We start from the raw sequence: 104,819 nt of genomic DNA, 5'->3' as shown, positions 1-104,819 counted from the left end.
TTCTACATGGTTTTAATATGAAATCAACATATCTGATGGTGCAAACCACTTATATCTTAAAAGAGCTTCACAAGAAAAGCTGCTGACAGCTGACAATTTTGTTGTAGCCTGCAAAACTGAAGAAACATTCCTGTACTGCTCGTGTAACCTTTGTTTATTAGAATGATTAATACTGATGAATCGCTTTAGCAGTGAAAAATTCCAAAGTGGTGTACAGTAGGGCTCTGCTAGTACAGCGGGTTAGGGACCAGGCCCCTGCCGTAAAGTGGGGCCCCATAGACTATAATGGGCTGCGTCGCACAAAAATGACATCAAAATGACGCGCGATGGAAAAAACCCACCGTATTAGCAGAACAAGCGCTGTAAGAGCGGGGCCTTTCCCTAATTGAAAACCGGCGCATGAACAAAGCGCCGTAAAGCGGAACGCCATAAAGCGGGGCCCTACTGTACAAAAGAATTAAAAGCATACATGACATAATAAAACAATGTAAAATCAGCATAAAATATAATTCCACAGTTTTACAGTGGCCCGTAATATATCTTTCAGGAAGGAAATATAATAGCGCAGAGGTGGGGAACCTTTCTCAGTTCAAGGACCCCATTACCTTCTGGGCAATCTTCCAGGGGCCATATGCAAGGGGTGGGCAGGGCAATGAATAGAAACGCTACCTTTGTACAGCAGGCTAGTTCTTACACCTCTCTTTATCCTCCATTTAGGCAAGCCAGCGTCTTTATTACTGTCTAAGGACACATTCCAGCCAGGCAAAGACACTCAGAGAAGCTGTGAAGCAAGGCCTGTGAGAGTGTGGCCTGGAGGAAGAGGCTGTGGCTTGGGAGGGGTTGTGGCCTGGGGAGAGTCCCAGGGGCCAGAAAGAGAAGCATGGAGGGAGGGCCACATTTGGCCCTTGAGCCTGAGGATTCCCACCTGTGATATAGTGTATGTATCCTGTACTGAAAATGATCTGATGAACACAAGATTTTTTTAGGGTGTGCCAAAAGCATCAAATCGTTGGCACATGCCTTATCTTCACGGGTAGAGTGTTCCACGTGACAGGTGCCACCACACTAAAAGGCCCTACTCTAAATAGTTGAAGACAGATTCTAGGAAAATGCAGCACTACTGGGAGGGTTTTGTTGTTGGAGCACAAAGTTTGTTTGTTTTTCTTTTTCTGTATTTTTATCTGGTCCTTGTTTGATGTGGGTTTTTTACATTATATTATGTTCTTATGTTAGTATACTTTGTACTTTTGATATCTGCCACCTTGAGTGGTCCTATCTGAATTACAAAGGTCCCAGTGATATGGGGCAGAAAAATGTCCAGTGATTTATTTTTCCATTGAAAACTTTCTTTCTTTCTTTCTTTCTTTCTTTTCTTTCTTTCTTTCTTTCTTTCTTTCTTTCTTTCTTTCTTTCTTTCTTTCGTAGCAATAAATGGATGCCAATTGCAAATAAATATTAGGCAAGATGGGCAAGGATTTTAGCTTTGTTTACTAAATACAAGTAAAAAGAACATGCTAAATTAGATTTTAGGGCATCAGAAAAATTTCCAGTGCAAATTACCCTAATTTTTCTATTCACTTTTTTTCTGGAAAACCTACATCGCTGCAAAGGCAGGATTGAAGTATCTTAAAAAATATCATATCATATATTTGCTGTCTTACAAAGGGCTTAGAATGAGGGTGAAAAATGGCACACATTTTTGATGTCAAGTCTTCCACAAATAAAAGAATAAACAGAGGGTGGCTAGCATCCAAATGGGCAATCAAAAAGAGAAGGTCAAAGACCAAGATGCTGAAGAGTGGGAACTTTTATTTTTGATAAAACCCAACGCATTTCAGCCTTATCTACAGGCCTTCATCAGGGGATAATAGCTTGTAAGATTAAAAGACGAGCAAATCTCTTTCTGTACTGTACCAATATCAAATATTATTCCCTGATGAAGTCTTCCACAAAGCCTATCACATACTGAATAGAGTAGTTTAGCATCACTACATCCTGCATAAGAGGGTCACACTTTGTATGAAACGTTTGCACAGCATTACTTTCACCTCTGTAATCAACCTTTGTTGACAAGGGGGTAAAGTTTCAGTCTTCCTAGGCTAATTCATACATACCCAATTGCTCAAAGCATCCTTCGTTTCTTGACTGGTATCATGGAGTACCCCAAAGCAGGATGTGTAAATAAATTCTATTTTGATTTCTCCTCCATTGTTCCCATTGTTTTGGAATCTCACTGTCATCCCTGATGCTACTAGATAGTTGGGAGAACTCACACAGATTCCTCACCTTTTTGTAATTAAATACATTAGTCCAACTTCAGCAACTTCCGTACTGTGTAGTACTTGCCTCTAGATTTATTTAAGCTCCTTATTTTCCACACACTTTGGTGCATTCTGCGAAACTAAAGACAACTTGCTATGAAATTGAATTTTTAAAAAATATGATTTTTTTTCTAATTTAGCTTCTCTGATCATGTTTTCCAATTCCTTTCCAATTACACATGTCTCCATGCTCTTGATTTCCACTTTTCCCCCCACTGAGCGCTGCTAACTGCAGCCTGTCAGTATGTTTCTCCTGGAGAAACGGGAAGAATGGCAAACTTATATCTGTATCTGCAGCGTTAAATTAACTTCGTAGAGCCTGAGAAGGAAAAGAAAGGTGTTTTTTATCGAGGTGAGCCTAACTCATATATAGGTAATAATTGCATTAGTGCACCAGAGCTGTAAGAAGGGCCTATCCAGTCCAGAATTCTGTTCTCGCAGAGTCCAGCCAGATGCCTATGGGGAGATTACAAGCAAGACATGAGTGCAATAACACTCTTCTGCTAGTGATCCCCAACAGGTAGTATTCAAAGTCCAGACCATTGGTTCATCCATTTCAGTATTGTCAGCTCTGACTGACAGAGCTTTCCAGGGTTTCAGCAGGGACCTTTTCCCAGCCCCGTCTGGAGATACCAGAGACTGAGCCTAGAACCTTTTCTATGTAAGACAGATGCTCTACCACTGAGCTATGGTCCTCCTCTCCCCCACCCCCAAATAGAAGCTGCCTCATCCCAAGCTGGACCTAGCTCAGTAGTCTACTGAGATTGGCAGCAGCTGTCCAGCGTTTCATACTGCGGATGCTCCCAGCCATACCTGGAAATACTAGGAACTGAACTTGGGAACTGGATAGGTATTTCCCACATTAAATATGTAACGTGTGTAGGGCAGACTCATGTCGTTAAATATACAGTTGTGATGCTGGGATACCACGGCCAATCAGACCTCTCAAGCATGTCTCCCCAAATGTTTAGGAATGCCTGCCTGCAGGCTTTTCTGTTTACTGCAGAAAAAGCTGGTGTGTCTGTAACAAACACTTTTTGCATGATATGTGCACAAATTACAAAATGGCTTTTAGATCTTGGCATACGAAAGCTTGTTCAGTCACTAAATCACTGACTGTTCTGCTTAAGATTTTCCCATTTGTAAAATGTAAATATTAATGTTTGGTCTCATAGAATCAGGATGTACAGGATTGCGAAGCATTTTATCACACAAGCTACAACAGAAATGTTCTGTATTATTATCGGCCTGGATTACTAAAGCTATTTTCACACGGGTACCATCCCCCTGATGAAACTGTCACTGCAGTTCATTTACTTGATCATGAAATGAGTGACAGGAAGAATTCTAAGCATCGTCCAAGAATCTGCAAATATCAAAGGGACTTTATGAACAACTATAGAATTCAACATGCCTACGTATGCCTTCTTAAATAGCATCCTTCACATTGTAAAAAGAAAAACAGGGGGAGTGGGAACTGGGGCAGTTAATTCTTAATGGAACTAAACATGATTGGAAGGTGCTATAGCTCAGTGGTAAAGCACATGCTTTGTATATATAAGGACAAGTTGAATCCCCAGCACATCCAGCTACTGCTTTATCACGAGTCAGACCATGGGCTTATGTGGCTCAGTGCTGTCTAGAGATCCCCTCCAGCACCAAGATCTCAAGCAGACAGCAGTGCTGGATGCTACAGACAGTCAGGATAGGCAGAACTTAGCTACACGGACCAATGGTTTGACTTGCTGTAAGGCAATTGCCTAGATTCTGTGGAAGTCATGTTTAAGTTGAGCTTGAGAACAGTATCAGATATCCATGGACACAACTTTAAAACAATGTCATGACAAACGGATGAAGAACACAAAGATCACCTTTAAAAACAGCTAGTGGAACGAATGGCATTTGAAATCAGTCGAAAGCCTTGGCTGAGTGTAAACACCTTAGTTGCCAGAGCAAAGCATTTCCATTAGCCACACCTGGAGGGGGAACGGGTTGATCTGCCCATCAGGTGCAAAAGCTATTTGAAGCTGAATTAACAAACAAACAAACAAGCACTCAAGTGGCTCCCACCAGGTTTTACAGTAAGGGTAGAAACACACTAACTGTTCTGCTGGTGCCAGTGCCTCTCTACCTCTCTCTTCTGAAAACCGGGGCACCCGACTCTAGTCAAGCCCCATCTTTTTTTTTGTAAAACCTAGTGGGAGCCTCTTGAGTGTATTTTAACACAACTGATCAGCAGATAAACCCATTTTAGATGCTTGCTAAAACATTCTTGTTTAGCCAAGCTTTCTCTGAAGTGTGACCAACTTTTGCATTATTGGTTTCTTTGATGGCTCAGCTGTTTTAATGTTTTTTAAAAAATTATTGTCTTGTGCAATTTTATTGTTCATCACTGAGAACATTCATTCTGAGTGAGCTGTGTGCAAATTTACTAAATAAAATGTGTTCAGTCTGGGAGGGGAGATGGAATACCACAAACAGAAAATGGTGTAATAAAGACTGACACCCACAGCATCCCTGAAAACCTAGCTACAGGCCACCAGTCAGGGATTGTTCTGGCAAGAATGGCCACATACTGCCCCCACACAGTGGAGATCCATTTTTTCATTCAAGTGGCTTGCAAGTGGAAGCCTCTCTACCATGTGCAAGCCCTGACATTTGGATTGAGGTGACAGTGGTTCAGATTTAAAAAGGGGAGCGAATACAGCCTTGCAAATGCATTCACACAAGTCATTAGCCTTGCGCCCCCTGCACACATGTGCGCACTTCAATAAACCCCATTGTGCTACCTCTTGCATTGCCGCATCAGTGTACTTGCCTACCTGCTATCACCCAAGATGGCGGGGGGGGGCATGTTGATGCAGCAATGCAACAGATGGCACAACTGGGCATATTTAAGCGCACACTGGCTGTGCATGCATGCAGCAGTGATGTTGCCTAGGACAGCAGATCTCCCGCTCTGTGATCTGCACCACCATCTGGGGGCAATATGCTATCACACCCTGAGATCCAATGCTGGTGGGGATCATGGAGTGGGAGCCCCACCCTTGCAGCCCCAGCCACAAGGGTCCCCGGCCAGTGCCTGACCTGGCCACCTGCAGGTGTTGGTTGTGACGATCAGAGTTCAAGGACACATTCCAGCCAGGCAAAAACACTCAAGTAGGATGCAAAGCAGAGCTGATGAGGGGTGTGGGCTGAGGAGAGGGGGAGGTGCCTGTGGAGAGGGGTGTGGCTAGGGAAGGGTTGTGGCCTGGGGAGAGGCTCAAGGACCAAAAAAGAAGCCTAAAGGACCAGATTTGACATCTGGGCCTGAGGTTCCCCACCCCTGTTCTGCACCATGCATCCAGACTGTGATTTTATTTTATTTTATTTTAATTAACAAAATTTACATACCACTTGATTGTAGGAAACCTCTAAGCAGTTTCCTTTTGCAAGGCAAAAGTGCTCATAACCAGCAGTTATAATGGCATGGAGTGGAATGCCTGGCCTTTGGCAGCAGAAAGCCTATCTTTGTGTGGGAGACACTGCTTCCTGCTCTTTGAGGGGAACAGTGATTAGTGCAATATAGTTCGTGTATTCACATACAGAAAAGGTGGTTGGGGAGAAAAATGGGGAAAGTGTTAGCACAGTGCTCAAGACCCCATGTGTGCTATGCCTTGAAGCCAGGCCATTTTGTGTGAAGCGCTCCGTTTGTGTGCCTTTTCTCCCTGTTTCCCCATTAGGGTTGCCAGGTCAGAAGCATCTCAAACCCCGAGATTTCAGGGGCAGGCCCTAGTGATCTCACAGGGGACAGGCCCTAGTGATGCCATTAAGCATGATACATTGATTGACCACAGTTGCTTGGAGCATACCACTCAACAACAAAAATTCTCTGACTGGAAATTAAGATAGAAATCTTCACGAAATGAGGGTGTTTCCAGGTCCAGGTGAAGTGATGGGATCATTCCTTCTCACCTGCTTAGAGAGCCTGGGTAAGGAACATTTAATCTTGCCTACTTGCTTCTGGCAAGAAGGGATTAAGTGCCCTCAGGCCAGGCCAGTCACCAAACGGCCATTGTAGGAAGAAAGCCTAGTGTTGTGGAGATGTTAGATGGGAGCACTCAGGAGTAAAGATGGATGCCCCTGAAGGCTGCAGTTCTCAACATACTTACTAAGGGACTAAGTCCCATATTACTCAACAGGACTTACCTCTGAGTAGATATTATTAGGATTGTGTTGTTGGTAAGGCTAGGGATCCTCTGCAATGATATCCATATCAAAACAGGGTTGGCAATACCCTGCCTGGCAGGGCCGGTTCTAAAGGGCAGCCAGGTGGGGCACTGGCCCGATGGCCCCTGGAGCTACAGTGGGGCCCTCAGCCGCCCCTCCACTCCCCTTCCGTGATCTGTGCCCCCCCCCACCCCACACCCCCACTTACCTGTCTGCTGTCTTTTACCATTGCCCTTAACAAAGATGGTGGCCGCGGTTTCCCTAAGGTACTGAAGCCCCTGCCGCCATCTTAGTTGATGACAGAGTTGCGCTTGCGCAGCAAGCACATGTGCCATCAACAAAGATGGCGGCGGAGGCGTCATCCCCATAGGGAAACCGCGGCCGCCATCTTCATTAAGGACAATGGTAAAAGACAGCAGACAGGTATGTGGAGGGGCATGGGGGCACGTGCATGCGTGCGCAAGTGCGCACACACACTCCGGGGCCCAGGGCAAGCTGATGTCCAAGGGCCCCGGCATTCCTGGAGCTGGCCCTGCTGCCTGGAATGCCCTGCCTAACATGGCTGCTCCAAACTTCTTTACAGATTTGACCCTTCACTGCAGAGAGAGGTTTGAGAAATGAGTAAGAGTTAAGAAGATTCTCTCCTCTTTCTTGCCTACTCTGTGGGCTGCTATAAACTCACTTTGACAGCCAACCCAATTCCAGTGAGTAATAATTGACAGAGAAAAAACATGCATGATTTGGTCTACCTTCACAGGCAGTAGATTGGAAACAACAGCAATTGAAGCGACACTACCCAGTACGTGAATTCTCTTTTACCACTGTTGGGCAAGAAAGAAACCATCATGTAAATAACAAGGTGCATCATCAGTGGGTTTAAGGGGGTTGCGCTGACCACATGGAACCACTATTGTTGCTACTATGGGTGTAAGGGGTAAGATCAGAGGTAAATGAAATGCAAATAGAAAAAGAAAAGACAGTGATGCTTTCCTAAATGCAATACAATACCAACCACAACAAAATTCCTATGAGTAAAACAGAAAACTCAGCATCCTACAACGAGTCAGGGTTCCTAACCAAAACTAAAAAAATCCAGGCAGCTAGGCAGCCAAGGTCACAGAAATCCCCATGCAGCACAACCTGACCTGGGGGCTGCAGTTAGTGCAGAATGCTGACATGATTGCTGATATGAGTGAGACCCTATCAGCAGATAACACCTCTGCTCTGAAATCTGCAATGGTTGCCAATTTGCTACCAGGCCAAGTTCAAGGTGTGCTTTCCATGTTATAGGTTCCACATAGTACTTGTTCTGCTCTTGTAAGAAATCAATCCTTTAGTGTGGCAGTACCTACACTTTGGAACTCCCCGCCTGTTTACATTAGACAGGCTTTTCATTGTACTGATATTGGCACCCGCTAAAAACATTTTTGTTTAGGCAAGCCTACTCGGGCATTTAGAAGCAATCTTATCTGTTTTTAACTCATTGTTGGTTTTATTATTTTGAATGGTTTTCAATACCTGTCTGTACCTGCTTTTGCCAATAATTTTATTGCTTTAATTCCTTCTATAAACTGCTTTGAGGTTTTTTACAATAAAGCGGTATATAAATGTTGTAAATAAAACACATAAATAAATTTCAGAGTCACTGTGGCCCTCAGGTCTCTTTCCTCTTGTACGCACAAAGGAATCTGCCTTATACCAAGTCACGCCATTTGATACCATCTAGCTCAGTACTGCTGACATGGACTAGCATTGGATCTTAAGGATTCCAGGCAACAGTCTCTTCCAGCTATTTAATTTTGGACCTTTGCATTCAAAGCATGTGCTACAGCCCTATTAGTATCTTTTAAAATTGTTCTTTTCAATTCACTAATGAATTCACAGCACACTACGGCAGATCCACACCATGCATTTAAAGCACATTCAACATACATTTGAAGCACATTAATCCCCCCACAGAATCATGGGAACTGTAGTTTGTTAAGGGTGGTGGGAACTATAACTGTGAAGGGGAGACTACATTTCCCAGGATTCTCTGGGGGAAGTCATGTGCTTTAAATTCAAGTTGGATATGCTTTAAATGTATTATGTGGATCTGCATTACTTCATAAACTTTCCCTGCATATAAATCATTTTAATTAAATTTTAAAATGGAAATCAGCTGCAAAGTTTACAGCACAATCCTAACCATGTCTACTCAAAAGTAAGTCCTACCTCTCAGGTATGTGGAATTAACATTGCAGCTTTACTCCCAGAAAAGCAAGTATTGGATTAAAGCTTCATATTGGGAAGGTTTTCAAAACATTGCCCTCTTCAACAGCCCAGGAAAATTTAAACTTGTTTGACTTCTACACACAACCGAAAAAAAGATTGGGAAGGTTTTCAAAACAGGTTATGAATAAGACAAATAAACTGTCCTCTTCAACAGTCCAGTGAAATTTAAACTTGTTTGACTCCCAAAGTTGAAAAATATAACACCGAAGCATGTACACTTTTTAAAACTTCTATTCAAAAATTAATTGAATGATATAATATGCCAACTTTGCAAGTAATTAAAAAAACCTGTGTGCACACTTTTATTATCATTATAACAAAAATTGTTTACGGTGTATGTCCTCCAAGATTCTGCTGTGATCTCCTGTTGTAGTGCAATCCTATGCAGGCTTTCTCAGAAGCAAGTCTCAATCCTGTACAGAGAAAGTACTCTTTATGCTTCTGAAAGCTATATTTACTGAATTCCTGATGTGAGACAAGCAGGAAAAGGAAACTGTTCTCAGAACTTGAAATGGGGTTTAGGTATTGCCTAGGGGTCAACAAATCACAACCCTGACTTCACTTATTGGCTAAAAACCTGAAAGGGCAGAGATTAGAGCAACCGGTGCTAACAGAAGTTATGGAGGGGGGTGGCTGCCAGTTTGGTTTGTATCTTTTGAACCAGACCACTTAGAAACTGTTTTTTTAATGAGAGCTAAGAGTCCAAAGATTAAGGTGACTTACCTGGAGAGGACCCCAAAAACCGGAGTCTCCAGATGAAAACCAGAGACCTGGCAATCCTATTCTCCATCACCAACATTTTCCTTTGCAAGCTCTGCACAAGAGATATAGCCCTGCACTGTACCCTGTCACCTGAGTTATGGTCTCCATGTGTGGGCTTTAGGTATTGGTGACGGTGGTATGTTGTGACTGGAGGATGAGTTGCATCATATTCTATGCTCTGTCATGGTAATGTGCATGGGTTGGTCATCAGCACTGACTATTCTTAATGCCTTCCCTCTCCCATTGAAGTTAATGGGAGGGAAAGTTCTCATATCACAACTGGGGCTAGTGCAAAATTATGCTGTGGATTCAAGGGATACAGGATATACAGTGTAAATGTACTCCTCCTAAGTGCCACTCATTTCAGTTGTTCCACGGATATATCTTCGCTGATGGAATGGCTTTGTAAATTCAGTACTGAAAATTCAAAATTGAATATTTCTTTGCTAGCACCAAGGCTTTACTTAAAGACATTGCCACACTTTTTTCCTTCTTGAACATTCATCCTGAGGAAACATTCTGTATAGCCTACATTGTGAATATTTACTGGGCCTCACAGAAGTATTACTTTACTCATCCTATGTTTTTTGTTATATTCAGCCATCAAACACTACTTGATTTGGATTGATATTGTAGTGGGTCTGGGTTCATTGACAGATCTTTCCCACTAGAGGGTACCCAGACTGCAATGTTAGCAGAACACTATTAAACAAGCATACTTGCTCCCTTAGAAGTCTATCCTCATCCATCACCACAGAGGTAATCCATGCCCCTAAATTTTGCTCTCTTCCTTATGGTTTCTCTACTACTTTGAGCATCTGCCATTCTGCTGACTGATCCACATCTCAGGTATTCACATGCAACAGTATCCTTTTTATCTGTTTGATGAAGCATGGTTGTCACCCACTTTCTGAGTAGCACCTTCACACCATCCTGCCCTTCAATATTACATGTTTATATATTATTATTACATTTATATTCCACCTTTCCTCCAAGGAGCTCAGTGTGGAGTACAAACAAGGTGCTTCCCCTACAAATTTTATCCTCACAACAACTCTGTGAGGTAGGTGAGGCTGAGAGACAGTGACTGGCCCAAGGTCACCCAGTGAGCTTCAAGGCTGAGCAGGTTAGCCTCTATCTCTATTATGCTCTTCTCTTGTAAACAGAGAAAGTGGAAGTGATCTCTAGAGAATGTGAACAACAGTAGCAAACAAATTTGCTGCTACAATACGGAAGGTTTCATTCCAGAGAACTGAAGTCACCTGAGAAAATATGAAGATAAAGCAAATAGGTTGATTTGCCTCTATCCCAACAACCCTACCCTAAGGTATTAAAGCAGGCACCCAAGGACTTGCACATGCTGAATGGTGTTGTTTTGTTTTCATCAGGTAGCAGACTTCCATGCCTCACCAAAAACCAGAGCTTGGAAGATTACTTTAAAAAAGTAAATAAATTACAGTTACAATTACATGGCCCAAAAGTAGTAATTTCTGTTACAATTACATTTGCTCTGAAAGTAACTGATTACTTTTTCTCAAAAGTAATAACTACAATTACATTTCAGTTTCTTTAAAAAAAATGCCTACAAGGTGCTGCCTTGGCTGCTGCACATCTAAGTAGACTAAAACAACATTAAAAAATAAACACACCATACAGCAGTAGTAGAATAATTCTTTTTATCCATAAGATAGCAATGGTGGTCTCTCCGCTGGTAAGGGAGGTGGGGAGGGAGGCAGAGGCCACTACTCAGATCTTTGCATGTCAAACCTAATGCAAACCACCACCACCCCGCTCAGCCAGCAAGCACAATCTCTCTCTCTTAACCACCTCCCAGACCCTGCCCTGCCACCAACTAAGGGACACGCACCTAAGCAAACATTTTCCCCTGAGATGCAAAAAAGTTAAAATACTGCAAATGCAGCAGAGTAATCAGAAAGGGTGGCGGAGGCCAATTTGTGCGCCAAGTGCAAACACAGTATTCACACATACACATATACACACACACACATGTTGTCATCTTTCACCTCCACAGTTCTTTATCTCCATCCTGCTGCTGCCTCCTTCTCCTTTATCCATGTTCTTGCCCCCTGGCTCCTTTCTCCCTCCCCTCCATTCTTCTCTATCACCATCCATTTTTAAAAAAACAATTGTTTTCTCTACTCCATCTTGTCTCACTCTCCACCTCCTCCCTCGTCGCCTCCTACCCACCCACAGAGCATGAGGGAAGAGCGATGCTGCACAGAAGCCCAGTTTGAGGCACATGATTTTCATCCACAAATCAGAGGAGCAGATTTCCCCTCCTTCCCCCCCCCAAGTAATGCCCAAAGGGAGGGCCGGCTCCAGGAATGCCGAGGCCCTGGCCGCCCTTTAGAACCGGCCCTGCCCAAAGGTAATGCTGGAAACATTAAAATTACTCCACAAAAGTAATAAAATTACTCCTAGTTCTATTACAATCAAAATGTAAAGGAATTATCCACTCGTTCCTCAAAAAAGTAATAAATTACAAGTAATTTGTTACTTGTAACGAATTACTTCCAAGCTCTGCCAAAAACTCCATTTGAAACTCTCCTCTGTTTCCAAAGCTATTTGTGGTATTGCAAGGGGGCTGCTGCTGTTTGCAGACCTCAGTCTCCCCCACCCTGGTCCCCTGAGCACCTAGAAATAATTACACTTTGTAACTAGGCTTTGATTTTTAATAGAGGCAGCCATGGTTGTTGCTTGTTGACATTTACATCTGGAGGCAATTAGGCCCTTCTGTCACCAACTGGCACTTCTCAAATGACCTCATCTTCATTTGCAGAGCATGATGACTAACTGCTTGTATTGCTTCATGGACAAGTATTGTTTCTTACCAGCTTCCGCTTGTTTTCCTGGCATCTGAAGTTTCATTTATCTCCTGTTTCACTGGAGATAGCTTTAAGAGTATTACAGGCAATAAGACAGGGGCCCCAAAAATATTTTTTTGGGAAAGACCCTGTGTATGGTTATGTTCAGTGCCTGACCAGTCAACATATTTGGTAGTGAGAGGGAATTTTTCCTAGGTTAGATTTGCTCAGTGACCTTGGAGAAGAGGTGGTTGCCTTGTAATATGTGGCTTGGCTTGCTTGCTTGAGTCACCTCTTTGCCTCTCTGCCCCAGTTATGTGGTGCCAACAGACAAGGTAATTAGGGGAAATGGGGAATAATGATTCTATGAACCTAATTATCTGTTTTGGGATGGGTCAGTGGACCAACCCACCACTGGGAATTGGGAAGCATATTAGCTACTAGAAAAGTTAACTCTGTTCTTACTAGGGCTAGGTTGAAGAGCTGCTTCATTTCTGGCAATTTTTCAAGGGGCCTGGCCTTTTTGGTATCTTTTTTCACGCGTGGGGCACTGCAGAGAAGGTGCTTTGCCAACACACATTTCTTTCTGAGGGTGTCCCTGAAGAGAGCTTACCCCTTGGATGTAGCATTCTAGCAGTGGCAACAGGGCTTCAGGGCTTTCAGAGTACTGAGTGGCTACAGTTGCTGTATCATCAAACTACGGCTCTTCTTGTTAGCTTTCTGCATCAGGTTTTATAATTCTGTTTTAAGAGGCTGCCCTTCTGCTGCTTCATGTTTATTTACACCCTCTGTACTGGCGGCTGTGTCTCCATTGTACCTCTGTGGCACCAGCACTAAAGGCCTGGATTATGGGAGTTGTTCTGAAAGGGGGCTGCTCTGGCATGTGGATGACCCTGGCCCACTGAACACTTCACTTGATTAAATGGCCTTTTGAAAACTGCACACACACTCCCAAACACTACACACACTCACACACACAGATGGAGCTGTGTATTGGTCTCTCAGAGTTACAGTAATGGTCAGACTTAAAAACACCACCATTGAATGTAAGCCGTTTTGATTTATTGACTTTTCTTACCTACATGCAACATTTCAGTTGTAGGCATTGTTAACAACAGTACCTTGCAGCTGCATCGTACTCTCTCCTCACTCACACACACCCATGATCTCTGAGCTTTATAAATATTAATGACTTAAACATACAGTTGTTTATTGATTGCTGCTGCCCTTCATTGAGCCAGGTACAGTTTTTTCATGCATCATTGTAGCATTAGGATACAAATGCTATCATTTAACAAAAGCAGATTAATAGGTTATGTATGACCTCCCACATAAACTTTTTACATGCCCACGTAAATATTCCTTTGGGCATAGGGCAAGGTGGAAACTGAAGTATGAAGAAGAAAAATAACTACCCTGTGTCAGTTCCAATTGTGAAAAGAAAACCTCCCAAAAGTTCTTAAAGGATAAGATCTCAACTCAAGTAGGTAAACATAATCCATTACTTTAAACAACTTCCAGAGGAGTAGCCCTGTTAGTCTGTTGCACGAAAAACAACAAGTCTAGCAGTGGCACTTTAAAGACTAATAGATTTGTAGGCTAGCATAACCTTTCATGGGCCACATTCACAGCATACAGTTATTCCACTATTATTCTATTTTAAACAGTCATGGCTTCCCCCAAATAATCCTGGGGAATGTAGTTTGTGAAGGATGGTGAGAGTTGTTAGGAGACTCCCTATTGCCTTCACAGAGCCACAATACCCAGAGTTATCTGGGAAGAGGGACTCACTGTTAAACCACTGTGGAAACTGTAGTTCTCTGAGGGGAACAGAGGTGTCCTAACAGCTCTCCGCACCTTTCACAAACTTCCCAGGATTCTTTGGGGGAAGGAAGCCATGACTATTTAAAGTGGAATAATGGTGGAATAAATGTATGGTATGAATGTGGTCATGGACAACAGAACACTTTATCAGGTGATGTGGGTTTCTTTACACCGTGGATGTGGAATCTGTGGCCCTCCATATGTTGCTGGACTCCAACTGGCAGCAGCCCCAGCCAGCATGGCCAATAGTCAGGGATGGTGGGAGTTGCAGTCCAACAATTTCTGGAGGATTCCCTATAGGACTCCCTATCCCTGGTTTACACCCTCAATTTGCTCAAATAAGGATAGAAACATACTCATTGTTGGCTGGTTTCAATGTATCTCCACCTCTCTGTTTTGAAAACGGGGGCACACAATGCTAGTCAAACCCTGTCCCTTTATACTGTAAAACCTGGTGGGAGCAGCCTGAGTGCATTTTTAAAATTTAGCTTCAAAAAGATTTTGCAACTGATCACCAGATCAACCATTCCCACTCCAGGTGTGGCTGAAGGAAACGCTTTGATCTGGTGACTGGTGGATTCACAGCCTGAATCTAATAGTTTTTGAGGTGCCACTAGAGCCTTTATTGCCCTAACTTGAAAGGCTCTTGTGGCTTTGAAAGAAGAGAAAGCAGGAACAGATTAATAAAAACTTTCCAAATGCATCCAACAGTCATTACAAAGAAGAGTAGTATCAGGTACGTCATAACACTGAAAGACATACCAAAAAAATAGATAACTTTTATAGTTATCTTTCTTTTTTTTTTTTTTTTTTCAATAATTTTTATTCAGATTTTCATAAAACATACAAGACAAAATCATAAAACATTCAAAGACAAAAAAAAACAAAATCAAAAAATAGTTAAACAAAAAGAAAAAAAGAAAAAAAAAAACAAAAATAAAAAATAAAGAGTAAAATATTGACTTCCCATTTGTCAAAGATCAAATCAGTTATAAGTCTATAATATATAGCAATCCTGTCTCTTAAGTCATATTATAAAATCACTTTCCTCCAGTAGTTATCTTACTTAATCATCAAATCTCATAAACATTACTTTATTCTTTCCACAAAAAGTCAAAGAGAGGTTTCAATTCTTTAAGAAATATATCTATCAATTTTTTTTTCCAGATAAGCATATCGATTAATCCATCTCATTACTAATTATGATAATCTTATTGTCATAACCATAGTCAAAATAAACATTTCAATTAATCCATCACATCAGAATCTGTTAGGTTCAGTAATTTCAGTAGCCATTGTTCTATTATCTCTATTAGTTCCATTTTCCATCTTCCATCTTCAGTAGTCTTGTTAAGTCCAGTAATTTCAATATCCAATCTTCCATTATCAGTATTCCATAATAATCTTGCTGTCAAAGCCATAGTCATATAGTAAGAGTCTGATGGGAATTACCTCTATCCCAAATATTTTCTTGCCATCCATTCTGAATAGGTTGCTGAAATACTGCTGTAAAATCATGTCTCTGTTCTTTTTTTCAAAATACACTGGGTCATCTCTTAAAAGTTTTTCCATTGTCACATGGCTGCAGTTAATTCCATAGATTTTCTCTATATTGGGCTCCATCACATCATTCCAGTCCAGAAGATAATCCATGCCATTGATAACTTTATCTCTAGAATCTTCATTAATTTCTTCAGAGATAACATTGAGTTCCAAACAATAGATTTTATTTCTAAAGTCCATAGACTCCAAATCTTGTTCCTGTTCCACGTTTGTTCCAATCTCCGGGATCTCCTCTCTCACAGGGACCCCTATTCCAGTCTCCAGGGTCTCCTCTCTCACAGGGACCCCTGTTCCAATCTCCGGGGTCTCCTCTCTCACAGGGACCCCTTCCAGGGTCACCTCTCTCACAGGGACCCTTATATCTTTAATCTCCTGCTTCATTTTACTCAATTCAATTTTCGTTATCTCAATCTCATCCATTATTTTCTGAAACATAGTTATTTCCAGATTCTCAGCCACTTTCTTAATTGCCATTTTAAAAGAAAAATATAGGAAAACCACTTCTTATTTCAGCAACAATTGGGTTAATACTCCAAACTTGGTGACATCACAGTATAAACAGAGCAGACAGCCTTATCTCTCCAATAGTTAAGTAAACAAAATGCAGTTCCCAGGATCGAAACAATTAATGGCAATCGTCAAGAAACAGATTCGTCAAAATAAAATAGACCAAAAAGAGAGTAGTCTCAAAACAGTATAATATTTTTCAAAATAAAAATCTGGAATAGAAATCCCTCTTCTGTGTGTATCTTTAGAATGCAAATCCAGGACAGCTTTTTGCAACAAAAACAGAGATAAGCTATTAATTAGTGCGTAGCAGAGAGAAGTTACGGCTCCCCAGTGAGATGTCAAAAACCGATCAATCTGGCAAATCTCTTTTAAACAGCAACAATTTAAGTCAAGTAAAAGAAAAATATAGAAAGAAGGGTGCTTGCCTGTTAGTGCGTTCTCTCTTAGAAGATAAGATGAACGTTCGCTTTAACAGATAGAGCTTGCTGTTGAAAATCCGTCCCACCTTCGTCGGCTGGACCTCGTCCCATAAATTAATGAGATCTGGTCGTCCCAACAAAAATAGGCTTTGAGGTTAATCTCTTCGTTTCTCCCTACCCGGGAGAAGTTTAATCAGTCAAAAAAAAAAGAAAAAACTGACTGATATATCTGAATAAGCTTCTTTTGAGGCAGGAGCCCGTCTCAAAAGCAGGCACAGGCTAAGTCACCCTTCCCGGAAGTCCAGTTATCTTTCCACAAACATTCAGCAATCCGGGTCTGATGGGCTTTGTTAAGGAAAGAGTTCCACAACATTTTCTTTTTCTTTAATCATAAGAATTTGTAAACACACAGCAGACTTTGGTATGGGCAAGTCTTATGTTCTAGACAGACAAGATGGAAGTTAATTTGGTTAGTGTTTATTTTCATTCATTCATTCATTCATTAACACTCATTTTTGCATCTCTCCACATTGTTCTACACTACATTTGGAGATGGCAGATCCCAACTTTGCTTATTTTTAGTAGACAGTCTTGTAGGATCTCCCCCCCCCATTTAACTTACACACACACACAAAGGAGAGAGAGATGTAGGATGTAAGTGAGGGCAGAATAAAGCCCCTAATCTTAATTATTCATTCTGCAGTATTATAAATGACTAAAGATTACTTCCAATGTTGGTATAATCTTATAGTGTGCAGATGTGGCTCTCTTTGGTATATGCCATCTTTACTGAACTCACAATTTCCATAATGCTGTCACATTCTGCATGGAAGCAGATTTACAGATAGGTAATCCATGTAAGGTATTTTAAAGACAGCTTATTAAAGGATTGAGGCCTGCTGTTAAATTACATATGCTTTCAATTGCTATGAGGAGCAAACAGTATCAAGAAGTACAATAATTTAGCTACAGCTGGAGAAAGGCCTATTTAAAGTTTCGATGACTGATCCTTTAAACTTTTTCTTTAAAGTTCTTTTCTGCTTTATATCTATCCCTGTGTCATGTGGGGTTCTCTTTTATATTGCAGAATTTCACTAGAAGGTCTAAAGTGAGTGCATGTTCAGCAACTGAAATTTGGTCTTCAGACTGATGCACGGAATTTACAAAATGATTTGAGGCTTCCAGTCTCCATACTTGGTGGCATTATCTAAACACCTGACAGCAACGACTAAGTCTTTGCATTTTCAGTATTGCTAATTATAAATGGCTCAAATCCACGTTCAGTGCTTATACCACCGCCTTCTTCAGTAAAGTGAGCTGTGATTATCCCGTTTTGTACATGAAGTTGTTTGAGCATATTGGATAGTGCCCCCATCTGTCTCTGAAAACACAAGACAATGTGTCACTTAACATGCCTTCTGCTTTCATTTACCCCCCCCCCCCACTTTAAAATGGCTCAAGATTTTCATTCAGTTTTGTTTCTTTTGTCTGGTAAAAAGTACATGGAAGAATGTGTTTGCATATATATATTAAAAGCTCTAATGTTGGAATTTGATGTCAAGACCAATTTGGATCACCAGAATTACAAAACACAGTGCTGCAGAGGTGCTACATTATACAGACACAAAGCGTGTATAGAGCTAAAAGGAGGCTGTGAAGTCACTTCATAAAGGGAGCCTAGCCACGTGTTTGCATGTGAGCGTCACTACAATCTGGAAAAAAGAAGAAGAAAAGATAGAAAAGCAAACACTATTATATCCTGTATCCTTGAGCGATTATTGGAATTGGATTTCAGAGCTTTAGACTGAATGACTATTTGAGTCTGTGTCAAATTTTTAGCTTAGTAGTTTCTATAAAATATGTTTTCCCTAATGCTGTTAATGATGCTGCCCAAGCTAGACTTCTTTCATTTGTTGTTTTGTATTTCTGTTAGCAGGCATATGGTTTTTATATTGTATATGTATGTGTGTACATAAAAATATATATATCTTACGACGCAAGCATTTTCAGACCTATGAGAGACAGGAATGCTAAAATCACCGTGTTAAGATATCCACAATATAATTTGCTGTTCTAATTTCTGTAACATAGTTTTACTGAAAAATATACCTATTCTCAGACAATTAAATTTCTTTAAATCTTTATACACAAATTTTGCTTTCCTTTAAAGTACAATCAAATTTTCCTATACTTTCCTTACTTTCACATTAATATGTCATATTGCTTCCTTTTAATAAATGTAAGGTAATATATTTTCATTTTGAAATATTTACAGTGTAAATTAACAAAATGATGTTTCTATCCTTTTCTAATAAATCTCCTTTTGCATAAAGGCTACCAGTTGTGTACCGAGCCCAATTCAAGGTGTTGGTGTTAACCTTTAAAGCCCTATACGGTGTCGGTCCAGTTTATCTAAAGGAGCGCCTCCAGCATCACCAAATATGCTGCCTGACGAGATCTGCCTCACAAGACCTTCTCTCGGTCCCACCAGTTAAGACAGCTAGGCTGGTGCAGACCAGAGAGAGGGCATTCTCAGTTGTGGCCCCCACCCTCTGGAACTCTCTGCCATACGACCTTCGCCATGCCCCCTTCCTGGTAGGTTTCCGCCAAGGATTGAAAACTTGGTTGTTTCAGCGGGCATACAAGTCTCCTAGATAATTTTAGTTTACAGTGTATAGATGTAGGTTGGTGGATTATAATTGTTTTATATGTTAAAACTGTATTATATGTTGTATTTTTAATTATGTACGCCGCCTAGAGTGGCCGTTCATTCGGCCAGATAGGCGGCCTAAAAATAAAAAAAAATAAAATAAAAATAAATAATAATAATAGACCTGTTACATAATAAAACTTTAAAATACAAAGCATCCATTGAACAGATACAATTAAAACTTTGTAGTATATTGAATATACAGAAGGATACTACAAAACAATCCAATCCAGCAGCAGCTCCAGGACAATATTAATTCACCAAACCTCCTCCCAAGGGAGAAATGTGTTTTCAGCTGATGTCTTAATGTCATCAGTGAGGGGGCAGTTTTATCACCAGTAGGGAAGAAGTTCTGCAAGTGGAGAGGGCACCACTGAGAAGGTCCTGCCCTGCATCCCCACATAGAGTCCTGCTCATAGGAGGGACCAGAATGGGGTCTTCTCATCTCCTGCTTATGGAATTCCCTCCTTATGGAGATAAAACAGCTCCTCACTGAGCTGATACAGTAGGAAAGCTGATACTGATTTGGAGTTGCTGTTTGGATGAGGTCGCACTCCCCATGAAGGATCAGACCCACAGGCTGGGAGTGCTCTTGGACCCCGGCTTGCTCTTGAGGGTCTTGGGAGTGGTTGGTGGCCAGGAGTGTATTTGTTCAGTTTTCACTTCTCTGCTTTCCTAGATCATGCATATCTTGTCACTCACAACCTGGTTACATCCAGATTGGACTACTACAGTGTGCTCTATGTGTGGCTGCCCTTGAAGTGTGTTTGGGAACTCCAGCTGGTACTAAGACTTTCTTGCATCGGCAGGCTGTTTCAGTTGGATGAATTTTGTATGATTGGCCAGTTCTTTATGAAGTTTCTGTTTTTATATTTTTCTTATGTTTGCTGTGATTTTTATTTACCATGCACTGCTTAAATGTTTTCTATACAAGTTAGTGGCATATAAATATTTTTATAAATAAAATGCATCAGCCAGTGTGGTTTCTGGTGTTTGCTTCTAAGAACATATACTAGTTCTTTTTCATTTGCACTTTCATTTCTGATTTTTTTCTGAGCTCAGTTCAAAGTGTGGGTTATAACATGGTCCCAAACCATTTAGGGCTTTATAGGAGGTCACTGATTCATAGGGTCACCATAAGTCAAAATCAACTTGAAAGCACATAACAACAACAAAGATAATCAGAAGGATTGCCTTTTCCTGCATGAACTTGTTCATGAGCTATGTCCAATATCTGCAGCCCTGTTTCATGTTCCACCACCTTTGGAGGTGCATTTGGTGGAGATGTGAAAGTGTACCTTCTTTCACATCTCTGTAGTTTGTTAAGGGTGCTGGCAATTGTAGCACTGTGAGGGGAAAACTACAATTCCTAATATTCTTCGGGGGAAGCCATGTGTTTTAAATGCATAGCGTGGATGCGAAGTTCATCTCTTCTAGCAAAAACAAGGGCCTTGTAACACCTTGCAATCAAATGAACTGCCTTCAAGTCGATTCCGACTTATGGCGACCCTATGAATAGGGTTTTCATGGTAAGCAGCATTCAGAGGTGGTTTACCATTGCCTTCCTCTGAGGCTGAGAGGCAGTGACTGGCCCAAGATCACCCAGTGAGCTTCATGGTTGTGTGGGGATTTGAATCCTGGTGTCCCAGGTTGTAGTCCCACACTCAAACCTAACAAATTTATTATGGCATAAGCTTTTGTGAACTGCCAAACACTTCATCAGATGCATGAAGTGTTATTCTCAGTAGCAGGTACATATATGCAGCATAATTGGGGGCATGTGCAATTGTAAATAGTGAGAGAAATGAGATGCAGGGAAGTGCAGATGTGATCATTATGTAATTAACTGTGATAATTCACAACAAGTAGTTGTGGTGGTAACACAGACATCCTGACACAGTTCAGCTGGTCTCTTGAGGAAGGTGGCAAAGATCTTTTTATCCCACCAAGCCTTTAAATTTTTTAACTTTCTAGTTTTTAATTTGGGATGGATTCAGTTATAAATCAAATAAATTACTTCCTATGTGATCGACTCTTCCTATGTGATGTTTCTATTTCATGTCACCAGAACAGCTTGGGATCCTAGCTGCAATAACCATGCCATGGTTGGAGCACCCTCAACACAAGTTCTTACAATCTCCTAGTATGGAGATTTTTGTGAGGCATAATATGACCCTGAATGGATTGTTTTTCTTGCTTGATTTTTTAATTTATGCAGATGGTAATCTGGAACTGCCCTGTACTGTTGTTTGATAAAACATTGCTGCATGCGGTTGTATCTCTAGGAAACAGTGGTCATGTGAAAGGGTGCTAGTTTCTCTTACTATAGCTAAGGCATAAATGGGAGAGACATGGAGAGCCAGCAATTCAATTGCAAGGGGAGGAGATTGTTGGGGAGGGTGGTAGGAGGAGGTATAGAGATAAATGACTCTGGTTGGACCCATATAATAATAAAAGCTTCTCCTCTTGTCACCTGAGATGAAAAACTGCTACATGCAATGTGACCAGGTTGCTCAAGCCAGCTCTAAAATAAATTGGCACTGAAAGAAAAGGCAGAGACACTTTGACTTGAACCAAACCATTTCCATCAGTCTTCTGATTTTGCTTGGAGTGCCCCATCATCACCACAGGAATCTCTTCTAAAATGAATGGAAGTAGACACCACGAGTTGAACATGCCTCAGAGGAAGGTAAAGAGCGAATGGCATGGAGCTGCTAGAGATTTGTTAAAGAGGAAGGAAAACTAAACAATTGGGCATGTTGGCAAGGAGATGTTATATAACACCTTCCAATCCAGAATTCTGATGGTAAATATATTAAGTACTAAAGCTTTTGCTAAGTAACTGAGTGGAAGGGTCATGTAGTGAATGTTATTAATGGGCCACAGGTGCTAGTTTCAGAATTAATTTATGTATCGTTCAAATGTAAGGTTGCATTATGCATTTTACGTACTAGAAAAGAAAAGCTAACACTGGTAGCTATTTATCTCTCTATTTAGGCTGTTAGAATTTGGCAGTTGTCAACAAGAATGTGCCTAGCAATAACACTACTCAAATGTTAGTGGAGTTCCCCAACCATAAAAAAAGCACTATGGATTGTGTGTAAATCTGACATCTTTATATTATTTGTATGATTGTGATGTATCTCATGGTGGCTTTGCACTACCCCCTCCCCTCAGAAGTTGCTCCTGTGGCTTGGGGGACCCTCTGGAGCAGTATGGGATGACTTAGAGGGCTGCAATAGAGAGAGGGACTTGGCACAAATTGGATGCCCTGCCTTGCATAAATATATGTACTTTCTTGAGTGCAAAGCCACTACTGGATATAACCCGTTATTATTTTCCTAATGTCATTTGATCTGTTCTGTGGGTTGCACTTGCAGCTTCTGACTATAAAACCAACAATCAACACAACCTCTCGAAAACAACGAAGACACTGTTTTAAAGCTTCCTTTGCTGAGAGCTTTGTTTACTGCACAATGCTGGGATTTTACCCATGCAAATTCATTGTGGCCTTTCTCTCTGTTTTTCTGCGCACTGCAGTTGTTGTTGTTATGTGCCTTCAAGTCGATTTTGACTTATGGGGACCCTATGAATCAGTGACCTCCAAGAGCATCTGTCATGAACCACCCTGTTCAGATCTTGTAAGTTCAGATCTGTGGCTTCCTTTATGGAATCAATCCATCTCTTGTTTGGCCTTCCTATTTTTCTACTCCCTTCTGTTTTTCCCAGCATTATTGTCTTTTCTAGTGAATCATGTCTTCTCATGATGTGTCCAAAGTATGATAACCTCAGTTTCATCATTTTAGCTTCTAGTGATAGTTCTGGTTTAATTTGTTCTAACACCCAATTGTTTGTCTTTTTCGCAGTCCATGGTATGCGCAAAGCTCTCCTCCAACACCACATTTCAAATGAGTTGATTTTTCTGTTATCCGCTTTTTTCACTGTCCAACTTTCACATCCATACATAGAGATCGGAAATACCATGGTCTGAATGATCCTGCAGACATACTGTTAATCTTGCCATCATATAGGAAACCTTCCCTCAAACTATGGTTACGTGCTTCCCATTCCCTTGATCCAGAGGCAATATTACCAGGTTTTGCTTCCTTTGAATGAGAAAGGCAACTTACCGCATCTTTGCAGTATTTGCTTTGTTGACAAATATGCAAGTAGAGCACAAGGAGAGGCACACAGGCACTCCCTAGAAGGTAGCAGATCCATTATGCTGCATCAGATCCCCAAAGAGGAACCCCTTACACTCCAAAGTGCTTTACCTTCAGCCAACTCACAGCTGTCTCTGCTCCCTCCTGTAGGAATTCAAAAACTGCCAAAGGGCATTTTCAGACCATGATTTCCGGGTTTGATTCAGTCACATACCAGCAAATTGCACAATTAAAGTTAATGTGGAGCCCTTACACAACGAATCAGCTTTCTCCCAAAACACAGGAAGAAAGTGACAGGAAAACATAGTGGAAAGTGTGGGGTAACATTTGCTTAATGCAGTGTTGTATAACCTCTCTGCAAAGAAATCAGAATTAATTCTGAACACATAGCTGATGCAATCTAACCTCCCTGCAAATTTAATGCAAACAAATCAGAAAAATATGAATGCTCAGTATCGAGGAAAAGTGACCTAGAAGCTATTTCTCACAGACAATCAGTCAAGTTCTGCCTGGATCCCAGGGCAACTGCTCCTTCAGGGAACCAGGGCAACTGGAGAACTGCCCCTTCAGGGGACCAGCCACAGCCATTAAAAAATACTGACATTCTTTTGTCAAATACCCACACTCTGACCAGACAAAAAATCATAGTGATCTGGTCCCTTCATTTCATGGGTCTTAACAAACTGAGAAGAGTGTTTCATTCATCTAGGTTTTCCTCTTAAACTCTTAAAATGGTTAAAGAAAGAATGGTTAAAGCAAAAGGAGATGGAAACACGGTCAGAACCTTAAATGCAAAAAATACAGTGACTAGTATGTAGGGACAAAGAGAACTATTACAATAATTATTGTATAGGAATAGAAGAGGACAACAAAAAGGTGGAACAAGAGCCCTATTCCAAAAGATTGGAGAAATTAAAGGAAAATTTAAACCAAGAGTAGGGATGCTGAATAATCAACAAGGGAACACACTGACTGACCGAGATAAAATAAAAGAAAGATGGAAGCAATACACTGAAGAACTATATAAAAGAGATGTAAGGATGACAGATTCATTAATGGAGGAACCGTATGATGAAGAACCACAAATTTTAGAATGTGAGGTGAAAGCTGCTCTTAAAATACTTGGAAGAAACAAATCACCAGGAACAGATGATATACCAATAGAGTTGCTACAAGCTACTGAGACTGAATCTGTCCAAACCTGGACAAAAATTTGTCAACAAATATGGAAAACTAAACAATGGCCCACAGATTGGAAGCGTTCAATATACATCCCAATGCCAAAGAAAGGGGATCCCAGGGAATGCAGTATTTATTGAACTATTGCCTTAATATCCCGTGCATGTAAAGTAATGCTCAAATTTCTACAAGAAAGGCTTTTACCATATATGGAGCGAGAAATGTCAGATGTCCAAGCTGGATTTAGAAAAGGAAGAGGTACCAGAGATCATATTGCAAACATACATTGGATAATGGAACGGAGCAAGGAATTTCAGAAGAAAATCACCCTGTGCTTTATAGATTACAGCAAAGCCTTTGACTGTGTAGATCATGAAAAACTATGGAATGCTTTAAAAGAAATGGGGGTGCCACAGCATCTGATTGTCCTGATGCGCAACCTATAGTCTGGACAAGAGGCTACTGTAAGGACAGAATATGGAGAAACCAATTGGTTCCCAATCAGAAAGGGTGTAAGGCAGGGGTGTATTTTATCACCCTATTTGTTTAATCTATATGCAGAACATATCATACAGAATACAGGATTGGACCAAGATGAAGGAGGTGTGAAAACTGGAGGGAGAAACATCAATAATTTAAGATATGCAGACGATACCATACTACTAGCAGAAACCAGTAATGATTTCAAACGAATGCTGATGAAAGCTAAAGAAGAAAGCACAAAAGCATGACTACAGCTGAACGTCAAGAAGACTAAAGTAATGGCAACAGAAGATTTATGTAACTTTAAAGGTGACAATGAGGACACTGAACTTGTCAAGGATTATCAATACCTCAGCACAGTCATTAACCAAAATGGAGACAATAGTCAAGAAATCAGAAGAAGGCTGGAATGGGGAGGGCAGCTATGAGAGAACTAGAAAAGGTCCTCAAATGTAAAGATGTATCACTGAAGACTAAAGTCATGATCATTCAGACCGTGGTATTCCCGATCTGTCTGTATGGATATGAATGTTGGACAGTGAAAAAGGTGGATAAGAGAAAAATCAACTCATTTGAAATGTGGTGTTGGAGGAGAGACTTGCAGATACCATGGACCACAAAAAAGACAAATAATTGGGTGTCAGAACAAATTAAACCAGAACTATCACTAGAAGCTAAAATGATGAAACTGAGGTTATCATACTTTGGACACATCATGAGAAGACAAGATTCACTAGAAAAGACATTAATGCTGGGAAAAACAAAAGGGAGTAGAAAAAGCGGAAGGCCAAACAAGAGATGAATTGATTCCATAAAGGAAGCCACAGACCTGAACTTACAAGATCTGAGCAGGGTGGTTCATGACAGATGGTCTTGGAGGTCACTGATTCATAGGTTTGCCATAAGTTGTAATCGACTTGAAGGCACATAACAACAACAATGCATTTTTGTATGTTCCTTTCATCCATATATTCATTTTTATGCACACTTTCTCCTTACATATGCATTTTTGTAAACCTTGTTTGGTTAGTGGACTGCATTGCAAAATTCGATTATGTGCAAGTTTCTAAGGATGGCTGTGTTTTGGTTCCCATACTGTTTTGGAAAGTGCGGATTTGATAGATTTGGCTTGAAATGCGTACTGAATCAAATTTCTCACTCATCCCTAAAGGCTGTAACTGCATCACCTTCTGCCTTGAAGCATTTAAAGCAGGGAGGGGGAACCTTGGGCCCAAATGTGGCCCTCCAGGCCTTTCTACCTGGTCATTGGGACTGTCCCCAGGCCACACTCCCTCCCCAGTCACACCCCTTACTGCCCCTGGTTTACCCATTCCTTGGGTGTTTTTGCCTGGCTGGAATGCATCCTTGATAATGCTTCTTGCTTGCCTGAGGAGGGGAATGTGCAAGGGTGTTTGTAGAAACAAGCCTACTGTGCAATTAACATCCATTGCTCCACCCACTTTTGCATCTGACCCGCCCACCACAGGTATGTGGTCCCCATAAGTCTGCCCAGAAAGAAATACAGCCCTTGGTCTGAAAAAGGTTCCTCACCCCTGATTCAGATGCCATGGTCAGTGAGGACATGGCAATCTTACATGCAGCATCATAGCTGCATCAAAAGAAATGATAGGCAATTATTTCTTCTCTTATATCTGATTCTTGAAATCCTTCCTCAAAGCCCACTTCACCTGCACTTTTTAAATTATTATTATTATTATTATTATTATTAACTATAACAATAACAATAGAATTTATGTTCTGCCTTTCCTCCCAGAGGAGCCCAAGTTGGCATTTATAGAGCACTATCATATCACGCCTTTCATCCATTCATCAGTCTACCATCTAACCCCTACTGCTCAGTTGCTGGCCCTATCCATTCCTTTGCCTAAAGTGGCTTCAGCTCTTACTGTTCATTAAAACAAATTTGTATCACTCTTCAGCAAAAAAAAGGGCTTCCAGGGTGGCTTCCAGATCAATAAAAACATGTCCCTGCCTTCAGGCTTACAATTTGAAAGACACAATACACACACACACAAATGGATTGGGAGGGAGGAGGAAACACTCAAACTCAGGTACCAGTTATTTTTTACAAGAAGGATTGTACTGCACAAGAATCATCAAATCATAGAATAGTGGAGTTGGAAGGGAACTACAAGGCCATCAAGTCCAACCCCCTGCTAAGTGCAGGAATCCAAATTAAAGCATATCCAACACGTGGCTGTCCAGCTGCCTCTTGAATGCCTCCAGTGTTGGAGAGCCCACCACCTCCCTAGGTAATTGGTTCCATTGTCATACCACTCTAACAGGAAGTTTTTCCTAATGTTCAGTTGAAATCTGGCTTTGTGCAAGTTGAGCCCATTATTCTGTGTCCTGCACTCTGGGATGATCAAGAAGAGATCCCGGTCCTCCTCTGGGTGACAACATTTCAAGTACTTGAAGAGTGCTATCATATCATATCTCCCTTCAGTCTTCTCCAGGCTAAACATGCCCAGTTCTTTCAGTCTCTCTTTATAGGGCTCTGTTTCCAGTCAGTGACGTCACTAGAGTTGGTGTCACCCAGTGTGGTAACTCCTTGGCGAGCCCCCAAATGTCCTGCTGAGTGTGTGTGCGTGCACGCGCGCACACACAAGGCCAGTCACCCATGCCCCTGGGAGGGCGCATGCCGGAGGGGCACCCAGCCGGAGAAGCAGGCCTGGGAATGCTGGCATGCCTCCCTCGCCCCACCAACACTACACCCGGTCTCGCCCGCCCACCTGCCCGCCTCCGAGGAGGAGTTGGCTGCTCCGACACTGACCCGGAGCGCTTCTCGGCTCCTTTGCCGGGCAACGGCGCCAGCGCCCTGCCCCACGACGGGGCAGCTCTGGGTGTCACCCCCCTCATGGTGTCACCCGGGTGCGGTCCGCACTCCCCACACCCCGCTAGTGATGCCACTGTTTCCAGTCCCCTGATCATCATTGCCCTCCTCTGAACTTGTTCCAGTTTGTCTACATCCTTCTTAAAGTGTGGTGTCCAGAACTGGACACAAAACTTAAGACGAGGCCTAACCTGTGCTGAACAGAGGAGAATGAATACTTCCCGCGATTTGGAAACTATGCTTCTGTTAATGCAGCCTAAAATAACATTTGCAGGATGAACAAAGCACCTCGTGCTCCCTGTTACTTGTGCAATAACATCATTTCTGAAATACTGCCTTTGCAACTCACCTAATCAGGGAGTGGTGGTGAGCGGTTAGAGGACAGAGCTGTGTGTATCATGTGGCCTTTTCTGCTTAGTTTGCTGTGCTCAGGTGCAGTAGAGGGTACTATCCCATCACCAATGTTGAAGTAAGATTCAGCTTGTCAGTCTGGTTGGTTTCTGATCTGTATGGGGGCGGTGGGGGGGAAGCACCACCATCTTGTCCTTTCCACAGGCACCAAAATGTCTGGGGTGGGCCCTGCAGATCCCACAGCCTAACAAGAAGCCATCTCCTAACAGCTCCTATTTCTAAGTCCTCAGCCAACCATTCTGGACTATTAGTCAGCAATCTGTTTGTAACAGGAATGGTTGCCTAGCAGCTGTAACAGTATATATACTGTTTTCCCCTAAGTGCTGACTTATTATCCATCCATCCATCCGTCCATCCATCCATTACAGTTCTGTCCTGCCATTCCTCCCAAAAGAGCCCAGAGCAGCAAAGGGAGTGAGGCCGAGAGTTCATGGCTCAACTGAAATTTGAAATGAGGTTTGCTAGTTTGGAGCTCATCCCAATCCATTATGCCACATCAGTGTATTATTTTATTTATCTGTTGTTTTATTATTACATTTATATTCCACCTTTCATCCAAGGAGCTCCAGATGAGTTACAAATGTAGTTCTCTCCGTCCTGATTTTATCCTTACAACAACCCTGTGAAGTAGGTTAGGCTGAGAGATGGTGATTTGCCCAAGGTCACCCAGTGAGCTTCATGGCTGAGAGGGGATTTGAACCCTGGCCTCCCAGATCCCGGTCCAGCCCTCTAACCACTACACCTCACTGGCTCTCATAATACTGTTGTACGCCTCCCCAATCTCTGAGCAGTGGGATTTCAGGTGTCCCTGCACTCCTCCAGGGTTTAGTTTCCTTTGGGAAGAAGGTCAGCGGAGACTGCAGTGTCTTTATGAAATATAGTTTGTTTATTTACACACATTCCAACCTGAGCTTAAGATGGAAGGGTTCAAGGCATCAGCAGTCCAATATCCAGCTTTTCCATCTGGGTTGCAGAAGGCATCCTAAAGCCATGGTGCAGAGGGATAGCCTCTCTGCCCACCTCCAGTCACCAGCCTTTCGCTAGACACAACTTAAAACACTCAAAGCACAAACTTCTGCTAGTGGCCAGTAAGGGGGGGGGGAGGCTCTCCTGAAGAGTTTCAATGACAAAAGGGTCTTCCTGGCCCATTCAGCAGTTGCTGGGCAACTGATAGACCCATTATCCTACCTGGCCACTCTATTATCTTAACAAAAGAGACTCATCTGACCAGCAGAGCGAGTTCCTCATTCCAAGGCTCAGGATTCCAAATCAGAGGCTGGAAGGGGACCCACAGGGATCATCCATTCTAACCCCCATACTCATAACACTACATAATGTTATGCAATTTTACAATTTTGTAATTGCAGCAATAGCAGATCTGACATGAGATTTTGTTCTGTTTTTTAAACTATACTCAATCAATGCCTTGCCCACTAATTCAGGCATCAGTATTCATAGAATCCTGGGCTTGGTGCTGGATATCTAGTCTAAAAATGCTCTACAAGATTTCCTGAACCAATTTGTTCCCACCTGGTATCTTCCCAATTGCTTCTTGAGGGACATCCCAAAATTTCACTAGGTATTATTATTCACTTTATTTGGAAGTTCTTATGCTTTTTAATCTGAATTTAACTTTGTTTTCTTTCGGTGCCAGGGCCAGACTTTGGAAGCCACTGGTACAGTGGCAACAATGAGCCCTTCACCCTCTCATTCCCCAACCAGGGCAGGGCGCACCTTGTCGTGTCAGTTGTCACATGCTTTCTCAGCTGCCACCCCTACTTTGACAGTTGCAGCACTCGTCTCTCTCTCCACCAGGACGCACTTCAGTGGAGGATGGGTGGCAGCACTTTTGAACAGGAGCTAAGCTTGGCTCTCATTAATGGTGGCTGTCCATTGTCTTACATTATGGAATGCCTTGGCTCATAGATATATGAGTCTATAGATCTATAGTCCTACAGATCCATAGATTTCATAGATCTATAGGCTGAGGCATTTTGGGTAACTCAAAATGGTAGGTGGGAATTGAGCTTGGTTCCCTTTCAAAAGTGGCACCACTACCCTTGTTGAAAAGCGCCTGGGACCCTGGCAGGGAGGGCAGTGAATGGCAGCACATCTGAGTTGGGCTGGTAAGGGCCCTTCCAAGTCACTAGGACCCTTGGCCAGTGTCGGACCTGGCTGACTGCTGGTGCCAGGCCTGTTTTCTTTAATCTCTCAGTTGATAATGTGGACAATTGTTTGTCTTTTAAATATCTGAAACCATCTACATATTCCCCTTGCTTTTCTCTGGTCTTTCAGTATTTCCTCATAATTCTAGTTGCACTATTATCCTAGTAGCTGCTTTCTGCATTCTTTCCAACTTGTCAATATACATCTTAAATGGATCACAAACCCCACATGAGGTATTTCCAGTGCTCTAGTGTTGCCTTCCAAGTCTTAGGCTGCATAGGCATCATACATTTAAAGCACCTTTAAAGTACCCCCAAAGAATCCTGGAAACTGTACTTTGCTAAGGGTGCTGGCAATTGTAGCTCTGTGAGGGGTACAGTTTCCAGGACTGTTTGGGGGAATAATGTGTTTTAAATATATGGTGTGTACCAGCCTTAGAAAATAGTTGCTCCATATTCAATTTGTTGTCTGCAACAGCACCTACAACAAAGAGCCTTGTGGCATCTTAAAGACTGATATTGTAGCATAATAAGCTTTTATGGATCACATTCCACTTCATCAGTTGCATAATTTGTAATCCTGAATCAGCAAACATATATATACAATTCAGGATTACAGAATTTATGCATCTGATGAAGTAGACTGTGGTCCACAAAAGCTTCTTAATCATGTCAGTCTTTAAAGTGCAACAAGGCTCTTTGCTGATTTTGGTACAACAGACTAATAATGGCTACTCTTCTGGAAATTATAACACGTCTTTCTCGGAATGGCTGTTGACATACCATCACTATTAGCTTTGCATTGTATGTCCGGATCTGCTTCATTAAATCATTTATTAGGAACCACACATTTATTATGAAGCACTTTTATCTAAGTGCTTTTAAAATGTGTATAAAAGTGAGAACTATGATGAGTCTCTTGTACAAAGCTAAGTAAAGGGAACAATTAAAGAGGACACTTAAAAGTATTGTTGCCAGATATGTATTATTTTAAGGGTGCCATTGCACATAGTGCCATCACTTTCACAGGAATCACTGGGGAGAGGCTGTAGCAACACGAGTGCACAGCATGCATCCAGTCAAACATCATATCCTCCATGTGGTCCCCTCTGGGTTATTTATCCCAGAATTGCCTTTCCACATTTGGTGGATAAGCACAGCTGAATAGTTTATCCAAGATCTTGATTATCAGGAAGAGATGCTAATTAGCTATATGGAGGGATTAACTTTTTCTTTTACTGACCCAAGCATAGATACTGTGCAAAATGTGAGTCTTTCTTCTCACTGTGAGCCTTCTTGAGGCAGGCATTCTGTCTGGAGGAAGGAGCATCATAACAGCAGGCTCTGCCCCTAAACTATGCTCATTCATTGTGTAAAGCCCCATGTGGAAGGCACCCTCTACATGATCAGGAACCGTGCATAGAGAGCTCTCTGCATGTACAGCTGTATGTGTGTGTGCTCTCTACACATTATAATGAATGCACATTGATCAGGGGCAGAGCCTGCAGCCACAATGTTCCCACCACCAAGCAGTCCTTGATATCAGCTGGGAAACTGACAAGTGGAGGCCAAATGCCTTGGTGACTGCCATCATGGGGACCCTTCTTATCATTATCATCATCATCATCATCAGCGGAACCATCCTCTGGAACCTGTTCCACCCTAGAACTGCAAGCAGGGCATGTCTTCGCCACCTTTGCTTGGAAACAGCTGTTCCCTCTGCTACCTTCTTCTAATCCTGCCAAGAAAACACTGTCATCACTTTATAACAATTCACAGCACAACAAAAAGTAGCTCAATGCACATCTTCACAAAGAATACAGAAACACAGGTACGCATTTCAAGTAAGCGGAAGAAAATGAAATGGAAACGGTGCTCTATTGTTTTTTTGTTTTTTTAAAAAAAGCTTTATTTCCAGAATTATGTAATTTCATGTAAAAAATTGTTAAAAACAAAAAGGAAACGTGTGTGAGCAGTATTTTTCCTGCACGCATGCCCAAAGAGAAAGGTATAGAGTAGGTGGAAATGAAGGGAGGAGTCTGTTAGGTGAAATACACAGATCATGAACAAGCATCCCCTACTGGTGTGGAATAGAAAAGATGCCACAGGTATGTTTGTAATAAGAGTAAAGCGTACACATGTAGACACCCCCGACCCAAATGTGCACATGAAGAGAACTATATTTTATATAGATGGGCTTTGATCTTTAGTTCAGATTTTGTGCTGCTTTTCAATTGTTGTATTAGCTTTGCTTTTTAGTTCTGGTTTTAATTTTCAGTTGCTAAGATTCTGTATTTTGTACTATGCTCCTTCATCAGAGATACTGTATAATCAGTCTTATGTACCTTAGTAGAAAAGTAGATAGGAAAATACTTAAACAAACAAACAAACATACAATATGACATAATGCTGAAGCCAGGTTTTCAGTATGGAAACACGTTATCTATCTATCTATCTATCTATCTATCTATCTATCTATCTATCTATCTATCTATCTATCTATCTATCTATCTATCTATCTATCTATCTATCTATCTATCTATCTGTCTGTCTGTCTGTCTGTCTGTCTGTCTGTCTGTCTGTCTGTCTGTCTAATCTAAAACCAATTTCCTTGGTCAAGTCACAGGCTAGCACAGGGGCAGGGAAACTTATTCAGCCTCAGGGCCACATTCCTTTCTGGACAACCTTCTAGGGGCCACATGCCAGTGGCAAAAGTGGGCAAAGCAACAAATGTGAATGTTACCTTTGTACAGTGGGCTGGTTTCTTCACACTCACACACATCCCACTCTCTCCTCCATCTATGCAAGCAAGAAACATCATCAGAGCTCAAGGATACATTCCAACCTGACAAAACCACACAAGGAGGGTGCGAAACAGGGCTGGTGAGGGTTGTGGCTCAGGAGGGTGTGGCTTCAGGAGAATCCCAAGAGCCAGACAGAGATGTCTCGAGGGCCACAATTGGCTCCTGGGGCCTGAGGTTCCTCATCCCTGGACTAGCATAGGGAGTGGTACAGTTGAAGAGAGGGGGTTATACAGATAGGGCAGATTTGACCGGTTGTGTTCAATAGGATGGGACAAAATAAACAAGCTGTAATTTGGAGTATGGCTGGGGGAAAGGGGAAGTAAACCACTGGGATCTCCAAGGGAAAAGGTTTGTCTTCATCTGGGGAATGTGCTGGGGGTAGGAGGATCCCAGAGCGCACAGAACAGTATGTTTTGCCCAGTGGTGGGGCAAACAGCCCCTGGGGAGAGGGAGCCATTTTGATCAACAGAACAGCCCGGATGAAAGGATGAAGCATCTCTTACCAACCCCTGCTTCAGTCCAGTTTGGGGGACCCGACTTTTTCTTTTACCTGAAAATACACGCACTAGGAGCCTAGATCCCACCTAACCTTTAACTGCAGCCTCATCCTTACTTTTTCCATGTCAAAAAGGAATGGTTCTCACTCATTCCTATGGGGAAGAAACTGAAACAGCAGCGCCCTGCACATTCCCATTCCCACAGGTCCCACCCGGCCTTTCCTTTCCTCTTCCCATAGGGACAGGGAACCTGCGGCCTTCCAGATGTTGTTGGACTCCAACTCCCATCAGCCCTAGCCAGCGCGGCCAACGGTCAGGGATGATGGGTGCCGGAGCCCAGCCACACTTGGGGGCCACAGGTTGCCAGAGCCGAGCAGCCCGCGCTCTCCCTGCGGCCGGACTCGAGGCACGAGCCTGCTGAGGGTGAGCAGAGATGCCACTGCCGCCAGGGGCCGCAACAGTCAGGATTGCGGCAGTCGCAAAAGGCGGCGCAGCAGACGAGGGCAGGCTCTCCTCCCGGTGGCAGCGCGCAAAGTTCCCCCAGGAGGGCAGCCTTCCGGGTTCCTCGCCCTCCTCCGCCCTGAGCGGGGTACTATGAAAGGATGCCCTGATGGAGCGCCGCAGGCTCAGGCTGCTCCGCGGCGGCCGGCGGCAGGAGCTCGCAGAGGGCTCCCGCCTCGGGGAGCCGGGAGCGTCTCGTGGAACCCCTGGGGCGCCTTAGAGGGGAAAGCAAACCGATATACTCGCGCCCTCACACAGGCAGCGCGCGGGGCTTGTGCCGGCGGAGAGGCGAGGCGATGTGCAGCAGCACAAGGCCGCCGTCATCGGCTCCTTAGCCTGGGCTGAGCTGTGCAGGAAGCGCCCCCCGTCCGCCGAGCCGGCTCGGCCGTCCCTCGCCAGCTGCAAAGGGTGGCTTCGGGGCCCCCGCCGGCTTGCTTGGCGCCAGGGGTGGCGTGGCGAGGGCGGCGGCGGAGGGATGGGCTGTGCTCCCAGCATCCACGTCTCGCAAAGCGGCGTGATTTACTGCCGGGACTCGGACGAGTCCAACTCCCCGCACCAGACCACCACCATCTCGCAGGGCACAGCCGCCACCTTGCACGGCCTCTTCATCAAGACCGACGCGGCCGATTCCATCCCTTCGGTCCTCGCCTACCAGAGCCGACAGCCGCCGCCGCCAAACTGCCCGGCCCACCCGCGCAGGGAGCCCGCTGGCCGAGAAGGCAGGATCGGAGTGCACCACTGCTGTGGCGTCGAGGCGGAGACCCAGACTAGCCAGACCAGCGTCAAGGTAAAGAAAAGGGGTGGCGGCTGGGCTGGTGGCGGCAGCGCCGTGCAGAGCAGCCATTTGGGGCGAGGGGACGGGGATTGGGGTGTTGAGGTGGGGAAAAGGGTGTGGCGTCGTTCCCCCTCCCTGCTAAGACATTCTCACCAGGGCGACCCCTTGAAGGAACTCTCCTGGTTCCTAACCAGGCTTGGGCGAAAATGGCTTTTTTTTACCATCCAGCCCACTGGAACTTATTCACTAGGAGGCGGGAACTTTTGACTGGCAAACCTTTCCCCCTCACTACATGTTGGCACTTAGTCAAGGCGCTCCATTCAAGGTAGCCACCCAAGCAGGCCTCCTTCTCCAGAGCGAGGGGCCCCACTGGGGGTGGCTCCTTGAAAGTTCAGCCTTTGCCACGTTTACCACCATGGTAGAGGCTGCCTGAATCCCGAAGGGCAACACGGAGTAGGATGCAGTGAGATGGCTGCCCTCCAAAAGGTACTTTCCCAGGAGATGAGCAGCAAGAGCCACCAAGAGAGGAAAGGCAGAGTCAATAGCACACTGTGTGTTTTGTCTCTCACGTGGTGCTGTTTTGGCTGGCGGTGGCAAAGAGCCGCTCATGCTCAACCGAAGGGGCGGGAAGGAGGGAGCCTGCTGCTGAATAGCTGCGGCTTGTGCTGAGCAGAGATGCTGCTGCAGATGCACATGGGATGCAGCTGAAAGGAGCTGTTGCCATGGCACCCCAGTGACTCACTGCTGCTACTGGCCCCTCCCATTCTGGCCAGGCGCTGGGACATGCATATCGGTGACCACACTCACGTACGGCATTGGCAAGCAGCAATAATGCTGAAACTCAGGGTTAAAGGTACTGCACGTATCTGAGGCTTCAGTGTATTTAACTTTGCCAGTCTATTTGCTCATAAGAATGCATCTCAAATATGCCTGCATTTATCTGAATAGAAACTTGTAAGTTGGTGGGGGGGGAGAAAGATAGGTGCATGTACAGTTGCATTCCCAAAAGACAAAAGTATGAATTAAGTGTGAGAGGTAGCTGTATTAGTTTGTCTGTTGCAGCAAAAACATGCTGTGGCACCTTACAAATCAACAGATTTATTATGGCATAAGCTTTCTGATGAAGTGGTCTGTAGTCCATAAAAGCTTATGCCATAATAAATCTGTTAGTCTTTATTATAAGGTACCACAAGACTGCTTGTAATGGGAATGGGATGAAGAGTGGGTCTACCACCCCCCTCCACAGCCTTTTAATATCTAGGATAAACAACTTGCAAGGCTTAGACTATTCCTGAGAATCAGTCAATTTTTTGTTTACAGTAATAGGTGACTAAGCAGTCAGCAGCCAGAACTGTTACAGAGTCTCTGCAGGAATGGGAATCCATAGGATTTGGCAAGATCATACATATACACAGGCAGGGTCGTATTATGTTTCAACTTAGAAAAGGGAGACCAGAGTTCAAATCCCTGTTTGCTATGAAGTTCTGTGAGTGACCTTGGACTAGTCACCATCTGTCAGCCCAGTGAGAGGATAAAATGGGAGTAAATGGATATTACCATAAGATAAGGATATTACCTTATCTTCGAAGGGATATAATTGTGAGGAATAAATAAGGGCTAAATAAGGAATAAATAAATGGGTAATGAGCCACTGAGGTTCTGGTTATTTCATATCCATGATCAAGGCAAATATCAACATTTTAAAATAGATGTCAGAACCAGAACTAAAGGCTAGGAAAGAGGAAGAGACCAATGGCCAAAATGGAAGATCAGCACCAACTAGATGGTGACCTGGTTGGCATGTATCCAATGAGCAAGCATGCAGGTTCCTGAACTGAAGATTGTGGCTGCAGGCCAAACCTGGGACTAAGGCTTGATTTGGCTTAGCATTATGTCTGAACCCAGACTTGTGGTTTGTCATGCTCCAGACAAACCAGGAGCTGTAACCAAGGTTTATTCTTGGTTTGTCACTCATTGTTTGTCTGGGGGAGACAAATCACGAGCCCAGGTTTGAACATAATGCTTAGCCTTTGGTAGTGCTGCAGTAGCAGGACCAGGGAAGGAGTGCCGCTTCCGGCAACCTGCATGTTTGCTTGTTTGTACTTGTAAGCAGGCAGGGCCAAAGGAACAGAGTGATACATGGACCGAACACAGAATAAATATTAGGACAGAGATGTAGGCTAGATAAAGCTACAGTCATTAGCGGGGGTGGGGGGATCATCATATACTGTTCAAACATTGGTTTTGGTCAACTTTCTCGATAGAACCGTTATACAAAGTCTGAATTACTATTTCCATTACCTATGAATTAAAATGCAAGGATTAAAAGCAATGCCTCTAGTCTGTATAACAGAAGTGGAGAACCTGTGGTCCTCCAGATGTTGCTGGACTACAATTCCATCATCCTTGATCATCGCCAATGCGGATTGGGAAATTGGATTCTACATCTAGTAGCTGTATAAGGTTCAAGATTATATTTGGCAAAGGGCAAGTTAAAGATCTGGGTAGGACCAGGGGTGGGGAATCTGTAGCCCTTCAAATGTTGTGTTAGTCCTGGTCAGGGATGATGAAGTTATATTCCAACAACATCTGTAGGGCTACAGATTCCTCACCCTCATCCTAGACTCATGAAAATCATACATTCAGAATGCCTTCACATTAAATGGGAATCATCTGAGTCCAGCTAACTGATATTGCAGCCTGATCTGCACGCATGTGTTTCTGTGTGTGTTGGTAGACATGGTGTTTCCCCCTCCCTCCCGTGTGGGTAAGTGAGTACAAAGAGCTATCCAGTAATCCATCACACAGTGCTTGTTGTCAGGAAACCTTTGTACTCAGGGATGCAACTGGCCAGTAGCTTAATCGAGATCCCATTTTGTAAGTATGAAAACACTGAACAGGTGGATGTAAACCTAAATGCCTGACAGAGTAATGCTGCCATGTTGAAAGCTGTGTTATCCTTCTAGCATTGGTTAGACTCTGGGATGTGTATTTGCTACTACCATATTCTGCAAAAAATTGAGGGAAGAGGATTATGAGTTGCTTAGTACTTCATTTAAAAGGAATGGTAGGGTACAGGAAGAGCCTTCAATGATACCATTCTTCTCTCACTCCAATCCATGCAAAGAGAAAATGTGCCACTCTGTCAGGAACTGCATTGGGCTGATTATCTTTCAGAGGGAAAGGCTCACAACTGCAATGCCATCTGGTTCCTCTGCTGCAAGTAAATTATAATTACGCTGAAAAATAGGCTTGTTTGGTGCAGTCCTATAAATTATAGTGGTATATCAACTACCTTAGCAGCATATATACATTACCGTGACTTGTTGTTCCTATTCAAGTAAAGCTCTGGTTTAATTACAACCCCATCTTTCACAGTCAGGGCAAATTAAAACAGGTGTGCTGAATGTGTATTGAACTCAGAAGTGAAAGAAATTCTACCAGCCACTTTTACAAAAAGTGTAGGACTTTCTCCCAAATTTCCTTTGCTGTTATGGTCTCCAAGCCGACTACGACCTATGGCGACCTTATGAATCAGCGACCTCCAAGAGCATCTGTCATGAATCACCCTGTTTAGATCTTGTAAGTTCAGGTCTGTGGCTTCCTTTATGGAATCAATCCATCTCTTGTTTGGCCTTCCTCTTTTCCTACTCCCTGCTGTTTTTCCCAGCATTATCTTTTCTAATGAATCATGTCTTCTCATTATATGTCCAAGTATGATAACCTCAGTTTCATCATTTTAGCTTCTAGTGATAGTTCTGGTTTAATTTGTTCTAACACCCAATTATTTGTCTTTTTCGCAGTCCATGGTATGCACAAAGCTCTCCTCCAACACCACATTTCAAATGAGTTGATTTTTCTCTTATCTGCTTTTTTCACTGTCCAGCATTCACATCCATACATAGAAATTGGAAATACCATGGTCTGAATGATCCTGACTTTAATCTTCAGTGATACATCTTTGCATTTGAGGACCTTTTCTAGTTCTCTCATAGCTGCCCTCCCCAGTCCTAGCCTTCTTCTAATTTGTTGACTATTGTCTCCATTTTGGTTAATGACTGTGCTGAGGTATTGATAATCCTTTACAAGTTCAGTGTCCTCACTGTCAATTTTAAAGTTACATAAATCTTCTGTTGTCATTACTTTAGTCTTTTTGACGTTCAGCTGTAGTCCTGCTTTTGTGCTTTCCTCTTTAATTTTCATCAGCATTCGTTTCAAATCATTACTGGTTTCTGCTAGTAGTATGGTATCGTCTGCATATCTTAAATTATTGATGTTTCTCCCTCCAATTTTCACACCTCCTTCATCTTGGTCCAGTCCCGCTTTCCGTATGAAAACTTTCCCTTACCCTTTCTTTTTACCCTTATCTTTTCTTTTTAATTGCGCTAATTGGCTGTGCAGACAACATAAAAGCGTTCGTGTAAGATTTCCATAAATAGGGCTGTTAGTTAAATGTTGAAGTGTTGCCAGTTATATTCATTCTGAACATATCTAGCTGCCAGTTGTATACCTTTATTAGAAATATAGTATTCTTGAGGGGTAGAAAGATGCATTCACCTCTTTCTCCTCTTACATTAAAGTCATTTGCATAGCAATATAGCTGAGAGCAGTGAAAGTTCACCATGTAATATAACAGGATGAGCGAGGAGGAATAGAGAACTTCTGTTGTGCTCTAGCCATGTTGTGCTACAACAAGAACACCATTGAAACAAGTGGTTGCTAAGTTAACAAAGCTTTCTTAAATGCTTCATAATGCTGGTTAATATTCCATAATTTGCAGAGTTAGGAGTCTAAAAATATATTGGTTTTAGGTCTTCTTAATATTAATGAGGAAACTTCTTTTCAAAAGACAACTGAAATAATTAATAAATTTAAAGATATTGGCTCAGTGCATTGCAGTATACAGGGCAACAGTTCCCAAATGTTTGGTATTTATTTTATTTATTTATTAAATTTATATCCCGCCCTTCCTCCCAGAAGGAGCCCAGGTCTGAGCTTTCTTTCTGGGTTAAAATGGAAGGGACTCTTGCATTCCAAAATAGTGTCAGTTTCCAGAACAATCGGCAGCCATTTTCCTTGCAAATTTCAGATAGTACAGTTAATATTGCCTGCCAGGAATCCCATAGTTCCTCTCTCTCTAGTTAGGGCTCATGGATGTAGTTATTGTAGCATATAGTTATACTCTTTTAACATTATCAGCAGTCTTTCAAGAGAACGACATTAATTTACGTCTAAAATCATGTGTTATGCAGGGTCTGAACTGGTGGTGTGGTTGACCAGGAATGAGACTTAGAGGTCGTAGTGGATAGCTTGATGTAGATTTCGACCTAGTAATATATGACAGCTGTGAAAAAGGGAAATTCTATGTTTGGGATAATAAGGAAAAGGGTTGAAAATAAAACTGCCAATATCCTAATGCCATTATACAAATCTATGGAACAGCCACACTTGAAATACTGTGTACAGTTCCATTTCTTGCCCTTCAACAAGGACATTGTAGAGCTGGGAAAGTTTCAGAAAGGGACAAGCAAAATGATCCAGGGGCTGGATCAACTCCCTTGTGAGGAAAGGTTATAACATTTGGGCTTTTTAGAAAAATCAAGTGGGGGGACATGATCGAAAGTGGATAGAGAGTTTTTCTCCCCATCTCGATAATACTGAAACTCAGGGCCATCCAAAGAAGCTGAATGTTGTCAGATTCAAGACAGACAAAAGAAATGGCTTCTTACACAGTGCAGAGTTAAACTGTGAAATTTGCTCCCAAATGATGTAGGAATGGCCACCAACTTAGATGGCTTTAAAAGAGGATTCATAAGGACATTAACTGCTCCTAGCCATGATGGCTCTGTACTGCCTTCGGTGTCAGAGGCAGCATGTCTTTGAATACTAGTTGGTGGGAACTACAAGTGGGCTGAGTGCTGTTACACTCAGGTCCTGCTTTCAGGCTTCCCATGGACATCTGGACGGCCACGGTTAGAATAGGATGCTGGGCTAGACTGGCCTTTGGTCTGATCCAGGAAGACTCTCCTTATGTTCTTACGTAGTATATTGTTTGGATCCAAGTATGGCTTTTTTTTTTACAGTCTAGTAGACTCATGTGCAATATATATGTCCAAGATGAAATAACAATAGCTCACACCTTGAAAATGTGGCAATGGCTGCTGTTAATCTTTTCAAGGTTCACTATCTCGTAACTTTAAATAGCTTTCACAAAGTCAGCACAACCCAAAGGGAACTTGGAATATAGGATAAGAATTGCTCTGAAGGCACAACTCTCTTTAAAAATATTAAGTGGTTTATAAATGTTTCTAAATAAAAATAAATAAAATACAAATGAGGGCATTCCTAATAATTTCCTGTATTTCCAGTGTCCAGAACAGAGTACTGGGGCTTAAGTAGCCAAAATGACATCCTCCATACACAAGAAGGAGATCTCAACAGGCTCAGGAAACCTCAAGGTTTGCAGAAGTACAAAATACCTCTAAGGAAAAAAACCCTCTAAAAAGGGAGGGGACACCCTCAATGAGGGCTGAGCATAATCAATGGGCATGGAATGCTGACTGACTGGAAGAGAGACTGGGATGGAGTATCCTGGAGGAAGGCATGGCCAGTTAACTGAAACACTGAACCAATTGATAGCTGAAGCCAATGGGAGTTATAGTTGAAACATCTGGAGGGCACCAGGTTGGGAAAGGCTGATTTAGGGAATGGGAACAGCTCTTCCTCACCCCATGAATAGAAGACGGTCAAAGAGGTTCCGGGGCTGTCAGGGGACAGGAAGCAATGGGAGACAGGAAACCATGGACAGGGTCTCAGGGAGGAACCTCTTGAGAGCAAAGGAGCTTACTGCCTCCTGCTGAGAACAGACTTGTAAGAACATCGTGAAAAAGCACAAGAAGAGATCTTGCTACCATCCTAATGTCTGCAATCACTTTTTGCTAATGAAATACCAGGGGCCCTTCAAAATTGGTTCAAGCCATTTGAACAGGCATAACAGATTTAGTTTGTTAGATACATAAGCTATTGTGCTTGTGCTGTTTGCTGTTTTTTGTGCCATTAGACTAGAACAGAGTTCACAACCTTTGTTTCATCACACCTGAGCCCTATTTGATGGAATTAGAAGTTTTTCAATCTCTGTCAGCACCAACTACAAACTCTGCTCCTGATGAATCCTTGTAGGTGATCATTTTGCCCCGAGCACAGTAGTAACTTGGTTTCTGATATCCAAAAAGATGTGTGTGTTAGTCTTAGAAACTTTGAGAAATGTAACATGGATTGTAAAATAGCTCTTGTCAGTGGTGGTTTCAGCACCTTGAACAACTCATTGACAGTTCAGACTAAAACCCAGAGCGGATTCCGCTGCCCCACTGGCATGGTGCCACCAGCTACCACTGGCTCTATTTCTTATTGTATAAAATAGGCATTTTTGTTGTTGATGCTAAAGAGATGCTGCTTTTCTAATGTAACTAGGAATGTAGAAAGGATTATATTGTCTAGAGAAGGAAGTTCTGCTAATGAGGTCATGTGTTTTCATATTCACATTTGTTGATTAAATAATTAGACATAAATTATAAAATGTGTTTGGCCAAAAGTTGTGGTGATAAAAAAAAACAGTTGTTCAGATGAATTTCAACTGCAAGTCTGCAGCAGAAAGTACAGTGTCCATTATCTGATGGCGCATCTTTACAGTAGGAGTCCAGAGATTAGATTTTATACTCAAAACTGACGTGTTATCAAGGCTGGCTAAAATCTTTGTCCCTCTTTCAAAAATCCAAATTATACTTTAGCCAGGGTAGTTTTCTGCTTCTTTGTATCATGGTTTATATTTTGGGGATACACCTGAATATGGCATTGTCACTTGAGACCCAGGTGGCCTCAGTGACAAGGTGCATATTACTAGCTCTGGCTCGGTGTATGCCCTTGTAAACTTGCGCCTAGAGTATTGTAGTGCACTTTATATTGAACTTCCTTCCAAGATGGTTTAAACATTGCAGCTAGTGTATTGACTGGTGCATCAGCGTGTAGTTTTATATGACTCAATCTGTCTTGGCTGCCTATATACTACTGGGTCCACTTCAAAGAGTACTAACTTTTAAAGCCCTGCATTGCCTTGGATCTAGCTATCATATCAACTCTCCCATACCCTGCAGTCAGCAGATAGGAGGGGGGTCTATTCACCGACTTGCTGGAGGGCTTGGAGGTGCAGTGACATGTGAGAAAGCCTTCTCTGTTGTGACACTCTGACTGTGAAATCCCTCCTCCTGGAGACAAGGGTGGCAACAACTTGATGGAAATTCTGAGTGAAAAAATGTTTGTTCTCTTGGGCCTTTGGAGGAAAATTAGTTGATGTTGTTTGATGTTTCAGTTTTTTCTACACTGCTGTATTTTATTAATTATTGGTTTTAAGTATTCTTATTGTTGCTTTATGTTAAATGGAATACATTATGTTGGAAACTACCTTAAAATCACTATGTGTGGCGAGGGGTGTAGAAATCTGTTAAATAAAATAAAATGGTGTTGTTTCCTTTGCTTTAGCTTTAAGAGAAGATGGCAACTATTTTAGGACACAGAATTCTTGTGCAATAGTAATAGAATGAAAATGTTAAGTTTGGTACATTGTTAACATATTGTACTACAGATAATTAAATTGTTCTGCACATTAGTTAGCTAATTATTACATATGTACCACAGAAAATAGTTTTCAACATTTCTTTCCTAATGTTTGTTTTAAGTACCTCCTCATTTTATCATTTCCTGACATGGCATAAAATACAAAGGTTTTTTTTAAAAAAATAGTAACGTGTATGTAGCATCTACAACGAGGCAAACTAACAGTTACCACATCAGTCTGGTTAAAGCATAGGATTTTTGTATGAATGAAAAAAGGCTTCGTTCTTAGGGCACAACCCAGCCAAAGTTAAAGCACTGTTGAGCCCAGTTTATTTTAATAGGAAAATTCAGCACATAGGCTGCAATCCTATACACCAGTGGTGGAGAACCTTAAGCCCATGGGCCATATTGCACAAATCCAAATTTGGCCCTGGGGAACATGATCATGCAGCTGATCCCTGCAGAAAGCTGACTTGAAGTCACTGCCCATCAGCTGATGAGCAGTGACTTCAAGCCTGATGATTAGTGGCATTTCAGAGCACCGCACAAGGCTCTATGCAAGCAGCGCATGGTGCTTTGTAGTCCCAATGATCATCACCTGATGTCAGTCATTGTGATGTTAAGTGATTGACAGGAAGACTGCCCCACCTATCCATCAGATTAATATCACTACCCCAGCTATACAGATTTATCTGTAACACCCATTGAATTGAGTGGGGCTTACTTCTGAGTAGACATGTACAAGATTACACTGTTAATTTCTCCAGTTGAAATCAATGGGAGTTATGCTTAACGTTGGTTGTATCATGCTCTTAATATTGTGTTTGATAAGATACTGTAGTATTTTTTTTCCATGGTGGGAGAAGTAAATCTCGTTGACCCATTGTATCCAATGTGTTATTTTTATTATTAGAAAATATTTCCAAGCTTCTGGGAAAACTGGCTCAGTGTGGCACATCCAATTATAAAAGGTCTTTCAAAACAAATAACGCATGGACTATGCTTTGATAATGCAATCAAAACTTAACAGGAATAGAAAAGACAAATATTATTTCAGTAGGAATTCTACCAAGGCAAGTATTGCCTTGAAGCTATAAAAAGCTATAAAGAAAAGCTATAAAATGAATAAAAAAATAGAGAAATAAGTTTTTCTTTGCCTGCTGACTATTTATATTTTACACTTGCATGTTTGCACAACACATGGCTTGTGGGTGCTGCTTAAAGTTGCCTGATCTCTTCAGAAGTTACAATGCCTTGCAAAAGTAATCAGACCCCGACCAATGCTCTCATATTACTGAATTACAAATGGCACATTATAATTTTGTTCTATATGATATTTTATTTTGAAACACTGAAACTCACAATCAATTATTGTAAGGTGACATTGGTTTTATGTTGAGAAATGTTTGTAAGAAACATACTGAAACATGTTGCTTGCATACGTATTCAACCCCCCCACATTAATATCTGGTAGAGCCACCTTTTGCTGCAATAACAACTTTAAGTCTTTTGGGGTAGATATGTATCAGCTTTGCACACATTGTCAGAGGGATTTTGGCCCATTCTTGGCAAATTCGCTCCAGGTCATTTAGGTTGGTTGGTTGATTGTGGACCACAATTTTCAAAGAGCGCCACAGATTCTCAATGGGATTGAGATCAGGACTTTGACTGGGTCACTGTAGGACATTCACTTTTTTGTTCTTGAGCCACTCCAGTGTTGCTTTGGCCTTGTGCTTGGGATCATTGTCCTGCTAAAAAGTGAATTTCCTCCCAAACTTCAGTTTTTTAGTGGACTGAAGCAGGTTCTCATGCAGTTACTTCCCTGTGTTTTGCTCCATCCATTCTTCTTTCGATTTCAGCAAGATACCCAGTCCCTGCTGATGAGAAGCATCCCCACAGCATGATGCTACCACCACCGTACTTCACTGTAAGGATGGTGTGTCTTGAGGCATGGGCAGTGTTAGGTTTGTGCCACACATAGCGCTTTGAGTTTTGGTCAGAAAGGTCTATCTTAGTCTCATCTGACCGCAAAACCTTTTCCCACATCGCAGCTGGGGCTCTCTCATGCTTTCTGGCAAACTCCAGATGTACTTTCAGATGGTACCTTTTGAGTAATGGCTTCTTTCTTGCCACTCTCCAGTAAAGGCCAGTGTTATGCAGAGCTCTTGATAATGGTTGACTGATGCACCATTACTCCATTCCCAGCCACTGAACTCTGTAGCTCCTTCAAAGTGGCCTCTCTGTGGCTTCTCTCACAAGTTTCCTTCTTGTTTGAGCACTGAGTATTGGGGGATGGGTGGTGTGATGCAGCTTCCACTTCCGGATTATTGATCCAGCTGTGCTCAATGGGATATCCAAACGCTTGGATATTATTTTGTACCCTTTTCCTAATCTATGCATTTATATTACATTATCTCTCACTTCTGTAGAATACGCTTTGGTCTTCATTTTCCTTCACATCCACAACCTAACCAATGATCCTTCAACAATGGGTTTTTTATCCTGACAATATAACAGAAACTTTAATGGTTCACAAGTGGAGGCCAATTGTAAGGTAACTGTGTCCTCGACAGGGCAATTTCTTTCATCTGTGTAAACTGGGAGCTTCCACAGCGCAGGGGTTGAATACTTATGTAAGCGACATGTTTCAGTTTTTTATGTTTCTTACAAATATTTCCCAACATAAAACCGATGTCACCTTACAATAATTGATTGTGACTTTCAGTGTTTCAAAATAAAATATCATAAAGAACAAAATTATAATGTACCATTTGTAATTCAGTAATATGAGAACATTGGTTAGGGGTCTGATTACTTTTGCAAGGCACTGTATAATGGAACTGGGGCAAAGGCAACGGGATAATGGTCCCACTAGGATTTACTTAGGTGTTCTGTTATCACAGAGGGATAGGTAATGCAGAGTGATTGAACATCTTAGAATTTTAAGGTTAAGGTTAATGAGTGACTTTTGTTTAATTAACCACATCAAAAGTGTCTACAGGCTGTGAGCTTTTGAAAGACACCTTGGCAATGCAAAATGATCAAGTGAACTTGGGCCAGTCATATTCTCTAAATCTAATCTACTCTCAGAGTTGTTGTTAATATAAAATAAGGTAACCCACATCCATGTATAAGAGCCAGTGTGGGTAGAGTGTTTGACTTGGGAAAGCAGTAGGGTTGCCAGGCTCAGGGCCTGAGAATGATTCTGTATCTTTAAGAGAAGAGAAAATTCAGCCAAGTGCAGGTTTTCTTGCAATATTGTAATGGGAAAAACCACAAGGTGAGATTCTCCCTTCCCCCTGCACAACTTTTACAGAAGACCTCTTGGAGGCTGGGGGAAGGGAGAATTTCACCTTGTGGTTTTTCCCATTACAGTATTGCAAGAAAACCTGCACTTGGCTGAATTTTCTCTTCTCTTAAAGATACAGAATCATTCTCAGGCCCTGAGCCTGGCAACTCTAGAAAGCAGTGTTCATTCCCCATTCAGCAATGAAGCTCACTGGATTACCTTGGGGCAGTCCTGCACTCTTAGTCTATGCTGTCCTACACACCCAGAGGGTTGCTATGAAGATAAAGTGGAGTAACCTACATACATTATGAGCCAACAGGTAGAATATAAATGTGAGATGATTATTATTTTGGATCCTTATACGGTACAGCTATTGACTACAGAGATACAAATAATACTTGCTGCTTTGTATGCAAAATTGTTTAGGCTTTATATTAGGGATGGGGAATATATGGCCCTGCAGATGTTGTTGGGACCCATCGACCTCTGGCACCATGGCCAATGGTCAAGGATGATGGGATTTATAATCCAACAACATCTTGAGGGCCACTGATTCCTCATACCTGCTTTTGCAATTCCCTTGCAGGGCAGTACATCAGTAACTCCTAAAACACACATGCAACCAGAATATCTGCACCTGCTTTTTTTTCTATCATCAAAGCAGTAAACTTTTTGTATTTGAATGTCTGAAATTCATTGCTGAAATTCTACTATGTTGGTTGGTTGTATTGCCTTCAAGTTGATTCCGACTTATGGCTACCCTATCAATAGGGTTTTTATGGTAAACGGTATTCAGAGGGGGTTTACCATTGCCTTTCTCTGAGACTAAGAGGCAGTGACTGGCCCAAGGTCACCCAGTGAGCTTCATGGCTGTGTGGGAATTCGAACCCTGGTCTCCCAGGTCATAGTTCAACACCTTAACCACTACACCACAATGTAATGTTGCTTTATTTCAACCATTCTCTTTGGCACCATGTATGCTATCCTTAGTTTGAAATCCATTACGCAGGAACATAGAATATGTCTTACACCAAGTCGGACCATTGATTCATCTAGCTTAGCATGTCTGTACTGTCTGTCAGTGGCTCTCCAGGGTAGGATTTTCTGGGCCTGGTACAAATTGTATGTGGATTGGGGCCCCTCTCCACTCATAAAAAGACAACAGTTATGCATAACATTTGCATATTCTTAGTGCCATGTGCACATGTGTGTCCTCTTTTTCAGGGGGAGTGGAGGGTCCAAAAACAAGTCAGTGGATATACATAAGTAATAAGATGTCTGACAAGCAGAATGTCTACAAGGGAAGCTTTCCCCATAATTATATTTCCATAATAGAAAAGGCTTAACATGCTGAATTTCTGCCTGCCGCACACCTGTTAAAGGCACAAGAATCCTGCTTTGCTCCAGTGGCAACTCTAAACCATGCAAGGAACTCAGGTTTCATGAGCTGTAAACCAGTTACGTTACTGTAGGTCTTTCATCAATTGCTCTTAGGCTGGCAGTACTACATTCAGTGTGAGACCAGGCATGGAGGGAGTAAAAAAAGCTTAAGGTATACAGCAATCCTTTGAGATGCTCATGTTTGAATATATTCAAGATTTAAAATGCTAAAAAGCAAGCAGTGTATTCATTTGTTGTGTATATTTATTATTTAATATCTGATAAGAATTACAACAATGTTATCAGCGCAGGTCAAAGAACCACATATATCTTTTTTTGAACAAAAAGATTTTGTGTTTGAGACTTTGATATAACTATACCATTTAAGTGTTTATACCAGCAGCAAGTACCCAAAGCCAAGAACCTTTCCTCAATTAATCACCCTCCCCTCCTACTGCTGCTATAATCAACTTAACTGGCAGCCCCCCACACACTGGCTGCATTTCCCTAGAAGACAACCAACGACTGGATAACAACACTTCAGTGGTGAAGCACATAGTGAATATTTCACTCTGCCCCACCATCCCACCACTATATTCTTGACATGCTAGAGTAAGAACAACAGCAACAAAACATTTGGGTAACTCGATCATTTTTTAACTTAAAAATTAACATCTGTAACTTCATAATTTTCAATATAGCATTCACAGGTAAAAAGGGGTGATAAGGCACTATAAATAAAAGGCACCCCACCCAACTCCGTGCTTTGTTTATTATATTCCACTCCTGGCATTTTACAGCAAAACACAAACAAAAAGTTTGCAAACCTTGGAAAGCAATAACAACAAATGTACTCTCAGCACATACAGCTTCACATTTTAAACTCCGCTATCAATGTTTTTGCTTACTTACTGCCTTGGTTCAGTTACTGACTCTCAACCTAACCTAGCTCACATGGTATCTAACAACTCGCTCGTCAACCACAGCTCTGACTTCTCATTGGCTAAAAACATTGAAAGGTGGGAGCAGCCAGACTGGCTCACCTCATAGGAATCTCTTAGAAGGTTACCTGCATGTTTTGCTTCATAACGTTCTTTCTAGGCAGGCCAAAGACTAACTTTTTTTGAATGAAAGCTTAGAGTCTGGCCCCCCTGGCTATGGGCCTGCTACATCTGTACTGATCTTTCAGCTGCTCCGCTCCAGGGATTCAGGCAGGGGAAAATAGCAGCCCTACCTAGAGATGTTGTAGATTGAATATCTGAGCTATGTCCCTACCCCATAGGTGAGGACTTGTGAAGCTGGGCATATATTGCTAAAGCTTCAGATGAAGAGTATAGTTTAATCCATCTCACAGCAAGCAGAAAGAGGGGGAAAGCATCAAAGTCAGTAGAACAAAAAGGAGGCAAGCTCCCATGCTTCTTGGATTAAGATGTTTGTTTAACTCAATACATTTTGGAGTTGAAACTCCTTTATCAGGAGCTGCAAATGCTTGTCAATTACTTAAACCTGAAAAAAACTCTATCTTGACACTCAAACTAAAAACAGCTTCAAAAAACCTATGAGACTATAATTTTGTTCCCTTACAGCCTCATAGCCTTCTCTCCCACTCCCAACAAAATATTGTTTGACAAGCATGATAAAAGATACATAATATCCAAAATATATGTAAGGTATAATATCCAAAATATATACAAGATATTATTGGAAGTTAAATCCCAGGATGTTGCCTGTAGTAGAGAGAAAGAGCTGGGGCAAGCAATTGTGAAAAAATAGTGTCAATGGATTAGGAGACAGGCTTGACCTCTTACATCAGAAGGTCACTTCCACTCACAAAACAGGTGTCCCCAATTTTCACTGATCGCCCCACTGCAGCCACTGTCTGGAACTCAACATTCCAGAAGGTTCCCCAAGTCTCAGGAGTGTTTTTTGGGATGTGTGTGATGCAACAAGAAGGGGGAAATGAGAAAACTCTATGTGAGCAGATGTCCACACAGTTAGCACCAGACCAGGGATTTTTCTTTATATTTTTGTCACCTTAAAAATAATCCTATTATAAATTTATTGGAGATTCTTTTAAAAACCTACCACAAATATAGGTCAGAGCAATTCTTGGAAGTAATACAGAGTAAAAGGAATTTGTGAACATATTTGGTGGGGGTGCCCCTAAATTAAAATTTAATCTTGAGATTATAGCATGATAAGGACAAAAGCAAAATTTGCTATTTGGCTGGTTTTACACCTAATTGGTGAATGATTTTTATTTAGGTTCAGACTCAGTTTTGGGTGGTAGGCAGATTTGGGTTTGTATGCATTTAGATTTTATTTATGTAAATGAGTAATTAATTGACCCTCTCTTTTTCTTTGGAGAAGTTAGCTTGTTTGATAATGCCCTATTCTTTCAGCCAAGGTACTGGATAGATTCTGTCCAGAATTAGATTTTTTTTGTTCCTAAGCTAAGAAAATAAATCTCAATCATGTAAGCATTTTTTCACTGTGATAAGCCAAGGCACTATTATGATAATGCGCTTCTAGTAAGTTTTACCTCCTGTTTAATAATTAGCCCTTAATGCAAGGCTGTGTTATTTCTTCTGTAATTTCTTGCCAAACATGGAAAAGGAGCACATCAGTTCCATTAAAGCTGTCATAGATATTAGCTTGCTCTTTTAGGGTTTTTCCTTAATTTGCTAGCAATTTAGTGTCAATGTTCCTTGCCTATTCTGTATTCCTTTTTATTTTAGACAGGCTTTTAAAATGTGGATGGATGGATGCATGCTTCAGCCTAAGGGACAGGAAGCACACACCACCACATAATAAAATGAAAGAAAAGAAAATATTCATACAGACCCTTTTGAGTGTTAAGATCAGCAGAGAAGGGGCTCTTGGTAGTTCCACTGCACCCAGAAGCTCAGAGGATGGGGATAGTGACTTGGAAGAAGGCATTCTGTGTGGCAGCCCCTAGGCTGTGGAACTTCTTCCCCAAAGAGGTGTGTCTGCCACCTTCACTATGCAGGTTTTAGTGAAAGTTGAAGCCTCATCTCTTTACCCTGGCCTTTGGCACTTGATATGTATATTTTTAGGACCCACCCTACTTTTGTAGTTGTAATTTGTTTTAAACTATTTTTAACGTTGCATTTTAAATTGTTGTAACCTGCCCAGGGACTGTAGGGTGAAGGGCGGGTAATATAGTAACACCATCATCATCAGTGCTTTTTAAGTAAAAGATGAGTGCCGGTACTCATACCTTGATGAAAGTTCTGTGGGTACCAACACAAAACAGTTGCCATGGGGAGCCAAAAAAGAAGTGCCGGTACGCTGTACCAGTGAGAATCAACACAAAAGAAGCACTGATGGTACTAATGATGTGAGGCAGTAGTAGTGGAGCTTGCTTCCCTTTTATATGTTTGGCTGCATATACACCATACATTTAAACAGAGCTTGGAAAAGTTACTTTTTAAAACTACAACTCCCATCAGCCCCAGCCAGCATGGCCACTGGATTGGGCTGATGGGAGTTGTAGTTCAAAAAAGTAACTTTTCCAAGCTCTGCATTTAAAGCACATGACTTCCCCCCAAGAATCCTGGAAACTGTAGTTTGTTAAAGATGATAGGAATTGTAGCTCTCTGAGGGGTAAACTACAGTTCCCAGGATTCTTGGGGTCGTGTGGATGTGCTTTAAATGTATGGTGTGTACGCAGCCAAAGAAGCAGTACTTGTTATCTTAGTACAACAGGAAAAAGAACAGAGTGCTGTTTGAAAATTTAGCCCAGGGTCATCCATTATGCTGAAAAGAATCCCCATGGCCTGGCTCCATGTTAATAATGTGTGGAAACTTAAATCATATGTGGTTAGGAAGCTGCCTTTTACCAGACTATTTGTCCATCTTTCCCAGTATTTTCTATTCTGACTGGCATTGGCCCTTGAGGGCCTTGGGTAGGTAATTCCTGTCACCTCCTACCTAACCATTTTAAGTGGCGATAATGACTGTGAGCAGGAAGATGAAGATGTAGTGAGAAGTAACACAGTGATTTGAGCCTTCTTTGCACATTACTGAAGGAACATGGAGTCAGCCCATTGGGCTGTCTTGGGGGCTTGCACACAGCCTTGGGTGCATATGAATTGGGTGCAAAAGCTGCAGGAATGCACAAGAAACTGAAAGGTACAGAGAAAAACCTGAGACTAGTGCCAGTGGGGAAACACATTCCAAGCAGACATAGAATGGGCACTTCCAGCAACTAAGTCAGTAGGGATGATGCTTGAGTGCTGAACAGAACTCATCTGAACATTTTAAGTTCTGCTGAAGAAGGGAGGAAGGAGCACTAATGCAGGGAAATGGGATATGACTTCAGATGGGAAAAGGTAAGGGATGCCAGCTGTGCCACTCCAATGCGCAGCACTCTTAACCACACAGCCACTAGAGCTGGCAGAAGGAAGGCCCCTTTTGAATACCAGGTGCTGGAAACTGCAGTGGGGGAGAGAGCTGTTGTGCTCAGTGCCTGCTTGCAGGCTTCCCATGAGCATCTGGTTGGCCACTGTGAGAACAGGATGCTGGACTAGATGGCCACTGGCCTTGTCCAGCAGACTCTTCTTATCTTCTTATGCTAGTATGACCAGTAATGTAGTGGCAAATCCAGAAGTGCATGGTCTCTTCATGATATTCACACACACCACACCCGTCACAGTCATGCTCCCTCATTTACTGTCCATTGTCATCTCTACCCTCCTCAGTTCCCACACACACACCTTCCCTCACAATAGCAGACGTCCCTAGGAGCCAATTGGCATGAAATGGGAGTGTGTTAGGTACAGAGAAGAGCCTTCTCGGTGCCTGGCTCACCTCCTTTCACTCTGATTGGCTCTAATCAGCAGGAAAAGATAACGAAGCATGTTAGATGACTCTTCTCAGTGGTCAACACATTTCCCTTTTATGTTGATTGGCTTGTAGAATGCTGGAGACATAGGGACCTGGCTGGGAGCCTGCTCCTAAAAAGGTAAAGGGTCTGAGACCCCCCTGAGACCCTGGACAACTACATCCCTGATTATGACCCATGATCTAATCTTCCAGGGCCAAGCTCTATACACACAAATGTATGTATATAGCCCAGACATGTTTCCCTTCCTCCCTTGTGCCCTGTGCGTAGGAAGACTCCCAGCCACACAGGATGAAGGAGCTGTATGTAAGCAGAGCATACAAAAAGGCCTTGGATTCAAACCATAGCTGTGGACTTTGAAGATCCAAACAATACCTGACTGGCACATGGACCAATAACATCAGGGCTGTAGCTCAATGACAGAGCACATACTTGACATGTAAAAGGTCCCAGGTTCAATCCCTGGCATCTCCAAGGAAGGCTGACGAAGCTCCTGTCTTGAACCCCTGGCGAGCTGCTGTCAGTCAGTGTAGACATTACTGAGCTAGATGGACCAATCATTCAACTCAGGTAGCAACAAGTATGTAAAGTCTGCCTTTATGGGAAAAGCTGGTGCAGCTTATCTCACAATAATATTAATTTAAAAGGTTGGGCAAAAGTCAACATAAATTTGGCAGTGTTATATTTTTGTATTATTGCTCTGTGTAGTGCAGTCACAGCCTTTTAAAGTACTTTTCTAGTCAACTGTATTGTTGACGATATCAGTGAAGTGCACTTCAGTCCCATGGAAATTATCTGTATTGTGTTTTTTTCCTGTAACTCACTTTTAAGAGCCAGGGTTGGGCTAATTGAGTAGGATATAAATATTAGAATAAATAAATAATACAACTTACATCTGGGTGCCACTCAGGGAGCAGAGCTGAAGGTAGATCAAGAGTCAGGTTATGAGTCAAATGCTGAGTATTCATCTTAGATGTCATTAAGAACTGATTCTGGAAGGATATATTATGCTAGAACCATGTAGCACTTAACTTGTGGAAACTGATGTGGTCAGTATCTTTGGCTATGAGCATAGCTGGAGCAGTTTGAGTCTCAGAGACACCCATGTTCATAACTTTCACAAACATTTTTAATATTAACTTCTATTCACTAACTGTGTTTTCCCCGCCGCAACCATCATTTACCAAATCTTCCTGTGGCTGTGTGGGGGTGGTATTGCTATTATTTTATTGTTGTTTATTGTTACATTTTTATAGTGTGTTTTATTTCTTTTGTTTTAACATTGTGTAAGTCGCTTGGGTACCTTCGGGTATTAAGCGACTAATAAATCTAATAAATAATAATAAAATAATTACTGCCTGGGCCATCCTGTACCACGTCGCAATAGTGGATCATGTTTGCATACTGAAAATAATAAAATATGTAAACATAGGTGTGGTCCACAGGATGTGGCAAAATACATTTCATTTTTCATAATCAAGTTGGATTTTGTTTCATTTTAGCAATAACAGTATTGAAATTCAATGTTAAATAAAATGCATATTCTGAAGCTTCAAGAAATCCCAGCTGAGTTGACTTGTAATTAATATATTATATACCACTCAAGCTTATGAATTTTTTCCTTGGAAATAAGTCCCACTGAGTTCAATGGAACTTACTTGAAATGTTTACGTACAGGGTTGCATGCTAGTCTGCCATGTGGCTATGGAGCTCGCCTTTAAACATTCATTCATTTTAAAAGGCACTCAGGGTCATAATGAACCTGTAGACTGGAAATTTAGGCTCTTCAATAAGGAGCAGCTTTTATTTGGGATTGGACGGTAGTCAATTATCAGGTGCCTTTTAAGGTAATGGTGTACACTTGTTCCGACTCACATTGGGAACTTCTTTGCTGGCCTCTACTGTGAGTCTTGGGCTTGTTCACTCTCCTCCACCTCTGTAATAATCACCTGTGCTTACATGTGTGTCCTGCGGGAGAGGGTACACAAGCCCAAGGGTCATTCCTGTACCCTGCCACATGGATAACCTAGTCACCCGGGTCATTGTGTGAACCACATCCTTGTATCAAACTTGTCATGTTAGTTTTTGTCTTATATTAATTATATTTTCATGGAGGGGGGCGTTAACTCTTCATCAAAATGCTGATAACTTGGCCAAATACTGAGGGAAACAAATCTTACACACTGCTTTCATTTAGCAGGCTTCAACTACTGAGACAGAAATTGGGCCCATGAGACTGGCACAAGATCCTATTCAGGTAGGAGGTGTTTTTTCTCCTTCATTTTATCAATAACAATTAAGTTCAATATTAGAGTTTGGCTGCAGTCCTTCAGCTGAAGTGAAATACACAAGTCAATCAATAAACATTTTGTTTATGTAAAAAAAGAAAGGAAGAGACCTCTAAATTTGAAACTTTTCTCTGACGATGATGGTTGAGTTAATGTTAGCTATTATTGTTAATGTAGTGTTAGCTATTATTACATTGAAACCTGTCACAAAGATTCCAGAAATTGTATGAAATTCAAATTCTGATCCATTTTGCCTCACTTAAGAATTATAAACTGGAAAAAAACCCAGCTGTAATGAATTTCCAGAAATATTGGGTGGTATCCAATGAAGTAGTTCCCATTTGTGCAACAGAATTTCCCCTCCCTCTCCTCTCCTTGCATGTCCCCTGTGCCCTCCCCAGATTTGCTGTAGAGGGTTGGGAGAACCATCAGAACAGATTTAGGGGGCATGCAGGGAGAAGAGAGAGAGAGAGGAAGTTCTGTTGCACAGCCAGAGGTCCTTGCGCTAATAGAACTACTTAGTTGGACACCATCCATTGCATTAGAGTTAATATGACTGTAAATTGGTATTTTCTGTCTTCTTCAGTACTTGGTCTCCAGCGTCAGCCAGAAGCATGCTCTCTAAAAATGTAAAAGTTGCATTTCTGGCTATCAGTACTAGAAGCCAAAACTAGCCTATCAAGCATATTTTTCATTAGTGGTGTTAACATTCTGTGACAATAAATTTCACAGGTTAATTGCATTTGATATGGAAAAGTACTTCAGTGTTCTGTCTCTCAATTTCAATAGAGAGCTCTGATGTTTTGTATTCTGAGAACAAATGACTTTTCCACTTTTTTGCCTTCTTTCAAGCAGAGAGTTGTCAGACTTCTGTTTTAATTCATCTCCCTAAGCTGGAAAAGAAAAATGAGAACCAATCTACAGAGTCAGGAAAAACTTCAACAAATGCTACTGACTACTGGGAGTGTATCATTTCAGAATGCAGTTGACAAATTGCATGTTTGAATCTCTCCTCCCCCATTGTGAAAAAGTAGCATTCCTTGCCTTGCTGACTTTCCATGGGTAGGAGGTTTTGCATTTTATACACCTGAATTGCAAAGTGGTGCAATCTCAGGAAGGTTGTGATATATACATTTTTTAAATGCATAGATCAGCCCTAACCCTCATTCCAGGCCAGGTAACAGTCAAACCAAACATAAAGCAAATGTGAAGAACTCTGGAAAAAAAATAGGAACAAAGGAAGTTGCCTTGTACCAGGTTGGGCCACGTTTGGCCATCTAGCTCAGTATTGTCTCTATCTCAACTGGCAGCGTTTCTTTCGTGTTTCAGACAGTTTCCCTCAGGCCTCCCTGGAGTTGCTGGGGATTGAACTTGGGACCTGTTGTATGCAAAGTGTATGCTCTTCCATTGAGCTACAGCCATTCCCCAATACGGAATTTCCTGTCGAGCTTCCGTAGCATGAATTAATAATAGAGGAAAACACCAATTGTAACCATTTGGCCAAATCAGCATAACATGCAAACTGAGTTGTAGAGACTTACCATGGTACAGGCATCTTGTGAGTCTTCAGGGAGGTGTGGCATTAGCAGGAATACAAGGTTGGCAGCTGGAAAGTTTCTAGCTTGATGTATCTACATCTGGAAGGCGGGGGGATAAGAAGGCTAGAGTAGATTTAGGCCCTCAAACCCAAGCATTTGGTACCATGACATTGAATTGCACATGGTTCTAATGAATACCCAAAGCTTTCTAGAGCAATTCTTTTGTTCCATAGCATCAAGCACTTTTTTTCAGGAGTGGCTGGTCTGTACAGAAAGGCCCAATTATAGCTGTGTTTGTTAGAGAGAATTATTCTGGTTGCCATATTGTCTTGAATTGGAACTTTTTGAAGCTCATTAATTGTGTACAGCCATAAGCACCTTGCTTTCTTACCAGATTAGTCACATGCTGATGTATGTGGTGCTGCAACAGTAGTATTAATCATTATATCACTTATTGTTGGGAAGTCAGCACTTCAGATAGCTTTAGATAACACAAAATCAAGGTCACCTTGCCAATCCCCAGATTAAATGTGTTGACTTTCGCATGGTGACACCATGGCTATACACAGTAACACAGACAGAAGCCAGCTTTTAGAACAAATCTTTCTTTTCTTTACCTGTACACAGGGTGTCTCAGTGAAACCAACAGGACAACCTATTCATATGAAATAAACAGAACTTTGAAAATTTGGACATTTTCTGCTAAAGTAGTTCTAGCTGAGTACTTCGAATAATTCTTGGCAAACCTTATAAACACTGAACCTTTCCTTTCTTTCATGTATTATATTTATACTAAAACAAGCTTGTTTTTTTATTAATTTGCAACACAATTAGTGATTGATTGCTGTGATTAATAATTTGTGTATGTTACAAAACAGCAGTTCAGTGATCTGTGCTGCTGGACATACTAATAATTATTACAAATATTACAAATTCTTTCTTTTCTTGAAGAGCTCTCATTAAAGAGCATTAATTTTTTTACAATGTTGCTTTCTTACTCAGAAAGCAGTGCTCATCTTGCCATTGCTTTAGATAGGCAGATCAAAGGAAATGAGTGATGTCGGGGAATTTGAGCCCAAAGCATTCTTTTAAGATGCCTCGAAGGCATCTCCTGGAAGCAGAAAGCCCTCATGGCCCTTTGGGCACTGTCTGTGCTATACTGAATGGTAGAGGAGAAAGCGTGGTTTGGAGTGTTACCTCCTAGACCAATAAGGACATTACTAAAAGTGGAATGGGAGATGTGAAGCCCATGTTTACCCTGCCATGTACTTTGTAGAACCCTGTCTCATTACTTTTCTCGCTTGAATAGTGTTTGTCCATTCTTAGTTGACCAAAATTTAGCAGCTAAGGATGAATATCCAATTTCTGAATGTGCACCAAAACTGAATATGTTAAAGACTTCTAGTAAAGGAGGCCATTCCACATGATCAAAGGCCTTGGTTGCATCCCAGAATAGTAATTCAGTGGAAATCTTAAAAATGTTTGCATGGGCTAAAAGATTAGAGCTCTTCTAGTATTGTTAAACACACTTCTCTCTTAATAAAACCAGTTAGCTTTGAAAAATGTATTTGCCAATAGTCTTTAGACTTTTTGCTAATATTATGGGTGGGATCTTGTAGCCAGTGTTCAATATTGATATAGGACAATATGATGTGATTTCGAATCTAGTTATGAATTAATTAGACTTGTATTATATGGGTCTGATTGCTTGTGCTTTCATTGCAAGTAGGCTGGTTGGTTGCCTATATGAGTCTCTTTCCAAATTTGGGAAATACTGCTTTTGGTTTTTATTATTATTATTATTATTATTATTAGTAGTAGTAGTAGTAGTAGTAGTAGTAGTAGTAGTAGTAGATGGTGGTGGTATTTTAAGCTGCTTTTCTGGGCAAGTACATGCATAAACTTCATCATTGAAAAATGTGTTTTTACATTCTGCTATCTTTTGGAAAGTGCATAGAGGGAGTGTTGCAGTAATAAATACTATAATATTTAAATGTTAAACATTATTGGGTTTAAATCCACAGTATAGGAAGATATTTATATGTGATGTTAGATGGTCTTCTGTATTTTATAGGTGTTGCTGATCTTTGCAAAAGAAGACAAGCAGAGTGATGGATTCTGGTGGGCTTGTGATAGAGCTGGATATAGGTGTAACATTGCTCGGACGCCCGAGTCAGCACTTGAATGCTTTCTTGATAAACACCATGAAATAATTGTCATAGATCATAGAAACTCCAGATACTTTGATGCAGGAGCCATCTGTAGGTAATTGTCCTTGTATTTCATATGAAACAAGATCATTGTTACACAATAGTACCGCGTCCACCTTACTAAAGAAGTAAATTGTGCCTGCACAATTTAAAGACTGCACAGAAGAGGAAATCACAGTGCATAGTTAAAACTATGGGGTGGTATTCAGTGCTAGTAGGACCCAATGAAGTTAATAGATTTGACTTACTTAGGTTCATTGATTTCAGTGAGGCTACTCTTAGTAGGACTTAATTAAATACAACCCATAATATTTGCAACCACAAGATGTGATTATAGCCACCAACTTGGACAACAGATTTCTGGCTACTAGTCATGATGGCGATGCATTTCCTACAAAATCAAAGACAGTGTACCTCTGAAAACCAGTTGTTGGAGATCATGAATGGGAGAGTGCTGCTGAGGTCATATCCTGATTTTGGGCTTCCCATAAGCATTTGGCTGGCAACTGTGGAAAGCAGCATGCTGGACTAGATAGGCCTTTGGTCTGATCCAGCACAGCGCATCTTGTTTTCTTGTGACTGAATGCTCTCCCATATAAAACAAATGAATTCATGCAGACAGAAATGTTAAAGAGGAGGCTGTACTAGAACCCTTCTCCCCGACATCTGTCTTTCTTTGTGGAGGTAGTTTTTGTATGGAGGAGCACACAGTCAGCTGAGCCTACCTGCAGCCTGATGTGGAACATCCTCAGACACCAAAAAGAAGAAAACTAGACCTGTAACAATAGGAATAAAAGGCATAAAAGTGGGTTTGAATACTGGGAGATGGTTCTCCAGTATTTCACTTTTGGCTGCTAACAATAAAAAAGGTTATAGGTAACTAAACTCAGAGCTGGCTAAGCAACTCTGTACTTGGCTAGTATATAGTCACGTGGATACATATTACAGCTGGGGCATGGTGGAGCAATCAAATGACCTTATCTTCCAAAGATCTGTCCATAAAAGAAATATGTAAAAATTAAGTTTATGTATAAAGATGAGTGAAAATATCAGGTTCTAAAAGTTGCAGATTCCTTCCAACATACTTTTCCAGATTCTCATTTATAGGCTAGGATCCAAAGGTACTATATGCATAAACAGTTCAGGGGAGAAACCCATATGTAGCCATAGATTCATAAGTTGTTTCCTCTGCATTTGTTCTCACTGCTGAAGAGACAAGGCACTGTTTTGCTTATAAAATGGCTTGTCTCTTCAGCAGTATTAACTGATGCAGAGAAAACAACCTAAATGGTGGTTTTGTTTGCAATTTGCCTACATCCATAAGGATACCACTCATATGGGATCTATTTAGACAGTGTTTGGTCTATTTTTGTTGTTAAAAATTGTTTCATCAGATATGACATAGAATTTCCTCATTTCAGGTCAATCCGTGCTACAAAGCCTGCTGAACATACTGTAATACTAGCTGTTGTTCCACAAATGTAGGTAGTTTTTGAAAGTATGTTTTCTGGATGATAATTTTCTTTAAATGGATAAGGTTAACTAATGAACAAAATACATTAGAAAAGGTTGGACTTCACATCCATAAATATGTTACTTTTTTGGGTGGTGGTGAAATAATGTTCCATTATTATTATTTATTTATTTATTAGATGTCCTATGTGGTGACCTTCACCACAAGGTCCCATGGCAGGTTACAACAATACAATATACACCTATAAAAACAAGTGAAATAGTAAAACCATTCCAAGCAAAAACAAGAGTATATATGGTAACAGTAATGTCAAGTACAATATAGATTGTAGAATTTTGTTTATGGTCCAAACTCTAATTTTCACCACTTAGGCCCCATCTGCACTACACATTTTAAAATGCTATTATACTACTTTAAACAGTCATGGCTTCCTCTAAATAATTCTAGGAGCTGTAAATTTTTAAGGGTGCCGAGAGGAATTAGGAGACCCTATTCTTCTCACAGAGCTACAATTCCCAGAGTAGTTGAACTCTCAGTCTCTTTCCAGGTAGCTCTTCACACTGACTGATAGTGCAGCGAAGCTATCAGCCTTGTGACAGGTACGATGATGAGTTCAACTATTTAAGCCAACAGACACTGTGCAGTCTAGATTCCTGAATCGTACCGAGCTCATGGTGGCATCACATAATCAGTAAGGAAAGGCAGCATCTGCAAAAGTTATATTAGCAGGAAAACTGAATGAACTACAGTAAATGTATATGTTATGCTTTATTCATTTGTTAATTCAATATGCATGAGTATCTCTATTGCACGAATTCCTAGAAGGGTAGTTATATTAATCTCTGTTGCACCAAAACCAACAAAGGATCTTGTAGCATCTTAAAAGACTAACAAATTGATTAGTTCAATAGTTTTCATGGACTGGAGCCCATTTCGACAGATTCAGAAATGTTGTCTTCAGTTGCAGATATGTATGTTTGTTTGTATATGTCTGTGTATCAGTGAGTGAGTGTATATATACACACACATGATTGATGGAGCTATCAAAATTTTTCAAATATCTTAGGTAACAACCTATTTTACATTTTTGTAGGTCTGGTGACCAAGAAGAAGTGTCTGTCCTTCCTCTTCTCCATGCAGGTTTTAATAGGGTATGTAGAAGTTATTCTAACTTTTTTTTAAGTAACTAAGTTTTCAATTTTCAGTTATTTTCTTCTTAATGATTAATTGTACAGTACATGTTGTCAGCCAACTTATTTGTAAGCTACCCTGAGTGATGACGTGTATGCATCGGAAAGATGGGGTAGAAATTCTCATGAAAATTAAATATATATATTTGTGTTACATGATAGCTACTGAGCCCCCCCCCATCTCTTTTATATTTTAACTCAAAATGTCTGATAAGTCAGCAGCGTCATTAAAGTTATTATAGACTGCTGCTGGCCCTCTGTTTCAGGAGGTGAAAGGATATTGGCAAATACATTTCTGCAAGCCTAGACATGATTCCTTGTGACAGGTGCCAAGAAAGATGTGTTTTCTTTTTTCTTTTTTAAATCAGCATTCTCTAATGGTATCATAATAAACATCTATAACTGCCTGATCCTCTGTGCTTTCTGGTGCAGACTGATCTGCACGGAGCAGAAGAGGACTGGTTAGCTGGCTGGCACTTTACCTTCAGGATCACTGTGTAAACACAAAACAAGACTGGGAATAGGATCAGGGAGGAAACTTATGACTCTGCTAGCAACTGCCTGGGCTCCCTAAGAACGACCTGTTACCCTTGAGAACTGCAGTTTTAGACAGATACGGTTTTTTAAACAAGGAGAAATCAGCACTCCTGTTTGGTGTGTGATGCAAAGAGGCCAGCCCTCAGATTTCTTGTTCAGCTTCTCATATCCACCCTTTGTGTTCCGTTGTGCCATATCTTTGGAATTTGCTGCTAGCTGACATTTGTTCAACTGACCAGCTAGATTGGCGGGTACTAGAGAGAGGGCCTTTTCAGTGGCGGCCCCCACCCTCTGGAACTCCCTCCCACAAGATCTTCGGCACATCTCTTCCCTGAATATGTTCCGCAAGGCCTTAAAGGCCTGGCTCTTTCAACAGGCTTTTGGGATTTCTGGGGAGGCTTAATATTTTTTGTTTACATGCCTCCCATTATGTATTGTTTGTTTTATAATCTATACTATTACACTGTATTTTTTGTATTGTATTTTGCTATATTTATTGTATGTACGTCGCCTAGAGTGGCCACTGGCCAGATAGGCGACACATAAATTAAATTTATTATTTATTTATTTATTTATTTTTATTTCATTAAACTTATAGACCGCCCCATAGCCGAAGCTCTCTGGGCGGTTCACAAGACAAGAAACATCAAAAATACAATAAACGTGTAGCAATATAAACACATTAAAAGTTTAAAATGTTAAAAAATTAAAAACAATATCAGCGCATACAAACATGTTAAAAAGCCTGGGTGAAGAGAAAAGTTTTAACCTGGTGCCGGAAAGATAGTAACGTTGGCGCCAGGCGTATCTCCTCTGGGAGATCGTTCCACAGTTCGGGGGCCACCACAGAAAAAGCCTTTTTCCGCGTTGCCACCCTCCGAGCTTCCCTATAAGTAGGAACTCGGAGGAGGGTCTTTGATGATGAGCGTAGTGTACGGGCAGGTTCGTAACGGGGAAGGTGTTCCAACAGGTATTGTGGTCCTGTGCCGTGTAAGGCTTTGTAGGTCAAAACCAGCACTTTGAACTGGGCCCGGAACCATATATATACCACCTTGGGTTCCATGAAAAGAAAGGTGGGGTATAAATGTAATAAATAAATAATAATAAATAATGGGATAAACTTTTCTATAAGAAGAAAGGCCCAGTAGTGGAGTACTAAGAAATTTATGCTCCTAGAGAGCTAAACTCTAAGGTCTTGTAAACAGATCTTGAAGGGGATTTAGCTCTGAGTTCCATTCAATTTGATGGGCCTTACCTCAAAGTAAATAGGATCAGGCTGCAGGACTGCTTTTTGTTGTTATTATGACTGAACAAAAATACACAGGCTTTTTTGTTCTTGTGTGTGCCTATGTACACATTTTATTAAAATAATACTCATTATGCATATCTGTTCTGAGCTGAATGAATGAGTTATTTTGACAACAATGTAATGGGGTCTGTGCACTGCAGCCCATATAAAAAAAATCCCAAGTGTTATCTTCACATTGAGGCAAGATGGATACATATAATCTTGCTGTCTTGGAGACATATTTTAACAGCTCCTGTTTTAATTAACAAATTTAATTTCAAATTATTAGGCAATACAGGAATAAAATAGAATAGTGTGTGCCTTCTTCCATATTATTGTTATATTGTTATATTATTATTATTATTATTATCCTCCTCCTAATGGAGAGGAGGAGAACAGTGTTTGTACGCCACCTTGAGCTTCTTGGAGGAAAGATGGGATATAAATGGAATAATAAATAAATAAATAAAATATGGCCCAATACCTCAAGACTGCTTCTCCCATATGAACCAACTACAACCGTGTGTTTGACATCTGAGGCTGTTCTTTGTGTGCCCCCTCCAAGGGAGGTGTGGAGGGTGGCGACATGAGAACAGACCTTCTCAGTAGTGCCCCCCACCCCATTTATGGAACATTCTCCACAGAGAATCACATGTGGCAGCATCATTATCTATGGAACCAGGCGAAAACATTTCTTTTCTCCCAGGCTGTTTAGTGGGCTGTTCCGCCGCCTTTTAAACTTTTTATTTGTTTTAGTTTTTTATATTGGTTTTAATCTTTTTATTGATTTTAAGTTGCTTTGGGTTTACTTTTGTGAAGAAAGGCAAATAAATAAATAAATAAATAAATAAATTTATTTATTGGATTTCTTAGTCGCCCATCTGGCTGGCCATCCAGCCACTCTGGGCGACGTACAAAATGAACAAAATAACACAAAATAACACACCAATACAATAAACATTAAAATCTAAAAGCAATGATGGTAAAATCTAGCCCACCCCAAAGGCCTGCCTGAAGAGCCAGGTCTTCACGGCCCAGCGGAAACTCATTGTAGAGGGGGCCTGGTGGAGATCATTTGGAAGGGAGTTCCATAGGGTGGGGGCCACAATTGAAAAAGCCCTCTCTCTGGTCCTCACCAGTCTAGCTGTTTTGACTGGTGGGATAGAGAGAAGGTCTTTTGAGGCCGATCTTGTTAGGCGGCATAGCTGATAAATACGTCAGTGAGGCTGAAGATGGAGGGGGGAGGGTTTTCCCCGCCATAATTTTTGCTTCAGGAATGGCTTAGTATCCAGTAGATCCTTGGCTAGCCCCATTTCAGGGCCTTACAGCAGCTACTACCAGTGGTGACTTTTGGCAGTAGACCGCCACCTCCACCCCACCCCACCTCCTCCAGCAGAGCCAGGCAGAAGGAAAACTCTGCCCCATCATAACTCCCTCCAGCAGCATGGCTCAAGGGTTAGGATTGCTGTGGCCATTCCAAATAATGCTGTTTCGAATTAGGGTGTGCAATAATAATAAATGCATACTATTCATAGGACTTCTCCAAAGCAACTAATAAAAGAATAAGGATATTATAAATAAACATTTTACTGAACAAGAGTGTATTTGATGGTGCCATTTGTTCCTCATGGTTCCCCCCCCGCCTTTTCTCATCATCTCAGTAGAATACTATTTGTCAGCATTGTGCTTTTGCTGCTAGTTGCAGTTGCCATATCTTCTTTTTCATATATCTAGTATAAATTCTAACCGTGGGACTTACTCTGTACCAGAGGTAGCCAATGTGATCCCTCCAGATGTCCTGGGACCTCAATTCAATTAGCATCACTAATTATCAGGGATGATGGGAATAAACAAACAAACATCTGGAAGACACCACATTGGCTACTCCTGCTTTATACTCTTTCATGCTATTAAAAGGGCATCATTTTTATCTGATAGCTGAAGGCTTTTTATAGAGGATTCTCAAAGGTTCATTTTATTTCTGATCCCTCTACTCAGGGATTTACTTACTCTGATGTAGGATACAATTGTAGTTGTGAAAGGCACATCCATCTTGTTCTGCTATCTGTCAGCACCACTTTAATTTATATGCACATCTGTGTGACAGTTATATTAGGGATTCAATATGCTCGTCTGGTGCATGCAGTCTCTGCAGCTTGCATAAGCAGAAGGATCTGTCCAGGCTGGTTTCCCACCAGCCCACATGGCTCACAAGAGCAATGTTAGGATTAGGGCAGGCTCTTCAATATGTTGCAGTTGATCCTGATTGCCAGTGCAGGGAGGTCCATGGAGAAGAGAGCCTTTCCCCACAACACTTCCTGCCCTTTCTACTGGTTTGCAGTGGTTTATATATTACACACAAACCTGCTCTTTCCAAGTTGGATACCTCAAAGGTAAAGTGTGACTTTGCTCAATGGCATATATAACAAATGCTCCCAAAGTGCCTTGCAGCCTTATAAACACAGATGTTTTGGATCCTAAGATAAGTTAACTTAATGAAGTTCCTGAAAGCAAAGGGTCCTGTCCCCTTCTCCGCCCTGAAACCATCTGTGCTCCCTCCCTGGAAAAGCCTCTCTGGAGGGTCAATGTGGAATGGGACCGGCTTTTTTGGGGGGGGGGGAAGCTTCAGAGGAGAATGAGATCATGGGAAACTTTCCTTCCACAAAGTTCCTTAAGTTAACCTATCTTAGGATCCAAGGCTGATTTTGTGTGGTTTCCCCCTTGAAGAAGGTTTGCCCAATTGATCTTTCCCCTCTTACTCCCAAAAGCCTCTGGGGTCCTCCTAAACAATGAGGCTGTGTTGTGGGAGCTATAGCAGGAGGGAGAAATTGTCCAACCTTGGTCAGTGGAACCCTGTTGGATACAATCCCATAAAAGCAACAATAAAAACATAAATAAAAACATGGAAAATATTATAATTATTGGAGGAAGAAAAACCAAACTATTTTGTTAAGCATTCTACTTCACAACAAGGTACAAACCAACAGTGTTTGTCAGGTACTCCCCCTTTTCCCTTTCCTAGGGAGAAGGAAGCAAAATCTAAACCTTGGGCATTTTCATATGTGATGCTTAAGTTGCCTTGTAGCCTTTTAGAAATTATTTACATAAACATTTGATTTGTGTGGAAGAGAACACAGACGGGATGCAATTGTAACTTGGATGTTATTTTGACGAGTGCAGATTTTGCATTCAAAAACCTAAACAAACAATCTGCTTTAGGACCCATCAATGAACCTTCCTCCTGGCAACACCTGTAATTTTTGCAGAGTGGGAACAGGACATTACAGATCATGCATCACATACATTATGTACAAAGCTTCCTTTTTTAAATGTTAGCATGCTTTAATTAAGGCTGCATCACACCAATAACCAAAACACTAAAAGTGGTCAAAAGGATTTTTGTTTTCATTTCTGAAAAGTTGAGCCTAGAATGATGACACTAACATTGCTACTTTTTCAGGGCACGGAAAAGTGAATACTGTGTAGTGTACTCTTAACTGCTATAATTATTTCAGCATGTGCCTTTGGAGTTTCTTCAAAAGTTTGTTTGCTGGCCATCGAACTGTTTGTTCATTTATAGGACAAGTAACATCAGAAAGTGTCATCTGCTGAGATCGCCATCAAAGTCTCTGTGTGCCCTTAAAATAGGGTTTTTTCCCCCTGATCTTCAGTTAACAATCAGTCTATCATTACTATACAGCTACCAGTTTCACTGGCAAAAATCTATAGTCATCACTGGGAACAGAAATGAGATCTAGTGGATACCAAGCAACCATAACAGTTGCGGCTGCTATATTGTGTAAATTATTTTTCTCTTCTTGTTTTTCCTCAGCATTGCCAGTGACCTTTCAAGGACTTTAACCCTGAACAGTTGCTGTCGTTTCTTAGCTGTGTGACTGGGGATAGGGTGGAGTGTTAAGACTTCCCCCCACCCCCACCTTTATCGTAGCACTTCTTATGACTAATTGATTACAGGATTGAATGCTTGATCATGCTGAACAATTGTAAGGTGAATTCACATTATCTCGTGTGGGAGTGGGGTGGGGTGGAATTATTGCTTTCAGAACTGAACTGCCACACCTCTTTTCTCTAATTTTGTGACTAGCTCCCCCAGACATGAAAATATCAATTTCCCTTACCACAATGCGAGACGCTTGCGGAAAACAGGTACAACCCATGTTTTGGGCTGGGAAAGAGAGCTATGAGGGGAAAAAGGATTCTGGTTACTATACAGCAGTGCAAAGGCTTTTGTTACCCGCATATTTCCACTCCAGGTGACCCTTTTGCACACTACAGCTGAAAGGTTTCTGGCATCCCCACTGGTCACTGTTGGAATGTCCTAAGAATGACACCCAATTAGCAGTTGTATTGCATAAGTTAAATTTCATAAGTTCTTCTTTCTAAATTGGGGTCACAGGTGTGGGGTCTGTAACCAGATACACCCCTAGAAGCCTTTGCAGACACCCAACTTTCAAGGAGATGCCCAAGGTGTTGAAACTTATTCTCACAATAGATCCAGCTCCTTGAACACTCACGACTAAAACCCAGAGCATATTCCACTGCTCCACTGACAAGGAGCCACCAGCAGCCACTGCCACCAGACTGCCTGAAGAGGGGTGGGGGGAAGCCTTCAGGCTACCCTAATCCACTGGTTCCCAAACTTTTTTCCCCACAGACCACTTGAAAATTGCTGAGGGTCTTGACAGACCACTTAGTGATTCTTCTGCCTGTTGTAGCAACTGTCAGGCACTGTGCCAGATGCTGTATGTATGATCTATTTGAATTTGATCTATGGAATACAATATAACAAACCAAAAGTATAAATAAAAATACAATTAAAATTCAATGTGAATATTTAATCTGATAGATGTGCCCTCTCCCATCTTCAGCCACAAATGCACAGACCCAGTGCAGACCACCTGAATGAAGCTTCTGGACCACCTGTGGCCGGTCCATGGACCACATTTTGGGAACCCCAACCTAGGCCTTTCCCAGCCACCTTCACTGCACCTTGGAATGAAGTGCTGGGGCAGAATTCTGGCAGACCTGAGAGGTTACTTTTTCCTGTTTAAGGCTACCAGTTCTGCTGAACAGTTTCAAGAGAAAAAGCAGGGTGTGGTTAGGGGTTCCCAGTGCTGTGGGATGCAGTGGGGAATGACAGCAATAAAAAGGCAAGTTTGGCTCTGTTAAAGTTTTGCTGCAATCTAGGGAAGAATTATTATTATTACTATGACTACTCTGTTTTTATTGAATGTTACATATATTACCTTTCTGAAATGTGAATAAATTAGGAATTAATACTATACATATTTGCAAGGATCTGATGTTTTAGTAAAAATATAATGAGCCACCAATGGCTTCATTTCCTAAGGTTTTACAGGAAAACCACTCCATTGTGAAGCTTGGTTTTCTGAAGGCCAGACTCGATTTCAGCAGAGCTGTCTTTTTAAATGTGGATCTGTCCCAACAAAGCAGGGAATATAGGTCCAATTTAAGGAGCAAATGGGAGCATGGGTGAGGGTGCTGAATCCTTTCCCATCCTTGGCTTACCTCCCAGCATACTATTCCCCCCCCCCACCAGGTGATTTTATTCCAGCCAAGCTCACTTCTGATATCAGAGCTCAGCTGCAGGGAAAATCATATTTGAGATCAGACTGCAGGAAAGCATTCCATGGGTGGAGGGAAGGTTCTCCACGCCCACAATTAAAGAAATGGGCCTGCATCTATTGAAGATGGGGGGCTAGCTCAAGATCTCTTTACCCCCCCCACCACACTACTACTACTACTACTACTAAAAAAAAAAAAAAAACCAGGCTGGAGCTGGTGAAAGTGCTAGTTTCCAATGGAGGTTTCCAGCAAGGATCTCTCCTGAAGCACCAATGAAACTTGCTCCTATTTTGGACCATGGGACAACCTGCAAATTCAGTCTCCTTAGAGGATAATGAGCTTACAAGGAAGGGGCATGTATGAGTTGGGAACCCATAGCTGTAATTGCTAATCAACTGAAGCAACTTAAACACAACCTAACAACAGAATTGGGATTCTCCTATCAAGCTGTTAGTCCACAAAATATAAGATATGTCTGCTAAACTCACAATCTACAAGCACACTTAATCTTAAACTCTGGCTGGAAGAGTTGGGAAACTGCAGCAGGTGGTGGAATCTCTGTATGTGCAACTTTCCAGAGTCTGCAGAAGATCAAGAGTTGTTTAGGTTCCTAGTAAGATGGTTTGCCAATATCTTACCTGACCCAGGTATCATGGCTTCTGATTTTGAATGGGTCTATGGAACTTTGCCCCAGAAACATTCAAATAATGCACAGCCTCAAGATACTATAATGAGATTTGTGTGTTTTCCATCCAGGAGGCCATCTTGTTCTGGAGTAGTTCATGATTTTTCGAGACTTAAATCCAAGACCCTGAATGGCAGGCATACATTTTGGCCCTAATTAGAAATACTTTGTGAGGTAGGAATTAGCTATAGTTGGGGATTCCCGTTTAAATGCCTTGTGTTGTGACCCAGGATGGTACAACACACTCCATCAGAAGGCTAGAAGACTCCTTACATTAATGCAACTAGGACCAGCAGTGTATGTCTCTGATAAGGAAGATGAGATGGAGCATAACCAATTGGATGGGTTATTTGAGTAATCTAGGAATGTAAAATAAAAAGAAGCAGCTGCATTTCTGGAAAAGTGATTTATACTGGGCTCCTCTGAGGTCTCTCCAATCACTGGCAATAAGCTACACTGATAAGTAGTCTGTGTCCCAGGTTCACACGATGCTCTTAGAAGCTGCAGAGTGAAAATGCTTTAGTACATGTCACTTATTGCTATTTCCCCTATGCTGTTCTCTTTGATATCTATATTTTGCTTAAACATCCCTTTTCTGTTGTTTAACTGTGTTATATATACAAATTAAGGGTGGGGGTGAGAAGAAAATTGGGCTTAAGCTGCACCTCCAAGTTATGCTATGCTGATGCAGATGACTTGAAGAGCCCAATTTTAGAGAACCCACAGAAGAATTTTTCGACCAGCTGGATACTTTTTTGTTACTTGTTGTGTAGCGTGTTTTTAGGAATTCTGGTGTTCTCGTACAAGTCTCGGGGATGCTTCTTAGCAGAAGGGAGCTTTTATTAAGCATTAATTTAACTGCAATCTGAGGATTCAGTCAAATTCTTTTACTCAGCCTGCCTAAAATGTGAAAGGGTTAGGCAAACCCATAAAAAGATGAAGGGTACTATCAAATGGGAGCAGGCATATAGTCTATATCTAGCTGCTCCCATTTAACAATCAGTACCTTCCAAGAAATGAAGAGATATAATCAGTTGAAACTTTCTTAGTTTGGGGAAGATTTTTGGGTTCTTCAAAGTCATGGGTAGTGTCAATCATGTTGGTGAAGAAAATTCACTTGGCATTGATAGGAGTAGAAGGAGACTAGGGAGCATTATATATTTGTTGAAGGACTGACTAGGCAGCCTTTCCCAACTAGTGGGCCACCAGATGTTATTGGACGACAATTCCCATATTTCCTGACCATTGGCAATGCTGGCTGAGGCTGATGGGAGTTGTGGTCCAACAACATCTGGTGGCCCACTAGTTGGGAAAGGCTGGACTAGAGGGATAACAGTCACATTTGGAGCAAGATATTGCCCAAGGAAGGAACAAGCATTACGGTGAATGTATTCTGAGCTTCATCTAAACCCACCCATGGCAGGTATGGCTACATTCCTAATCCCGGATCCTTGCTGGTGCTGAAGGTTCAGATGTAGTGAACCTGCTTGTCAACCAGTTGTGGGGGAGCTCCTGCTGCTGCAGCAGAAAGCACTGAAGATCAAACACTATTAGCAGTAGTGTTTTCACTGGCAGTAACAAAAATGATGGGGAAAAAGCTGCCATCTTCCATCCTGGCCAGCATGAGACAGCAGGGCTCTGGATCCAGTGTTAAAATCTTCTGCCCCACTGGTCCTGGCCATGGCTTAGAATTACTCTGTCCATGATGCCCACTAGTGTGGACAGAATATAGTAGGATATAAAGATAGAAAAAGTGCAGTACTTCCAATAGGATTGAATGTCAATTGCAATTCTGCTTTTAGCTTACAACAGAAGAAGAACGATTGGTAGTACTAGGAGCCACGTGTCTAGAAGCAGCCAAAGTTTCAGTGCTTCTTTCTGCACCGGTATCCTTCTCTAGTCGCCGCCGAGATCACATCACACCAGTGTTGTTCGATCTACACTGGCTTCCAGTTGTTTTCCGAGCCCAATTCAAGGTGTTGGTATTGACCTTTAAATCCCTACACGGTTTCGGCCCAGTTTATCTCACGGAGCGCCTTCAACACCACCAATTATGCCACCCGACAAGATCGGCCACACAGGGCCTTCTCTCAATCCCGCCAACAAAAACAGCCAGATTGGCGGGTACAAGAGAGAGGGCATTCTCAGTGGCGGCCCCCACTCTTTGGAACTCCCTCCCACAAGATCTCCGGCACGCCTCTTCCCTAAATGCATTCCGGAAAGCCTTAAAGACCTGGCTCTTTCAACAGGCCTTCGGGGTATCTGGGGAGGGTTAATTGTTATAACTGTAATGCCTCCTGCTCAGTTTTAATATTGTTGTTGCAGATGTATTGTTTTTATATTGTATTACTGTATTTTATCAATTGTATCTTAACGATTTTGTAAGTCGCCTAGAGTGGCCATCGGCCAGATAGGCGACAAAGAAATTAAATTTCTTCTTCTTCTTCTTCTTCTTCTTCTTCTTCTTCTTCTTCTTCTTCTTCTTCTTCTTCTTCTTCTTCTTCTTCTTCTTCTTCTTCTTCTTCTCTCACACTGCTTTTAGACCATAGTAGCAGTGGGCTCATTAACTAAGACATTATAGACAGGGGTGTAGTTGTCCAGGGTCTCAGGGAGTCTTAGACCCCTTACTTTTTTGGAAGCAGGGTCACAGCAGGGTCCCTATGTCTCCAGCATCCTACAGGCCAATCAGCATGAAAGGGGAGTGTGTTAGCCACTGAGAAGAGTCTTCCAACATGCTTCCTTTTCCTTTACTGTAGATTGGAGCCAATCAGAGTGAAAGGAGGTGAGTCATCCACTGAGAAGACTCTTTTCTGTCTCTAATACACCTCCCTCCCTTTCATGCTGACTGCTCCTAGGGATGTCTGCTGTTGTGGGAAAAGGCATTAACAAGGATCTCATTGTCAACCGAGCAACAGAAAGGGTGTGTGTGGCTGTGACCATCATGAAAGGACCCCGCACTTCAGAATTTGCCACTGCACTACTAGCTACAGATAATGGATTCATCAGACCCTGGATTCACCACACTGGAGGGGGTTTGGATAGACCAGAGCTGGAATGGCCAAGGATCTGCTGGATCCTAAGCTGGACCATCAAGCCACAGGTTGTGGAGGCCCCCCCCAATCTGGGCCCATTTGCTATGCCAACCTGTAGCTCACATAGCAAATCAATCTGCTTTTCCTGGCAGGCATAATCAACAGGACTACAGGTACAGTGGTGGCTCCCCTGCACTCTTAAGCCCTGTTGCTCCCTTGTTGGGGTTAAGAGTGTACCCTAAATAGTGTCAGCTATGTGCATGCCCCCGATACTGTTATATTGTTGTTTTATTTTGTAATAAAAACAAATGAAGAGAGGGAGAGATGAATCTGCGGCTATTTCTTTAAGTGGCCTTGTGCATGCCTTTTATACAGCCACATAGTGCAAACTTATGTGAACATTAATCCCACTTCTTTGAACTTTAATTATTAAAAAGTTTTCAATATCTCGCAGGTAATTAAAATAAACAAAGCTTTCCTATACTAGGCACTGGCATTTATTACTTCCTTGCAAAGTGCCCGCCAGCAAGAAGAAGATGAACCTTAGTCATAGAGCACATGAAGTTCCTAGCTTCATCCTTCACCTCTCCTTTTAAAAGAATCACAGGTAGCAGAGCTGGGAAAGGTCTCTGTCTAAGAAACCGTAGAGTTTCCTCAGAGTAGGCCAGGGATAGCCAACTTGGTGCCCTCCAAATATTGTTGGACTACAGCTCCCATCATCCCTGACAATTGGCCATGCTGGCTGGGGCTGATGGGAGTTGTTGTCCAACAATATCTGGAGGGCACCCCTTTGGCTACCCCTGGAGTAGGCAGTGCTGGGCTATGTGACCCAGTAGTCTGAGTTAGTATAAGACAGTGTCATATGTTCCCTGTGCAGATGGTAAGTATTGTAAGGTATCTTAATTGTATTTAAGTTACTAAAACCAATTGCACCAACTCCCCTGGTTTTTTTGTTTCCCTCCTAGAGATTTTTGGAGAATAGTAGCATCATTGCTTGTTACAATGAACTGATCCAAGTAGAGCATGGTGAGGTGCGATCACAGTTCAAACTACGGTATGTAAAAATATAGGGGGGGAACTGTTCATCTTCATCTGCAAATACTGCCCCCCAGCTATTTTTCCTCAGCTAAGCTTATTTGTGGCTGTGGAACCCATCAGGGAAATCAATTAGAATGGCTAGAGGGGGCATTTGCAGGGGGAGAATAAAGGGCAGGAGATATTTAACCCACCATTTTCCTTGTCATATCTAGTTCTACAGTGTGAATCATACCACATGCATTTCTCTCCATAGATGTAGACAGATACATTGAAAACTTTGACAGAAATAAAAACATGCATCTTAAAACAAAATTAAAGTCATTTTTGTGTACAGTTCATGCACTGATGTAATCCTGACTTCTTATACTTAAGAGATATTAACATTATATAATAATTTGTTAATTGCAGGGCTTGTAATTCAGTGTTCACAGCACTGGAACACTGTCATGAAGCTATAGAAATAACTAGTGAAGACCATGTAATTCAGGTATGGAAAGAGGCACAGTTTTTCTTTCTTTGACAACCTATATATTGACCTAGCAATGTATTGAAGGAAATTAAACACTTGTTTAAGCAAACTGTTTTCTGTGGTTTGTATATATAATTTTTCTCTATATTCCTGCTTTCCTTCTTAATTATCTGTTGGGGAGAGTTTCTACAATGACATGTATCTAACTGTGTGCATACTGGAGACTGAATACATAGGCAAGCTGAATTCATTTGTAAGTTCAAGCCTTCCTTGGTTGCTCACATGGTTTCATTAATTTACAGTACGTTAATCCAGCCTTTGAAAGGATGATGGGCTATCAGAAGGGAGAGCTAATAGGAAAGGAACTTACTGAGCTTCCAAAAAGTGACAAAAACCGTGCAGACCTACTGGACACAATCAACACTTGTATCAAAAGAGGAAAAGTAGGTGACTAGCTAAACTCTACCACCTGCACCCTTAAACTATTGTGCTAAATTTCCACTCCTGTTAAAAACAGATACCCTACACTGCTAAATTGCAGAACAGGGCCCTACCTTAACTTTTTTTTATTGGAGTATATGTGTCACTGGGTATTTGTTGGTTCTCAGAGAAGGTAGGTGTTTATGGCCTTGCTTTCTACTTGAGTGTCAGTGTTTATGGTCATGGTTCATGAAATCTGCACAGATGAGACTGGCGACTTAGAACAGAATTTGGCTTTGCTTACACGGGATGTGGAGCCTTTTCAGAATGACAGCACTCTTTTTCATGTTACGTTTCCTCTCAGTGTCTTTCAGCCATCCATCCTCTATGTCTTTCAGCCATGCATGTTATTCAGAGCCCTGTCTAATGGAAAATGATGGCCTTCAAACATCCTGATTTTCAAGAAGCAACTACACACGCACACACACACACCATTTTTCATCTGTGCTATATGTGCTAATAACAGCTAAAGCTGAAGCCCACACTAGGATGTTTTTAATGCATTTTTAAAATGGAATCGTATTTATTTATTAATTAAATTTATATCCTGCTCTTCTTCCCAGAAGGAGGCAAAGAAAGCACTAAAAAGTCTAAAACATCTTAAAAACAGACTTTAAAATATTTTAAAACAAAACATCTTGAAAAACATTAAAACAAAACATCATTTAAAACATCTTGTAAAAAAAAGCTTTAAAAACATATTTAAAAGCAATTCCAACACAGACGCAGACTGGGATAAGGTCTCTACTTAAAAGGCTTATTGAAAGAGGAAAATCTTCAGTAGGCACCAAAAAGATAACACAGATGCTTCCTTTCTAATATTTAAGGGGAGGAAATTCCAAAGGAAAGGTGCCAAAACACTAAAGGCCCGCTTCCTATGTTGAGTTGAATGGATCTTCTGATACGATGGTTTCTGCAGGAGGCCCTCGTCTGCAGAGCGCAGTGATCGATTGGGTATATAAGGGGTAAGACAATCTTTCAGGTATCCTGGTCCCAACCTGTATAGGGCTTTGTACACCAAAGCCAGAACCTTGAACTTGGCCCAGTAGCTGATGAGCAGCCAGTGCAATTCTTTCAGCAGTGGGGTGATGTTGGTAATACCCTGCCCCAGTGAGCAGCTGCGCCGCCGCATTTAGCACCAGCTGCAGCTTCCAGACCAACCTCAAGGGCAGCCCCACATAGAACACATTACAGTAATCTAGTCTGGAGGTTACCGGTGCATAGACAACAGTGGTCAGGCTATCCCAGTCCAGAAACGATTGCAGCTGTCTTACCAGCTAAAGCTGGTAAAAGGCACTCCTAGCCACTGAGGTCACCCGGGCCTCTAGTGACAAAGATGGATCGAGTACCCCCAGACTATGAACCTGCTCTTTCAGAGGGAGTACAACCCCATCCAAAGCAGGCAATTGACCAATTATCCGAACTCGGGAACCACCAACCCACAGCACCTCCATCTTGCTAGGATTCAAACTCAGTTTACTGGCCCTCATCCAGCCGACCATCGAGTCCAGGCACTGGTCCAGGGCTTGCATGGCCTCTCCTAATTCAGGGTTACAGAGAAGTAGAGCTGGGTATCATCAGAGTATTGCTGACACCTTGCCCCAAATCTCCTGATGGCTGCTCCCAAGGGCTTCATATAGATGTTAAACAGCATGGGGGACAAGATGGTAACCTGTGGCACCCCACAGCACAACTGCCAGGGGGTTGAAAGACAATCACTCAATGCTATTCTCTGGAGGTAAAACAGTGCCTCCCATACCCATCTCACCAAGTTGGCTCAGAAAGATACCATGGTCAATAGTATCAAAAGCTGCTGAGAGATGAAGTAAGAATAACAAGGTCGTAGTCCCTTGTCCTTGTCCTGATAAAGGTCATCCATCAGGGTGACCAAGGCTGATTCAGTCTCTTAACCAGACGAATCCGGATTGGAAAGGGTCGAGATAATCTGTTTCATCCAAGAGTACTTGCAATTGCTGCATCCCTCTCATCACTTTCCCATATAAATTAAAATCGAATCACAAACAAATTGCCTGTCCAATCTGTGTGTATATCACTGTATTTTGAAACTCTACTAGCCATGATGATGCCAAAATTACAATAGATAAGTTGTGTTATTTGAGATAAGGAATGAGCATAAAATATGTTATTTTATATATGCTACCCCCCGAACTTTTCTCCTAAATGCTTTCAAAGGCAAATTAGTTGAACATAACTAGAGCCTTGTTGAATCGAGCCAAAAGCCCATCTGGAAAGCCCGAAAGCAGGACCTGAGTGCAAGAACACTCTTCCCACATGTGATTTCCAACAACTGGTATTGAGAGGCATACAGCCCCTGACAATGGAGGTAGAACATAGCCATCAAGGCTAGCAGACATTGATATCCTCCATGAATTTGTCTACACATCTTTTAAAGTCATCCAAGCTGGAGGCCATTGCTCCATCTTGTGGTAGCGAATTCACTGTGAAGTACCTCCTTTTGTCCTTGGATCTTCATGTTCATTTTCATTGGATAAATCTGTGTGTGGGGGGGGAAGCCTCTACCCATTTTCTCCACACCATGCATAACCTTATATACTATCATGTCCCCCTCCTTTCTCACCTTTTTGTAAACTAAAAAGCCGAAAGTGTTATAACTTTCCTCATAGGGATCTGCTCCAGCCCTCAGATCCCTTTGGTTGTTTTTTTCTGCACATTTTCCAGTTTAATAAAATCCTTTTTGAGGTGCCATAACAAAGCGATTGAAGTATAGGAAGCTGGCAGAACTTACCTTGGCATAAGATAAATTCGCGTATGTTACCCCTGCTCCAAACTCCATTCAGGAGAGGAGATGCTGCCAACTGAGCCAGCTTCGGTCTGGCAGAGGGACAACAAGCCTTTAAAATAGAGTTTGGCTTACGCCACTCTTTTTGCCAGCATAAGTTCTCTCAGGTTGCCAGGACATGTGACTGAGCTGAAAGAAGTTTGGAATAGGTGGAAGTCTCTCCTTGCCCCATCATGACTCCACCATTCTCCTGGAACTCCTCCTCTTTTGGGACTTATGCCGATATAAATTCAGCCTGCTTAAAAGTTCTGCCTGTTGAGCCCTGATTGTGCCAAGGTGCTGGATTTACACCAGCATATCTCCAGCTAAGCCGGGCTGAGGGAGTTATGCTGGTATTGCCCTGGCAGAGTCGGAAGAACCCAAAAGCCACTTATTCCAAACTTACACATCCTAGCAGATTTTGGATTGGATTGTGCTGTGAGTGTGGTTGTGTCAAAGATTTGAAGAATTACATTATGATATTGACAGTTTTATTTTCAGTCTCTTTCCTACCGATCCCTGTAGCTGCTACACGCAGAGTTGGCATTTTTAAAAAAGATTATTAGAGAAATTTGATACAATAAATACAATACAGTATGATATAATTGCAATAATTCTATCCAATCGCTAAAATATTAGTCATAAATACAGTTTTAATATCTAAAAAAATCCTCGCATCATAATTATATCAATACATAAATACTATTTAAAATATAATAATCATGTCATGACCAATCGCATCAATTAATCATTAACCAGAATTAAATAATACTGCATTCTCAAGCAAAACAATTGACTTAACAGTAATCTTTCCCCAGCTCATTTCTTCCTTTATTCTCTCCACCTTTAGCTCTTCAATTTCTCCCAATAAAGAGTATGGATTTCCTGCATCTTGCACCTTGTTATTCCAATATGTAGTAAACAAACTCCATTTCTCTATAAACATATTCTCTTACTGTCTATCCTTTCTTGCTTTTACTAGATTTGTTAGTTTAACCATGCATGCCACATCCCAGATTTTAGCTAGCCAAGAGTCTATAGATGGAGTGATGGCATTTTTCCAGTTCTGACATACCATTCTGGCTGCTGTTGTTAAATAAGTTGTCATTTCTATATCTTCTTTTGATATGATATCTTTAAAGTACCAAAACAGTATTACCACAGGGTTGGCATGTTCATCAAGCTATACATCACCCCTCCCCCCATGATCTCTTTCCTGGTCTATCGTCACCAGTTCAGAGCCCATTTGCATACATGTAAAGTTAGGATTTCCCCCCCACTGTGCATCACTTTACATTTGTCATTTTAATGCCCATTCACCCAGTTTGGAGATACCCCCCTTTTTTAAAACTACCCTGAACAACTTGGGGTCATCAGCACATTTGGCCACCTCAATGCTCATCTCTAACTCCAGATCATTTTTAAACAAATTTAAAAGCCCTAGTTGCAATACAGATCTCTGGGGGACCCCACTTGTTACATCCCTCCAGTGGGAGAACTGTTCATTTATTCCTACTCTGTGCTTCCTGTTCTTTAAGTGTTGCTTTTACTGCTGGCTAGCGCCATCTCTGCTTTCCTCAGAACAGCCACAGATGTTTGAGGAGGTGGGACAACAGGAGGAATTTGGCAAGGGAAGTGAGCAATTCTCCCCTCCCCACCATTTTTCTAAAACATCAAGAAGAAGATTTTTAAATTGAAGTGCCTTCTTTGTTAAAAGGAAAAAAATAGAATTGACTGGGATCAAAGAAAGTCTAGGCAGGAGAGGGAAGACCTGATTTTTAAAAAAATTGAATTTAATTTTTTTATTACGGAAGAAAAGGGTTATGCGCGCTCAGGCTGAAAATCCTTCCTATGCATGTGCTCAGAGCCAACCTGCTCATGAATGCTAAGTGTGTGGGGAAGGAGGAGACTGCAGTTAGTAAAAGATGGTGGAAAGATACTCTGCAGGTGCTCAGAGTAGTTCTCCGTCCCCTCCCCCATATTCCACAACTCAGCCCTGTTATTGTACAAAGACTTGTGGGCTCTTCATGTGAGGTCTTAGCACAAATAAATCGGGAGGGGGAAGGGGAGAACAGGAAAGCCTAAAACTAAAACTCTTGAAAGGAGGAATTGTATATGCATGTAGAAAATCTGTTTTTGTACAGAGTTGCTAGACAGGGAACATGAAGAGTTTATTGTCATACTGGAGAGGTATAGAATGCTGAGTTCTCTAGTTTGCTGTAAATGTATCTTTGATTTTCTTATATAAAATATCTCTGAAGGTGTGGTGTCACAAAATGCTATCTGCTTTGACATTTTTATTTTAAGAAAGGGGATTGCAATCTGCCTTGAGCATTGCTTTCACTTGACTTATTTAGGAATGGCAAGGAGTTTATTATGCACGGAGGAAATCAGGAGATAGTATCCAACAGCATGTAAAGATTACACCTGTGACTGGCCAAGGAGGGTGAGTGTGCTAAGTAAAAAATATACTCTGTTTTAACTGTTTTCCCTGTTGTACATATTTATAATTGCACTGAATCAGGTAATGTATGGATATGGATACATACAAATATATTGCTATAAAATACACATGCAACTGTGTTATTAATGCGAACTTAGAAGAACCATGGCTCATTTTTTTTGCATGTTTAGAGAGCTATCAAATGAAACTACAGTGAAAATCCACTTATCTCAGTTGCCAATTTTTACATGTGATGGCACAAGCTGTCACCTGCACTGTAAGAGGGAAGGCAGGCAAGGAGACCAGCCAAACCAACCCTTCCTTCTTTTAAACATCACCACTGCCACCAAGTGGATGTCATTTTTTCCCCAGCAACCTGGATTGCACATCACTAACCAAGCTTAAAGTGGTTTAAAGGTGAACACGCAGTGTGCTTGTGCATGGGGAGGAAAACTGGCTTCTTCACTCCTCCCGCTGCTGTGTTACGAAGAGCTAAGCTATGGTTTGGCTTACTGTTACATCCAGGCTCATGGTTTGTTCTTTAATTAAAAATAACAGTACATAAAACATTAAAATCTATGAAATAGACTTCTACTCTCTACTAACACACATTCCATATCTACTGACACACCTGCACCTCAATCAACTTGCACCTGCACACATTCACTCACACTTACACAAACACATACCCACAAACACACACTCCCTCACTCTCAACAGTGGTGAAAGTGGAATGTCCAGGGTAGTCCACCCACCCTCTCTGGCTGTTCTTGCTGCCAGGTGATGCTGATCTTCAGGGATGGTAAAGCTAAGCAGGAGGTGGGGAAGGCAGGTGGTGTAGATTCATCCACCTCCACTCCCAATGACCAGTTTAAGGTGTTGAAGAGGTAGCAGGCTCTCTTGCTGCTGCTAATCCAGGTGCCTTCTCTCAGCTGCTGCATCTCCTGCTCCTGTGTGTGTGTGTTCCTAAACATCACAAATAAATACTATCATCCAAAACGTTTTCTGTTATTCATTGTTTACTCTTCCATAGTATGTTAATTTAGACATCATTACAGTAGTCCAGATTTTATCAGACCATTCTGACAGTGATGGAACAGTTAATTAACTGAGTTTTTAATTAACTAATCAGACCTAGATTTTTGCTTTAAAGTAAATGGCAACAAATTAGTTTAATCACCAGTTGTGCCATGATTATTTTATTTAGTAACTCTGTTTGTTTGTTTTGTTAATAATGATAGGAAAATCCGACATTTTGTGTCTATCAAGAAGCTGTGTTGCACAAACGACAGCAACAAACAGGTACTGTGTTCTCTTTGTAGCATGTAACCTATGAGAGCATGACATCCTCTCATATTAACAACTGATTTTCTTCATTTTGTACATTATATAATATTTAAAATATGAATGACAAATCAGACTATCTTGAAAACTTCAGCTGAGATGTAACCTTACTTGATCAAGCAAAATGGCTGCCATTTATTTCAAGGGTTGATTTTCCACCCCCAACCCTGTGGTGTTCCTAACACGGTGTTGGACCAGATTTTTCTGGTGAGAATTATGCAGTCTTTCAAACAGAACATATCATACAGCAGAATGGAAAGTTAGCAATGTCTTTGGCCCTAAAGCTAAATTGTTTACAGGTACAAATGGAGTTGTAGGAAGAAGAGTACAAGTACATACCCACATGCCACAAGCTGCAGTTAAGGTTTAGCAGTCAGAGGTTTATGTGTCTATTTTCCTTTCTTTTTTTCCCCTTTTCCATATGACATCAGACCTACAAGACTCATCGTGATGAAAAGTATGCAGGAGACCAGTTTCAGTCAGGTTAGAAAATAATATTTCTTTACAGGGCATCATTGGAAAATGCAGAACCAGTCGCTGTCAGATTGTGAAATTATGGGGCCAACCAGGAGAACACATGAGGTTGTTCTAATGATCTAAATTCTCCCAGTGGTATCATTTCTTTTAAAAGTATGTAAACGATCTAGAAGCATTTTCCCCCTTAGTGCTTTTCTAAAATTAGACCTACAGATTATGCCTTCTGCCATGTTGGATGATAGATACAAAGAGATACATGTCTCCCAAAAGATTTGCATCTGTAACTTGAAATAGATGAAGAATGTAATCCATTATGTGTAGAAGTGTCCCTTACATGATGGTCTGAGGGGAAAATTACTGAGAAACATTTTGTCTAGTTTAATAACCTATTCTGATAAAGTAATTACCTGTTTTCTGATAGAAGAGATGTACCCATTTGTGACATATAGAACAACACTGTATGTTCTGGCAGCAAAGGAAACATTAAGTGGAAAGAACCAGCATAACTATTGTACGAGAGAGTTTTTTTTAATTTGTGAGCAGATTTGGGGGCGGGACAGGAAGAGAGAGAGAGGAAGTCACATAGGACGGTCAGAAGTCCTTGCATTAACAGGATGACGTCTTTGGATACAACCCTGTTCCAGTCTTCTTAGTCCATTGTATTTTTGTGCACCATTTAAGCAGACAAAAAGAGAGAGGTAGCTTCAAATGGATAGCATGATGCTGAAAATCAAGCCCAGGGTGTAGAGGTTATGGCAGTAATATTATAACTGGTAACCTTTTGATATGAAGTGTGATTAGATGTGAAAGATAGGGCTCCTCCTTCCCCAGAAGAGGGAATTTTGACAGATGCAGCTTTTATGATACCTGTGTGATTCCTGTACCTGCTGAAATCTTCCCTTTGCCCAGTTATCAAAGCTACAAGTCCTGCCTTGCTTCACACCTGGTTATTTCATTGATATTTGACCCTTCTTCAGGATGGCTTAAAATATACAGGCTTCACTGACCCCCGTTACTGAAAATAAAATTGCTGATGTCATGGTGCTGTTGTAAAAATCTATGGTGTGGACATATTTGGAGTACTGTGTACAGTTCTGGTCACCTCACCTCAAAAAGGTTATTGTAGAACTGGACAAAGTTCAGAAAAGAGCAACTAAAATGATCAAGGGGATGAAGTGACTTCCATATGAGGAAAGGTTGCAGCATTTGGGGCTTTTTGGTTTTGTGAAAAGGTGAGTAAGAGGTGACATGAAAGAATATAAAATTATGCATATTTATTTATTTAAAAAATTTCTATCCCGCTCTCATTCCAAAGAAATTCAGAGCGGCATAACAGAACAGTTATAAACACAAAGTAAAACAGTATCTCACAATTTAAAAGCTAAAGAGAATAAAAAAGTTTTAAGCTGCCGACGAAAAATTAAGAGGGAAGAAGACAGACGTATTTCTTGCGGTAGATTATTCCATAAAGTAGGGGCAATTACAGAAAATGTCTTATTTCTAACATTGGACAGGTGAATCCGGGAAAAAGGAGGGATGGTAAGGGCCGGATCTAAGGCAGATCTCAAGAGCTGAGGGGGTTCATACAAAGAGATTCGATTGGATAAATAGGAGGGGCCCAAACCATGTAGCACTTTAAAAGTTAAAGTTAGTATTTTAAAATGTATTCGATAGAAAACAGGCAGCCAATGAAGTTGTTGAAGGAGCGGTGTGGTGTGTGCTTGCCAGTTTGCTCCTGTTATCATTAGAGCCACGCTCTTTGCACCAATTTAAGTTGTTGCAGTATTCTTTGGGGAAGCCCGGTATAAAGAGAATTACAATAATCAAGTCGAGAAGTGACCAATGCATGGGTCACTTTAGCTAGATCAGCAGTCTCCAGAAATGGACGGAGTTGACGAACCAGTTTTAATTGGGCGAAGGCACTTCTAGAGACTGCCGAGACCTGTGCTTCCAAAGTCATGGAGAAAGTGGAGAGTGGAAAGTTTTTCTCCCTCATAACACTAGAATTCATGGACATCCAATGAAGTTGAATGTTGGAAGCTTCAGGACAGACAAAAGAAAGTACTTCTTCACACAACACATAGTTAAACTATGGAATTTGCTTCCATAGGAGGCAGTGATGGCCACCAACTTGGATGGCTTTGAGAGAGGATTAGACAAATGCATGGAGGAAAAGGCTATAATAATAATAATAAAATTTTATTTGTTAGTCGCCTATCTGTCCGAGTTAACGGACACTCTAGGCGACGTACAACAATGCAAAATACATAAATCAATATACAAATCAACAAGTCATAACATCAATTCATCTAAAACCATCCTTCAATTAATACACCATAAAGCTAGTCCACCCCAGAAACCCCATAGGCCTGCCTGAATAGCCAGGTCTTTAAGGCTCGGCGAAAACCCATCAGGGAGGAGGCATGTCGAAGGTCAAAAGGAAGCGAGTTCCAGAGGTTGGGGGCCACGATCGAAAATGCCCTCTCTCTGGTCCGCACCAGCCTAGCTGTTTTAACCGGTGGGACCAAGAGAAGGTCTTGTGAGGCTGATAGATGGGTAGTAGCCATGATGACTATGCTCTGCCTCCATAGTCAGCTGTAATATGCTTCCAAGTACCGGTTGCTGGAAACGGCAGGAGGGAAGAGTGCTCTTTGCACTCAGGTCCTGCTTGGGGGCTTCCCATGGGCATCCAGTTGGTCACTGTGAGAACAGGAAGCTGGACTAGATGGACCATTGTCCTGATCCAGCAGGCTCTTATGTTATGATCTTACTATTTTTCCTGCAGCTATTGCTGGTTTACCAGCAGATTACCTGGCATAGTGCTTAGAGTGTCGGACTGGGACCTGGGGGACCAGGGTTCAAATCCCCACTCAGCCACAAAGCTCACTGGGTGACCTTGGGCCAGTCACTGCCTCTCAGCCTAACCTACCTCACAGGGTTGTTGTGGGGATTAAATGAGGAAGGGAAGAACCATGTATGTCACCTTGAGCTCTTTGCAAGAAAGGTGGAATATAAATGCAATAAATAAATAACAATAAATAGTATAAATATAAAAAGAATTTCAAATCAAGGCTAATAAGTGGTAAGGAGCCAGTGTAGATAAGCCCTAAAATTGGGAATTAAAAGAAGTAATGTTTTCTCTTGCTGCTTCCTCGCCCCCACCTTTTCAAATTTGGGTGAATCATAAAATGCTTATCTCTTACATTTCTTTCTCCGTAAATGAGATTTTTACATTCTTACCAAAGGAACAAATATACCTGTGAAGATAAATGCTGACCACTTTTAAAATACCTTCCTGTAATATTTATAGAGTCTCACTCCTTCAGATGCAAGAACAGGAGAAAAGAATCCATTGATGTCAAATCAATAACCTCTCGAAGCAGTGATGGTAAGAAGACCGTGTAGAGAATATTTCTAGCACTTCACAACGCTTGGTTAGATTGCTGCTGCTGTTCTTTTTTTCTTATTCTTAAAGATTTGAATGGCATTTGATTTGTCTTAATTTTTTAGTTAAAAGCCATTTCCAACTGCCTGGGCGACTGAGTGACAAAAATAGGAAGCAGGAAAATATAAAACAATGCAAAGCATTTTGGGGCAGAGGTAGCCTCATCTCTTACTGGCAAGCAGTCTCTTCCTCCCTAGTAACATAAGACTGTATCTTGTTTGGGTATTTTCTTACATTTATGTCCTGCCTTTCTTCCATCACTGAACACAAGGTAGTGAACTTGTAACAGGGACCTTCTCATCTAAAATAATGTATGAGAATGTAGATTTTCTTTTTATTAACAAGCTAAAATGTTCACATGTAATTGCAGCCCCAAGTTTACAGAATCGTCGGTATTCGTCAATGGCAAGAATCCACTCCATGACAATAGAAGCCCCAATCACAAAGGTAAGAGTCAAAAAAATTCTGATAGAATTTCACATGCATCAGCAAACTGAATGGCCACAGCAAGGCTGATCAAGGCCTTATTTATGTATTATTTATTTATTAAATTTATATCACACCCTTCCTTCCGGAAGGAGCCCAGGGCAGCAAACAAAAAGACTAGAAGCACTTTAAAATATCTTAAAAACAAAAGACTTTAAAACATATTAAAACATCTTAAAAACTTATTTAAAAGAATTTTTAAAAGGCATCCAGATACCTTATGATGTATTTAGTCAGTGTGGTGTAGTGGTTAAGGTGTTGGACTGTGACCTGGGAGACCACGGTTCGAATCCCCACACAGCCATGAAACTCACTGGGTGACCTTGGGCCAGTTACTGCCTCTCAGCCTCATGAAAACCCTATTCATAAGGTCGCCATAAGTCGGAATCAACTTGAAGGCAGTACATTTACATTTTTATTTAGTCTGCACAGTATGTTTCACATCACCCCAGTCACCTGGTTCGCATGTAACTCTAGGGCTAATCATGGCAAAGCATGAACACACAAGTGTGTGGGTACTCACAGGTAAACTTGCGATTGCTTCACTTGTTGTTCAGTCATCCTGCTGTGGAGCTAAGCCATAGTTTGGTTTAGTGTTGTGTTGCTCCAGTCAAACCATAAGTTGTCACCAAGGTCTGTTCTTGGCATACCACTTGTGATTTGTCTGGGAGAGACCATGAGCTTGAGTTTGGACATAATATTATGCATAAACTTGGCCAATATCTCTGTAAAGTTCTAGTACAGCAGCTGAATAAAAGGAGTGGTAAGTTAGACAGCCAGTGTGGCCTTAAAGCTTATTGGGTGACCTTGGGTCAAACACTGCCTCTCAACCTAACCTACCTCACAGGGTTGTTGTGAGGATGACATTGGGAGGGGGAGAACCATGTTTGTGTACCACCTTGAGCTCCATGGAGGAAAAGTGAGATATAAATGTAATAATAAATAACTACATAAATAAGTTAAAGCCAAGCTAATTTTAAGTTGTTGCTTATCAAACACATAAATGGAGGCAGTGCTACTTATTCATTCAAATGTCTCTAATAATGGCTTGTAAACATGTGCCTGTAAACTCACAAATAATAGACCAAGAATGCTTTTCTGAAATAGTAACTAATACTTTATCTTTATGAACTGTTAGATATTAGAACTGCAAACGTCAATGAGTTATCAGCTAAGAGCACAGTCCTGTACATGTTTACTCAGGAGCAAGTACCACTTAGTTCAATAGGGCCTTCTCCCAGGAATGAAGGAAGAGAATTGCTGTCACAAACTTTAGTTGATTTTTCAGTGATGCCAATTTTAATCATGTAGGCAAATTAGAATCAGTTAGGTTAAGAGTTAATGGCACATTTGTTACTGTTTAGTGGCTATTTTGCTCTCATTGTTAGAAGGTCTGAAAATATTAGAGGTAGCCTATTCCTATAACAATAAGTGACAGCTTTTGCTTATAAGATTACTGTCACTAACCTCAAAAAGGCACCTATATTGAGATTTTAGTTATATGCCACTATATTTTAATGATAAATTAATTGGTTAATCATTTTAGAAGCAGATACTTAATCAACTGCTTTATTCAGCTGACATTCCTTTTATATTCTAATTCCTTAATGGTTTCATGCAGATTAAAAAGGAACAATGGCTTTGTTGTACGTGTTTTTCGTTTCATTTTGTAATCCTCCAGGTCATTAATATAATAAATTCAGCTCAAGAAAACAGCCCTGTAACTGTAGCAGAGGCCTTGGATCGGGTTTTGGAAATCTTACGGACAACAGAACTTTACTCTCCTCAATTACGTACCAAAGATGAAGATCCTCATACTAGCGATCTTGTTGGAGGTCTGATGACTGTGAGTAATAAGATGTGTATCAAGCAACAAATTTCAGTAAATTATACAGTAAAATTAGTATAGGTTCTAGGTTTCCTGTATTGACGTCTTTCTGACTGAGAAACTAGCATGCCCCCCTCTTTTCAAGGGTAACTTTTCTTATTCCACGTTAGCAGCAGCCCTGCTGTGAGGTAAAAAAAAGCAGCTGCCACAGGCATCAGATTTTAGGCACCATTCATGGTGCCAGAATGAGCAACAAGAAGATCTGATCACAAATCCACATGCAAACCCCATTGAAGTGAATGGGTCTTGCATAAGATATGGTGTTGCATGTTTCTTTCAACAAGGCTTAGATTGCAGAACAATCTCATATTAGTTTTGATTTAATGCCTCAGGACTTAATGCCACACAGAAGAACCAATACATGCAGTGTTCACAAATGGTTGTCTTTTGTATTCCTAAATCCAGAAAAAAACTGATGATGTGGCCCTGACGTTCTGCTGGAAACCTTCATATCTTCATTGCATTTTAGTTCTTTTCTTTTTTAACTGAAGTTTTGTATTACAGTTTCTTGAACAATACAAATAAAGTAACACTCGAACAAAAAATTGAAAAGGGAGAATTAAAACAGGGAAGTGTCTTGCTCTGAGCATTAACTTGCAAGGCTAGAGGAGAGCAGAACTCTGATGTTGCTTCAGGCACCACAGGTCAAGCCCAATATAGGAGCAGAGCCCAATACTGCAGCAGCAGTTCTGTCCCACTGCAAGCTCCACCTTCACTGAAAGATGCCTCTTAAAGGTCCCAGCCCGTTCTAGCAATCTGTTACTATGATGGAGTAGGGAAGCTGTAGTTGTCCTTGGGCTTTTGAGATGGTGTCGTCTGAGTCACAGGGTGGCAATATGACATGCTGGGGCCTAAGGGCACTTGCACCATGGACTCAATTTGCAGAAGTGCTTCTGGCCCTGGGTGCAAATGCTCCTCTTGCTCCAAGTCTTGACCTCATTCCCTGAAGAAGGGAGCCTGACTCGAGGGCCATGACAGGAAGGGGGACATATAAAATGGAGATACTAATATATTGGGCTGTCAGCTACAACAGAGCTACAATACAAAAATTGACCAAATGTTCTCATAGCTCTCTTCTTTGTGATACATTGCCAGTTCAAATAATGATAGGGACTGCAGATTATTAATCATTGTTGATGGAAGGTGACAACTTTGCCTTCCAGGGTTGAAGCACCATGCATTTGGCTGACCCGACTGCATGTATGGCCCAGAGTTCTTGGATTTTTCCCCAGCTTTTTAATTTTCTCTTTTAACATTCCTAAACTGTACTGCAACAGAGTTCAACAGCAAGAAATCTTGAAAAGGGTTATAGTGTTTGTTAATAAAGAGGCAAGAACTGTAAAACTAAATGTTGGCTCCCTGAGGGTCTCTTCCATCTTATATATCCTGCCTCTTCCACCCAAGTAGGATGTTCAGAGCAACTTACAGATACAATGAAATACTAATATAATAAATGCTCCTGCAGCAGTTCAACACAAAAATTAAACAGCATATATATGTTTCAACTGAGCTGATATTCTCAGCAAAATTCCTGCTATTTTTCAATGGCCTCATTGCATTTACAGTATTACAAGTCATAACATTTTAGTAGCCTTCTGTTGCAGGTGCTTGTAATTGGAAACTCTGTTAAGATTTATACAAGCAACCAACGAATATGGAATGTACAGTTGTAAGAATATCTTGAACTTTGTCCTGGTTCACTGTGGATACAGAGAATTGCCTCAGTAAACAATTCTAGATAATCAGCCATGAAGGAGTATAGTGTGCCATGGTAATGCCTCTTCCATTTATTCATGAGTACCTTAAGAGTGTTCATGAAATCTATTGACATGCAACATGGACATTGTTACATGTAACATAGCTCCAGTTCCATCAATCCTGGAAAGTATGGAAGACATTAGCTGACTTGCTTCTTCCTCACTTTTAATGGAAAATTCAATACCACTTTTGTTAAACGTATCTCAGTGCCAGCCTTTGAGGAACCAAAAAACGGTAGCATAAGTCTTTCTTTATGTTCGATGGTGTGTAGGATCCATGGGGAAAAGGGGGGCACCCAGAGGAGAGTACAGAGTTCATGGCAGAAGAGAGAGGTTTGGTTTATTTTTGTGAAATTAAATCTATATTGATTAAATACTGTTCAGCTTTAATGTTCTCAATGGTATTGCAAGGTATATAGTATATTTATATAAACAAGTATTCACACACTTTGTTGTATGCACTTTTGTGATAATTTGGAGCATATTTATATTGCTTAGTCCATAATAATACCCTAATTCTAATCTTTCTCTTTGCTATTTGATTGCAATACTTTTTGAGAGTGCACTCTTCTCCATTTTTTTCCTTGGTGTGTGGAATCCTGCATAGTACACATATTTTTGCTTCGTTTCAGGATGGCTTGAGAAGGCTGTCAGGAAATGAGTATGTGTTTTCTAAAAGTAAGTTCCCATGTAAAACTGTCTTAATGCAGGCCAGTTTTATTTGTTGCTAATGTTGCAGAACAATTCGTCTTACTGAAAATCACAGGTTCAGAGAATCCCCCAGATGCACATTAAAATGTCCCATTCTCATACAGCAGTGGAGACTATCATTTACCTTTCTCTGCTACTAGAATACCTTGTTATTAACAATAAAGATGCAATTAGCCCAAGGTGAAAACACAATTTTTGCTTTAACAGGGAAAATGGCCCTTCTTGTAGCAAAAATGCTACAAGTTCTCCCAGGTGGAGAATAATAACACACATGTGGGTAAAATCAAGTTCAAAGCTCCTTATTTATTTACTGCAGTAAAGGCAAACCATACACTTCACACAAGGGGTGAGGCATGAGAGAGCCCCGAGCCCCCCAAAACAGGGATTTTTATACCCTTTACAAAACAAGCTGGTTAATTTTACACCCTTCGTTTATTATGCTCCGCTTAATCAATAGAATAGTTACTCTTTCCTAAGGTCAAACGGTTAATCCTTACTTTTGCAAGCGTATGTTAACAGTGGGTCACAGTCCACTGACCATGCTTATTTCAAAATGTGAGCCTTAAGCTTTTAAGCAAACAGACAGATACAAGCAGTATTTAGGCAAATAGGCAAATAGTCTTTAGATTTTTCAAACTTCACAGCCCTTAAGCCCTATATTTACACATAGAAGACTTGTAGATGTGGATAAGTGTCTTCAGTATAGTTTTAAAAGTAGTTCCCAGGTGGGAGTCTCAATTTAGTTGGAGAGATCTATATATGGAAGTAGCTTTCTGTATGCTTAACTGGTGTTGATGCTCATCTAGGTGGGTATATCTAACTGTGCCATGATGTTTATCTGGACCCATGGAACTGGGTCACTGCATTTTCTTGATGGGTTGCCCATCCTCATTTAGGGTAACCAGTTTTTACATGCAGTTTGTTTCCTGCAACTAAAGCTAGATCAGGAATAGAGATGACAGCTCTGGAAAATACAAGATGAGCAGCAGCAGCATGGTAAACACAGAACTGCCCCGATCACATAGAAAGAGGATGCCTGGGTATAAAGACTGCAGGGAGATAAGCCTCAAGTGAGGGAAGCACTCTGCACTCCTTACCTGGATGCCCCCTTTGCATACACACATCCCCACCCCACATCTTTCTACAAGAGTTCAATTTATATACACATGAGATTGTAGCCATTGGGTTGGATCCAGACTGAGTCATGCTTAGAGTAGACCCATTGAAATCAATTAATCAGGACTAACTTAAGTCCCATTGATTTTGATGACTAGGTCTGGATCCATCTCGTTATGTCTAGTTTAGCCAAAGACTTTTTCTACAAAGGATCCTTCAAGTGAGGCAGAAGCTTTGAAGAGCCATAACTCATCCATTTGTCATTTGGACAGATACTACAAACCAGAGCCATGGTCATCTTTCTGTGCCAGTTACTATCAATGATGTTCCACCCTGTATTGCACACTTACTGGATAATGAAGAGAGCTGGGATTTCAATATCTTTGAACTGGAAGCTGTTACAAATAAAAGGCAAGCCTTCTCACTGCCTATTTTAGGTAGGGGGGTAGAACTTAAAGGTGAAAGCAGTTGTTGAACTAGCTGTGACACAAATGAAGCTTGTGAAGTGTATGTTTTTGATTTGCTTAGTTGTATGAACCTATCCATGGCAATTATAGATGTTGACACTGGAAGCCAGGAGTAACTTCAGCTTCCTCTTTCTGTGCTACCTGGTAGGTATGTGAAGTGAGTGCAATGTTATGAAGCTGCCAGAACACCCTTTTTTGTTTTGTGTAAAATTTGTTTTTTGTCCGGTGTAGCTGGAGCAGGACAGGTGATCTATACATGGGTCCATCCTTCTGTCTTGGGTATTTTATGTCTGGAACTCTCCCCAAGGGCTGCTACACGGTGCCATCCATCTCCCTCTCCCTCTAAGCCTAAGAATACAACAGTGCATTTTATATCTGTTATGTACCTATTACCCTGGCCTCTTCAGGCCAGAATACTTTAAATGTGTAGTTGGTGGTGTTTAACCTCTTCACCCCATGTTGTTAGCCCATCTAAAATGCCCTCAGCTTCTATTTAGCACAGAAGGGAAACTACCACTGACATCAACGGCAGCTTCTCTCCTGTGTCAAATAGCCACCAGAAGAGAGAAATTTTAATTAGGATTATTGCACCAGACAACAGGGTTTACCCTCTCTTCCACTTTTTCCATACTGCAGTTCTGTTCCTTATTGTCTCCATGTGACTGTCAAGTTTAAAAAAAGAATTACACAATGCCAAAGTGTGCATTTAATATTAACATGTAATTTGGCTCTTCTGCTTCTTCATTCCCCCTCTTTATTGTCTCCCTGCTGTCAAAATGTAGATTGTCATCTTCTTAGGGCAGGGACCTGTATCTTTGCTTATGATAATGCAGTGCATGCAGTGACAGTTGTAAAATGTATCTAATAAATTGAGGCTGTCCCTAACCAAATCTACAAGAGCATGGAGACTGATGAGTAACTTTCCTATCTTATTTTATCATTTTTCTCTCTAATCATGTTCCAGGCCATTGGTTTACCTGGGTCTGAAAATTTTTGCCCGGTTTGGCGTCTGTGAATTTTTAAACTGTTCAGAAGCCACACTGCGCGCCTGGTTCCAGGTGATTGAAGCCAACTATCACTCCTCCAATTCTTATCATAACTCCACTCATGCAGCTGATGTCCTGCATGCTACAGCATTCTTTCTGGGGAAAGAGAGAGTTAAGGTACAATTTCTGCTGAGATTTTCTCTATCCATGTTCAACAAGTTATTACAGATGTAGCCAGTGTGGTACCTGCCAGATGTGGTTGGACTACAACTCCCATCTTCCCTAGCTATTGGCTATGGTGGCTGGGGCTGATGGGGCTTGTAGCCCAACAACATGGAGGGCACCATGGTGGCTACCTTTGAGTTTTAATTCATTAGCGTTTGAATACTTTAAAAAAGATTGTCAGAAGAAGAAGGCAAGAACCTCTGCCATGTTGATAGAGTGCTTTTGAGCAAGCAGCTGACTTGGTGGTGCTGTTTTACTCTTTTTGTATTGCCTGTGCTGTATGGACTGTTGTTTTATGTGCTGGCTAATTTTAAGGGTTTTGCAAAGTTGAAAGTTTTAAACTGTATTTTGTATACCTTACACTATGTTTGCTGCTTTGTGAGAAGAGTCTTCTAAAAAGCAGGATAAAAATCTACTTAATAAATATATTGAATAAATATTGAACTGAATGGACAAATCTGACCAGGTATAATAGCTGTCATAGTTCAGTGCTAAGAGCACCTGCTTTGCATTCAGAAGGTCCCAGATTAAATCCTTGACATCTCCAGTGAAAAGATTTCCAGCAGCAGGAAAGACCCTCTTCTGCCTGAGAAAGCAGGCAGGGTTGAGCTAGATGGATAAATAGTCTGACAGCTTCCTATATACCAATGGAAAATAAATGGAGGGAGGCTGTGGAATCTTCTCCCTTGGAGGGACTTTTGTCAAACCTGTTTTGTGTATGGTTAGGGCACAGTGTTGTTGGCCTAAGGGTGAGAACCACTGAGAGCCAGTTCATACAGTCAGCAGAATCAGGTGGCCAAGCTTTTCCTGATCTAGATTCCATCACTTCAGGGAACATGGAGAGGGTTGCAATGCTTGCAGGATCCCCCACAAAAATGACTCCTTGCACGTTGAGAAACAGCATGTGAAGGAGAAGGGCGGAGGAATCCTTGTCTCTGCTATAGTGTTTGCCTATGCACAGGGAGCACACACAAAAAACAAGATACGCGTACATATTATATGGAGGGTATTTGACAAAAATGGTATATAAGAATAGAACTGATACCTTACCCACTGAAACGTGTGACTGCGTGAATTAAGTCCTTTCTATATATCACCTATTTTTATCATGTACTGAAATGTCTTTTGCCTTTAATATGTGAACATGTTAGGGAATCACTGATTTGTTCTTACCTAATCACAGTCTCCAGTAGCTCATGAGAACTTGGGGTATTTATTTAAGTTTTTTTTAAAAAAACAACAACTCTCCTTTATCCAAGAAGCTCAGAGCAACAACATCCCTACCATATTTTATCTTCACAACAGGCCTGTAGGGGAGGCTAGACTGAGAGATGGTGACTGGCTCAAGGTCACCCATTGAGCTTCATGGCTGAGCAAGGATTTGTATCTGGGCCTCCCTAGTCCTAGTTCAACACTCTGACCACTACACCACATATCATTGCTTGTGGGTAGGTCAACAGCCAGAGATTTGGAAATCACTGCTTCAGATTGCTTCTATCATGGTTCAGGAATAGGAACATAGGAAGCTGCCTTATATCAAGTAAGACCATTGGTCCATCTAGTTCAGTATTGTCTACACAGACTGGCAGCAGCTCTTTAGGTTTAAGCAGGGGACATTCCCATGCTGGGGATTGAACCAGGGACTTTCTGTATGTAAAGCGGATGCTGTACTACTGAGCTATGGCTCTAAGTCCAGAACAAAGGCAACATTTCATTTGGGGGTCTTCACAGGGCGCTTCAAAGACTGAGCTGCTCCATTAGTTATACCGCCAAAACAGCAGTATGTCAACAAGAAGGTGCATATTGGCATGGAGATTTGACACTACCATGGTTGGTTTTACTTGACAGTTTCTGTGCTGCTGATGCTGTACTGCCCGCTTGTACAAGCAAGACATATCACCGTAAACTCTGCATGGATCACAGGTTTCAGATGCACTGTTCAGCATACTTGACATTGGCAAACTGTTCACTGAGAAATGACATTAGTCTGAGCATTAACTGGCTTACAGCAAACCACCATGATTTAGCCACAGTAGCTATGAGTTCATCTGAAAAAAGCAGAGTGCATTTCACCCATATTAGTAAAGAAACGGTCACCAATTAATATATGAAGGAATCTTCTTTTTTAAATAACTGGAAGTTTATTTCCCTGGTAATTATTCAAAGTCTCACTGAGTAGTTTATTATCTGAGGATGTGACTATACAATCAACAGTAATTCTTCTATAGTTGTTCATTATTATAAATCAGTGGTGGGAACCCTGCCCACCTGTCTTACACTTGATGTCTATACAGCATCAGGTGTGGGAGAGGTAAAGACCTGGCTAGGCCAAGAGAGGTTGTAAAGCACTGTGTATGGGCATTTGTAGGCCCTGATAATCAGCTGATCCTTGGGGCTTACATAGTGTAATGCATGAAGCGCTACAATTGTTGTAAACCGCCCAGAGAGCTTCGGCTATGGGGCAGTATACAAATGTAATAAATAAATAAATAAAATCAGCTGATTTCCAGAGCTAGCAAAGCGCTGTGCACAGTGCTATGCAAACACAAGTTACCTGGCATTGTGATGTCAGGCGATTTGACGGGCAACCTCACCCACCTGTCAAATTTGGCCCTGTTATAAATATATAATAAAAATAAACATAAATAAATATATCCTCAGCTGGTAAAAATGAACTGCGTTTTTTGCAGCCATTAAAACTAATGTTGCATTCCCCATAATTGTACTGTATATTAATTTCACTGGATAGGTCATTTCCAAAAATAAGTAACTGTTGAAGGATTACAAGAAAATGTTGCTGCTAAGCTATATCAAATCGCAGTGGTGGCTGGTGAACTGGTAAGACGGAAGGCAGGGTGCCCAAAAAGCAGGTGGAGCCAGAGTCAATGACAAGCAGAACCAACTAATTCTAATTGTGTCCCTATTCGCTGCCTCCTCCTTCAACAGTGGAAAACTGAGACTTAGGAAGAGGAAGCTGACAGGCAGGAAAGACTGGACTGCTTGAAAAGATGAAGGCAGATGGGGGAAGACTGAGGTTGGTGAGGCAGTGTCCCATTCACCCTAAAGAGCCAGCCTCCACTGTCTAATGTGGATTCTACAAAACGTATCCAAACTTGGATGCGCATCAGTGACTCTGATGATTACAGATACATTTTATTTTGATAAACGAACTTAATTCTTCCTTGTAGGCGAGCCTTGATCATTTAGATGAAGTGGCTGCATTAATAGCTGCAACAGTGCATGATGTGGATCACCCGGGACGGACCAACTCTTTCCTGTGCAATGCTGGCAGTGAGCTCGCAGTTCTCTACAATGACACTGCTGTACTGGAAAGCCATCACACAGCGCTGGCGTTCCAGCTTACAGTAAAAGACAACAAGTGCAACATTTTCAAAAATCTCAACAGGTTAGTTTCCTCAGAGTTCTCTTTTTGGTTTGAGCATGTAAAGGCAGACACATTACCTGAGCTTGTGTGTGAGATCTACCTCCTGAAGTTTTGTGTATATATGTTACCATGAACATCTGAAATTTTGTGAATGTCAACATTCACACAAATGTTCAAAAAGTCAGAGGGTTAGCCTATGCAATTGCCAGCATTCATCATTGTATGTCCAAACATTTGGGAAATACTTTTTTCAGACATTAGTAACATTTATCTGGTATTGTCAGCATTCTCATGTGTCACCATTCTCCAAATTTTGGACACTTGTAACATACATAGCTAAAAAAAAAATAAACGCATTTGTCCTACGTTTGTATACAGTATGTACCAATTATGTTCCAAGCTAATGAAGGGTTTTGAAAATAAGTTTCTCTTCTCTCCAGCAAGTTGGGATATTCATGTATTATATTTCAGGAAAAAATAGTAGGCCCTGTGCTGTGGGCTTCCCATGGGCATCTGGCTGGCCACTGTGAGAACAGGATGCAGGACTACATGGGCCACTGGCCTGATCCAGCAGGCTCTTCTTATGTTCTTATTACATAGAGGAACACTTAGTCACTTAGTATGGGTACGTGAAAGTTATTACAATGGAAGTACTCAGCGTGATTCTGTGGTTGGAATGCTACATGTGGATTTGAAGATCTGATTTCATATCTGGGAAATAGTGAGTGGCTTAAGATGATGCACCATATTATTGCTTAGCTGAGATTCCCTCCTTTTAATAAAATTTGATAACTTTACAGGGATTTACCCCACTCCTTTTATAATTCTTTCTCTCCTGGTTTCTGTGGGGATCCCAGATGTCTGTGTTCTTAAACACTCTTCTTTTACCTGTTTCTAGAAATCATTATCGAACTCTTCGTCAGGCAATTATTGACATGGTTTTGGCAACAGAAATGACAAAGCACTTTGAGCATGTGAACAAGTTTGTGAACAGCATCACCAAGCCCATGGCCTCAGAGGAAACCAACTCCAATGTAAGTACTAGAGTGCAGCTTGAAGAAATGCAGGTGCTTTAAGTAGCTGCATATTGTGGGCATTGTTATGCTCTTTATTCATAATATATCATATTATAGCAGCATTCATACACCCACAATCATCATCTATGTTTTGTGCTATGAGGTGCAAAATATTTCCAGATACACATGCTATTTATTTACCAATCATACTGCTAAACAACTTTTCATCACATTTCATCACAAAGCAGTTTCCAATATATACAATAAAATAGCATATCATTTAAATTCATAATACATCATTTGTAATAAAAAGACAATACAGAAAAACTAGCAATACTACTGTTCCCCTCTAGGATTGCACCCAGCCTATTCTATTTGGAGAGGGAGGTTTGTAAGATTAATGAGGCAGTTACTGCTCATGCCGGGGTTGCCAACATTTTTGGACTACTGGGCACATTTGGAATTTTGAGAGAGTGCCATGGGTGCCAGTCACAAAATGGCAGACATGGTTGCTGTGGCATAACACAAAATGGCTGCAGTGACCCTTTGGGCAAAAGGACAGGACATACTTTTTATAAATAAAATAAAACACAAAATGGCTGTTGCATCTAAAAAGAGCAGAAAAAGACAAAGGACCACTTAATGGTGTGGGTGTGTCCCACTGTCACACTTACTTTCAGAGAGAAGCTCTTTGCACCTCTATTCAGAACAGAAGAGAAGGTGGCATCCAATCCTGGCATTCAATGGGGTGTATACAATGGGGTGTATACAATGTGGGAGAGACTGAGCTAGGAGGAACTGCAAACAGGAACTGGGCACAAAGGGCAAATAATCTCTCATGCAATATCTCTTTTTGAAAAGATATCTACTGAGACCTTTCTCAGGCATCATAGCAGGTACTGATAGGCACACTGGCAATTGTTGGCTGTCCTTGTCTTACACACATTAAAGCACATTTTGTTAAAATATGAGTGATATCCAACTTCTCTACTGATGAACACACCTGTCAGTGAAACTCATGGATTCTTCCTAGACTACCAGATAATTGTGCAGGGTTATTACAGAATGCTTCTAAAAAGTGTTATGAGAGTATTTTCATAGTGGCTGTGAGCATCAGTGCTGACCCACACTATAACTGTGTACTTGCATTCCAGAATGAGGGTAACAACTGTGAATGTACAACCAATCTCAAGACCTTTCCTGATAACCAGACACTGATTAAGCGCATGATGATTAAATGTGCAGATGTTGCAAATCCATGTCGCCCTATAGAACTGTGTATTGAATGGGCTGGGAGGATTTCAGAAGAATATTTTGCACAGGTATGGGTTACTTATTTTTTAAAACTGAATAATAACATACATCTTATTGTAGTAAAAGCTAATTCATAGTCAGCAAAGATCAAGTAATCAAAACAAAGTAAAAAGCAAACATTATTGTAATAATTTTACTGCCTAAATATCTTTTTAGCTTTCAGACAACTAGAAAGAAAAAGGAGGAAAAAAGGGGGGGACACCAAAATGCTTGAAAAAAATGTTTATTTTAACAAAAGCCCAACACATTTTGGCCACTCAGTAGTTTGGCCTTTGTCAGGGGCTGTAAACAAAATCATAAGAACACACAACATTAATGTACATAAATTTCATACAGCATAAAACCATATATACATAATTAGTCTATAAAAAACTTTTTAGTTACATGAACTGGTCTAAAATATTCTTTTCTAACAAATCTGCTCAAAATGACCACAAAGAAGAATTCACTGAGCGTGCTCATATATATACACAACCCCAGGGGCCTAAATGCAGGTGTAGCAGGGAACTGCATACAACTGAGGAAAAAGAATGTGAAAGGGATCATCAATATTTTGTGAAATTCACAGGAGAGGAAGAAATTCTAACCCCTCATTGAGACCACTAGGAGTCAGTGTTTTTAGTTCCAAAATCCAAGCTATTTCTCTCCTTAATAAACCATGGCTTTTGACCACACTTATTTTTTCTAAAACCCAAAATTTAAAGTCAGCAAAGGAATGATGACATCTTGTAATATGCTCCACCAGGGGATCCCCAGATCGCTTATTTTTGAAGTTGCTAATATGTTCCCCTACACATTTCTTGACATTTCTTGATGTTTGGCCTATGTAAAATTTATGGCAACTGCATTGAAGTGCATAAATGACATCGGCAGTGTTATGCGTGGAAAATTAATTCAAATTGTATTTTTTATGACTGACAGGGTTAACAAACTGTCATCTTGCATGTAAATCTACAGTAGGCACAATGTCCACAGGGATGATGACCCTTAGGTGCATTTGTGTCCAGTACGGAGTTAAAATTCAGGTAATTGTTGTCCCTAAATTCACTTCTGATCAAAATATCCCTCAAGTTCTTGCTTCTCTTGAAGGAAATCATAGGTTTCTTGTGACAACCAGGAATACGACTTATAACATGCCAATGCCTTTTAATGCTACTTTGTAATTATTAGTAGCATGATTAAAGGTCAAATTGCAATTTAAACAATCAGAAGCTGTTTTAAACATAGGTTGCAAAAGATCTGTGAGTTTTTTAAGGGAAACTTTCCTAAAGTTATCCTCAACTATATTCTTCAGATAACCCCTCTCGAATAAATGTTTTTTCAAAATCTGGGATTGCTGTATAAAATCCTTTTCAGAAGAACAGTTACGTTTAATCCTTAGAAACTGACAGTAGGGTAAGTTCTTTCTTAGTGGTTTGGGGTGAGAGCTGTCAAACCTTAGATAGATGTTTCTATCTGTGGGTTTCCTATATATAGAAGTACAAAAAGGTCACCTTGTTTCTTAATTAATAAATCCAGAAAATTAATTTCAATTGATCCCCTCCAGAGTAGAAACACATCTACGTGATTTTTTTGAATGGATAAGCTGCAGGAGTGTTAACATCCAATTTGATTTCCATCACAGTCTGGAAGAAATTAGGAAAGTTTATATCACTTTGAGCAGATTTGTTAGAAGAGAATATTTTAGACCAGTTCATGTAAGTAAAAATTCTTTTATAGACTAATTATGTATATATGGTTTTATGCTGTATGAAATTTATGTACATTAATGTTGTGTGTTCTTGTGATTTTCTTTACAGCCCCTGATGAAGGCCAAACTACTGAGTAGCTGAAACACGTTGGGCTTTTGTTAAAATAAACATTTTTTCAAGCATTTTGGGGTCCCCCCCTTTTCTTTCTCCTTTTGCTTTTGGATGCTTGCCACCTTCTGCTGTTAGATGACTAGAAAGCATATATTAGTTGTATTTTTCCTGGCTTGTACCATCAAAAACAGTTTAATATATTATAAAATTCATTATATATAATTGATCAATCAATTATACTATCTAAGTGAGCATATGCTCACTAATGCACCCTCTTTAAATATAAAGATACTAGAATAATTCAGAAGTGTTTTGGACAATCAAGCAGAAAAATTCTCAGCTATGCAAAGATTTGAAGATTCTGCTGAAACCCAATCTTCTTTGAGTAGAATGTGTTATGCAAGTGAGAAAAAAATGCATGAAAATCATGAATTCAGATTTGGATGACTGTGGTGACAAGCCAAGTATCTTGAATTATGAATCCTGGGATGTGAAGTGCAATATGTGAAGACTGGGTGAATTATTTGAACAGCCAAGAGAGGCAACTCTGCATATTTGCAAAGGGAGAACAGCGGAAAGAACAAGGCTGCAACAGTACTATGGGATATAAATATTTTTGCTGGCAAATGAGAGAAAATTTCTTCTTGCCTCTGCATCATAGCTGCTTCTGCGTGTACAGCCATTCCCTAGTCTGGTGGTTCAGTTAGTCACCTTTAAAACAAACCAGCCCCATTTTCTCACCCTGCCCTGTCCAACTTGTTTTACTGAGTGAGGCTTAGGATTCACTCATTTATTCTGGCTCTTCTCTTGTGTTACATGCTGTAGCAAAATACTAAACAGGGCTTATCATAATATTATTTATTTTTACAATGTTTTTAATTGTTAACAGTTGTAGAGTTTTGAACTATTTTTATAATGCTTTTTGTGTTGTGGTTCAATTGTTTTGTTGATGGCTCTTTCGAGAGGAAGGGCAGGATATAAATTCAATAAACAAATATTTATTATTTCAGTTTGTCCACTGCTTGTCCACATGAATGTGCCCAAAGCAGCTTTTGTGAGCACATGATCTGTGAAACATCTATTTATGTTCTGGAATATTTTAGTTTGAAACAGAAACTCATCTTCAGATACCATAGATTTTTTTTCATCATAAAACTGGGACTACCAGCCCTTTTTGCCTGCTCTAGTTTCGGTTAGAGTGATATTTTTAATTGCCGCTGCAGGTAGGGGCTTGTTTTCCTGAGCCATTGCACTGCACTGTTGCTAGGTCAGTTTAGAGTCCATTGGCTAACCAAACAATGGAATAATTATACATTTTTTAGCCAAATAGTCTGATCCTTGCTTTGGTTGTTGTACAGTTTTAACTATAATTAGTTTTGTTTTCTACAGACTGATGAAGAAAAGAGACAGGGTCTGCCAGTTGTTATGCCAGTATTTGATCGAAATACCTGCAGCATCCCCAAGTCTCAGATATCCTTTATTGATTACTTCATAATGGACATGTTTGATGCTTGGGATGGTGAGATGTTCCACTTTTCCTTTTCTCTGTGGAGGAAGAAATTCCTTATTATTATTTCACCAAAAAGATGGCAGGATACACAGGTCCAAATCCATCTGACCAGGAATTGTGTATTAAAGAATAGGCCCAGTTTCTGTTATACACAACACCCTGGGGATCAGTACTAATGAACAGCACAACTATTCAGGCAGGACACTTGGGAATCTTTCATCCCTGGTGGTTGAGTAGCATTGATGGTAAATGCAGGTGAAAAAGAGCCTCCCCAAATCTTGTACTGGTTTTAGGGTTTACTTTGTCTTATGGCTGCTCAGTAAAGGTTACAACATTGCTCTAGATTATTCTTAAGGTTTTAGATGGGAGCTGTGCTGAAGTGAATAGACTGTTCTACAGCTACTTATTTGAAAGCAGAGCACAATTTTATTTTCCAGTATAGTCTGATGTGCATCCTTATAACACCTTCCATTCACAAGTCATTAGCATGATTGGGGAAATCTATGGCTTGCAGAATAGGGGGCAGAGAAACAGCCCAGTGAGGACTGAGCATGCTCAGTTGCTGTAAACTGCTGGGGGGAGGAGAAAGCTAGGGGGGCAGAGGAAATGGAACTGAGTATCCTAGAAAGGGAATGGTTAGCTAGCTCCCTGAACAGGAGCATTCCACATTGCAGCATTTTGTTGAAAGTCCTATTTGCATTTTTCTACAACTGAAGAAAGTTACCTAATTTTATTAGTTACTATTATGTTTGTATCTATCATTCTATATATAGTACCAGCAGTTGGCCTACTCATTCAGTCCAAAGATGAAGACTATTCATTGAAGTTGAGACTATGTTTTCAGGTGTTGGGTTTTTTTCTGCAATAAAGCATTGCTTCTATCTCTTTCTCTCAGCATTTGCACATCTACCTGTTCTGATGCAACACTTGGCAAATAACTACAAACACTGGAAAGCATTAGATGAGTTGAAGTGTAGGAGCCTCCGGCTTCCTTCAGAGAATAATAATGGAAGCTGAAACATGGAACATCATAGCCTGCCACTCACACTGTGAACCACTTACTGGTATGGACCCAGGAGGCACACAATTTCCTTCACAATGAAGTAACCAACTGGACAGCATGGAGAAAAATATGATTTCTCAATTTTAAATGGTTCTAAATTCTACAAAACTTTGTTTTTTATAAAAGTGATAATCTAGAAACCAATAAAAGCTTTATAAAGCTATTCTCTTTTTGTGGTACAATGGATCCTTTTAAAAGTAGTTTTATAACATTGCTATAATTTGTCAAATGATATAATTGATATAATTTGTTTGCAGGCCAAAATCAATTATACATATAAATCCCATTGTAAGAGGGGAAAATGCTATGAAAAGCTAGCTTCTCTGGAATAGCTATCAACAGTATTTGGTAGGCTTAAGTGTTTTGTTTACAGCAAATACCCTTAACATGAAACATAACCCAACAACTTTAAAACAAAACAAGAACAAAAAGTAAGGAGAGAAAATAATTTAAGGAGAAAAACAGGAAATGCAACTAATTCTTTCTTGGGAAAAATTGACTATTTGAATAGCAAACAGTTACTTGATAAACTTCAGTTAATCAACTGTCCATTTGGTTCTCTTTCATATGTATATAATTTCTGTGATTGAACCCTGTCCATGCATACTGCTTTCCTCCATAAGCAGTCTTTTGTGGACTTCTGTGGGAAGGCAGTTTTCATGCACAACTGGAATGCACCCACAGAAGTGGCTCCATCATTAAAGCCATATGGTAACGTGGGGACTCCACACCATGGTTTCTGCACATACAAGGAGTCCTTTTTAAATAAAAGTTTAGTAGGAGGTAATAAACAGTCCATAAATACGAGCCAATCTGTACTTTTCTCTGCCTTCAAAATAGATGACAGTGAGCCATATTGTGAATGTCTATACAAGCAACTAAAGTGAAGGACTGCCCCCCTTCCTAAAACATCTGTTGCATCAATAGCACCATTGTGCTTTGTGATGTTTTACAGTTACAATTTTAAATTTACCTGCTAGAATGGAGAGTGCTGATGCAGCAGATCTTAGGAGTAGAGTGTGACAGATGCTTATGTACCTCAACCATAAAGAAAAGAAACCTTACTTACATATACACACACATAAGCCATATTCAGAAAGGTCTCCAGAATCTACACCCGTGCAGATGCTTCCTATTCCCTTCTAGGAGAAAGGAAATGGTTGCTAAACACTGTGTTTCCCTCGCAGAGGAAAGGATAGCCCCTGTGCTTGGGTGTCTTGGATTTTAGCCATAGCAGTTACTCTTAAAACATTAACCATACTACCAAGAACCCAATATAGTCCTATAACATTAGAAACAAAACAAAAACACAGTGTTCAGATTATAGTCCTATTTGATGTAAGCTGCTTAAAC

At 41.1% G+C, this 104,819-nt stretch overlaps 1 protein-coding gene across 8 annotated transcripts; it reads left to right on the top strand.

Annotated features, from left to right (window-relative positions):
• The first annotated feature begins 34,949 nt into the window (after nucleotides 1-34,949).
• On the top strand, nucleotides 34,950-103,430 carry PDE8B (phosphodiesterase 8B). 8 transcript variants are annotated; one of them, XM_061620207.1, is made up of 22 exons: nucleotides 34,950-35,261; nucleotides 55,596-55,652; nucleotides 59,296-59,486; nucleotides 60,853-60,912; nucleotides 61,999-62,056; nucleotides 74,210-74,298; nucleotides 74,691-74,769; nucleotides 75,054-75,194; nucleotides 80,389-80,477; nucleotides 81,716-81,776; nucleotides 82,250-82,301; nucleotides 85,606-85,683; nucleotides 86,111-86,187; nucleotides 87,908-88,072; nucleotides 90,504-90,549; nucleotides 91,971-92,109; nucleotides 93,130-93,328; nucleotides 96,565-96,782; nucleotides 97,660-97,795; nucleotides 98,932-99,099; nucleotides 102,283-102,412; nucleotides 103,299-103,430. In XM_061620207.1, exons 1-22 carry the CDS (start codon nucleotides 34,950-34,952, stop codon nucleotides 103,418-103,420), a joined length of 2,667 nt encoding a protein of 888 aa, XP_061476191.1. In that variant the 3' UTR covers nucleotides 103,421-103,430. The 8 variants fall into 8 exon arrangements, with proteins under 8 accessions (XP_061476191.1, XP_061476181.1, XP_061476201.1 ...); XM_061620197.1 differs by having other exon boundaries at nucleotides 55,593-55,652; XM_061620217.1 differs by lacking the exon at nucleotides 55,596-55,652.
• The last annotated feature ends 1,389 nt before the right edge of the window (nucleotides 103,431-104,819 follow it).

Source organism: Rhineura floridana, chromosome 1 (assembly GCF_030035675.1).
Source record: "Rhineura floridana isolate rRhiFlo1 chromosome 1, rRhiFlo1.hap2, whole genome shotgun sequence".
NCBI lineage: Eukaryota > Metazoa > Chordata > Lepidosauria > Squamata > Rhineuridae > Rhineura > Rhineura floridana.
This window is presented reverse-complemented; position numbering and strand designations above follow the sequence as displayed.

Bases quoted from the DNA above. Each gene is read 5' to 3' on its own strand.
- PDE8B (XM_061620197.1), top strand. From the start codon at position 34,950: ATGGGCTGTGCTCCCAGCATCCACGTCTCGCAAAGCGGCGTGATTTAC. The intron at 35,262-55,592 runs GTAAAGAAAAGG...GCTTTCATTTAG, and splicing joins CTAGCCAGACCAGCGTCAAG to CAGGCTTCAACTACTGAGAC. The intron at 81,777-82,249 runs GTACTGTGTTCT...ATATGACATCAG, and splicing joins CAAACGACAGCAACAAACAG to ACCTACAAGACTCATCGTGA.